We start from the raw sequence: 144,179 nt of genomic DNA, 5'->3' as shown, positions 1-144,179 counted from the left end.
GGAATCCTCTCACTATCCCTCACCCTGTGCCCATCTTCCTCAACCACTCTCTTCACACTTAGACATACAACACTCTGTGTACTACTCTAACTCTACATGCCTTTCTCTCACCGGACACCTCCGATCTCCCGCCCCGTGATCACCCCCACAGCTAACACACACAACTTTCTCCACCGCTACTACGCATTCCTTCGTCTCGTGCCCTCCTGCACACTTCTCACGTCTAGGAATCTCCCTCCTACATGCTGCTGTAACATGCCCATAAACTTGACACCTAAAACGCCATAGTATTTCCAGAAAACAAAAGCTCTCACGGGATAACTTACACTTCCTAACTTGACCTTGTCGGGCACTTAACGCCACCCCTGTTATCACTCCTTTCAACGGCGCCCTCCTCAGGAGAGAAGAGCACGTCACATTTCTTGTCCCTAATAGCGTGAGCCTGAGCACCCACTGCCTCTGGATTGAATAAAAACACAATAAATCATCACTAATGCACTCTGAATTACTCTCACCAACTCAACATTTCCCAACCCCTTCTCCACCCAACACGAACACCACATATGGATCAGCCAAAATGCAAGGATTCATTCTCTCCACAAACCTCACCCCCACTGGTCTAGAATCACCCTTTTCATCCTCGGGACGAGGCCCGAACTCAGTGGTCCTCACAGCAGGTACTACATCCATACTCTAGTCAGGTTTCATCTCTAGAGCACATATTACTCTTTTTGCACTGGATGCCAACTCTCCTCAAAACGCTGCTTCCCTCTACACTCAGCTCCTTTACGGCGGTCATCACCTGCCACCTCAATTAATTTACACTCACTCTCGTCACATTCACTTTCCTTCCAAAATGAAAGTGAATGCTCTTCCAAAAGTTCTGTGCAATCCTCCATTCCATATTCCATCAAAACATATGCCACTTTTCTGCTTTTTTCCTTATCCGCCATCTTCTCCTTCACCAGATCTTCCAGAAGGCTTCTGCAATCCCCCACTCCATATTTATTCATAATATGTTCCACTTTCTTCCTTTTTTCCTTATCCGTCATCTTCCGGGCACCATGTTGATAGTGAATGTTTTGGGCATCAGAAAGCCACTGGGTTTCCATCCCAGGTTGTTCTTTGTTTTCTCTACAGGAAGGGATAGCAATCTCTCCCGTCTTTCAATGTTGTATGCTTGTAAACAAACAACATGTGACTGGGGACTACCGGCAAGCTTAATAATGTATAATAATGTGACATGTGAAATTAAGAACGGGGATCTACTTTATCTCCTAATGTATTGTACAAGTTGACGGCTGGTATTTACTTAAAAGGTAACTACTAATATTAAAATGTATAAAAAAACTTCAAAAGTTTCAATGATACTGAAAAACCATCCAGTGGCTATTTTCAAATACTCCTGTATACTGCCCAAGCCTATTTTACATTTACATTACAGTTGTTTAGCAGATGCCCCAAACAGAAGCCATGGATTACAGGCAACATCGTCACTGAGCTAAAGGGTAGAGCTGCTGCTTTCAAGGAGCGGGACTCTAACCTCAGACGAACCATCAAAGTGTCAATACAGGACTAAGATTGAATCGTACTACACTGGCTCCGACCCTCGTCACATGTGGCAGGGCTTGCAAACCATTACAGACTACAAAGGGAAGCACAGCCGTGAGCTGCCTAGTGACACGAGCCTACCAGACAAGCTAATTATGCTCGTTTTGAGGCAAGCAACACTGAGGCATGCATGAGAGCATCAGCTGTTCCGGACAACTGTGTGATCACGCTCTCCGTAGCCGATGTGAGTAAGACCAGGTCAACATTCACAAGGCCGCTGGGCCGGACGGATTACCAGGACGTGTACTCCGAGCATGCGCTGACCAACTGGTAAGTGTCTTCACTGACATTTTCAACCCTGACTGAGTCTGTAATACCAACATGTTTCAAACAGACCACCATAGTCCCTGTGCTCAAGAACACTAAGGTAACCTGCCTAAATGACAACTGACCCATAGCACTCACATCTGTAGCCATTAAATGCTTTGAAAGGCTGGTCATGGCTCACATCAACACCATTATCCCAGAAACCCTAGACCCACTCCAATTCGCGTACCGCCCCAACAGATGACACAATCTCTTTTGCACTCCACACTGCCCTTTCCCACCTGGACAAAAGAATGTTGTTCATTGACTACAGCTCAGCGTTCAACACCATAGTGCCCTCAAAGCTCATCACTACGCTAAGGACCCTGGGACTAAACACCTCCCTCTGCAACTGAATCCTGGACTCCTGATGGGCCGCCCCTCAGGTGGTAAGGGTAGATAACAACACATCCGCCACACTGATCCTCAACACGAGGGGCCCTCAGGGGTGCGTGCTCATTCCCCTCCTGTACTCCCTGTTCACTCATGGCTGCACGGCCAGGCATTGGCGACTCCATTACCCACAATATTAGACGCAAAAATAATCATCCAGCGATCATACACTGTTTACCAGGGGGCAGGGCTACCGACGTAAAGGCTAATCTGAAGATGGTACTGGCTAGGCTAAATCTGTCGAGTGTAGAAAGTATAGAGAGATTGTTATCCATGTCACTCTCCATGCCGTCCCACAGGACGTGCTACATTGTCGTGCTGCTGCTCCAGTTTCAACTGTTCTGCTTGCGGCTATGGAACATTGACCTTTTCACAGGACGTGCTACCTTGTCGTGCTGCTACTCCAGTTTCAACTGTTCTGCTTGCGGCTATGGAACCCTGACCTTTTCACAGGTCGTGCTACCTTGTCACCGAACCTTATGTTTTTGACGCTCTCTCTGTCTCTATGCCACACCTGCTGTCTTGCTCGGCTATAAAAAGCCAACTGACAAATACAATCTATTTTTTGGCTTAGTTGTGGTCAATTTGCAGTGTATTCATTATTATAATTATGTTTCAGCCCCCCGGCAATCCACTCGTAAAATCATAATCAAACTAGTTGCCTACCCCTGGTTTAAGCTTTCAAAACCTAACCAACTTTGAGAGGTTCAGACTGACCCAACTTAGATTGCTTGTATTCATATTTTTGATTTTACCTTTTCAACTATAACGATTTAAAATCTGCACAGATTAACATTGGTTTGAATGCTCCATAAACCTAAATGGGAAATACATCATGTTTCAGTCAGGTCAATCACATCAAGATTAAGATCAGTGATTAGTTCATTGACTATGACTGCCTTGAAAGAGGTCTTTATTCCAGTGAGATTGCTAAGGCGAACACCACCGTGTTTAGTTTTGCTCAACCTAGTTCGAGGTATAGACACTGTCTCAATGGGGATAGCTGAGGTGACTACACTGAGTGTGCTAGTGGCAGTCTCCACTAACTGGCAGGCTGGCTAACATCCTGCTGCCTGGCCTGCACCCTATCTCTTGTTAGAGCAAGAGGAGTTAGAGCCTGGTCTATGTTGATAGATAAGATGAGAGCACCCCACCAGCTACGATGGAGTCCGTCACTCCTTAAGAGGCCAGGCTTGATCCTGTTTGTGGGTGAGTCCCAGAAAGAGGGTCAATTATCTACAAATTCTATATTTTGGGAGTGGGGGAAAACCAGCGATTGAGTTGTGAGACTGCTGTAGAGCTCATCACTCCCCCTCTAACTGGGAGGGCCCAGAGGCAATTACTCGATGCTGACACATCTTTCTAGCTGATTGACACGCTTGGTGACCTCTGACTGTTTCACCCTAACATCGTTGGTGCCGACGTGGATAACAATCTCCCTATACTCTCTACACTCGCGAATTTTAGCCTAGCCAGTGCCATCTTCAGATTAGCCTTTACATCGGTAGCCCTTCCCCCTGGTAAACAGTGTATGATCGCTGGATGATTATTTTTGCGTCTAATATTGTGGGTAATGGAGTCGCCAATGACAATGGTTTTCAATTTGTCAGAACCAATGGTGGGAGGCTTCAGCGGCTCAGACCCCGTAACGGGTGGGGGAGAGATCTGAGAAGGCTTGGCATCTGACTGACTCGTTGCTTAGTGAGGAGAACTGGTTGAACGATTCTGTCGACTGAATGAGCGACAGCATTTTTTCCCAGAAGCCTTGAGAAAAGGCGGAGACACTGTGCGTAGGGGATTTAGACTGCTATTTATACTTACTGGTGGCACAGACGGCTTTGTGATGGCCACTCCAATACCTTGACTTTGTTGTCCTAAAGCCATTTTGCCACAACTTTGGAAGTATGTTTCGGGTCATTGTCCATTTGGAAGAGCCATTTGTGACCAAGCTTTAACTTTCTGACTGATATCTTGAGATGTTGCTTCAATATATCCATATAATTTTCCTACCTCATGATGCCATCTATTTTGTACCTCCTGCAGCAAAGCACTCCCACAACATGATGCTGCCACCCCCGTGCTTCACGGTTGGGATGGTGTTCTTCGGCTTGCAAGCCTCCCCTTTTTTCCTCCAAACATAAAGATGGTCATTATGGACAAACAGTTCTATAGTTGTTTCATCAGCCCAGTGGAAATTTCTCCAAAATGTACGATCTTTGTCCCCATGTGCAGTTGCAAACCGTAGTCTGGCTTTTTTATGGGGGTTTTGGAGCAGTGGCTTCTTCCTTGCTGAGCGGCCTTTCAGGTTATATCGATATAGCACTCGTTTTACTGTGGATATAGATACTTTTGTACCTGTTTCCTCCAGCATTATTTACAAGGTCCGTTCCTGTTGTTCTGGGATTGATTTGCACTTTTCGCACCAAAGTACGTTCATCTCTAAGAGACGTCTCCTTCCTGAGTGGTATGACGGCTGCTTGGTCCCATGGTGTTTATACTTGCATACTATTGTTTGTACTGATGAACGTGGTACCTTCAGGCGTTTGCGCCCAAGGATGAACCAGACTTGGGAGTCTACAATTTTTTCTGAGGTCTTGGCTGATTTATTTTGATTTTCCCATGATGTCAAGCAAAGAGACACTGAGGTTGAAGGTAGGCCTAGAAATACATCCACAGGTACACCTTCAATTGACTCAAATTATGTCAATTAGCCTGTCAGAAGCTTCTAAAGCCATGACATAATTTTCTGGAATTTTCCAAGCTTTTTAAAGGCACAGTAAACTTTGTGTATGTACACTTCTGACCCACTGGAATTGTGATACAGTGAATTTTAAGTGAAATAATCTGTATGTAAACAATTGTTGGAAAAATGACTTGTGTCATGCACAAAGTAGATGTCCTATCCGACTTGCCAAAACTATAGTTTGTTAACAAGAAATTTGTGGAGTGGTTGAAAAACAAGTTTTAATGACTCCAACCTAAGTGTATGTAAACTTCCGACTTCAGCTGTACATCTGTAGTTTGTAATTATATAATTTTCATGGAATTTTAGTGGTAATAAAATATAATAAATAATTTTCCAATTATGTTTTCATCAGCTCCGTGTATTGTCAAATTGGAAAGAAATTGGGATTGCCGCTCCCCCCGCGGTACGCCTTTACAATAAAAGATAGCAGTTTTGAAACTGCAGTTAAAGTGCAGTAGCTGCAGTCGACTGTGGTATTTTGGACACAGTAATAGCAGAATAACTGTTATACTGCACTCTAACTGCAGTTACACTGCAAAATTACTGCAGTGAAGAAAACAGTGTTATTTTGGATGCAGTATTTACAGCATACTGCGGTTATACTGCACTCTTACAGCAATCTTTTTTCGTAAGGGCGGCAGCACTACATCCCTGCTACCGACCACAACCACACAACTACTGACCACTTCTGACCACAACTACTGACAACAACTACGACTCTAGTCTGCACTAGCTATGGTCCAGATCTGTTCCTGGGTGTAGCTAGATTCTAGCTAGCTCTGGTTCACACTAGCTCTGGTCTGCAATAACTAGCTGTGGTCCAGGGCATAGATAGTAGCTAGCTAGCTCTGGTCTGGACTAGCTGTGGTCTTGCTCTGGTCTGCACTAACAAGCCCGGGGCCAGGGTGTAGCTAATAGCTAGCTAGCTCTGGTCCACACTAGCATTGGTCTAGTGCTGATCTGCACTAGCTCTGACCCATGGCATAGGTTAGCTTTGTGTACCCATAGCAGGAAGTAAAAGAGGGAAGTGTACTCTTCAATCTGTGCTGTGATTTATTTAGTTAAATTGTGGGATTTGTTGAGCTTTCCCATCCTCTGCATAAATCTCGCCCCCTCCCCAGACTAAAGCATCACAATGCCAGGCAACCTTTGCGAGTGTACCCATGAGTTTATCAGTAAAATTGCCAGGTTTGAAATCACTGCCACAACACTTTCAGAATGTTAAATAGTACTGAATGCAGGTAAAACTAAGTATATGTTGTTCTCTAGAGCGCATATCCATATTGATCATATCAGTGCTTACAAATATCTGGGCAGCTGTATAGATGAAAAGCTGTCTTTTAAAAAGCATATTGATGAATTCGTTATGAAGTTGAGAATAAAAAGTGGATTATTCTATAGAAATAGGTCTTGCCTCTCGCTAAATAGTAGAAAGCAGATTATTCACTCGATGTTCCTATTGGTCCTAGACTATGGCAACATCATCTATATGAACGCAGCTGCCACTTCATTAAAAACGTTAGCTGCAGTTTATCATAACGCACTGCGCTTTATTACGGCCGACAAGTTTAGTCAGTGATGCCAATTTAGCAATTTTGTTGCTAGATTTATCAACTTTTCAGACTACCCTGGCAACCTCTTTTTCAAACAGCACCTAGCAACAAATGTAGCTACTTTTAAAAATGTACTTTTGAAAAGTGACTCAAATGTGACTCAAATGCTAAAATGCAAGTATTTTCCATCTAAATTACACAAAAACGATTTTCTCTGTCACACACTCAGTCACAACACACGTGCCCAGCTGCAAAATTGCATTATGAATGATGTCAGCAGCAGCAATTTCAGCAAATTGCAAACCATTGTTGGCTGACTGCAGCAGTAGTAGTACGGGTTCGACGAGCCAAACCCAATGAATATAGTTGGTCACGAATGTTTGATCTTGAACAGAACTTACAACATCAATCAACTTCTCTCAATCAAAATTGTACAGCCAGAAGTACAGAAAAGAGTGGGAGTCTGTACCTGAACAAATGTCAAATCATATTTTTTGCCGAGATGGCCAGTCAATTTGATGATATTGAGTGTTCTACGTAATGACGCAGTTTTACGTTATCCCGCAATGACATCACAATGTCATTTAGCAACTTTTAGCAACAAATCAACCTTGTAACTTACCCTTAAAAATGAGTTGGCAACACTGAGTTTAGTACTCCTCACTGCATTCTCTACCAGAAAGTTGGTTGGCTGTATTTGATGTCACGTAGGTTGATACGCTGCTTTGTTTTCATTTATAAAACCCTTTTACAAAAAGTCCCACTTTACCTAACATCATTACTAAACTTTAGATTTAGGAATTACCACACCTGGTCTCAGGGATGGCTAACTGGAAATTCCTTTGGTCTCTACTGAGTTAGGTAAATCCACTTTTAGTTTTCTTAAATGTGATGTTTTGGTGCCTCTGGGGCAATTCAGAAAGCTGATTGAGTACCTTCTTACTGATGAATGTGTTTGTTTTATATGACCATGTTTTTCTTTTTTCTTGCATTTTGTATTTATATTTGGTGTGTGAATCTTGCAGCCTGCCAACCAACATATACCCAATACACACAAATCTAAGTAAAGGAATGGAAGTAAGAATATATAAATATATGAACAAGCAATGTCAGAGCAGCATAGACTAAGATACAGTAGAATATTATAGAATACAGTATATAGATTTGAGATGAGTAATGCAAGATATATAAACATTGTTAAAGTGATTAGTGTTCCATTTATTAAAGTGGCCAGTGATTTCAAGTCTATTTATATAGGCAGCAGCCTCTGTGTGCTAGTGATGGCTATTTAACAGTCTGATGGCTTTGAGATAGAAGCTGTTTTTCAGTCTCTCGGTCCCAGCATTGATGCACCTGTGCTGACCTCGCCTTCTGGCTGATAGCGGGGTGAACGGACAGTGGCTCAGGTGGTTGTTGTCCTGATCTTTCTGGCCTTCTTGTGACATCGGGTGATGTAGGTGTCCTGGAGGGCAGGTAGTTTACCCCTGGTGATGTGTTGGGCAGACCGCACCACCCTCTGGAGAGCCCTGCGGTTGCGGGCGGTGAGGTGATACAGCCCGACAGGATGCTCTCAATTGTGCATCTGTAAAAGTTTGTGAGGGTTTAGGTGCCAAGCCAAATTTCTTCAGCCTCCTGAGGTTGAAGAGACACTGTTGTGCCTTCTTCACCACACTGTCTGTGTGAGTGGACTATTTAAGTTTGTCTGTGATGTGTACGCTGAGGAACTTGAACCTTTCCACCTTCGCCACTTTGGTCCCGTCGATGTGGATAGGGGGGTGCACCCTCTGCTGTTTCCTGAAGTCCATGATCATCTCCTTTGTTTTATTGACGTTGAGTGAGAGGTTATTTTCTTGGCACTACTACTGTTGTGACGTCTGCAAACTTGATGATTGAGTTGGAGGCGTGCTTGCCCATGCAGTCATGGGTGAACAGGGATTACAGGAGGGGGCTGAGTACGCACCCTTGTGGGGCCCCAGTATTGAGGATCAGTGAAGTGGAGGTGTCTGGAAGTCTAGGACCCAGTTGCACAGGGTGGGGTTCAGACCCAGGGCCTCGAGCTTACTATGGTACCATGTTGTTGAATGCTGAGCTATAGTCAATGAACAGCATTCTTACATAGGTATTCCTCTTGTCCAGATTAGATAGGGCAGTGTGATGGCGATTGCATCGTCTGTGGATCTATTGGAGCAGTAAGTAAATTGAAGTGGGTCTAGGGTGACATGTAAGGTAGGGGTGATATGATCCTTGATTAGTCTCAAGGCACTTCATATGATGACAGAAGTGAGTGTTACTGGGGCGATAGTCATTTAGTTCAGTTATCTTTGGTTTCTTGGGTACAGGAACAATGGTGGCCATCTTGAAGCATGTGGGGACAGCAGACTGGGATAGGGAGAGATTGAATATGTCCGTAAACACACCAGCCAGCTGGGTCTGCGCATGCTCTGAGGACGCGGCTAGGGATGCCGACTGGGCCTGCAGCCTTGCGAGGGTTAACACGTTTAAATGTCTTACTTACTTCGGCCACGGAGAAGGAGAGCCCACAATTCTTGGTAGCTGGCCACGTTGGTGGACCTGTACATTCCTCAAAGCCGGTGAAGAAGGTAGGTGAACCATATCATAACATTACACATCATTCACCATGTGTCCCCATGTATACAGAGACAGCATAATTCCACTGCAGTTACATGTGCTGGTGCCTCTCAGGCAGTATAAATTATTGACTGAGGACCTCTATGTAGTTGAATGTGATTGCTTTTTTAAAGTATGTTTATTTTGTTATTGTGTGCTGAATTATATTGTTTTATACACATATATGTGTATGTTACATTATTCCGTTTTTATTGTAATGTATACAGAGCTCTCTTGCAAAATAGATTCCTAATCTCAATGTGACTCCCTGTTTAGATAAAGGTTAAATAAAAATGAATATGCAAATCTTTGCGAAACCCCGAGGTTGATTGGTGTCGTTGGGTGTTCTGGGACAGTGATTGGTCACTGTAACAATGACACAAATCTGAGCTCACGTCTGCGTGACGCAAGTCACAGTTGTCTACAAATTGAGGGCTCGCGCCTCTTCATCAATGAAATAGTAAAGACAGCTGGGCTCTGCCACTATACTGGAGACAAAACACCGAAACTTGAGTTACTCCCTGCCTCGTATTAGTTGGATTGCATTTGTTATTGATTGTGAGTGTCACTTCAGCTGGGACTAGGAGCAGAAGTTTCAAAAACCGACTCAAAATGAAATACGTAATAGGAATTGGCGGGTAAGTTCAGTTTTTATTTGTCGTTTTGAAAATCTGTTTTATTATATAATGTATATTTTGATTAGTAAAACATGTTTTATAAATGATTGTTGATAAACGTAACACCGGTATAAAAATCTAAACACATGCCATGTTATTTAGCTGGCTAACGCGTTACGTTGGTTACCTATCAACGTTGAATTTCTCGTCTAACATTTTAAGTTATTTATGCAAAATAAGAAACTGTAAGGATCCAGGGATAAAAAAATAAATAAATTACTAGGGCAATTTATTAACGCCATGTGCTGTAGGTAGTTAACTGGGGACTTGGTTTTAGCAAATCGCCTGCCACGTTTGTATGTTGTCCTAGTCGGGCGGGAGATTTAAAATTCCAGCGCGGACTTTCACATTGAACACATTGGAGGGAGTCTCAATTTCTAAATTTGCAAACGTGAGCGCCATTCTCCTTACTGGCAACGTGTATTGTACATGTTTATTAAGCATGAACATTGCTTTTTGCCAGCTATGTTTTACTATAATGTAAAATGTGTACTTGGATGAATATCAGGCTAGCTAACGCTAAATGTAGGACTGGCAACGTTCCGAGTTGATTTCAAAGTTTCTGACTAAATTCAGAGATCCACTTAGCAAACTTACCCAGCTAACGTTAGTTATAAAACGTTTGAATGCAGACGTATTCAGAGTAGCTAACATTTGTTGACCTTGCTATTTTAGGTAGCCAGCTATGTGCCCTGTCCCGCCACAATGGTTAGGTTGCTAGCTACTACTACAATGCATACGATGTTGACTGCTATTTGAGTAACGTACTGCAATAATGCCTGCAAGGTATGCGGATGAGTGGTGTATAGACCGCTTAGACTTTGAATACACGGACGCCTTGCTAACTCGCATGACATGTTTATCTATTTTCAGTGTGACTAATGGTGGGAAAACCACTTTGACGAATAGGCTGATCAAGTCACTACCTAACTGTTGTGTGGTTCATCAAGATGACTTTTTCAAGGTAAACTTGGTCTGCTAAAACGTATCTATACAGTGTTGAATTTGCATGACCTTGTTAAGGGAAAATATCCCAAACACTCACACATTAACCAATAGCCATGGTGCATGCCATCTACGGGCACCTGTCCTTCCCTTTTATTAGATCTGTGTAGTATGCTGTAAATTAACCTGGTTGTCTTTTCACACACACACACACGCCTTGCTTGTTGCCACCTTTTTACTTTTTTTTCAGAACTTGTGCTGAGTAGCTCACTGCTCTTGTGCTTTGTTTCCTGTTTTATTGATGTCTCTGGTTTATATATGGATTCTCAATGCTCTTGTGCATGTTATACCTCCATGCTTCAGCTAGGTGTGCACATCTTGCAATGGGATCTGCCCTATTCAGATCAGCCTGAGCTTGCAGCAATGTTTTATTGGTGTTATTTCAGAAACCTGACCAGATAGAAGTCGGGGAGGATGGCTTTAGACAGTGGGATGGTAAGCCTGGACTTCACTGTAGGAGACTCATAACTGATCATTGTACTTGTCCCTTAGTGTAACAAAGCATCCCTAAAAATGTCATATTTGATAGTACATGCATAAATATTAATACTACCCTAGAGCACAATTCCCATTAAACAAGACTGAATACATTTCTTCATCCAGGTGTGTCCCTTTTTTGCTAAACTTCTTCCCCTCTGCCTTTCTCTGTTCTATGCAGTGATCACAGCATTGGACATGGATGCCATGGTGAACACGATTCGAGGCTGGAGTGAGAACCCAGTGAAGTTTGCACACTCCCACGGTGTCAACGTGTCCCCTTCCACAGAGGTTGCCGACCCAGATCAGCAGATCCACATTCTGATTGTAGAGGGCTTCCTTCTGTACAACTACAAGTGAGTTTGTCTGCACCACTGCTAACTGGAAATGTACTAGTTAACGGGGGGATGAGAGTAATCAGCTGGTTTGTGCGACATGTATTCAAATAGCTTGTCCCCTATTCCTATGACAACTAATGCTTGCATGCTCTCAACTGGATTTGAAGAATTATGACGACAAATATTTGGACGAGTGTCTGTTCAAGTGACTCGTCTGGGCGGTGTTGTCAGCTAGCTAGATGAAGTAAGAGGATGTCAACTGAATGGATGTGGTCTCCAGGAGTGTGCTATCTGTATTATGGTGCTCTGAGAACCTCAATTGTACATTGGTGGAGAGTTGAGAACTAAACGTTGTTCTGTCATGTTCCTCCTTCCCCCAGACCCCTGATGGACGTGTATAACAAGTGCTACTACATCTCCATTCCATACGAAGAGTGCAAAAGGAGGAGAAGGTGGGAATGGGGGGGGCATCAGATCACTAATATTCATATGTTGCTATAGTATGGTTGTTCTGGCCAGATAAATAAACATGTAATCTTTATTTTTAGTTGAAAGTTGTGCTAAATTCATAATTTTGTTTCCTTTTTTTTAGTACAAGACAATACACCGTCCCTGACCCCCCGGGTCTGTTTGAAGGCCATGTGTGGCCCATGTACTTGAAGCACAGGAATGAGATGGTTGAGAGCGGTTTAGACATCGGTATATACACATTTTGCCTCTTTTCCATTTGTCGGTGAACGTTATTGGTTTTTGTAGGAGTTTTGGTGCTAGTAGCTATGACTTCCCTTTGACAAATGTCCTGATCAAGGTTTACACTTTGCTATAGCATATCTGGATGGCTTGAAATCAGAAGAAGGGATCTACAGCCAGGTGTATGAGGACATCCAGAATACACTGTTGAATCGTTTATAGGTAAGAGGTGACACTGGTGTCTGACTTCTGTCTTGTGTTGATGATCATGATAAATTGAGTGTGGTGAGAACTTTACCTTTCTGTTTGTACAGCAGGAACTCCATCTCCAAACCTGTATAAACCTGTAAATAGCATCAAGACTGAAGATTTTTTTTAAAATTGAAGCATTTTTTCTTATTGTGTAAATTATATTGAAGGTATGTTAACTTATGTTTGACAGAATCATTTCTGTTTGTTTTCTTATCTAATCTGTTAGTCCATTGCTTGTGTTAATCAAACCACTGCCTAGTATCTGAGGGAGAGGGACAAACTGACCATCTGTCAATGAAAATATTTTTTGTATGGAGGTCAATGCGAATTGCCAAGTTTCTACATGAGGCTTATTTGATCAAATAGATTCATGTTTACGTTTGTTACAAAGGAACTGATATGTGGATTCACATGGCATTTTGATAACTGAGGTACAAATAATTCTTTATTGGAGTTGTGCCTCTGCCCTCTCATGGTCTAGAAGGGTCCCACCTGAACTGGCCGCTTGCCTTCCATATTTGAGGAAATGTATTTCCTTTGTTAGAATAGAGCGGTCACTTGACTATTATGAATATATCACATCTTTGTTAGTCTGTACTTGGCTTTGTTTTGGCAAGTAAATTGTTTAAAATGTGTTCAGATTTCTCAATGTTACTCCTGTGTCCTGTCTTTATTTACAGTTCTGAACTTAATTGTGGTACATGGGGTATGAGTAAATAAAGTTTACATACACCTTAACCAAATACATTTAAACTCAGTTTTTCACAATTCCTGACATTTAATCCAAGTAGGAGTTCCCTGTCTTATGTCAGGATCACCACTTTATTTTAAGAATGTGACATGTCAGAATAATAGTGAATTGTTTCAGCTTTTATTTTCATCACATTCCCAGTGGGTCAGAAGTTTACATACACTTATTTGTTAGAATTGCTTTTAGATTGTTTAACCTGGGTCAAATGTTTCAGGTAGCTTCCCACAATAAGTTGTGACCATTTTTGTCCATTCCTCGTGCTAAAGCTGGTGTAACTGAGTCAGGGTTGTAGGCCTCCTTGCTTGCACACACTTTCAGTTCTGCCTACAAATTTTCTATAGGAATGAGGTCAGGGCTTTGTGATGGCCACTTCAATATCTTGACTGTTGTCCTTAAGCCATTTTGCCACAACTTTGGAAGTATGCTTGGGGTCATTGTTCATTAGGAAGAGCCATTTGTGACACGGCTTTAACTTCCTGATTGTCTTGATGTTGCTTTGATATACAGTGCCTTGCGAAAGTATTCGGCCCCCTTGAACTTTGCGACCTTTTGCCACATTTCAGGCTTCAAACATAAAGATATAAAACTATTTTGTGAAGAATCAACAAGTGGGGCACAATCATGAAGTGGAATGACATTTATTGGATATTTCAAACTTTTTTAACAAATCAAAAACTGAAATATTGGGCGTGCAAAATTATTCAGCCCCTTTACTTTCAGTGCAGCAAACTCTCCAGAAGTTCAGTGAGGATCTCTGAATGATCCAATGTTGACCTAAATGACTAATGATAACAATCCACCTGTGTAATCAAGTCTCCGTATAAATGCACCTGCACTGTGATAGTCTCAGAGGTCCGTCAAAAGCGCAGAGAGCATCATGAAGAACAAGGAACACACCAGGCAGGTCCGAGATACTGTTGTGAAGAAGTTTAAAGCCGGATTTGGATACAAAAAGATTTCCCAAGCTTTAAACATCCCAAGGAACACTGTGCAAGCGATAATATTGACATGGAAGGAGTATCAGACCACTGCAAATCTACCAAGACCTGGCCGTCCCTCTAAACTTTCAGCTCATACAAGGAGAAGACTGATCAGAGATGCAGCCAAGAGGCCCATGATCACTCTGGATGAACTGCAGAGATCTACAGCTGAGGTGGGAGACTCTGTCCATAGGACGACAATCAGTCGTATATTGCACAAATCTGGCCTTTATGGAAGAGTGGCAAGAAGAAAGCCATTTCTTAAAGATATCCATAAAAAGTGTTGTTTAAAGTTTGCCACAAGCCACCTGGGAGACACACCAAACATGTGGAAGGTGCTCTGGTCAGATGAAACCAAAATTGAACTTTTTGGCAACAATGCAAAACGTTATGTTTGGCGTAAAAGCAACACAGCTGAACACACCATCCCCACTGTCAAACATGGTGGTGGCAGCATCATGGTTTGGGCCTTCTTTTCTTCAGCAGGGACAGGGAAGATGGTTAAAATTGATGGGAAGATGGATGGAGCCAAATACAGGACCATTCTGGAAGAAAACCTGATGGAGTCTGCAAAAGACCTGAGACTGGGACGGAGATTTGTCTTCCAACAAGACAATGATCCAAAACATAAAGCAAAATCTACAATGGAATGGTTCAAAAATAAACATATCCAGGTGTTAGAATGGCCAAGTCAAAGTCCAGACCTGAATCCAATCGAGAATCTGTGGAAAGAACTGAAAACTGCTGTTCACAAATGCTCTCCATCCAACCTCACTGAGCTCGAGCTGTTTTGCAAGGAGGAATGGGAAAAAATTCAGTCTCTCAATGTGCAAAACTGATAGACATACCCCAAGCGACTTACAGCTGTAATCGCAGCAAAAGGTGGCGCTACAAAGTATTAACTTAAGGGGGCTGAATAATTTTGCACGCCCAATTTGTCAGTTTTTGATTTGTTAAAAAAGTTTGAAATATCCAATAAATGTCGTTCCACTTCATGATTGTGTCCCACTTGTTGTTGATTCGTCACAAAAAAATACAGTTTTATATCTTTATGTTTGAAGCCTGAAATGTGGCAAAAGGTCGCAAAGTTCAAGGGGGCCGAATACTTTCGCAAGGCACTGTATCCACATAATTTCCCACCCTCGCGATGCTATCTATTTTGTGAAGTGCACCAGTCCCTCCTGCAGCAAAGCACCCCTATGCTTCACGCTTGGGATGGTGTTCTTCAGCTTGCAAGCCTCCCCCTTTTTCCTCCAAACATAACGGTGGTCATTATGGCCAAACAGCTCCATTTTTGTTTCATCAGACCAGAGGACATTTCTCCAAGAAGTATGATCTTTGTCCCCATGTGCAGGTGCAAACCGTAGTCTGGCTTTTTTTTGTGGCAGTTATGGAGCATTGGCTTCTCGAGGCGTGGCCTTTCGGGTTGTGTCTCGGTTTACCGTGGCTATCGATAATTTTGTACCTGTTTCCTCCATCTTCAGAAGGTCCTTTGCTGTTGTTCTGGGATTGATTTGCACTTCTCGCACCAAAGTATGTTCATCTCTAGGAGACAGAATGCGTCTCCTTCCTGAGCTGTATGACGGCTGCGTGGTCCCATGGTGTTTATACTTGCATACTATTGTTTGTACAGATGAACGTGGTACCTTCAGGCTTTTGGAAATTGCTCCCAAGGATGAACTGGACTTGTGGTCTACAATTTTTTTCTGAGAATTTGGCTGATTTTCTTTTGATTATCCCATTGCTTGTCAAGCAAAGAGGCACTGAGTTTGAAGGTAGGCCTTAATACATCCACAGGTACACCTCCAATTGACTCAAATTGTCAGCCTATCAGAAGCTTCTAAAGCCATTACATTTTCTGTAATTCCAAGCTGTTTAAAGGCACAGTCAACTTAGTGTAAACTTCTGACCCACTGGAATTGTGATACAGTGAAATTATTCTCTTAACAATTTTTGGGAAAATTACTTGTGTCGTGCACAAAGTAGATGTCCTAACTGACTTGCCAAAACTATAGTTAACAAGAAATTTGTGGAGTGGTTGAAAAACGAGTTTTAATGACTCCAACTGAAGTGTATGTAAACTTCTGACTAGATTCCTGGCAGTCTACAGTTACAAGGATCCCCTCGCTGTCCTAGGGTTGAAACGGAGTGTTGATCTGTTTTCTTTTGGTAATATACTAGTGTAATGTTTGGCATGGGTAGGCTATTGAAGCAACATCACAGATATTATTTGGTTTTAATAATTATGTCACTGCCTGACCGATGGTGCTCCTCTCTGAGTGTTGTGCCTTGTCTACAGTCTTTCTCTTATCTGTTAAGGCGCCTTTGGAACAAATGATTGTATTCATGTAAGGACTGATCTTAATTTATAGCTACTGAACTTGTCAATGATTATAACAGTCATTGCCATAACACAGTGAAGTACCAAAAATGTTTCTGAACAAAATGCTACAACTCCACCTTGTTTGAAATAAATGTACAAATCTGGTTTACAGATGACAAGGGGGGTTGTTTACACAGAATATTAGCTGGTGCAATGAACATAAAACATGGAAATAATTAAACTGATCAAAAATGTGAAGAAATTATTTGAAATATACAATCATTTATGGTAGCTTAGCACTTTACAACACAAAGTGGTAATAACACGGCAATAGTATGGTTTCTCATAGCAACTACATAGTGACTTTCCAGAGTTCTACCTGCAATGCTAGCTGTGACCTGTGCCCCATTGACCTTAAATAAATAAAACCTGTTGACAGGGGAAGGGCTGTGAGGAACCTGTAGGAGACTGATATAGTAACCAGCCGTTGACACACATCCAGTTAACGCATCCAGCTAACCTTGTAATGGTTGCCCTCTGGAAGACAGGCCCTCAAATACACATTGCTAAAAGGCTCTGAGTGCTTGTGGACATAGACAGGCGGAGTGTTTATATTTAGCAGGGATTCCTGCATTGTCAGGGGAGGACATATTGTACTTGTATAAATATGGACACCCCCACCCTCGAATCCACAGCATGACTGGCCTGTTGCCCATAGCTACCCTTCTGACTGACAGGCTGCTCCCTACCCTCAGCCTTGTCTCAGACTAAACATGTAAATCCGGGAAACTCAAATTGGTATGATATGTTACGTTTGGTATAGTTACATAAGACAAATGGTTACTTAAGGCAAAAATGAAATGGTCAGGGTGGGAAGGTGGGCGTGTAACACGAATGTCTAGCAACCCAAAGGTTGCGAGTCCAAATCTCATCACGGACAACTTCAGCATTTTAGCAACTTTTTAACTACTTTATAGCTACTTTGCAACTACTGAGCATGTTAGCTAACCCTTCTCCTAGTCCTTTTAGCGAACCTTAACCCTTTAAACTAACTCCTAAATTTAACCCTGAGCCTAGCTAACGTTAGCCACCTAGCCAGAATTCGTAACATATAATACAAATTGTAATTCTTAACATATACAAAAAGGGTATTGGACATCCACAAATTATTACAGTACATACCATGCCAAACGTAACATATCATATTAGATGGAGTGTCCCAGATTTACGTACAGAAATATATGAAATGCTCTGAGACCAGGTTGCAGCCAACCTTGCTTCTCTTCCAGCAAAAGTACACAATGCATCAGAGGGGGACAAAGCAGGGGAACGGCGAGACCTGCTCTCTCAATCACGGGCTCTTATGAAGCCACTCTACACCCTCTCAATCACGCATATAATGAGTGGAAACAGAATGACGCACAATAAACCTTGTGCCTTCCCACAGAAACCTACTGTCCCTATCCTCTGTCACCTTGCAACATATAATGGCTGGACAACTGTTGCATCTAAGTTGCATTGGCACAGAACTGAGCTGTATATTTACTCTATTAAATCCAATGTATATGTTATAATGGTATACCACAGAAGTGGTCGTGGAGACATTTTATGCACAGTATATGCAATAGCTTACATAATCTTTTGATCATACTATTCATAACATACAGGCATTCGTACTCTACTGTATACTGCCATCGGACAGGGATAATTAGATCTCTTCAGTTGCAGACTATTCTAAGACTCCTGCACTGTAACAGATCTGACGTGAAGGCTTCATGTAACATATCTGACCAGGACCGTAACAAATCTGACCTGTTAGGTATCACATCTCTGAGGAAGGAAAAGTTCACGCTGTTTGACAGCAGCCAACACTTCCATAATGATTATGTCCAATCATCATAAACCATTAAGTGAGATACAGATCAGTTTCACGGCCTTATGTAACTATATAATTAATGTATGGGTAATACTGTCAAAAAGTATTGCATGTTTGTTCTTCACTGCAGATGTTATGGTTATAAAATCAACCCTCATTTAGATGTCAACCTTGTCATCTATCATGGTGCTCTTGAAGTAAATTAAGTGTATACAGATATCATATTCATGTGTCCCATTAGGGCTCTGTGATCACATGGATGGCGCCATTGAGGCAATCTCCATTTTGAAGTAGTACATTTTTTTCTACTTCATGTACGAGTTGGCAAACAAACTGAAAGGATGCATACCTAGTGTTTGCTCATGAATACAATTAATTGGCAGATCCCTCCTGATGACCGGATGGAATCATGTGATTCTTCCTCAACCAATAGGAAGTCCCACCCAGTTGAATCCTTCAGTGACAATCAATGTCCATGCCCAAACAAGTTTTATCCATCTGGAGTCCTCTGTCTAACTCTATGACTGCTACCTTGTACAGAACAGCACAGGGGTAAATTTGACCACAGGTCCTATGGCAGGCATTTTGTAGTCTTAACCAAGTCAAGTGCACTACGTTTTTTCCACTCAGTAAATTAACAGGCTACCTTCCCTAGAGTTCCACTGCCATCATGTGGCAAGGTTTTTGTGGTGGTAATCAAGTTACTAGATTACAGAGAGTCATAGAGAAACAGAACTCAGAACTATGCACTACAGTATTTCAGAGAAGTAGTGTGAGTTAACACAAAAAAAGCCCACTGTGTGATTTTACCGTGTGGCATTTACCGTTCAAATACACCGTGTGAATGGATCTCACAGAGCCATGCGGCCGCTGCGCGCGCCACCTGCCTGTGTGCTTATTTTCATGATGCAAATAGCTCCTACGATGACACATTTTCTGCTCAAGTATTATGAATGTTTTTATATTTAATCCACGTATAAAACGTATTGCTTATGATGACGATTAGTCACTTGTGACAGAAGTTTTCGCTCCAACACTAATCTAGCGCACTTGATTCTAATAATTAGCTGGTTGATAAACTGAATCAGGTTAGTTACAACTGGGGTTGAAAGGAAAACCTACGGGAGGGTATCTCTCCAGGAACAGGGTTGGATAACCCTGCTCAATATAACTAGAACATTGAATCTGGAGGAGAGCATTCGATCGAAACCCAACATATGCTGAACAGTGAGTCAGACGTCTTGGTTCTGGGCTCAGATATTGGTCGATACATCTTCGCCATTGGCTGCCAATGCACGAGCTCAGCCAGAAACATCCCCGAGGGACACGTAGCCGGTGGCGGGATACCCAGGAGCGTGTCTGCCTCCCCAAGGAGGCACCGGCTCTACTTCCAACGGTACCGGTCTCGGGGCTCTCCAGGAGTTCTCAGGCAGTGGGATCCCGAGGGGAGGACGAAACCCTGCGCGGGATGATGTCAGCCTGCCGGTTCGACGATAAGTTTTTGCGTCGCCAGAGCGAGGAGATTAAGCATGTTCGCGGCACAAACCAGGCACGACACGAGAGACCAGAAGCAATAAGCATCAACCCAGGTACCCACATCTGGGTACATGATTAATGCCGATGATGCAAACACTAGACAACGCGCCCAGGGCACTGCCCAAGCCTCTGATTCCATTTTTGTCATCCAGACGCATTTCAGCTCCAGAATCAAATTGAGTGCGCTTTCTGACAATGGCGTGGACTCGCTCGCAGCCCCAGCAACCAAGAACGATTGAAAGTAATAATATGACAGCTGATGATCCCACCGATCCAAACAAAAAACACCAAAATGCAGTTTTCTATAACATGTACCCGTTATGCGGGAGAAGCACAGCACCTGTGCGTCATCCACCGAGAACAGGCTTTGGCATCAGATTATTTCAGAACGGTAAAGTAGATGGTGATGTGACAATGTACCTTATAGAGTATTTGCTTTGCATTATTTTTTACATCCATATAAAAGTACAGTATATTACAAACAATTTATAAAACTCTCACACTTCCTTGGAAATCATACAACTAACATGGATGGCTTGTGATTTCTCTTCTCTGGTCTCCCAGACCTTGTTCCTGGGCCCTACTATATCCAAGCTGCCTATTATATCCAACTTGTATAGATATATGCCCTGAGATGTGCTGGAGAGGAAAACGGTCTGTCATGGTAGGAGTTCATGTTTTATGATTGATTATGCATATCCGTGTAAGATCAATTGCGCTAAAACATTTACCTTGACGTCATCTATGTATTATCTCACAAATGACATCTACAGTTATTTAATTGATTAGGTAGAAATCAGACTGGTTGTTTGGACCAGACTTGTTTGGCGTTGGCCGGCTCAGAAGTAATAGTATAATAATGGAGCGCCAAACAGCCTGGCATCCGACCTAGATTTTCTCTCGCTGCTCTACCAAGTAAAATAAACTCCAAATGAAAGTCAAAAGTACACTCCTCCTCAGTGTATTCTAAAGCATAATAGGTGAACAAATACTAACTTGTTATGATGTTGTTATTAAGTTGTCATTAATGATAATTCAAATGACTTTCCATGCACTTATCAGTCATAATTGGGGCCAGGATTTTTTTCTGACCAAGAAAGTTATGGTCAGGTCACACTGTCAGGAGAAACTCCTGGTCTTAGTCATTATGTAAAGTACATTATTTTGAGGTCAACATATCGACCAGGTGTCAGAGACTACAGGACTGAGGTTTCCCCAGAAGGGTGAAGAACCAGGGGACAGCTGACTTCCTTCCAGTCAAACCCAGACACCAGTGTTAATGGAACAGCTGCCACCAGCATTACCACAGCATGGAGGCCTTCAGTAACTATGACCTGCTGGATGTCATCACAGACAGGAAGGTGGCAGAGGGACACAAGGCCAGCTTCTGTCAGGACACCAGCTGTGACCCAAGAGTCTGCAGACGCTTGGCTTGCACTGCACACACACACAATCTCTGATAGTTTAGTCGATCGATCAGCCAACCAATCAATCAGTTTGTGTTTTTCATCACATCTGGTTTTTACATGTGTTTGGTGCTATGACACCTACAATGACAACGTTGACTGCAAGTGGAAACAATATTATTTTTTTCATTTTCCTAAAATCTATTGCCAAACTAGCAACATGTCATTGTCCTATCTTGCCTCATGATGTCATACCCGGTGCAGGAGTCGGATTTCTCAAACAACATAGTCTATGAACATTTGAACATCTTGAACATGTTCTGTTATAATCTCCACCCAGCACAGCCAGAAGAGGACTGGCCACCCCTCATAGCCTGGTTCCTCTCTAGGTTTCTTCCTAGGTTCTAGCCTGTCTAGAGAGTTTTTCCTAGCCACTGTGCTTCTACCCCTGCATTGCTTGCTGTTTGGGGTTTTAGGCTGGGTTTCTGTACAGAACTTTGTGACATCAGCTGATGTAAGAAGGGCTTTATAAATACATTTGATTTGATAGTGAGGTGTGACATCAGGTTCACAGGAACCTATGTCCACGCCAGGAACTGTAAGTCATAGAGACTTTCCGTATATAATTTATGTACAAATTGTATTTCTGGTACTGTGAAATATGTGTTTGTGTCATTGATTCCACAGGAGTTGATCCTAAATTGCTTTGATGGAGGGGGATATTTTCTGCTTACCATGCACTTGCCAATGATAACCAAGACAGACGAGTCTTGTTTACCATTTAAATGAGCCATACATACAGTTGTCTGAAAGTCTGAAGTTTACATACACCATAGCAAAATACGATTAAACTCACTTTATCACAATTCCTGACATCTAGTCCTAGTAAAAATGCCCTGTCTTAGGTCAGTTAAGATCACCACTTTATTTTAAAGAATGTGAAATGTCAGAATAATAGTAGAGAGAATGATTTATTTCAGCTTACAATTTCTTTCATCACATTCCCAGTGGGTCATAAGTTAACATACACTCAATTAGTATTTGATAGCATTTCCTTTAAATTGTTTAACTTGGGTCAAACGTTTTGGGTAGCCTTCTGCAAGCTTCCCACAATAAGTTGGGTGAATTTCAGCCCATTTCTCCTGACAGAGCTGGTGTAACTGAGTCAGGTTTGTAGGCGTCCTTGCTCACGCACGCTTTTTCAGTGCTGCCTCAATTTTCTATAGGATTGAGGTCAAGGCTTTGTGATGGCCACTCCAATACATTGACTTGGTTGTCCTTAAGCCATTTTGCCACAACTTGCTTGGGGGTCAATGTCCATTTGGAAGACCCATTTGTGACCAAGCTTTAACTTCCTGACTGATTCAATATATCCACATAATTTTGTTCCCTTGTGATGCCATCTATTTTGTGAAGTGCACCAGTCCCTCCTGCAGCAAAGCAACCCCACAACATGATGCTGCCACCCCATGCTTCATAGTTAGAATGGTGTTCTTCAGCTTGCAAGCATCCCCCTTTTCCTCCAAACATAACGATGGTCATTATGGCCAAACAGTTCTATTTTTGTTTCATCAGACCAGTGGACATTTCTCCAAGAAGTACGATCTTTGTCCCCATGTGCAGTTGCAAACCGTAGTCTGGCTTTTTTATGGCGGTTTTTGAGCAGTGGCTTCTTCCTTCCCGAGCGGCCTTTCACATTATATCGATATAGCACTCGTTTTACTGTGGATATAGATACTTTTGTACCTGTTTCCTCCAGCATTATTTACAAGGTCCGTTGCTGTTGTTCTGGGATTGATTTGCACTTTTCGCACCAAAGTACATTCATCTCTAGGAGACAGAGCGGTATGACGGCTGCATGGTCCCATGGTGTTTATACTTGCATACTATTGTTTGTACAGATGAACGTGGTACCTTCAGGCGTTTGGAAATAGTTCCCAAGGATGAATCAGACTTGGAGGTCTACCATTTTTTATTTGAGGGGGATGTAGGCAGGGGGATGGAGCATTGAAAGTTAAGACCAGGTTTAGCCGTTGTTCTCTCTCTTAAGTCTGGCCTTCACAAGAGAAGGTGACTGTTGTTTTATTGGGTATCTTTCATTTATTTGGCTTGGGCTACGGCCAAACAGTAGCCTGTGTCAAGTAGAGGTCGACCGATTATGATTTTTAATAATAATAATGACAATTGCAACATTACTGAATGAACAATGAACACTTTTATTTTAACTTAATATAATACATATGGGCTTTTGGATGGGTGTTCTTAAGGTGATTCCACAGGTTGGTGGTATTTTTTGATTTAGCCGTTGCTGACCCCATGCTTACATCTTTATCACAAATAAGACACCTTGCTTTCCCTGGTGCCAATTCCATGTAATAGTCCCACACTGGTGCTCTGCTTTTCTCTGCCATCTGTAAAACACACACACATATCTCTGAAGTGACAATGATACTGAAGAGTCTGCTTAGGAGACAAATACTCTCAACTGTTTGAATAAAAATAGAGTTTAAGTTACCTGTGATGAATGTTGAAAACAAAACTGTAATTTCTATATGCAGGAAATCCTATTTTAATAATGGACATGGTAAGAATTGACTCCCAAAGTGCTAGTCATAATTCCCATGACACCTTCTAGCAAAATCTGAAAAGCGGTTCCTTCATTCATTTATTCCATAGGATATTTTTAGATTCACTTCAAATAAGGTCTGTGTTTCGTGTAGGCTTACACCACCTTGCCAATTGTATAACTGTGTAGATATCCATAGGACAAGGTAACTCTGATCAATATTGGCTAAATATAAGAGAAGATCATTATTTTTGTAGAGTGGATTTATGAAAATATTTTGACAAACGTTACCTTATCCTAGTGAGATTTACACGGGTATCAAAACGCCGAGGCGGTTTAAGCCTGCACGAAACACAGTCCTTATTTGAAGTAGATCAAGACATTCTCTATGGAAGGCATGAACGTTAAATAACGAAGGAACCCCTTTCAAATTCAGCCGCAAGTTATTACAGTAATTATAACGCGTCGACTATTTCTCTCTAAACCATATACCATACTCCCCTCAGTCAGACTTCTCTATCAAATATCAAATCATAGACTTAAGTATAATAAACACACAGAAATACGAGCCTTAGGTCAAATCCGGAAACTATCACCTCGAAAACAAAACGTTTATTCCGTTCCGTATTTTATCTAACGGGTGGCATCCATGAGTCTAAATATTCCTGTTACATTGCACAACCTTCAATGTTATGTTATGTTATAATTACGTAACATTTTGGCAAATTAGTTTGCAAAGAGCTAGGCGGCCCAAACTGTTGCATATACCCTGACTGCGTGCAATAAACGCAAGAGAAGTGACACAATTTCACCTGGTTAATATTGCCTGCTAACCTGGATTTCTTTGAGCTAAATATGCAGGTTTAAAAATATATATACTTGTGTATTGATTTTAAGAAAGGCATTGATGTTTATGGTTAAGTACACATTGGAGCAACGACAGTCGTTGATTGATTGTTTTTTATAAGATAAGTTTAATGCTAGCTAGCAACTTACCCTGGCTTACTGCATTCGTGTAACAGGCAGGCTCCTCGTGAGGCAGGTGGTTAGAGCGTTGGACGAGTTAACTGTAAGGTTGCAAGATTCGATCCCCCGAGCTGACAAGGTAAAAATCAGTCGTTCTGCCTCGTTCCTAGGCCGTCATTGACTTGCCTAGTTAAATAAAGATTAAATAAAGGTGTAAAAAAAAAAAATCTGCAAAACCGGCCCAAAATACCGATTTCCGATTGTTATGAAAACTTGAGATCGGCCCTAATTAATCGGCCATTAACAGTCGAACTCTAGTGTCAAGTTGGGTTAATAAACCGTAAATTCGTAAATTCAATCCTCTGTCTGGACAATTGTTCCTTTATGATCTAGCCAGATCATTACAGTATCAGCAGCATAGTGTCTTGTTTCTTCTCTTTCCTGTTAGCCATGTGCGGAATGTCATTCACCTTTTTACCTTGAAGCCTCTTAGCAGCGCACAATAAAGTCATATTGCATTCAGTCTTTGTTGTTCATTCAGTTAGCTTGTACTCAATTGAACAGTTTTTTTGAGATTATGTGTACCATATATCCTTATGTATTTACATTTGTCATTTATCAGACGCTCTTATCCATTGCGTCCATCCCCTTTTTGTTACAGCCTTATTTAAAATGTATGAAATATTTTTTTCCCTCTTCAGTCCACACACACACACTACCCCATAATGACAAAGCAAAAAGTGTGTGTGTGTGCAAATTGATAAAAAACAGAAATACCTTATTTACATAAGAATTGTAATTAATACTCAGGGAGAAAAAGGTGTTTATTTTGCCGTCGCAGAAGGCAGGAATCGTGGTCCCCGGCAGGCAATGGTCATACACAGGTAGGCAAATAGGCAGGTGAATCAAAACTAGGACTGAAAGCTATAACTGCTTCTCACAAACAAGCTAGGAAAAGGCTTAATCGAGTCAAAATGAACAACACCTCACAAAGGCACAAACAGAATGAGCTGAACTAAAATAGGCAAGTCAGTTAAGAACAAATTCTTATTTACAATGACGGCCTACACCGGCCAAACCCAGACGACGCTGGGACAAATGTGTGCCACCCTATGGGAGTCCCAATCAAGACCGGTTGTGATACAGCCTGGATTCGAACCAGGGTGTCTGTAGTAACACCTCAAGCACTGAGATGCAGTGCCTTAGACTGCTGCGCGACACCGGGAGCACAGGTGCATGCTGTTTCCATTGACCATCCTTGAGCTGTTACTACAACTTGATTGGAGTCCACCTGTGGTAAATTGATTGAACATGATTTGGAAAGGCACACACCTGTCTACATAAGGTCCCACAGTTGACAGTACATGTCAGAGCAAAAACCACGTCATGAGGTCGAAGAAATTGTCCGTAGAGCTCCAAGACAGGATTGTGTTGAGGCACAGATCTGGGGGAGGGTACCAAAAAATGTCTACAACATTAAAGGTTCCCAAGAACACATTGGCCTCCATCATTCTTAAATGGAAGAAGTTTGGAACCACCAAGACTCTTCCTAGAGTTAGCTGCCGGGCCAAACTGAGCAATCGGGGGAGAAGGGCCTTGGGTCAGTGAGGTGACCAAGAACCCGATGGTCACTCTGACAGAGCTCCAGAGTTCCTCTGTGGAGATGGAAGAACCTTCCAGAAGGACAACCATCTCTGCAGCACTCCACCAATCAGGCCTTTATGGTAGAGTGACCAGACAGAAGAAACTCTTCAGTTAAAGGCACATGACATCCCGCTTGATGTTTACCAACAGGCACTTAAAAGACTCTCAGACCATGAGAAACACAATTCTCTGGTCTGATGAAACCAAGATTGAAATCTTTGGCCTGAATGCTTAGCGTCACGTCTGGAGGAAACCTGGCACCATCCCCATGGTGAAGCATGGTGGTGGCAGCATCATGCTGTGGGGATGTTTTTCTCCGGCAGGGACAGGGGGACTAGTCAGATTCTGCTCAGGACCTCAGACTGGAGCGAAGGTTGGCCTTCCAACAGGACATCAACCCTCAGCACACAGTCAAGACAACGCAGGAGTGGCTTCGGGAAAAGTCTCAATGTCCTTGAGTGGCCCAGCCAGAGCACGGACTTGAACCCGATCAAACATCTCTGGAGAGACCTGAAATTAGCTGTGCAGCGAAGCTCCCCAGACAACCTGACTGAGCTTGAGAGAATCTGCAGAGAAAAATTGGAGAAACTCCCCAAATAGAGGTGTGCCAAGCTTGTAGCGTTATACCCAATAAGACCCGAGACTGTAATCGCTGCCAAAGGTGCTTCAACAAAGTACTGAGTAAAGGGTCTGAATACTTAAGTAAATGTGATATCTGTTTTTTAAATTTTAATACATTTGTTTTTGCTTTGTCATAATGGGCTATTTTGTGTAGATTGATTTGGGGAAGAAAAACAATTGAATCGATTTTAGAATAAGGATGTAATGTAGCAAAAAAAGTAAAGTGGTCTGAATACTTTCCGAATGCACTGCACAGTTAGTGCATTCGTCTTAAGATGGTTAGGTGGGACAACCACATATCACAGTCATAGATAGCGACTTTATTGCGGAAAAATGTACTATCAGCAAAGTCAGAGCTAGTAAGGGGGAAAAAAGTTGACGAGTGTTAGTTAACAAAGATTATTTGTATGGATAAAATAATGTTTGGTATGTACTATATGATTTCTTTGCATTATGTTATAGCTTCACACTGCTAAAGCAGGAATAAGAACACAAACTGCTTATGTCAAACAGTGTGTATGTATTTGATTTTGTTATTTTGTAATGGAAATAAGAAACTGTAAGTTTTTGAGGAAGTTGTAGAGCAACTTTTGTTTTGTATTTGTTTTTTGCAATAAAGTTTGCCTGAACTTTTTGGAAAAAATATCAAATTAGACTGCAGCCTTATTCCCTTTCTATTGATGTAAATCCCCTTTCACTAAAAACATATTTTGCACTAACTCTTTCAGTTCTACTTTACAGTCCGTCTGTTTAACTCAGCGTTTCCCAAACTCGGTCCTCGGGACCCCAAGGGGTGCATGTTTTGTGTTTTGCCCTAAGACATATCTGATTCAAATGATCAAAGCTTGATGATTAGTTGATTATTTGAATCAGCTTTATAGTGCTAGGGCAAAAACCAAAACGTGCAGCCTTTGGGTTCCCAAGGACCATATTTGGCAAACCCTGGTTACATTTAAAAAAAAATGTTTTTGTTTATTTTTTAAATGTAACCTTTATTTAAATAGGCAAATCAGTTAAGAACAAATTCTTATTTACAATGACGACCTACCAGGGAACTGCCTTGTTCAGGGGCAGAACAACAGATTTTTACCTTGTCCGGTTTAACTCAAGCTAAGCCAAAACCATTTGGTTAATTTATTAAATTATTTAAGAAAACAAGGCATGCCTCAGAGAAATGTATAAAATTATCTAACTTAGCACATTGTGTTTCTTTTGAAAGAGAAATTTAAGGATTGAGCATGGAAGTTGCTGTTTCTTGTGTTTTGCTAGTTTCTCTCCCAGTATGTCATTAAAACTGTCTCCCCTGGTGTCAACTCTATGTTGGATGTCTATGAATTCTTGAACTGTGTTTACATTCAGCCGAAGTGTTAACCAGAGCCTCAGTGGTGGAAAGTACACAAGTAAAAATACTTGAAAGCACAACTTAAGTAGTTTTTGGGGGGTTTTGTACTCTACATTACTATTTATATTTGTGACTACTTTTACTTCACTACATTCCTAAAGAAAATATAATGTGCTTGTTGCTCCATACATTTTCCCTAGCACCCACAAGTACTTGTTACATTTTCAATGCTTATCAGGACAGGAAAATGGTCATCCCTATATCGCCTCTTATCTGGCAGACTCGCTAAACACAAATGCTTCATTTGTAAATGATGTCTGAGAGTTGGAGTGTGCCCCTAGCTATCCGTAAATAAATAAAACTATAAAATTGCTTTGCTTAATATAAGGAATTCTAAATGATTTATACTTGTAGTTTTACTTTTGATTCTTTAGTATATTTTTGCAATTACACTTTTGATACATAAGTATATTTAAATATTTATATTTAAAACCATACACTTTTAGACTTTTATTCAAGTAGTATTTTATTGGGTGACTTTCACTTTTACTTGAGTAAGATTAAGGTATCTTCACTTTTACTCAAGTATGACAATTGGATACTTTTTCCGCCATTGCAGAGCCTCTATCTGGTGGTTCCCATTGCGAAATGGAAAACGTTAACTAGTCCAGAATACCCTTGAAATATTACTGACGGAAATTTGGGTGAAGTACTGTAACATGGTGGTGCCTGTTTCTTAATTTTATAACAGGGAAATGCTGATCACGAGTTAAGTTGAAATGACTCCAAGTTAAGTACATTGCCTGATTCTCTTGTAATCTTAAACATGCCATGGAAGTATAAGAGGCTCCTGTTTGATCAGCTGGATGGAGGTAATTCATTAAAGGCAAATGTAAAATTGGTCTATGGAATGACTCTGATGCTACGGAGTAAATTGCTCCATGAAAATACCTACTCCATGAAAAAAAAAAAAAACACCTACCCTTGACAAGAGGAAATACCTCTGGAGTATTTATGATAACCTTCTGCCGACTGGTGAGGAGGTCATGGAGTACAACCATCTCCCCAAATCATCAGTCACACCATCTTTAGTTTGATGTAGCAGCAAGACTGACACAAATAGGTAGAAGTGTGAAGAAGAACCATTCTGGATGGGAAAACAAGGAAAATAACTGTACACTGTTCTTGCCATAATATGGACTTGGTCTTTTATCAAATAGGGCTATGTTCTGTATACCACCCCCCCCCCCCCCCCCCCCCCCCTTGTCACAACACCACTGGTTGGCTCAAACACATTGAGAAGGAAATACATTTCACAAATGAACTTTTAACAGAGCACACCTGTTAATTGAAATGCATTCCAGGTGATTACCTCATGATGCTGGCCGAGAGAATGCCAAGAGTGTGCAAAGTTGTCATTAAGGCAAAGGGTGGCTATTTTGAAGAATCTCAATTATAAAATATATTTTGATTTGTTTAACACTTTTTTGGTTACTACATGATTCCATATCTGTTATTTCATAGTTTTGAAGTCTTCACTATTCTTCTACAATGTAGAAAATAGGGGAAAAAATAAAGAAAAACCCTGGAATGAGTAGATGTGTCCTACACATCGACTCGGTACTGATACTCCGGTATATAGCCAGGTTTTCATCACTCATTGTGTATTTATTATTACATGTTATTACTTTTCTATTATTTCTCTATTTTCTCCCTCTCTGCATTGTTGGGAAGGGCCCGTAAGTAAGCATTTCACTGTTAATATACACCTGTCTTTACCAAGCATGTGACGAATAACATTTGATTTTATTTCCATGTGATGACACTCACACAAAAATGATTGGTGCTTTCAAGACAACTGGGAACTCGAGGTTCGACTTTCCAAATGGGAACTTGGAGAACTCTGACTTCAGTGCGTTAATGACATCTGGGAACTTATGGAAAAAAATAGTTCAGTCTGGAAAATATCGTTTTGACCGGTCATCCAAATAGGAATTCGTTATTCTAGAGCTCCGACTTTCCGACCCAGATGTAATTTACGCACTGAAGTCGGATATGTCCGAGTTCACAGTTATTTGTGCGCAGTTTAACTGGCAACCATCAATTTATATTTACACTACACAACTAATAGGGGCGCTGTGTTGAAGCTACCATGCCTCCATCTTAGCACTCCCCACCGCTGTAATCTTTTTTTAGAAGCTATAGAAATGCATTTATTAATGTCTACATAATTTTTTACCACATATTACAGACACCTTAATGCATACTTTTACATTATATGAGCTAAACATAACATTTAAAAATATATAAAAACATTTTAGTTAAAGTATCATTTTTAGAGATGACTAATGTTACTATCCCCAGCAAAAAAAAATAAAAAATGAAATACTTGTAGTTGAAATTGAAATACTGTACAATTCCATTCATTCCCATGGAGGATCGCGTGGTGCAGCGGCGAGAGGCGTCACTACAGACCCTGGTTTGATTCCAGGTTGTATCACAACCGGCCATGATTGGCCCAGCGTCGTCATGGTTAGGTCGTCATTGTAAATATTAACTTGTTCTTAACTGACTTGCCTAGTTAAATAAAGGTTAAATAAAAAATAAAATACTGGGGAGTGCCAATATGTCCGACCGGTGTCTTCAAATCCTCTCAAAAGCCAATAGATAGCCTCTGTAATCCAGGGTTTATATACATCACTTCCTGCAAACCATTCAATATCAGTAGACCAAAATGGCCATCATCAATAACTTGCATTTTCTTGCTTTATTGTTTGTAACATTAACAGTTGCATCGGCTAGTGCCGATGACCAAACGAAAACGGTGGAATTCAACGTAAAACCCGGCGGAGAGGTGCATACGTTCTCCGAGAAAATGGTAAACGATATTAGCTAGTTAACGTTAGTTATGCTATCTTGGTAGAGAGCTGTGATGCATGAAAGCTCGCAACAACATTCAGCTAGGAAACAGTACTGCTAGTCCGCTAGTGAAGTCGTGTATGCTGCATTGTGTGCTCAGCACAATTTTGTCGTCAATGAGCTGTTTATCTTACCGTTTATTAGATAATGTGTGTGGCACATATGAATACGAATGGACTGCTTAGCCAAATAGGGTTAGCCAGCATGCTAACTTGCTGGATAATTCCCTGCAAGCTCTCTTGTTGAATATTCACATAGCTATGCTTGCTAATTAAAATAACAACCAGGCATATGATGGCACCACTCACAGTTGTCAATTAGAATTCATATCTAAAAACAACCAAGATTTTGAAAATACTTTGGTCGTCGCATGATGATGAGGAAACGACCTCTGATATGCTGACACGTCTCAACTAGAGTGCCACAAGGAGGCCATTCATTGGTCTAGAATTGAGCTATATTTCCTCCATGCTAATTTTCCAGAGTCAATAGCTGTGTTCGAATACTCCTACTAACCGTACTATTTGTGACGTAAATTGCTTATTGGTCATAGTATGGATTTATTTTTATTTACAACAAATCAGTACAAAAGGTACGTTTTTTAAATAGATTTATTTCACCTTTATTGAACTAGGCAAGTCAGTTTATTTAATCTCGCTCTTATTTATATATATATATATATATATATATTATCCAGTTTATTTTGTAACTCAAATCAGTTCCATCTTCTCCTCCCCAAGAGGCTGGCCGGGGACCTCTGAGATGATTACCTTTTTCGCCTCAGCTCTTCTGGTTTTAGCAAGATGACTACCAGATTGATTTTTTTATATATATATATATTTACCCACCCCTTTTTCTCCCCAATTTCGTGGTATCCAATTGGTAGTTAGTCTTATCTCATTGCTGCAACTCCCATACGGCGAAAGTTTGTCCTGCGAAACACAACCAACCAAGCCACATTGCTTCTTGACACAATGCCCACTTAACCCGGAAGCCAGCCACACCAATGTGTCGGAGGAAACGCCGTACACCTGGCGACCGTGTCAGTGTGCACTGAGCCAGGCCCGCCACAGGAGTCGCTTGTGCGTGATGGGACAAGGACATCCCTGCCGGCCAAACCCTCCCCTAACCTGGATGACGCTGGGCCAATTGTGCGCCGCCCCATAGGTTTCCCGGTCGCGGCCGGCTGTGACAGAGCCTGGACTCAAACCCAGAATCTCTAGTGGCACTGCAATGCAGTGCCTTAGACCACTGCCCCACTTGGGAGGCCGACTACCAGATTCTCTAAGGTCTTTGGCCACCTCAACTTGAAAGAGGTCCCAGTTCTAGCAATATTATTTTTCTCCACAAGCCGTTTCCCAAAAGTATGAGAACAGACCTTTAACCTCACTTAACTATATCATTATTTAATAAGGAGCTATTTCGCTTCCAGTAGGATGCTCTACCAAGGTTAGTGATGACAAAACCCCTGACAATGTAAATGGCCCTATGGTCTGTGAGGGGACTAGTACAAGTATTTTTAGTAACACACTATCAATACATTTCAATATAAGCCAAAATTCTATCCTGGACTGTCTGGAACCTGTTTTGTTACTCCAAGTCAATGATCTATCGGCCTGAAACCGCTCACCATATATCAGTAAGATCAAAGCTTTCCATAAAAAGTATTAAACCAAATTCTGATAGATGGCCCCCAGGTAGGCCAACCAATCAGTTGAATTATCTATGGTATTGTTAAAGTCCCCTCCTATCATTAATAACAAATTGGGACATTTAGATAACCAATTAAGTATATGTTTCTCTATAGATTCAAGCAACTCATCATTCTCATGTTTGGCGTTGTACCCGTAGAAGTTTACAGTAATGAGCGTAATGTCATTGTAACTGATCACAAGACAAATAGTGATCAATGGGGTCACAGTCCGAGTGTAGAATATCACTACCACCAAAGGTATTTTTCACTGTAATGACTCCAGCAGAGCGTTCAGAGGCATGTGAAAGTCAAATACTGTTGCCCCACTGTGACTTCTAGAAGTTGGCATCAGCAGAAATTGAGTCTTTTTTAATTTTTTAAAAGTAGTATGGATATAGTTAGTATGTCTGAAGTTCCTGGATATCGTACTACATTCGCCAAAATGCGAAGTATACAAGCAGTGGACCCTTTCTATGCTTTTCTGAGCTTTTGGACACTTTCCGTGGCTTCACAATCTTTTCAGATTTGAAGAAAATGTTTGAAAATATGCAGCCAAAGTCTGACGAAAGCGGATACAAATGAATTGCTTTAACTAATTATGATAAATGTCAAGGCAATGTAATAAAGTAATGCCTTTTCAAAGAAGTTATGTTGTCTGACAATTTGTTAGCTTCGCTAGCCTTACGAACTGCATAGCATATCATTACAGCAATTACTTGTATGTACCGGTATGTTAGCTAGCTACCGTCCTAACACTAGTTGGCTACTAATACATCGGACTTGCCAGTATATTAACTATCTAACTAACTACCATAAGCTTATTGACTTGATTGTACATGTCATTCTTAGCTTAGCTAAGTGGTCTAGTCGTTGTTAATGAAGTAGTAAGATGTCTAACAAGCAAGCTGCATAGCAACAGCATCCACTCCCGGTAGACAGGTGAAGTGCTAGTACACTCAACTGAAAGGATATCGTTTGTTTACAAATGAACTAATAGCATGTAGTGTATATACTCATTAAGTATACAGTATGTTAGTATGGGTATTCGAACACAGCTAATGTTTTATGTTCAATCACAATTATAAACTGGGTGGTTCGAGCCCTGAATGCTGATTGGCTGAAAGCCTAGGTACTGTATATACAAATAATTTGTACTGTTCTAATTACGTCGGTAACCTGTTTTTATAATAGCAATAAGGCACCTCAGAGGTTTGTGGTATATGGCCATATACCACACCTCCTCATGTCTTATTACTTCATTTTAACCTGGGTAGTTTGGCTCCTGGATGTTGATTGGTTGAATGTTGTGGTAAATGATGCCAAGTTCAAAACAACTGGGAACTAGGAAATACTAGGGGGAAAAGAAGAAAAAACTAGGAAACTTCTGACTTCAGTGCGTTAGACAACTGGGAGCTTGGGAAAAAACGAGCTCCGACTGGGAAATAGTTTTGAACCATCATCCAACTTGGAATTCCAAGTCGGAAACTGGCATCTTTCTAGAGCTCCGACTTTCTGACGACTGGCATCATGTTATGACCTAGTTTTTTTTCTCTCAATTTCCCAGTTGTCTTAAAAGCACCATGAGACAATATACCAGGAGTATGATGCAAAACAACTTGTTTATTCTAATTACGTTGGTAACCTCTTTATAATAGCAATAGTGCTCCTCAGGGGTTTGTGGTATATAGCCACTGTATCCAGGCACTCCGTGTTGCGTTGTGCCCAAGAACAGCCCTTAGCCGAGTTGTATTGGCCATATACCACACCCCCCTCGGACCTTATTGCTTAAATATACAATGGTAGCCTATGCATTTGAAAATCAAGTGCCACTATTTTATTACAAATTGCAGATCTTTGAAATAATGAGCTAATCAGCTACAGTAGCTGTAATTTGACTTTCAAACACATTTGTCTTGTCTATTAATTATGTTAATTCCTGGCTCCGTTTAACCAACAAGAAAAATGTCATTAATTTCTACAATTCCTACTACTTTTACAGAGAGAATATGAATGTTCATTCACTTATGCATCACAAGGGGGAACCAATGAGGTAAGTTGTATCCTAATCAAAGTCGAGGTTATTTCAACCTAGTCTAGCGTTGAAACAGGCTACCTGCTATAAACGGATTAATAGCTTTCTAGTGTGAAGTGTAAAACTCAATTCTAAAGTAGATCATCAGAAAGTACATTTCAACCTTTGTCATACTACTCGCATATCTAAAGAATACGTTATCAAAATCTTGATATTCTAATAACATCTATTCATGTTGTTTTAACAGCAATGGCTGATGAGTGTGGGCCTAAGCGATGATGACGGCCTGTTCTCCTGCTCAGTGTGGAGGTAAGCTGTAAATCAGTCTGAGCTTACACTCTGAACAACGGACGTTAGGATGCAGAGATCCATGTACACTGAATGACTTACTCATTCAAGTGCCGCATGGTGGTTATTCACCCGAGATGTTCCAGTTTGTCGTCTTGGCTTTGCCTAATAAATACCTAATAGCGGAATCAGACTTCTGTAGTGATTTTAATCAGTCTTCATTTTGATTTCTTCCTTTTTGTTGACAGACCCCAGGGGAAGTCCTACCTGTTTTTCACTCAGTTCAAGGCAGAGCTGAAAGGAGCCAAGATTGAATATGCCAACGCATATGTAAGTATCCAACATACAGATGGGTAATCTAATTTGCTATCCTATCTGTATCTCTACATAATAATGCATTGGAGCAGAAACATTGCGAACATGTTTTGTCGTATAAAGAAGATAACATATGTCCAATATCAGCATATCGTTGCTGTAGCATTGACTTGTCTTCCCTTCTGGTCTCCTGGTTCAAGTGCACTATTTTCTATCTGTGATAAGAGGTAAAACTGCACATCCCCATGGAAACATTTCTTCTGAGTTTCCAGTGTGTACCAACACGTTGTCTGACTTCATCCTGATTTACTGGCAAAGCTAGTATAGAGTTTTATATGGGTAGAGATTTATGGCAAGTCACATACTGTAGGTATGTGTTTATTTGGACAGTGAGGCTAAAACCTTTAATTTGTCTCTATACTCCAGCATTTTGGATCTGAGATCAAAGGTTTTATATGGGGTGACAGTACAGAATATCACCGTTTATTTGAGGGTATTTTCATACATATGTTTTACCGTTTAGAGATGAAAGTACTTTATGTATCTAGTCCCCCCATCTTAAAAGTTGTCGTTAATTTAGAACTATTTTCAGCTGGCGTCAAGCCAGCCCAATTTTCAAACGCACTTGTTTGCAATTCCGACCTGTTGGCACTCTTCTGTTTTCAAACCCTAGCGCCAGGATTGGTAATTTACCTGAGCTCGCTTGCACAGAGATGGGAGGGGTGGCCATATCTGAGGTGTGTCCTTAACATGCCAATTTCAGGCAGCGCTGGTGGGGATATTTTAAGACCAACCCTAAGCTGGTAACACACATGGTTATGGCATGGATTTTGACAGCGGAAGCGCAGCCTATCCAGCCGTGACGAACATTCCCCACATGCACATCGAACAAGATAGGTTTAAGTGCACATCGAACAAGATAGGTTTAAGTGCACATGAACCTCATGTTTTTTCCCCTATTTAATTTGATAAAAAAACATCCTCCCCTTTTTTCGGGGGTGGGGGTTGTGCCCAATGCGTACACCAAGTAGCCAACACAAAGGGTTTGACTCATGAGACTGCTTTGAAATATATCTTAATCACCGAAGCTTAATTAAAATATCAAGTATGGGAGTTTCCTTTTTACTGTATCTGTATGTAATTGTACATTTATCTTAGCCAGCTTATTATTTTGGATGTGCAAAAAAAACTCCATGTAGGCTATATTTCCATAATGCAGTGGTGGAACAAGTACCCAATTGTCATACTTGACTGAAAGTAAGAATACCTTAAAAAAAAGACTCAAATGGAAGTCACCCAATAAAATACTAGAAGTATTTTGGTTTTAAATACACTTAAGTATCAAAATGTGAAAGTATAAATATTTAAAATTATTTTTATTAAGCAAAGCAGATGGCACCATGTTTTTATTATTTTAATATATGGTTAGCCAGGGGCACGCTCCAACACATTTAATTAAACGAAGCATGTTAGTTTAGTCAGTCCGCCAGATCAGAGGCAGGAGGGATGACCAGTGTGCGAATTGGACCATTTTCCTGTCCTGTTAAGCATAAAAAACAGTAACAAGTACTTTTGAGTGTAAGGGGAAATGTATGGAGAAAAAGTACATAATTTTCTTTAGGAAGGTAGAAGTAAAAAATATAAATACCCCGAAAAAACTACTTAAGGAGTACTTTAATAAACTGTATCAATCCACAATGGACTAGAAAGATAATTTTCCGTGCCCCCAGCTGATTTGGAGTTGGTTGACAGCACGAAGACACCAATAACAGAATTTGCGACAACGGCAAGTTGCCCATAAATTTCCTTCAAGTCATTGCGCTAACGCTATTTGGCATTGGCTCACAACACTAGTAACTTCCTTCATACTGGACACAGTGACATAAAGATGGTATCCACGACTTCATCTGACTGGGGAAGTACTGTATTTACAGGGCCTCATTGCCAAAATTCCAAAGTATCCCTTTAAGCCATCAAAACCCAGCCTTTTCATTGAACTCATAATTCCTCCAGGGAAAATAGCTACATTTTATAGCCCTGTCGTTAAGGTTTACGTTGCATTTGGTTTGTTAAAAAGGAGCCCTTAGTGTAGGCCTATTAAATCAGTAATCATGGTAGCATCCACATTAATGTAGAAGTGTTCAAAAACATTCTAGTTTACGATAAAAGTGATACATTATTTACCATTTATTTTGGGCACAAAAGTATCTGAAACGCAACCAAAACAAACTGCAAATGCATCCAGCAAGTTTGTAGAGTCACAAGCCTGATGTAGTCATTGCGTGCTAGGAATATGGGACCAAGTATTACATTTGACTAAATGTAATACACTAAGCAAATTAGTCAAAATAATTGATACCTTCAAGTGGGGGGGGGGGGGGAGTGCTTTCATTTCTAAACGGTAAAACATGTATATGAAAATACCCTCAAATAAAAGGTGACGTTATGCACTGTCACGCCAACTTTTTCTCAAATCCAAAATGCTGGAGTGAAGAGTCAAATTGAAAGAAATGTCGTATTCAGTATGTTTAATAATTGCTTGCTTTTCTAAAGTCTACCAATATTGCCAGCAGGCATCCCAGCTAAAATAGACAAGCTAGCGACTAACTTGATTGATTGCCTGAAATGGCTTTTTGGTAGCTAGTTACGAGGTTGGGAATATCTGGGCAAAGCCTACTTTATACAATTCATAGGTGGCTAGTAGTATTACAGAGAAACAACACATGTAACAAAAGTTTTTTTTAATTTGATTTAAACAGAACAAATCTGAGGGGGAATGTGCCCCTGTCTCCCGTTAAGTGCTCTGTAGGGGGGGTGAATTTGAGAGAACTATATATATATATTGCAGTCAGAGAATGCATGTAGCATTCAGATCTAACAATGTGTTCTTCTCCAAAGTGAATGCTTCAGAGTTCAGGCAACAGTCTCAGATTAGTCGTATCACATGTATGTTGCACACAGAGTTCTAAGGCAGTGATTCCCAAACCCTGTTTGTGCTGCGGCCCACCCACCGTCAACTTCTGATATCTCCCTCTGATTTACTAAGTAAACTAGACCAATGATTGTAGTCACGACCCAGTTTCTCGCCACAACTCCACACAAATCAATGGCAACCCACCAGTGGTTCCCAAAACTCCATTCCAGGAAACACTGTTCTGAAACTGTTCTGAGGAATCTGACAGGAGGAGGCTTTGTACATCGCAGCACACACACCGCTCGACCACAGGGCTCTCGTTGAACAGCCTCCCTCGCAAGGACAAAGCCCCAGACAGGCGCTGTCATCAGAACAGCACTGTTCATCCTCTCCTCCTGCCGTCACTGTCCCCTGGGAAAAGACAGACAGAAAATGACTCACTAAACGTTGCGATGAAAATAACCAGTGCTACTGAGAAGCAGATTAACTCCTCAACCTCGTCTCTCCTTGCCTCTGCCATGATGACTTTTTTTTTTTCCCCATTCACCCTCCCATTCCCTTGTTTGTCATTTATTTTCTCATCAATCCCCTGCTCTCATCTCTCCCTGTCATCCTCTCCACAGTCCCAGACTGCAGCGGGAGGACAGAGGGATGTGACTTTGAGGGAAGATGAATTCACTGTGGGAGATTCTACAGGTGAGATGACTAGTCTGCTTACTGCTGATCTACTACACCATCTGTCTATCACAGCAGCTCAAACTGCTACAAAAGTGGATGGAATTGATGATGGATCTAAAGTTCTACCATCATAGCTATGATTTTCCAAACTGAAGATTTCATCTACAATTTATTACAACAATCTACTGAATGTTGTTTTTGAATGGACGTTGTACTTGTGTTTTGATGATGCGGTAACTCATTTCCTCTCCTGTCGCCCTTTCAGTGACCCACAAAGACGGGAAGTTCCGCGCTGAACTCTCCAAACTGACCATTATTGCCCGGACACGACACGATGAGCTCTAATTGGCTGGAAATCTGAATGACTATTGTCCAATCGTGAGATCCTGGCAAGCTCTCAAGGCAGGCAATGTGCTCTACTGTCCATGACAGTGGCAAATGGATGGCATTTAAACAAAAGGACAGCCTATCAGCTTGGTGGTCTACAACTTTACTGTTCAATAAATATATTTTTGGGGGAGTTTCTTTTAGGAATATGGCTTTACTGTTTGAGAATGTATGTGGGGATGTCTGATCTTGGCAGGTTTAGAAAGATGTAGTCTCAGCATAAGACTTAGAAATCCTCTAAGCCAGGGAAATGTGAGTAGTCTATTGTCTTCATCGTGCACACAATTATGGTTTTTCCAACCAGCTGCTTCTCTCTGGAAGTAAATGGTTAACCCAGACAGAGTAGAGCAGGGAACCCAGATTCTGTGTTTTTGATCTGTATGGAGCACCTGATTCAACCAACCAATCGTCAGTCAATGCGGTTGATGACGTTTTACTCCTACCAACAGTCTTAATGAAGTTAGGTTGAGCTTTAGAACAGACACTAATTTGGCCCACCAGGATTAGAGATGTACTGTCTTGCCTTGATTTATGGGACGGTTAGCTAGCAGCACGTACCATATCCATCCAGGTTTATCCCTCTGTCCAGAGGAGGACCTTTGTGTTGATAGTGGAGTCCCCCTTCCTCGCCAGCGAGAGTCCCTGGGGTCCCAACAGGAAATGCCACAAGGCGCTGACAGGCATCGAGAGACAGAAAGTTACATTTTTTAAAAATAGTCTTTTCTACTCTGTGTTCTGATTCACAATGTGTAATGTATGCTCCAATAAAAGACATGTCTGGGAATGTGAAATGTTTGTTCTCCTGTTTTGTTTTGACAGAGCTGTGCTTGATCAGAAAGTCCCTGCTGTGTGACGGTTGTCAGCTTGGATTACTTTCAGAAAAGTTGAGTGCTGATCTCATGCTCTTGTTTTCCAGTTCAGCAGGTTCCATAGCATTATATCCAGTGTAACTAGAATGTTCCACATAAGAATGGAGCTATTACGTAAAGTAATTCAAAATGCTTAACGTTTTTGGACATTACAAATGTATGCACGTGCACATCAGTCTTGGCAATACATGGTTTTCCCTCCACTACAATGGCTCCTTTATCTGCCAATGGTTCTGTTGGTTGAGTTGCATTCCATCTCAAACCAAACTATAAACACGTCATTAGTATTGTCCATCTGTTACTACTCAAACTGTTTACTTTCCCGTGTCTATTTAAGCATCAAAAAACATAGCCAGAGCCAACATTGTTTAAAATTGCATTGGCATGTATTCCTAAGATCCCTGATTAGAATGATGTTTCCAGTCCAAAAGCATCTGCGGAAGTACATGTCTTGTCCACAAGAGGGCATCAAATTGAAACATTGATCTACAACATTCAATGACGTTACAACTGGGATACGTTTAGATTGCTTCTGAACTACAGACACGATGATACGACCCAATGAGTGAGTCATGATGTCTCACGTAAATGATCTCAGACAGTTTGGCCTGCATTTCCCTGTATCTCCTGACTGACATTTACAGGGAACAGATGGCGCTTGTGGGGGGGAGGAGGGGTGTGTCAGGCTAGAGGCAGTAGAAATTGCGTCAGGCTAGAGGCAGTAGAAATTGCGTCAGGCTAGAGGCAGTAGAAATTGCGTCACCACGGGCCCTTTGAAGGGTAGGACTAATGATCAGCTGCCCCCCTGTCTCTGTCCCCGTCTCCCCCTGACACACATCCAAGCACAGGGTAACCAAGTCAGCCAAGAGACACGTGACGCCAAAGAGACCTCACTTCCTATTAGGCCCTGTCAATATCCTGCAATGTGAGCATCTGCATCGGGCCCTAGTCGTTGCAAGTGCAGTGGAGCCAGCTGTTTCCGTCTCTTACCCTCCTATTAAGATGAGATCCGAGCCAAGAAAGGGGGACACAGTGTCAGCACAAACGCAGCATGGCTTTGCTGACATATACTCACCCCGAGATGCCTCCCGTCGCCTTGGGATTTTGGTCTCTGCTCAATATGGCGAGCCTTAAATCACCCTCTACTCCTGCAACTCTGGCTGTGGCTCCATCCATCTGACGGCCTCCCTCACACCGTTGTCGAGAGCAGTCTTCTTTTCACAGTGTATGGGGGAGCCTTCCTGGGATCCTTTCCTTTACTCACCCGATCAAAGTGTCCATTGTGCGGGTAAGGAGGAGGCTTGCGGCCCCTGGTCCCTGGAACTCTCCCTGGGCCGTGAGGGGCCATCTGGCCCTGGGTCAGCCCCAGTGATTTAGCAGATGTTGGCCTCAGCCCCTCCACCCTGGTCTCAGGGTCTCTGGGTGGTCTGACAGGGAGAGGCTCCACAATGGGTGGCCCCGCTTGGTTCGCTATGGTGACAGAAAGACCAAGGGCAGATGGGTGAGGGGGACTACTTTTTTGGGGGGAAAGCCCAAGGTTGTGAAAGAGAGTAGGGTTGAGGGGGTAATGTAGACTGCTCTTTTTGGGGGAGGAAGCAGGGTTGTGTGGGTAATGCTGACTCTTGACTGAGGGAGCAGCGGTGTTGGGGTGAGGTGGGTTGGTACTGAGGGGGGGAAGAGCAGGGGTGGGAGGGCGAACAGGGCTACTCCTATGAGGACTGGGAGCAGGTTGGTGGGGGAGGCAGACCAGGCTGGAGGCAGGGTTGTGAGGCTGGAGTGAGTTAGTCCTGATGGGGGAAGACAGAGCTGCCTCCCCCTGCCTGGCCTCCTCACCCCTGAGCCTCTGGTGGCTGCTGCCCTTCGCCACTCCACTGGAGCTGCTGTCGCCGGGCAGGCTGGGGCTGGCCTCTTCACTCAGGTCAATGGACGAGGTCAGCAGCTCAATCTGCTGCACCACCTGTGAGAGGGATTAGGCTACATGGTCAGAGATAAGGCTGGAGAGACGGGGAGAAAATGAGACTGGAGAAAACGTTTGATCTGTGTGCTCGTGTTGTTGCTAGACTAATTGTTTTTTCTCACTTAACTATTCAAGTTCTCTGGCGTCTTCCTTCAGGTCCCTGACCTGGTCTGAGAAGAGATTTTCCCTGGCCAGACTGCAACAGCGTCGCTGGATGTTTCTCTACATATTTATTCAACTTTCTAACGTTTGCAATACCCTCGCTCTCCGGCTGCGCTGATGCTGGGCTTTCAGATGCAGCCAGATACTGCGAGGGGACGATTTACGTGTCACTTTTACAGGATGAGGGTCAAGGTTCAGGCGTTTGAATAAATGGATTAAAAGCATGGTTCCAGCTGCTCCCCTGTCAACATCTGGTGGTGGAAGGACTGGAGAGGAGACGGTGCCGCTGTTGAGCATCACTTTCAACCATTGCATACATTAGGTAAATGGAGCATAGCGAACGCCACTTCCCACCTTTAAAAATTCAGTGAAATCTTCACTTCTGTGCTGTTTCATAGAAAGACTGTCACACTGTGGTGGATAGACACTTTGCAAGCAGTGATTCTGAGTGCTAGTATTACAGTGTATATCAATGTAGGCGCCTCTTTTTAATGATTGTAAATGTAACAAAGTAGGGACTGGGATTATGCTCTTTCTGGGATGTGCAAAAATAGCCCACGGTACAACTACTCTTCGCAGTCCCTTCAGGACTTGAAATAGCATGATAATCTGTTTATACGAATATCAAAGGAACATCAAAAGATCCTAGCTGTGATATATGTAGGCTATATGACAATACCAGGATCTCGCTCTCCCTCAGAAACAATTTAAAATCCTTCTATCAAAGACAGACCATAGCTGTAACTTATAGGCAAACAGAAATGTCTTTACCTCCTTCATCTCCTGATGGATGTCCTTCAGGCCTCCTAGAACCTCATCCAAGTTCTCCACCACTCTCCGGATCTGATCCCGGACAACCTTCTGGTGCTTCTTTGACCCAGTCAGGCTTGACCCACTCCTGGAGGCCTGGTCACCTCTGGGGGGCCTGGTTTCGATGTCTTCTAAGGCGGGACATGGCTTACTGGGACTCTGCTGGGGTCTGAGAGTGGGACCTCCCATATCTCTCTGAGGAACCTCTGTGGAGAAGATGACATGCAGAGAGCTGGGTCCATTGTAACCCTCCACAGGTCTTGTCAAGTCTTGCTGGTGTAGTTTGGTCTCTGGTCCGCTTACTGGTCTAGTCAAGTCTCTCTGACTGTTTCGGACATTATTTTTGTTGGATCTCAAGGTGGAACTGAAACTCTGGTGTCTTGGTAAGCCCTGTGTGGCTGTAGCTGAATCCACCCAGCTGGATGTATGAAGGTCTCTCTGACAAGTCTGTCTGGAATAGCCCCAAAGCTGGTCCTCCAAACAAACAGGCACTTTACAGCCGTCTTGACCTTTGAACTGTGTTGGCTGAGCGAGGGCGGGGGCCTTCACGTACTTCCTGACTGAAGGGTGTAGTAAAGACTGGCGGGCGTTCCCAACAAAGGAGCGTTCTGTGTAGTAGTCCCTGACAGATGCCCTGTGTCTCAGGCCTGGTGCTGGAGACTGGCCATGGCTCCACCTGGAAGGGCTGCCCTCTTGGCTTCTCAAATCTGGCTGCACACGATGCTCCCACAAGCCGAAGCGCAGCCTCCTAGCCTCCAGGCACAGTTCATTCAAATGGGGACCCGTCCTTTCCTTCCCATGTATGTTGTTCATCACCTCTTGTGATGTAAAGCCTACCTTCTTGACTCTGTTGGGATAGGTAAGGTTGGCGTCAGCCCGCCTGCACTGCCCATTGAGTCCCATTTCACTGTGGTGGGCCCTGAGTCCATTGTGAAGCCAGAGGTTGAGATGAGGGTTGCTGTGTTGAAAGCCTCTGTGCTCCCCAGGCACTCTGGTGTCTGAGAACATGATAGAAGCAGTCCAGCAAGCAGTCACAGAGGAAGACTCCTTAAAGAATGAGCTTTTCCTCCAGCTTCCCGCCCTTGCCATTCACATGGAATGTTTTTCTCATTGACTTCTCTCTCTCCCTCTTTCTCCCCCCCAAAAATGTATTCCGCTTATTTCTTCTTAGACCCCCACCCACTTGCTCTCTTTTCCTGTTCAAGCCTGTGTCTGCCTCTCACTCGCTTTCCCTCCCTGCATCTCTGGCTCAGTTGCTGTGGCACGCTTCCTGTCTCTCCCCCTCTCTCCCTCTCTCTCACTCATTCCCCCCCCCCCCCCTGCACTGCGCTGGCTCTCTTTCTTCCTCCCACTCTCTCTCACTGCTGTACCTCCCTCTCCACCTCTCTCTTTCTCCCTCTGTCACTCTCTCTCTCTCTCTTTCTCCCTCTGTCACTATCTCTCTCTGTCTCTCGCTCTCTCTCGGTCTCTCTCGGTCTCTCCCTCTCTCTCTCGCCCCTTTATATCCCGCTTGCGGAGGGAGACTAGTGGAACTTCAATCAAGATTCCTGTTTTTTAATCCCTGGTAGACGCTGTGTCTCCACGTGAGCCTCCCCACTCCAGCTCTCATCTGATTACTCCGGTTCTGGCTCAGCAGTCCATAGCAACACTGCACCCACAGCATACAGCAGTTAGTTACACAAGCATAAAAAACCCTGACCAGGTACATGCTGTAACACACCTCCCCCAGCCTGTCAGCTAAAGGACCGCCACCAATGGAGCCGAGGCACCTCTTGTTGTTTCATCCTATTTTCTGCTTCTCTGACTTCTATTTGTTCCAATTATGCAGTAGCAGCTGCTATTTGCAGCTCATTTTGGCTTGCCAACTGTCTGGTTTAGTTGGCATGTGTCTGACGAGCCCAGAGATGCCTCCCAGGTGTCTGTTTACTCACTGTGCAACTCCCTCCTTGGATGCACCCTAAATGAGACAATGACAGCCCCGGAGAACCCTGACAGTGGCTGTCCCTCGGTGGAGAACAGTTTCAGCATTTGCCACAACAAACTACTCACTTGGAATCCCCTTTAATGGCAATAGGAAAATGAATGGAGAAATACTGCAAAAAGACCATGACATAGTCTAATAAATACATGTACTCAGTGATGGGGGTCATTCCAGGGTAAGAAGATTCCTTCTCAAAACATGAGCGGCTGTCCTTAGTTGTTATCCACACAGCAGTGGTCCACTAACTCTGGAAGTAATAGAGGAGGCTGTTTTAATCACTCTAAAGCTCTGCTTGAACATAGCTCCCATTCCCAGCTGCTTCCAAATGACTGTTTCCTTTGTTTCAGTGAACACCTCTGGTGCACAATCACTCCATTCCCCATTGTTCACAAGGTCACTCATGTGAACGTAAACAGATACCAAAAAACACACACACCTGGATTGTAGTGCTCTCATGTGCTGGACTTTAGTCATCGTGTAGCTACCTCTGACTAAACCTCGGATTTCAACCAATCACCCTCCCACTATGTGTGGACCATAAATAACATCCAGGCTGCTAAATGCACAATGGTAGCTCATTTTAAAGTCAATGTGGAATAATAAGTACGTGTCGCGGTTGCTCGTCTCACAGCAGTTGGCGTACAGTGGAGCTCAGTTGGAGACCTTCACTCCATCCACTGCATTATGGTAATGTGTGTTCTTATAGTGCCACCACAACTTTACAGGACTACACAGTAACAGAGCCACCACAACTTTACAGGACTACACAGTAACAGAGCCACAGTAACAGAGCCACCACAACTTTACAGGACTACACAGTAACAGAGCCACCACAACTTTACAGGACTACACAGTAACAGAGCCACCACAACTTTACAGGACTACACAGTAACAGAGCCACCACAACTTTACAGGACTACACAGTAACAGAGCCACCACAACTTTACAGGACTACACAGTAACAGAGCCACCACAACTTTACAGGACTACACAGTAACAGAGCCACAGTAACAGAGCCACCACAACTTTACAGGACTACACAGTAACAGAGCCACAGTAACAGAGCCACCACAACTTTACAGGACTACACAGTAACAGAGCCACCACAACTTTACAGAACTACACAGTAACAGAGCCACCACAACTTTACAGGACTACACAGTAACAGAGCCACAGTAACAGAGCCACCACAACTTTACAGGACTACACAGTAACAGAGCCACAGTAACAGAGCCACCACAACTTTACAGGACTACACAGTAACAGAGCCACAGTAACAGAGCCACCACAACTTTACAGGACTACACAGTAACAGAGCCACCACAACTTTACAGGACGACACAGTAACAGAGCCACAGTAGACTACCTACAGTGCATTTGGAAAGTACTCAGAGCCCTTTTCTTTTCCCACATTTATTTGTTACAGCCTTATTCTAAAATAGATTAAATAAATAAATAAAAAATCCTCATCTACACACAATACCCCTTAATGACAACGTGAAAACAGGTTTAGACATTTTTGCAAATGTATTAAAAAACATAAAAAATAGATACCTTATTCAGACCGTTTGCTATGAGACTCAATTGAGCTCAGGTGCATCCTGTTTCCATTGATCATCCTTGTTTCTACAACTTGATTGGAGTCCACCTGTGGTAAATTCAATTGATTAGACATGATTTGGAAAGATTGTCCATAGAGCTGTGAGACAGGATTGTGTCAAGGCACAGAACTGGGGAAGAGTACCAAAACATTTCTGCCTCAATGAAGTTCTCCAAGAACACAGTGGCCGCCATCATTCTTAAATGGAAGAAGTTTGGAACCACCAAGACTCTTCTTAGAGCTGGACGCCCAGACAAAATGAGCAATCAAGGAAGAGCCTAGGTCAGGGAGGTGACCAAGAACCTTATGATCACTCTGACAGAGCTCCAGAGTTCCTCTGTGCAGATGGGAGATCCTTCCAGAAGGACAACCATCTCTGCAGCAATCCACTAATCGGGCCTTTATGGTAGTGGCCAGAGGGACGCCATTCCTCAGTAAAAGGCACATGCCAACCTGCTTGGAGTTTGCCAAAAGACTGCTAAAGGACTCTCAGACCATGAGAAACACGATTATCTGGTTTGATGAAACCAAGATTGAACTCTTTGGCCTGAATGCCAAGCCTCACATCTGAAGGAAACCTGGCACCATGAAGCATGGTAGTGGCAGCATCATGCTGTGGGGATGCTTTTCAATGGCGGGCACTGGGAGACTAGTCCGGATTGGGGGAAAGATGAACGGTGCAGAGTACAGAAAGATCCTTGATGAAAATGTCTCTGAATGTCATTCAGTGGCCCAGCCAGAGCCCGGACTTGACCCCGATTGAACTTCTTTGGAGAGACATGAAAATGTCTGTGCAGCGATGCTCCCCATCCAACCTGACAGAGCTTGAGAGGATATGCAGGGAAGGGGAGCAACTCCCCAAATACAGTTGTGCCAAGCTTATAGCGTGATACCCCAAAATAATCAAGGCTGTAATCACTGCCAAAAGTGCTTCAACAAAGTACAGAGTAAAGGGTCTGAATACTTATTTAAATGTGATATTTCAGGTTTATTTTTAATAAATGAGCAAAAAAAATGACCCGTTTTTGCTTTGTCATTATGGGGTATTGGGTGTAGATTGACAATTGAATACATTTTAGAATAAGGCTGTAACTTAACAATGTGGAGAGGTCTGAATACTTTTCTGAAGGCTTCTGTCTCTGTATACAAGGCAGGGTTATGTAAGAGTGTGGTTGAGATATTCCTCTAGACAGACCCCACATGTTTTGTCAAAGTGAGGAAAAAAGGGTTCCAGTCCGTAACTTTATATAAGCACTTGGACAGCATTTCTGGACAGCAGAAATGATTCAAGTGCAACACAGTATAGCAACTTTAGTTGTTGCTGTCTTAGAGAATGACTCATTACATTCAGAAAAAAAATGCTGTATTTTTCTAAGTGACTGAATTCCCTCAGTTCTGTCATTCCGGAGTCCAGCAGGAGTTCTTACCACTGTGTAAAATAACATGTTTTGTCGGTTCCTGTTTATTTCTAACATCGTTTTTCTTTGGATATCTCCCGGCTTACGTCTTTGAAACAACCCGCCAGTCAGGTGCACTCAGAGGATGCACTAGAGCAGGAGAAAAAAAAGAAGACGGAGGGTTTGAAAGACTTGACTTCCAAGTCCCAAGTAACTGTCATAGCTCAACTTGTCAGAGGGGATAGCCTCTTTAAGCATAAAGGATGAGGCAAAGAGTTCACAAAATAAAAGCAAATATAGCCATTTTCTAACCCTGGATCTACAGTTGAAGTCGGAAGTTTACATACACTTAGGTTGGAGTCATTAAAACTTGTTTTTCAACCACTCCACAAATTTCTTGTTAACAAACTATTGTTTTGGCAAGTCGGTTAGGACATTTACTTTGTGCATGACACAAGTAATGTTTCCAACAATTGTTTAGACAAATTATTTCACTGTATCACAATTCCAGTGGGTCAGAAATTTAGAAAACACTAAGTTGACGGTGCCTTTAAACAGCTTGGAAAATTCCAGAAAATGATGTCATAGCTTTAGAAGCTTCTGATAGGCTAATTGACATAATTTGAGTCAATTGGAGGTGTACCTGTGGATGTATTTCAAGACCCATCTTCAACCTCAGTGTCTCTTTGCTTGACATCATGGGAAAATCAAAATAAATTAGCCAAGACTTCAGAACAAAATTGTAGACCTCCACAAGTCTGGTTCATCTTTGGGAGCAATTTCCAAACACATGAAGGTACCACGTTCATCTGTACAAACAATAGTACACAAGTATAAACACCATGGGACACCATCAGTCCTATCGCTCAGGAAGGAGAAGCGTTCTGTCTCCTAGAGATGAACGTACCTTGGTTCGAAAAGTGCAAATCAATCCCAGAACAACAGCAAAGGACCTTCTGAAGATGCTGGAGGAAACAGGTACAAAAGTATCTATATCCACAGTAAAACTAATCCTATATCGACATAACCTGAAAGGCCGCACAGCAAGGAAGAAGCCACTGTTCCAAAACCGCCATAAAAAAGCCAGACTACGGTTTGCACATGGGGACAAAGATCGTATTTCTTGGAGAACTGTCCACTGGGCCGATGAAACAAAAATAGAACTGTTTGGCCATAATGACCATCGTTATGTTTGGAGGAAAAAAGGGGGAGGCTTGCAAGCCGAAGAACACCATCTCAACCTTGAAGCACGGGGGTGGCAGCATCATGTTGTGGGGGTGCTTTGCTGCAGGAGGGACAGGTGCACTTCACAAAATAGATAGCATCATGAGGGAGAAAAATGATGTGGATATATTGAAACAACATCTCAAGACATCAGTCAGGAAATTTAAAGCTTGGTCTCAAATGGCTTACAAACAACAAAGTCAAGGTATTGGAGTGGCCATCAAAGCCCTGACCTCAATCCTATAGAAAATTGTGGGCAGAACTGAAAAGGCGTGTGTGAGCAAGGAGGCCTACAAACCTAACAGTTACACCAGCTCTGTCGAAATTCACTCAACTTATTGTGGGAAGCCTGTGGAAGGCTGAAACATTTGACAGTTGACCCAAGTTAAACAATTTAAAGGCAATGCTACCAAATACTAATTGAGTGTATGTAAACTTCTTACCCACTGGGAATGTGATGAAAGAAATAAAAGCTGAAATAAATCATTCTCTCTACTATTATTTTGAATTTTCGTATTCTTAAAATAAAGTGGTGATCTCACTGACCTAAGACAGGGAATTTTTACTAGGATTAAATGTCAGGAATTGTGAAAAACTGAGTTTAAAAGTATTTAGCTACGGTGTATGTAAATTTCCAACTTCAACTGTACATAGAAAAGAAACTCAAGCATGTATGAAACTCAATAACAATTCAGCATATGAACTGGAATGTAGTGCCGTGTACCTCATACATCAAGTAAAAGTGCTCTGTGGTTTTCTGAGATTTGCTTGTATGTATGTAAAAACAATACTGCAGGTGCATTACCCTTTCAGGACATTAAAATGATTGGAGCTACACAGCGGATGGCATGGGACTCATGCCATTCAACCATTCTAGAGGTCTGAAAATATCTCAAAAATAATTTTGGAGTGCTCTATCCCTTTAAAACTCATCTCTATGGATGCAGTTGATTAGGATGCCAAGCTGTGATGTGTCTGGTACAGGGTTGGTGTAGATACTCATTCCATACAGTATAGTTAACACATGGCCTAAGTGAATGTGAGTGGACTGACTAATAAGGTCTTCCCAGGCCTGCACGGTTCAGCTGCCTCCCTTCTTAAGATGAGTTCTCCTTTGTAGTTGGTTCATTGTGTACAAATTATAATCATGCCTTAATGGAAGGAAGCTTCATACCAAAATGTATTGAAGTTCACATTAATATCCACTTTGATAATCAAGTCAAGGACTGGCAGGTCCAAAGTTCAAAGCAAGTCACACTGGGGAGAAAAACAAAATAAATGATTGGACAATTACCAGTACCATTTCAAGTCTTTACAATAATTCCTTTACAAGTAGGAACCAAATACATGTCAAAAATGCCTTGAGTGGCAAATCTAGCCTGACACGGTCTTTCGTAAATGATCAAAACCAATAGCTACGAATTACTTCACACAGCTAGCATTGGAGCTAGATGATAGAAGCTCTTCCCATTCACAAGCTGATAGAAAATATATTTCCTGAATCCTGACCAAGGTAGAATTACTGTAGCCATATCACTGCTAAGGGGAAAGCTTCATTTCCGCTCCATTGGCCTCCAGCTTTACCTTTGACCTGGGTACGTCCGTTAGGAAACTAATTTAGAGGGGTAAAAGGACCCAAAACAAAAATTGTTTGTCAGATAGGAAGGCCTGTGTTTAGTTTGGGAACATGGCTAACAATGTGGGCCAGACGCACACAGATTATGTTCTGATCTAGCCTCTGAAACAGCATTACAATGGAAAATAAGTGGTGCTTTATCAAGAAAAGACAAACAATTTATTTAAAAATAGGAGTAATCATGTATATTCGTCATGTCTAGTATCGAGAAGGCACACTAAAACAAACACGTGTACAACAACATATAACAAATAATACAGAAAACATTTCACTTTCCATTGGTAGAAATACAACATTACTTCAAATAATGTATATTTTGTGGGCTAATGTAAAATGTATGAAGCAGAAATTGGTCCGTATTTAATTCTCCAACATTGGGTCCAACGCTAGTAAGTGTGTCATGAGCACAAGCTCTGAGACTTAAACCTGAGAACTGTTGTGATTGGAAAGAATGGCATCTTTGACATTTAAAAACTAAGCCATCTCAACTATTCTGGGACTTCAATTTTCTAGTCCTGCGAGCGTTCACTTAATACAACTCCCCCAGATGTAGGAGGATGAAGTCAAATGGAGACCACATCTTCAAATAAAATGGGAGGGAATAACACATTTTTTATTTTTTTTTGAAAACAATCTTCATCAAGTGCATACCGATTACCCTAATGTTCCTTTGGAAAGGTCCTTATCGCGATTGCCGAGATTGCTTATCTCTCCCTTTCCTCTCTTTGGCAGAATTGCTACAGTACAGACCAGAGAGGTTTCTGTGACAGAGAAGAGAGCGAGAGAGACAGCAGATCCTGGAGAACACAGCGCTCATTACAACTCTCTGCTGCAGCTCCTCACAGGTATACACTGTCACTGAGAATACTAAATGAGGCCACAGCGCAGTCTCCTAGACAGGCTCAGCCATACAAAAAAACACACAGATTGGCCTAGAAAAGAAAATAAACATCCATTATGTGCAGGGTAGTACTATATAACAAACTAAACAACAATCTAAATGGTTCATTAAAAAACAACTTCACTCCCAAATAGGACGTGCACCAAGCAAAGATTTGATCTCAATCCCATTAAATGGAGGCTGGGGTGTTGGAATGGATTAGCTGTAGGTAGGCTATTATTGGCCTGGAGTGGGGGAATAATTAATAGAATAATGGAAGGTACAATCCGGTATTGTTTTAGTCTCTGCTCTAATCCATAATACTATGTTACGTGACGAAACAGCCTGGGCCTCACCAACAAAGGCAACCTACTTCCCTTTCCCATATCCTCCAGTCATTAACATGACTGTATATGGAGTCAGTCTCGGCTGCGCAGAAATCAAAGTGTTTGCTGGGTAGGGGTTTCGGTTCAGCTCAGATGAAGTTAAAGAGCTGACGAGTCAGCAGCTCGGTGACAATTAGGTTGCACAGCACAATCAACTTCCTCCATGTTTATAGCCCCCATGACCCAAATTATACACTCTTTGGTGTGATTGTAATAAAAACAGGTAATTAGGGCCAAAGCAGGCAAAAGGTATTTTGATCCAAACAAAGTGTAGACTTACTTAGGATATGGAGTGTAAATGCTGAAACTGGGTTATTGGTCTGTTACGTGAATTATTGCAAAACAATTAGTGCCGTTTTAACCTCAAGTGGCACTCCTGTCTAACAACAGAGTCCCTTATGGTTTGTCCTGAAGTAGGTTAACATCTACCATTGTTCTCTTCACTCTAAAAGCATTTCAGCCCATTCAATTGACTACTCGTACATATGATCTTATAGGCTGTGGTTGGAAGACCTTCCAGGGGGCAGACAACCATTGGAGAGAAAAAGACAGTTCCAAGGCATTGGTGAAGTCCTATGACTGGAAATGATTGACAAAAGCTTGTAATATACATTCACTGAAGAGGTCCATGTTGTTCCTTTAAATAAAGAGGCGTAGAAGAAACTTTGGACTAACTAGCCTTGGAACATCCTTCAGTGTTGTACAGTAATGTCGGAGGGGCAAAATGTCAAATGTCCACTATGCATAATGTTTGTCTATAAAATAAAATAAAAAAGCCAAGGCGGCAACCATGTGGTGAATGTCACACCACCAGGTAAGGCCTCAAAGGTCAAAGGGAAGGGGTCAAAAGGTCCTGTGTGGGGGGGGGGTTAAAGGTTGCCCTCGTCCAGCATCTTATTGACACCATCGCAAATCCTCTGCAGGTGGTTGCGGTACACCTCAGAGGGGCCGTAGAGAGCTGCCAGGAAGTCACAGTCTGCGAATTGGTTGAACACGTGGTTGACCCGCAAGTGGCTCTTGGCTGTTAGGTGGCGGTTGATGGCCTGGTGCAGCAGCTCACGGCACTCATTCAGGATGGCGCTCATCACACGCCGGTCGAATGTGAACTCGATCTGGTGGAAGCTGACAGCTGTCATGGCCAGTGTGTGGACCTTCTTCCTGGAAAGGAGACGGTGGCCATTGTTGTTATGCATGATGGCTTAGGTACAGTAGATGGCAAAGGACATCCCATTTCTCAGAGGGCCACAGTTTTTTTTTTCTCAGCCTAACACAATTGTTTTCATTAGGGCTGGAATAAAAACCTGTGCAAATTACAGCCCTCAACAACCAGGGTTGGCAACCCCAATCAAAGACTATTATACTCCTATTAAAAGATGCACTCCAGGATCTTAAGCATAACAAATGTGTAACATAGTACACAACTGGATGACTTAGTACACAATTTGATGATGTAGTACACAAAACAAAAACAGGGACCCCTTTCGCCTCATGAGCACCACTGGCTGAAATTATGCAACAGTTTGAGAGTTTATCTACAGCCATAATTACTAAATACATCAATCATAAATCAACCTGAAGCCCTCGACCAGCACCAGTTCCTCCCCGCTGAATTGGTTGTTGCGGTAGAGGACACCCAGCTTCACCACCATCTTGATGAGGTTCTTGATGATCTTCTGGGCCTCCTTGCGGTTGCGTGTGTACTCCTTGGTGACTCGGTAGAGCTCGTCCAGCACCTCGCTGCTGGTGTCATCAATGAACAGGTTGGCCACGCTCTTGGTGGCCATCTTGCTCATCAGCTTCTTCTGGGCCTGAAGGGCCAGGCTCTTAGTACTGAAGGAGTCCATGATGACGTCTGGAGAGAGAGTGAGAGAGAGGAGGTCATACAGATGGACACTCACTAGGTGACCCAGGTTTATTCGGCCAAAGCAATGTCGCAAAAAAACTCATCTTTGCGACATGTGTAATGGAGAAATTTTCCAAAGATGGACATTTTTATCTGTTCGACTAAGGTGGATTTTTCTTGTCAAACATTCTTTATTGCGAAAATAATGATGGAAAGTGTCATGTATAATAATTGGCGAATAATTTTGAAGGTACGCGGGTGTCATCACGTAACTAGAAAAGCTCCACTCCCACATTTCATTCTAAATGCCTAAATCTGGTTTTCCCACTATAGCAATTATGTTTTTTTTGCAGGACAAGGATGGTCCCGACTTTCAAGAATGCCTGAATTGATTCGCCTTACTTTTATGGTTGGCTGGCAAGCTTCACCATCCAATTATTTCAGATCTACAGGAGTGCAAGTATGACCATGTCACGGACTGCGGCGATTCGTTGGCACATGATAATTATTAGAATATGGCAAATATTATTCCATTATTGCATTCTATCCATGCTGGCTTTCGCGGGCTACCTGAGACATGAAACAGATAGGTGGGATGGCATTCAGGCTGTCGACAATTTATTATTGCGCAATTTGCCTAAATTAGTAATGAAACACTTCAACCACTTACATTTTTATTCTACACTGTAGATTTTTAGAGAAAAGGTGTATTTTTTTTCTTTCGGTGTGACATCATGTCCAGCTGTTTTTTAATCGACACAAGATAGTTAAAAGGAAATTGTCACATCTATTTTCAATGCCAACTTTTTAAATGTCTACAAAAAACAAAAAAAATCACTGGACAAGTTAATGGAAACATACTGAAACCTGATGGTGGATTTTCTTCACTTTGAATTACATACTTAGAGGAAATAACAGATGTTTATCTGGGATGCATTCATGACAAGATATGGGAAACATCTTTGCCTTTTGCATTTTTGGCGCCAGCAGATGATCCAAAATAAAAAAAAATTAAAGAAGAGGAAACAAAGGAAACAGACAATGAACAACTGTTTTATGCAAATGTTCACATCTAATTATTTCCTTTTCTCATCTGGATGAAGAAGCATTGAAGAGTCTTGCTATGGGTGTGCACTACTAGCATCCATTCCGATAACTATGATGTCATGGGACATGAACAACCAGTCCCTACAAAAGCTAGGCTAATCACAGAGATACCAGTGACATGATACAATAATGACATAATCAGATAAATTATTTGACCGTATTAGTGATTTAAATACTTGGATGGCTCACTACTTCCTCCAGCTAACTCAAGACAAGACAGTGGTACTTATTGTTGGAGCCAAAGCACAGAGAGAGAATCTGGCCGCACATTTTAATTCTTTGGCAATAAAGATAAAACACAGGTTTAAAAAAACCTAGGTGTCATTTTAGATTCTGAACTCCATTTCGAATCACACATTAGGAATGTGACCAAAATAGCTTTTACCACCTGAGGAACATTGATTATGTGTGGCCGTTTCTCTCTCAGGCTGGTACACAGAGGAACACATATCCATGCTTTTATTACAAGCAGGCTTGACTACTGTAATGCTCTCCTGTCTGATCTACCCAAGAAAGATATTGGTCAACTGAAAAACATACAGAATGCTGCAGCGCAGCTACTGACCAAGACCTGATGGAGAGCACACATTACACCGGTTTTAAAAGCTCTGCACTGGCTGAATTTTAAGATTCTTCGATTCATTTTTAAATCAATCCACGATTGTGCACCCCAATACATGTCAGACATGCTTTTAAGTTATGTACCCAGTAGGTCCCTCAGGTCCTCTGGCACTGGCCTTTTAATTATCCCAAAGCCTAGGACCAAGAGGCATAAAGAGGCAGCCTTTAGTTATTATGCCCTCAGCCTCTGGAATAGCCTGCCAGAGAATCTGAGGGGGGACGAAACTTTGGACATATTTAAAAGAGATGCTACAACAACGTTTTAGCTTTGCTTTTCCTCAGGGTGCTTTTTTATTCTCAGTTTTTATTGTTATTTTTTTGTTTTTTATCCTTGTATGTTTGTTGTGTAGTAAAACATTTATTTAAAACAAATATATATATATTCTGTGAAGTGCATTGTGTTGCATCCATGTCTGAAATGTGCAATATACATACAGCTTGATTTGAAGTTCTGCAAAGCAGCCAATGATAGGGCTGTCTCTGACTACTGGCTGAATACACATTTAGAACACAACATAGTTTTGTGTGTGAGGATTGCAAAGGGAACAACTGAATGCATTCAACCGAAATGTATCTTCTGCATTTAACCAAACCCCTCTGAATCAGAGAGGTGCAGTGGGCTGCCTTAATCAACGTCATCGGCACCCGGGGAGTAGTTGCTGTTGTGGGCAGAACAGCATGTTTTTTTTTTCACCTTGTCACCTCAGGGATTCGAACCAGCAACCTTTCAGTTACCGGCCCAACGCTCTTAACTGCTAGGCTACCTGCTGCTACCTGCTATAATGTATGCATATTTGTGTAGAGACTAGCTCCGAGCTCTCTCTGTGTGTGTGTGTGTGTGTGTGTGTGTGTGTGTGTGTGTGTGTGTGTGTGTGTGTGTGTGTGTGTGTTACCTGCCAAATGACAATGACTCAGAGGAACATTGTGGCAGCTCATAAACAATGGGTCAGGAGGCCACAGGCTTTCACATCTTCTGCATTTCCTCGGCCAGATGAGCCCGGGCCCCAAACATTACAGCAGCAGCGCCGCAACAACAGGAACAACAGGTTCAGGTTCAGCCTGCCTCAGCCCCTAATGAAGTAGGATGAGGTTAACCCTGGGTTGGCGCCCCCGCTTGGGTTGTGCCGTGGCGGAGATCTTTGTGGGCTATATTCGGCCTTGTCTCAGGATGGTAAGTTCGTGGTTGAAGATATCCCTCTAGTGGTGTGGGGGCTGTGCTTTGGCAAAGTGGGTGGGGTTATATCCTGCCTGTTTGGCCCTGTCCGGGGATATCATCGGATGGGGCCACAGTGTCTCTGACCCCTCCTGTCTCAGCCTCCGGTATTTATGCTGCAGTAGTTTGTGTGTCAGGGGGCTAGGGTCAGTTTGTTATATCTGGAGTATTTCTCCTGTCTTATCCGGTGTCCTGTGTGAATTTAAGTATGCTCTCTCTAATTCTCTCTTTCTTTCTCTCTCTTAGAGGACATGAGCCCTAGGACCATGCCACAGGACTACCTGGCATGATGACTCCTGGGCGTGCTGCTGCTCCAGTTTCAACTGTTCTGTTATTATTATTTGACTATGCTGCTCATTTATGAACTTTTGAACATCTTGGCCATGTTCTGTTATAATCTCCACCCGGCACAGCCAGAAGAGGACTGGCCACCCCTCGTAGCCTGGTTCCTCTCTAGGTTTTTTCCTAGGTTTAGGCCTTTCTAGGCAGTTTTTCCTAGCCACCGTGCTTCTACACCTGCATTGCTTGCTGTTTGGGGTTTTAGGCTGGGTTTCTGTACAGCACTTTGAGATATCAGCTGATGTACGAAGGGCTATATAAATATTTGATTTGAGATACAGCTCTAAAGTCAGGGTCTCATTTGATGGTTATAAGTTATGGAAGGTAAGCGGAGCCTAGATCTGTGCCTCTCTCTAGCATGCCACACGTCAGTATTTATTAGTATCACCTCTAATATAGGTCAGTATCCTAGCAATCTTTCCCCCCTCCAAGATGAAAACAACGTCAAACATGTATTAAAATCCTAAAATGTGATCGGATACTAATCCGAGTGCTCATATTCATGAACAGCAATATTTGCAATGTCTTATTTAAGCAATAAGGCCTGAGGGGGTGTGGTATTTGGCCAATATAGCACTGGTAAGGGCTGTTATTATGCACGACGCAACGCAGAGTGCCTGGACACAACCCTTAGCCGTAGTATATTGGCCAGATACCACAAACCCTGAGGTACCTTATTGCTACTATAAACTGGTTACCAACGTAATTAGAGCAGTAAAAATAAATGTTTTGGCATACCCCTGGTATACGGTCTGATAAACCACGGCTGTCAGCGAATCAGCATTCAGGGCTCAAACCACCCAGTTTATAATACTGTATAGCAGCTGACTGACTGCAGAATGAAATGTGCCTGCTATGTGACTTCTCCATCTTTTCAAGAATAACATTGGGTCTCCTTTGAGAGTGTCAGCGGGAGGCTTTTTCTTCCAAGGGAGTACCCATGTTACAAACCCGACAAGCTCTCCCTGCAACACTTGTCAGAGAGAGGGACACTCTGCCCCACTCTGCCCCCCATCAGTGGATGTAAAAACCGCCACTTTGCCTACCACATTCAATCACAATGTGTCAATGAGAATCTAAACAGGGATGCTTTGTGGTTAGTGACTGTACATCTCAAGACACACAAAGAAAATCTAGAAGTTCACGTCTCTCTCTGCTGGAATGATGAAAAAACATTGTTTTATTAAAAAAAGACACCTTTCAGAGCCTGGAGAGTGATTTTCAGGTGGCTCATTAAATGTCTCTCCCGTCAGAGAGAGAAGAACGGTCATGTTCTGATGACTAATACCTTAATGAAGTAGGTATAAAAAATATATATACAAAAAAATAAAAAATAAAAGCCTGTATTTGTCTTCCACCGCAGTCATTCCAAACACTTAACTTCAGATGTGATGGATACTCAGGAGCATCTGAAGTTTTATTCAAAGCAAAAAGAATGACCACAAATTCTTCCCAGTGCTGGCAATCAGAAATGCAGGGAGATCCTCTCGCTCTCTTGATGTCTCGCTTTTTCATGAGATGGAAGGCTTCATGAAAGGATCCTCTTGGGACAAGTGTTTAGAATGATGAAACGATTTTCTATCAAGTATTCCTGTCTTGGAACTGTGCAGTGTGAGTTATGGCCAAATATAAGCTGTTGTGTGAACCGGGCCCAGACAGAGAAAGCTTGGCCAAGCTTGACTCCCATCTCAGCACTATTTATACAGGCAATGCTTTAATGGATTCAAAACAGAACAAGATATGACAGCGACAACATTACTGTGTGTTCAGGCAAAATATACACCACCAACAACAGCGCAATTAATACTGGTTTGTGGGAGCTGGGTAGGCACTCTGGAATGAGAGACAAAATGATGCTGGCTAATCAATTGGATTTACAGTTTATCCAGAGAGAGCTTAAACCAGTTTAAAAAACAACAACCAAGACCTTAGTCAAAGCAGAACAGGCAGGCAAACATGTAGGCTAAAAAGGCACACATAACTCATAGAAATGAAACACTACCCGGACCTCTTTGGCAGCCAGGCAGTGTGCCCAGAAACACTCACCCTTCTGCAGGTGAAAAGTGTTCTCCACAGGCTCCATGCTGGGTGTGGTGAGAGGCTCAGAGAGGGTCTGTGGCGATTGGAGGGCCAGGCATGTGGCCCAAGCTCTGAACGTCTGTCTACCTACTGGTCAACCAGTCTAAAGTAGCGGTGCGTGGAGGGAAAAAAAGAAATCCCCGGGGAAGACATATCACAACCTGTGTGATAATTGTGTCATTTGCTCTATAACCTGTTCATTCATATTCCTTGCCACTGTGATATATAGGCCTAAAGCAGAGACAATAAGACACAGTGGCAGAATAAATTCAACCACACTTTTGTTTTATCACAAAACCAGATATCAACCCCTGTCCAGTGAAGTCCACAAAGCATATTGCATGTACAGTAACAGACAGTTACATGACCCACAGCAAGGTCAAGCAAGATAATGTTTCCGAACACTAAACAACTATTGATTTAGAACCACAGAGTTACCGCAAGTCGCAAAGAAAACAGTACCTGCCTCCACTATTCCAGCACCATTTCAACATAATCTCTGCTTAGTCTACTACAGTGACAACTAAAAGATACCAAAAACGATTTAGTCCAATCAACGTAAGCTAAATATGTGGCTGTCCATGGTTCTGATTTCTGTGTGTGTGTGTGTGTGTGTGTGCGCGCACGTTCATGCAAGAAGAAAAACATGTTTACTCACCCTACTTGTAGAGAAACACCAATGTCATCCTCTCTTTCATGTTGAGAAAACAGTCTATCACTCTGTCATACAGTACACACTTTCATATTTTGTTATTCTAGGCTACCAGGCTAAGATGCTTGCTCGCTAGACTAACTTCCATTCATAGGCAACGTTAACTAGTTAACATTAGCCTTCTACATCTAGCTACTGTACATATTGAACTTCCCTCCTTTCAGGCTAGAAGCACAACAATGTATGAATTAATAGTTGGATCAGAATATCCATTATAGTTATTGGCCAGCACAGGTCCAAAAACCACAAGTCCAAATCACTATCTCCATCCATGCTTATTGAGGAAAAGGTCAATTTTAGCTGGTTTCCCTTGACACTTTTTTTGGGTGCACCAAGACCACTCACAGTTGAGCTTGTGCAGTTTAGCTCAACGCTGCTTGGCTCATTTCTATGCTCGCTGGCTTCCTTTGCCTTCAATGGTACGGGCGGCAACAACGTCATACTCATTTGGACCAGACAGCATCAGATATTTGGCCTACACGGAGACAGAGGGGGCGCTATTTTTCGCTCGCTCGGATTCTTTCTCCTGTGAGATACATTCAGCCTCTTGCGAATTGAAAGAAAATAATAAAACACAATGACAAAAAATAAATAAAATAAAAATAATTTATACTTTTTGGGGGGGAAGCCTGGCATCCATGAATACACCTCACTGCCTGTCAGTCAGGCTAGTATGATCAGATGTCAGATGAGAGAGCCCCAGTGATTGGATACACCCCGAACTCCCTGTCCTGCCCACTCAGCCTCAGGCTCCACCCCCCTTCTAAACCCAAGGACAAATTATACTAATCCCCACCCATTCTCAAGGCTGCTACCCCCAACTCAAAACTAGATTGGCTGGCAGAAAACCTGTGTAGAAGTTTCCATGAAACTACTTTTTAAAAAATCCAGGTGGAATAAAATCAGCAGGTCTGGAAATATTGTATCTACATTACTTCAAACAAGGGTTTATATTATTCTGGAGTGAATAATATGTTTTAGCCTACATACATAACATGAATTCAAAATAAGGGAAAGGGGGGGAGGGGGAAATCCCCATAGACTTTTTCAGTACTGTAACGAGTCTCAGGAACTTAGATTTACAGAAATGTATGATATCCCCCTTATCTACAATAAGAGACAATGCACAAGAGCGATTCCACGCTGGCACGGCCCAAATTTTTGTTGGGCTCTCTCTGATTGAATTTATGTGAGAATTGCCAGAACAGTGGGAGGAAGGATGCTTAACATTTGTATTACAAAATCATGAAAGTGGCCATTTTAGACCTTTTTTTAGAGCTACAGTGAGTGGGGTCTAAAAAGTGGAGCAAAAATTAATATATGAAATAATTCAAATACTAAGCCATATTCTATGCTCAAAAAAATTGGGGAATTGTATTATTTTAAACTAATACAATTGCTCAGAGAAAGAAATGTTTAACAAGTAAGATGTTTTTCTTCCTCAAAAAGATACACCCTTGTTTTCAATACCTCACCATACGAGGATAGTGGCACTGAGCCTTTTTCTAACCATTTTTTTTTTATATAAGATTGGCAAACCATAATTTTCGGACTCAAATGTCTACATGGAAGACCCTACGATCTGTGAATCGTACAGATAACATCTTGGTGTCTTTATAGTGTGCTCTAAAATATAGAGTATGGCTATATTCTGAAATATTTAAAAAGTACCCTTTGTGATTGAGCTTATTTTAGACATTTTATGGACAACGTACTCTTCAAACATCAAATTTCCAGGTTGGGCTCTCTGCTACTTTTGATGAAATTATCAATTTTTGTACATACAAATTGACATTATTGGTGATTACACAAATCAAAGCCCTCCAAATAACCAGCAAAGGGAGTTCACTATGAAGCCATTTTCCCCATTTACTGTGTTGGTGGTGCTCATAAAATGTATCAAAAATTGTAAAAGTAGCAGAGAGCACTCACTGGAAATTGTATATATGGTGCGTTCGGAAAGTATTCAGACCCCTTCACCTTTCGTTATAGCCTTATTCTAAAATGTATTAAATTGTATTTTACACTACACACAATACCCCATAATGACAAAGAAAAAACAGGTTTAGAATTTTTTGCAAATGTATTCTAAATAAAGAACTGATACATCACATTTACATAAGTATTCAGACCCTCAGTACTTTGTTGAAGCACCTTTGGCAGCGATTACAGTCTCAAGTTTTCTTGGGTATAAACTACAAGCTTGGCACACCTGTATATGGGGAGTTTCTCCCATTCTTCTCTGCAGATCCTCTTAAGCTCTGTCAGGTTGGATAGGGAGTGTCGCTGCACAGTTACTTCCAGGTCTCTCCAGAGATGTTCGATCTGGTTCAAGTCCGGGCTCTGGCTGGGCCACTCTGGCTGGGACATTCACAGACTTCTCCCGAAGCCACTCCTGCATTGTCTTGGCTGTGTGCTTAGGGTCGTTGTCCTGTTGGAAGGTGAACCGTCACCCCAGTCTGAGCGCTCTGGAGCAGGTTTTCATCAAGGATCTCTCTGTATTTTGCTCCGTTCATCTTTCCCTCAATCCTGACTAGTCTCCCAGTCCCTGCCACTGAAGAACATCCCCACAGTAGGATGCTGACACCACCATGGTATTGGCCAGGAGATAAGCGGTGCCTAGTTTCCTCCAGACGTGACGCTTGGCATTCAGGCCAAAGAGTTCAATCTTGCTTTCATCACACCAGAGAATCTTGTTTCTCATGGTCTGTGAATCTTTAGGTGCCTTTTGGCAAACTCCAAGGGGGCTGTCATGTGCCTTTTACTGAGGAGTGACTTCCATTTAGCCACTCTACCATAAAGGCCTGATTGGTGGAGTGCTGCAGAGATGGGAGAACTTTCCAGAAGAACAACCATCTCCACAGAGGAACTCTGGAGCTCTGTCAGAGTGACCATCGGGTTCTTGTTCACCTCCCTGACCAAGGCCCTTCTCCCCCAATTGCTCAGTTTGGCCGGGCGGCCAGCTCTAGGAAGAGTCTTGTTGGTTCCAAACTGCTTCCATTTAAGATTGATGCAGGCCACTGTGTTCTTGGGGACCTTCAATGCTGCAGACATTTTTTGGTACCCTTCCCCAGATCTGTGCCTCGACACAATCCTGTCTCGGAGCTCTATGGACAAATCCTTTAACTTCATGGCTTGGTTTTTGCTCTGACATACACTGTCAGCCTTTCCAAATCGTGTCCAATCAATTTAATTAATTTACCACAGGCAGACTCCAATCAAGTTTTAGAAACATCAAGGATGATCAATGGAGACAGGATGCAACTGAGCTCAATTTCAAGTCTCACAGGAAAGGGTCTTAATACTTATGTAAATAAGGTATATGTTTTTTTTATTTTTTTATTTAAAACTTTTAACACATTTGCAAAAATGCCTAAAAACCTGTTGTCGCATTGTCATTATGGGTATTGTGTGTAGATTGATGAGGGGCAAAAATGATTGAATCCACTTTAGAATGAGGCCGCAACTTAACAAAATGTGGAAAAAGTGAAGGTCTCTGAATACTTTGAATGCACTGTATTTGTAGAGTATATTGTTTAAAAAAAAGTTTTTAAATTAACTAAATCAAAAGGGGTACTTTTGACATATTAACAAATTAATCTACTAAATTGTATTTCAGAATTTAGCGACACTAAGGGGGTTTTCACATATGAAATGCAGTACCCTGGTGGGGTTTCCTAGAGCATTATTAGCAAAACGCACATTATACATGACGTTAGCTAGCTAGCTTGTTTACAACGGAGAAAAATGTTCCACGCGATTAGGGCTGCTGCGTCACAATACCTGGTATTTTGGTCCTGGATCTTGGACCCACTACTCACGCAGGTCCAGGATTAATTTCAGCCAGAGTTCACATGATTTATAGCGCTCTCAGGGTGCCAAACACTACAGGATCCAGATCATAAGGGGATATGTGAAAGCACCCTTGGTGTTTTCTGTATCATATACGGTTAATAGGTCATTGGGTCTGTACAGGTCTAAAAACTTCCTAAAATTACAATGTCATGGTTCTCAAAAATGGTTTGTGTTACAAATTTAAAAAGCATATCAAACGTCTTTCCTCCCAATGAAGTTTCTATGTGAGAATTGCTAGAACAATCTGAGATAGCCTGAAAATATTTTGGGTATGCTGGCATGGAATCGCCCAAAATGGTCTTGTAAGATGTAGTTGTGATTTGTGTAGAGTCTGAACTGATCACCTCACAATCAGCTATTCACATGAAACATTTCCACTGTCTGGTAATGAATTAGGATTACTGGCTGCTGCATATGTATCTTTCGTCAAGGTTTTCTCTGTCTGCTCTTGAGGTGTTGCATAAAAGTGGAGGTGCAGTTTTGTATGGCTGTATGTGTGCATGCGTACATGGTTGTGCAGGTATATATAGTGTTTGAGTGGGTTTATTTGGTGTGTGTGTGTGTGTAGTATGTACCTCGGTGTGTTTCAAATTTTAATGTCACATGCACAAGTACAGTGAAATAGCTTTGCGAGTGTGCGCGTGTGCCGTCGCTCTCTCATCCTCCCACACTGTGTCAGGGGTTGTGCACGGTGCCTAATAGGGAGACGGTGCGCCTTCACTCACAAACCATCCTTTTTTTATTGTCTTCTCAGATCTAAAAGAGCCTGCTGCTGTTTAATAATGAATATGGCTTCATAAAATGTATCACAGATTAATAATTGATACATCCAATTTAAAAAATAGACCAGGGTAAGAAGTTTGCCGTGATGCCACAGGTGAACCAGGAACAGGGCTGAGGGGCCAAACTCAAACAACATCAGGGACAAATGGTGGACAATAATATATGAAGAATGTGAATGAATAAGGTGGGCAACCAGGAAATGAAATGTGCAGGTGTGATGCAGCAGTGATATCCATGTCATAGATAAGTCCGTAAAGGTTGAAAGTAAATACAAGCCAAAACCTGGGTAAGACAATAGCCTCATAGATAAAGGTAGATGACTTCTAGATGAACAACTCGCCTGTCGCGCTCACACAAAGTCATGTGAACATTAAGACATTCCCACTCTTAATATGTTAGAATCTGTAGGACCAAGGGACATTATTGTATATTTGGATTTTTAAAAAATATATAGATATTTTAATAGTGTGTTCTATTGTAACATTGTAATGATGTTGATTGTTTTTTGCCCAGGGACTACAGGTGAAAATTAGCTCTCTAGCTAAATCTGGTGCAATGGCATGTTTTAATGACCTTTTTATATAACCAGGTAAGTCAGTTAAGAACAAATTCTCATTTACAATGACGGCCTACCACGGCCAAACCCGGACGACGCTGGGACAATTGTGCGCTGCTCGTTGCACCCTGACAAATCAACAGAAATAAAAAATAAAAAGAGAAACAATGTCCCAAATCTATGTAATTTTTCTCTAGTCTGTCATATATGGTTTACTTTCTAGGTAGGATAAGGGAGGATTCACTGCCCTTCCAAGGGAATGTGGACCTATTGTTTTAAGTTTCCTAGGTAACAGCTGAAGCTGCCTGGCCAACTGAACTTTGCAGTCTTGTAATCAGGTGAAACATCTCTGTGCTGCTCTTGTCAAGGAGTTCCATCGCCACAGGAATAATCATACATTTCTAGCAGTGCTTGAGTGGCAGAAATCATGACAAACAGGTTCAACATCAATTCATGTTAAGGAAATTAAGCTGAGGACATGACCAAAGTAGACCTCAGTTCTCAGTTGGCTGAGCAACCAAACTTTAGCAGTAACTGACCTACTTGGTTGTCAGCCATAGCCAGCAAGGGTAGCAACGAACATACAGTACATACACAGTGGGGTAGCAACAATAAATAATTTCTGGTTAAAGCTGCAAAAGGCAACTCATTCCAGGCCGCAATTCATGCAAACGTTCATATTCTCCTTTTACTAGTGAGATGAACATAGTTAGTGTTGTATGATAAATTGTACTACCTGCCAGAAGATACACAGAGAGGGCATTCATACACATACTTCAAAGAGAATGAATGGCTTGCGCAGGAAAGAATATTTGGAGCATGTCAATTCAGCATAGTTTACCTCAAAACTATGGGAGTTGAATTATGTTTATATAGGCTTACTATGTGATAGGGGAGTTTGAAAATTCAATAAAGAAATATGACAAACACTAAGCTACACCATTCATCACGACTGTTAAAATATATATATATTTGTAAGTTAATTTCATATTGTAAAGCTGTCTTTCAAAACTCATACTGTATATTAATATTAATCAAACAAAGGAAATAAAAATCGAATTCTAAATCTATACATTCCACAATATCGTATATTAATGATTGAAAATCTAATGATATTACACCCCTATTCAGGTTGTGTGCTAGCTGGGCACCCCTTCCTTGACCCAATTCTTCCACCTCCCCCACCCCTCCATTGTATAGTTTCAAAGGACTACATAGCAAACAATACTGCGTGTTTCTCAAAGACTTAAATCTTTATCATTCAGTAAAATACCATTAATTTACCTTTCCTTCAAATCAAACCGGATGCGGGGCGTGAGTCAAAACACCGCGGAGCACACTGCTACAATTTGACAATTTAATCTAGGATTAATCTCGAGTCTTCATCATGGCAATCCATAGCAAGTCAATGTACAGCTCCATGAATCGGACCTTCGTCTTTCCTCGAGAAAAAGGATCTTCTCAGTCGATTTAATGTAAATGTATGTTGTATTAGGTGCTATTGTGTAAATAATTTAGTGTTTTCTTCTCTCCCTGTTGTAACCCGACTCCTACTCACAAAAAGTTTCAAACTTGAAGGACTTCGAAAGTTCAAGATTGATGGTATTATGGACCAATGGAAGAGCCTAGTAAGATTGGCCAAACCAGTCACACTGTGGGAAAAGCCATTTATAGAGTCAACATTCCGTATCCCCCTCCCCATTCTGTTTCCAGTAATTATCCTCATCTTTCTCCGAAATCCAAGGTTGAGAATTTCCCAAATAAAATGGCATTAAGGGAACAATGAGCAGGAACTATGGGGAGTTGGTTAATGTTATAAACAAAAAGTCCAGTGGACTACACAATTATTTAATCATAACTCATGAAGATGAATATTTGACCTCATTAAAGGAAAATATTGCCTCAGTAGCTGAGTTGGGTAACTTTATTAATCACAAACGGATTCATGTAGAACACACACACAGAGAGAGAGAGAGAGAGAGAGATTGTTAAACCAGACATTAGGTGTTTAACAGCAGATGTTTTCTGGAAAGGACAGCACAGTTTTTCCCCTGGTCTATGAAGTGATGGGTTTAGCAGGAATTCCAGAGGTTATGTTGTTCATTGTGAATAGCATGTTTTAAACAATCAACAAGCCCTTTTTTTCTGTTATGGACCTGATAAAAATGAATATAAATATCTCATAAACATTCAAACCACATTAAATAGGGCTATTTCAAACATATATTGTAGGTTACATGCATATTCTTAATCTTATTTATAGAATATCGCCACATTCATATAGTTAGTTCATAGGCTACTCTGCAATCCAGTCATCCATAATATTATTGATTTTTATGCTTATTGTCATCCTTATCACAGCATTCCTGCATCCGCGTGGTGCATTGGGTTGTGTTAATTCGATGGCAAGCTTGTTCAGGAGCGCCATTTAGTGGAGTGTTTGGATATTGCCACTTTCTAACAATGACAAACTGCACCAAACATTGATACACTGTAGGTCATCTTTGAGCCACACTATAACCATTGAGATACACACTCTATTCAATTGTCATGTATCCTACATAGAAACACCCATAGAAAGGTGACCGAATAATGATTCAACTTGATTACATACATGTCCTCTGTGATTACTTGGCAAAAGACAAAAAAACATGTTTTAGTGTATACAGAAACCAATAGACACACATGAGCATGAGATATGTAATTTTAAGATACGTAATTTACATAAATAAACTAATGTCATCAAATTTGGTAAAAAGACAACATTTCAACTGCATTTCCCATGCGCCTCAGCAATGCCGTGCTCAAGACCCCTTGGAACTCGGAAACTTGGAAATTTCCGACTTGGAAACTCATTGTGGAAAAATGAGGTTCCCACTTGGAAAGTATCAGAATCAACCAATGTATATATGAACGGACAAATCCATAGATCACGTGACACCATTCATTCCAATGTGAAGGCTCTTGCCACAGATTTCCAACTCGGGAACTCTGCAGGCCTCTTTCTAGAGCTCCGACTTTCCGACCTGAAGATCACTGATGTCATGATTTGAACTCGTATTTTCAGAGTTCCCAGTTGTCTTCAACGCACCATAAATCGCGCATTGAAGCCAAATAAAGTTGGTCAAGTGACGTTGCAGGCTAGCTCAGTGATGCCCCTCTCATTGAGTAATACCGTTTTCAAAAACAATTGGGACATCAAAAAAATACGAGGTCAAATCATTACATCAGTGATCTTCAGGTCGGAAATTCGGAGCTCTATAAAGAGGCCAGAGTTCCCTAGTTGGAATTCCGAATTGAATGACCGTTCAATTCAATTTTCCCTTTTTTTCCTTTGATTCCAGTTGTTTTGAACGCAGTATTACTCAAGTTGAAGGCCAGCCGGGGTGGTGCAGGCTTCCAGTAGCAACTAAACTGTCCTTCAAATCAAATGTTATTTGTCAGAGATAAAAGTAACAAATAATTAAAGAGCAGCAGTAAATAACAATAGCGAGAGTACTGTATACACAGGGGGTACATGGTGTCAACGTAAATGAGGTAATATGTACATGTAGGTAGAGTTATTAAAGTGACTATGCATAGATAATAACAGAGGGGGGAGGGGGGGTGCAAATAGTCTGGGTAGCCATTTGATTAGATGTTCAGGAGTCTTATGGCTTGGGAGTAGAAGCTGTTTAAAAGCCTCTTGGACCGAGACTTGGCGCTTGCTGTGCGGTAGCAGAGAGAACAGTCTATGACTAGGGTGGTATAGAGGTCCTGAATGGCAGGAAGCTTGGCCCCTGTGATGTACTGGGCCGTACGCACTACCCTCTGTAGTGCTTTGCGGTCGGAGACCGAGCAGTTGCCATACCAGGCAGTGTTGCAACCCGTCAGCATGCTCTCGATGGTGCAGCTGTAAAACCTTTTGAGGATCTGAGGACCCATGCCAAATCTTTTCAGTCTCCTGAGGGGGAATAGGTTTTGTCGTGCCCTCTTCATGACTGTTGTGGTGTGCTTGGACCCTGTTAGTTTGTTGGTGATGTGGATGCCAAGGACTTGAAGCTCTCAACCTGCTCCACTACAGCCCCGTCAATGAGAATGGGGACGTGCTCGGTCTTCCATTTCCTGTAGGCCACAATCATCTCCTTTGTCTTGATCATCTTGAGGGAGAGGTTGTTGTCCTTGCATCACACGGTCAGGTCTCTGACATCCTCCCCATAGGCTGTCTCATTGTTGTCGGTGATCAGGCCTACAACTGTTGTGTCATCTGCAAACTTAATGATGGTGTTGGAGTCGTGCCTGGCCATGCAGTCATGAGTGAACAGGGAGTACTGAGCTGACCTGTTTAAAGGTCTTACTCACATCGACTGAGGAGAGCTTGATCATACAGTTGTCCGGAACAGCTGATGCTCTCATAAATGTTTCAGCGTTTCTTGCCTCGAAGCGAGCAAGTTATTTAGCTCGTCTGGTAGGCTCATGTCACTGGGCAGCTCTCGGCTGTGCTTCCCTTTGTAGTCTGTAATAGTTTACCCTGCCACATCAGATGAGTGCCGGAGCCGGTGTAGTATGATTGGATCTTAGTCCTGTATTGACTCTTTGCCTGTTTGATGGTTCGTCAAACCGCATAGCGGGATTTCTTATAAGCTTCCGGGTTAGATTCCTGCTCCTTGAAAGCGGCAGCTCTACCCTTTAAATCAGTGCGAATGTTGCCTGTATTCCATGGTTTCTGGTTGGGGTATGTACATAGTCACTATGGGGACGACGTCATTGATGCACTTATTGATGAAGCAAGTGACTGATGGGGTGTACTCCTCAATGCCATTGGAAGAATCCTGGAACATTTTCCAGTCTGTGCTAGCAAAACAGTCCTGTAGTTTAGCATCTGCTTCATCTGACCACTTTTTTATAGACCGAATCACTGGTGCTTCCTGCTTTAATTTTTGCTTGTAAGCAGTAATCAGGAAGATAGAGTTATGGTCAGATTTGTCAAGTGGAGGGTGAGCTTTGTACTCGTCTCTGTATGTGGAGTAAAGGTGGTCTATAGTTTTTCCCCTCTGTTTTCACATTTAACATGCTGATAGAAATGAGGTAAAACTGATTACGTTTCCCTGCAGCAGTAAAGGACATGCATCTGGTGGGTTAGAAGCAATTATTTGTACGATGATTTTCGTTATCCCCTGGAATAGGAAGCTCTATGCAAAAATAGTATGCACATTTTAACTCAGGGGTCTGAGTTTCCGAGCAGTGTTGCCAACTTAACGACTTTGTCCCTATATTTAGAGAGTATTCAGACCCCTCGAGACACATTTTCAAAAAAGCAACTTGCGCCTAATCTAGCTACTTTTTCTGGTTTTATTGGAGACTTTTGGAGACTCTGACATGAAAGCACGTATCGTTCTTATTCTTCTCAACGAGCAGTGGGTGCCGCCGTGGGCCCCACCTCAGTCCCAAAGTACTCACAGGCGGCCCAGTCCTCGCGCAGCAATCCCTCCCAGCTGCAGTCAGAGCAGGAGATGTTCACCCCTCCTCGTCCAGACTGCAAATGAATCGTGCATGCGGGAAGCCGCTGCTGGCTGATCCCGCCCTGACTTACATAAAAAAACAATTAACCTGAATTAGGGCCAGACTAGTTACCATAATTTTCTCACATTGCCATTGACAATTTTTTCTATTGTCTCTTTTTGGTCCATTCAGATTGTTAATGGAGATTGTATACAAAAAATGTAAAAAATGTTATGGTTAAAAATGTTCATGTTTTACTGTGACTTGTTGTAGGCTCCTAAGTGGACCATAAGGTTAAAAACCAAACCAAATTAAGAAAACTAAACAAAAAAATATATATAGATATAAAATAAAAAATGAACTAACTCCGCCAGAGTGTCTCTTTTGGGTCACTTTTGCCAGTCCCAAGCCTGGATAAAGGAGGAGAGTTGGAATTGTGACATTAAAAAAAACAAGAATCGACAGAATAAAGTTCATTTGTAGTTCTAAATATATTTAGGGTATTTTTTACTCACCTTTTGTCTCTCCCACGATGTTATTCCTCTCTCCTACAGCGTACATCACAATTTCATGCATATGGCAAATTATGCAAATTAGGCGATGACGTCTTTTCGCGACTTTTAGGACAGCCAATAGCTACTTTCCTTACTGAGGAGTTGGCAACACTGTTTCCGAGTTGTCTTGAACGTGTGTGATGACGCGTCGGTGCTACGTGTCTAGGAAGTAATCCAGTCAACATGGCGACGCAACAAGGAGATGTTGATGAACTCTTCGACGTGAAAAATGCTTATTACATTGGCAGTTATCAACAATGTATCAATGAAGCTCAGAAGGTTAAGGTGATAAATCTGCTGACAAACCGTTTGTGCAACATGGCTAATAGCTAGTCTTTCTGTAGTCTCGATGTAATACGTTTGAACTAGCTAGCTAATCAGCTAACGTTAGTACTAGCTGCTAACGTTAACATCTCTGTTATAAAAGCAATTCAGTGAATTAATAGATGATGTTAAATCAAAAACATCACCTACTTGCTATTTTCCTCTTTACAGCCAACAACACCTGAGAAGGAGGTTGAGAGAGACATGTTTCTGTACAGAGCCTATATTGCCCAGGTAACTTCATAATTGCACAGATGGCGATATATTTATTAGAACGTCAAATTACGTGAGTGTAACCTTAGTGTCACTGTGCAATAAATTACTATATTGTTTTTATTGTCTAATCTTGAACTATAACTTTATCATCGGAAATGCCTCCATTTTAAGTGCCATTAAGACACTGCCTGTCAGTACTGTATCAGTTGTCATCTGTATAATTTCAGAGGAAGTATGCTGTGGTGATGGATGACATCAAGGCCAGCTCCTCACCAGAACTCCAGGCTGTCAAGATGTTTGCTGAGTATCGCGCCAACGAGGGCAAAAGGTTTTATTCCATGAAACAGTCAATATAACAACCCACCTGTGTAATTAATGTGAAAGGCTTTTTGTCGGCTCCTTTGGTGGTTTAGAAATATTGCTATTTTTTTTTGCTTGTGCAGGGATGCCATTGTGGCTGAACTTGACAAGAAAATGAGCAAGAATGTAGATGTGGCCAACACAACCTTCCTGCTCATGGCTGCGTCCATTTACTACCATGAGATGAACTCGGATGCTGCCTTGAGGACCCTGCACCAGGGAGAAAGTCTGGAGTGGTAAGGACGATCACAGGATACTATTCACGTTTGTAGCCCCTGTTATTATGTGTTATGCGATACGTGAATGTCCCTCTTTTTTTTTCAGCATGGCAATGACCATTCAGGTGCTGCTGAGTTTAGACCGTGTTGATTTGGCAAGGTATGTCCACTTGACACACACCATCTGATTAAGTAACTTTTAAGTAAATTTAGTTATTAAAGGATTCAGCAAATTGAGCATATGATTCAGTGTTGTTCATATATGGTGTTATTTACTTATTTTGACACGAAGGAAAGAGCTGAAGAAGATGCAGGAGCAGGACGAGGATGCCACACTGACCCAACTGTCCACGGCCTGGGTCAACATCGCTGTTGTGAGTGTCAGCCCATAGCGAAGATCCCTACATGCTATAATACAACATTGGAGCGAGCGGGCCTCATTGCCCCTCACCTGAAAGAAATGGGCTTTTGACAGAGCACCACTCTCAATGGAAAAGTAGTCATCAATTTAGGACTGAAGTCCACTCAATTTCTGTCTTCTGATCAACAGAAGAAAAAAAGGACTTGACTTTCCCTTTTTTTTCAGGGAGGAGAGAAGCTGCAGGATGCTTACTACATCTTCCAGGAGATGTCGGATAAGTACTCCCCCACTTTGCTTCTGCTGAATGGCCAGGCTGCCTGCCATATGGCCCAGAACAAGTGGGAGGAGGCAGAGGGGGTTCTCCAGGAGGCACTAGACAAGGTCATTATTTACCTCGCATGCATTCTTATCTTAATCAACTGTAGACATATTTCAGAGATTAATTTGTAGATGTGTAGAGGGGTGTTTTAATATAGATGAACACTATTTGATAGCATAACATTATAGGGTGTTACAGTGAATACATTTTAATAGTACAATTTGAATTAGTTAAACCAATAAGTGGTGTCTGTCTTATCCAACCATATCAATACAAGTTTAGTGTCTTCAAGCAAAATACTTGCAATTTTAGCAATTGACCAGTAGGTGATAGAAATACACTAGTAATGCAGTTGTATTCATATTTCAGAAAATGTGCTGGAACATGTATGAATGAAGCGGGATAACGAGCGAGGTTATACAGTGCACCGAGACATTTCTATGAGGAAAAAGAGGGTGTTTTCCAACCTCTTATAGAGTCTGTTTTTCCCCTAACAGGACAGCAGCCACCCTGAGACTTTGATCAACCTGATTGTGCTGACCCAGCACTTAGGCAAAGCTCCTGAGGTGAGACTTTGCATCAGTTTTGCCACAAATACTGAGAAATATTTGTCGGACATTATCAAAGCTTTGGAATGACAAAAGAGGGTTTATTCAATTTGTAGATATCTTGCACATTAGTGTCCTTCTCCTTGAATAGCAATAAACTTCAAAGACAAAGTTCTAGGGATAAAGTCGCTCCCCCCCCGCCACCCCTCCCCCAAAAATATGCTTGTGCCAGATTGAGGTGACAGTGAGTAAATAATCAATAGAATCTTGACTATCTACAGAATGGTTCCTTCAATGGGGGTCAAAGTAATCACTGATTACCCATCAAGGTTATTTAGCTCGCCTGAGGTGTATATAGATAAGACCTTGTTCTAATGATTTATGATCAATGTTTTTATAGGCATGAATTTCCTTAGCATCAATCTGTTTTGTATTTGTTTGCAGGTAACCAACAGGTATCTCTCTCAACTGAAAGATGCCCATAGAGCTCACCCCTTCCTTAAAGACTACCTGACCAAGGTACGTTGATTACATTTTCCCTTACACAGTTCTACTTCATCTTGAAACAATGCATTCTTCCTTGTTACAGCTGTTGGTCAACCTTAGCTTTCTTGGAAGTAAATGAAATTATCTGATTGGTGAGCACTGCAGCATATCTAGTCTAAGCATTTAAAACTAGTTTTGACTTTAATTTCATAGACTTCACTACACATAATTATCCATTAAAAAAAGTGTATATCAACATTGAAAAGTCAAGTTGTATCATTTGTTAGACCAGTTTATTTCTGTCCACAACAGTGTCGCTAGTTAAACATTTTCTACCGTGTGTTAAATGCTTCTCCTTTTTTACCTCAGGAGAATGAATTTGACAGACTGACGATGCAGTATGCTCCCACTGCAACTGCTTGAGACAATGGAGACATCTGTTTGGACCCCAAAACATTATTAATACTGGACACACAACTGATTTCTCCATATCTTTTTGTCTATCAATATGGGAAACGCTAAACTGTATAGATTAAAATTGACATGAATGTTTAGAAATTTGAATAATAAAAATATTGAATAATAATATTACTGTACACATATTTTCTTTATACTCACACGTACAGGTATTTGTAGTACATGAAATGTCCCTTCTGATAATGTCTCTTTTGATGTTTGTAACATCTGCATTTCTCTCATTGAGAAATGCTTCCTGTCACTCTGTTTCCTTTTAGCATTCCTCTAAAATGTACAATAAATGTTTTATGACCCGGTTTACACCCAGTGTGAGTTTTTTGGGGGTATCTGTACTTTACTATTTATTTTTTTGACAACTTTTACTTCACTACATTCCTGAAGAAAATGATGTACTTTCTACTCCATGTATTTTCCCTGACACCCAAAAGTACTCGTTACATTTTGAATGCTTAGTAGGACAGGAAAATGGTCTAATCCACACACTTATCAAGTGAACATTCCTGGCCATCCCTGCGGACTCACTAAACACAATAAGGAAATGGTGCTGTATGATAAGGAATTTGAAATTATTTATACTTTCGATTCTTAAGTATATTTTAACCCAAATACTTTTAGACTTTAACTCAAGTAGGATTTTACTGGGTGACATTTACTTGAGTCATTTTCTATTAAGGTATCTTTACTTTTACCACTGGTGTTAGTGTGAAACCAGTGGTGGAGGGTACACACAGTTTATCAATATTTTTTAATTTATCATTCTATTGAAATTCATGGATTATGGCCCGACGAGACCACGCTAGAGGTAGACAATGTTTCCTCCTTTATGTGTTTGAAACTATACATTTTGTAAATGAGTGGTGCCATTAAATTCATGAAAATCCTGCAAGGTTGCAGTGCTTGGTTCTTGACAGACTCAAACCGGTGTGTCTGGCACCCTACTGCCATACCCCGTTCAAAAGCACTTAATTATTTTGTCCATTCACCCTCAGAATAGCACATACACAATCCATGTCTCAAGGTTTAAGAATCCTTATTTAACCTGTCTCCTCCCCTTCATCTACACTGATTGAAGTGGATTGGACATGGAGTAAATGGATTTCATAGTATTTGAATGTGTTTTCTGGAACAGTCGACATCTTGTTGATGTGCATCGGTCTGCTGTTACATGTTGCGCTGTCGCTTTAAATTATCTCAGTTTAAAAAAAATCCCAGTACTTGAAAGTAGTGGGCCATAATTACGTCAGCGCCTCTGCTTTTTTCTTCATTCAATTAGTTAGAATGGTTTTAGGTGCGGGTGCTGAACATTATAGTCTTGCCGGTAAAAACGTTTACTAGCAGTACTTTTAATATTGTAACCAGAGAGGTTTCAAGTGCCGTGTGGAATCATGTTCTACATTGATTCCCATTAAAACAGCACGCATTTTTCTGTCACTTATCAAGACGCAGCATCACAGACACAGCATCACAGACACCGCAGGACACGACTAGCAGCGGAACGACAGAGGAAGGCGAACATTGTGAGGATATCTGGTCTTTTATCGGCGTTATTGGTTATTTTCTTAGTATTAGAAATGTTTCAGGACCACTGGTTTGGTATCTGGTAGGAATAGGTTATTGTAGCTGATGAAATGACGAAGATATGTTATATAAGGCGAATAACGGAGATCAGACAGAATTTAACGTTGGCCTCACAAGAATCGCATGTGATACCTCGACTGTACCGCTCTCTAGTATGGTACATCTTTAGTTTAGGTAGCTATCCAGATAGCTAATAATACTTACTGGATTTGTTTTTCTTGGCACACGGACGTGATTTTACAGTTACATCTAATCTCGGATAGATTCAACTAACGTTAGTTTGGTAGCCGTTTTAAATGCTGGTCTACCCGGTATTGTGTAAATTCAATTTAGCGCGCTAGTCGGCTAACAAGCTAACGTTAGCTACAAAATAAGAATTGCCAAAATTCTGGCCAATGTTTACTAGGTCATAGAATACAGTAGCTTGTAATTCTAATAATTATAGCTAGGTAATTAACGTTGGCTATTAAATACATCCAGCCGGTTTACCCATGGTTTTTGTAGGTTTATAATCCAATCAGACATAAATGATCTTCATGTGAAATGAACCCACGTCCTAATTTAGAACAGAAAGAATTAACATTAGGCCACTTGAGACTAGGTTAAGCTGCTATATAACTAGCTAGATACAGTAGTTTGGACGCGTCGGGATCTTGCCTGGCTACCTCCTGTACAAAGAAAACACGCAGATCATACTGTCTGTGTCAGTTTTCTAAATCGCCGTTTTCCGTGCGGACACAATGGACAGTCACACGGATGATGACAGTATGAGAGTCGGGGAGGTGGAACCCATGCCTGGCTATACGGGTCTCCTAACGAGAGCGTCTACTGTGATGCTCAGTGCCTTGAGAGACTGCAGCGCGTGCGGTCTAGAGCTCTCTAAAAGGACGCTCCTGGATAACGCTTATATTACATGGACCGAAATCGGCCTTTTCTTCATGTGCGCCGTTATGTGGACGCAGATACGACGGGGACTAACAGAATGTCTGTTCAAGGTAGATACACCCCCCATACCCAGCTTTCCCCTCAATCTTGCATACTATACATTCACATACACTTTTCTCCACGAAATACATAAATTCTCTCTTTACTTCAAGAACCATGAGCCTTATTTTCGTTCCCTAATTACAGGAGCCTTCTATCAGAGTTCAGCCTTCATTGGGTGTTTATAAAGGCGTTCATGTCACATGTTTCATATACCTTGCAGTATAACTGAAATAAGATAACCAATGTATTTCAATTATGGTGAATTACATTTTACTTTTCATGCCCACCACAGGTTATTATTTAACACTGGTCTGTTTCTCTCTGGTATAAATTCATAAATTATTCTCCTTGCTGAATTCAACAATTGTTGTCTACTGTACTGGGGCTTGTCCTCCTGACAAGTTAATCTTGATGCCCATCAAATTGAATCATATGATGAATACCTTCATTCTGAGGAAGGCCTACACGCTACACTCCGATACCTTTAGTGTCTCAGTGTGTGTCAACTTGTAGTTCCCAACCAGGGGTTCTAGGAACACAGGGGGTCCTTGAGAACACTAATGAGACCATAGGCTTAATGGTAAAATGCACATGAGAGGGTACTTTAGGCATACTCCGGGCAGAGCAAAATTCACTGTTGTAGCCAAAATCAAGATCAGATACCAGGAAACTGATTCAATAAGACTACGGAAACCCTTCACCTCAGCTAATGACTCTGCAATAAAATATTAACTCCCGGGTTACAAAGACCAGAGCAGAGATGTGGCAAGCAAGCTTTGCTGAGGAGATTAAGGACACATACATGTGAACCACAGACAGCACCTTTTTTCTAAGAGTGTAGGCTATCTAGAACCTCAAAGGGTTCTTCGGCTGTCCCCATAGGATAACCCTTTGAAGACCGCTTTTTGATCCAGGTAGAACCTTTTTGGGTTCCATGTAAAACCCTTTCCACAGAGGATTCTATCTGGAACCTAAAAGGGTGCTCTTATGGGGACAGCCAAAGAACCCTTTTGGAACTCTTTTTTTCTAAGGCCTCCCTAATCATTGGTGATTGGCTTAAGGCCGTAGACTGATGAGGAAATCAATGCATGTGAGATCTACTACTACAGTAGCATTGTCTCTCAAGCTACTGTCACACTCACACAAGCGGGTTAAGACAGTGGTTTCCTGGCGCGTGCTCAAACTATCATCAAAAAAGCAATATTCAGCAATTCTAGGTTGTTTTGTCATTTATTTTCGAGTAGCCTAGTAGCTAGCGTCTCTTTTTATTTTTTCCCCCACACACATTCAGTCAGTTATCCATCAATGAATGTGTTACACACCATTAGCATATCTTTGCCTGTCAATGAATGAATACATTCATAATCCTCCCAGCTTTTGGCTCCATGACAGTAGTAGGGGACTCAAGGCTCTCCTGAGAGATGCACAGACTCTGACTCTCCCGCCTGGGGCATCATTTCAGCTAAACCAAGAGTATGGCAAAGTGACATGGGAAGGGATTTTGTATTCAGACCCTTTGACTTTTTCCACATTTTGTTATGCCTTATTCTAAAATTGATTAAATAAATGTTTTTCCTCATCAATCTACACACAATATCCCATAATGACAGAGCGAAAACAGTTTTTTAGAAAAATGATTACTTAAAAAAAAACAGATACCTTATTTACATAAATATTCAGACCCTTTGCTATGAGACTCGAAATTGAGCACAGGTGCATCCTGTTTCCAGTTTGGAAACATCAAGACTGTTCCTAGAGCTGGCCGCCCTGCAAACTGAGCAATCGGGGGAGAAGGGCCTTGGTCAGGGAGGTGACCGAGAACCCGATGGTCACTCTGACAGAGTTCCTTTATGGAGATGGGAGAACCTTCCAGAAGGACAACCATCTCTGCAGCACTCCACCAATCAGGCCTTTATGGTAGAGTGGCCAGACGGAAGCCACTCCTCAGTAAAATACATGTGACAGGCTGATTGGAGTTTACCAAAAGGCACCTAAAGGACTCTCACACCATGAGAAACAAGATTCTCTGGTTTGATGAAACCAAGATTGAACTTTTTGGTCTGGAGGAAACCTGGCATCATCCCTATAGTGAAGCATGGTGGTGGCAGCATCATGCTGTGGGGGTTTTTCAGCGGCAATGACTTGGAGACTAGTCAGGATCGAGGGAAAGATGAACGGAGCAAAGTACAGAGAGATCCTTGATGAAAACCTGCTCAGGACCTCCAACAGGACAACAGCCCTAAGCACACAGCCAAGACAATGCAGGAGTGGCTTCGGGACAGGTCTCTGAATGTCCTTGAGTGGCCCAACCAGAGCCCGGCCTTGAACCCGATCGAAACATCTCTGGAGAGACCTGAAAATAGTTGTGCATTGATGGTCCCCATCCAACCTGACAGCGCTTGAGAGGATCTGCAGAGAAGAATGGGAGAAATTCCCAAAATACAGGTGTGCCAGGCTTGAAGCGTCATACCCAAGAAGACTCGAGGCTGTACAACAAAGTACTGAGTAAAGAGTCTGAATAGTTATGTAAATGTGATACTTCAGTTGTATTTTTTTTTTATACATTTGCAAACATTTCTAAAAACCTGTTTATGCTTTGTCATTATGGGTTATTGTGTGTAGATTGATGAGGGAAAATATTATTTAATCAATTTTAGAATAAGGCTGTAACATAACAAAATGTGGAAAAAGTCAAGGGATCTGAATACTTTCCAGATGCATATCGATTATCACGTTGAAATCAATAGCTCGGTAGGGGGAGATGAGGTTGCGTGTCCTGTTAAAACTAACACCGCTCAATACCCACACAGAATATAGGAATCATTTTCACATCACTGGTTAGAGGACAGTTTGTAGAAGACATCTAGCTACATTTTGAAGTGATGCATTTTGATTCAAGTGGGTCGCCAACGTGGTAAGTGTAGCACAACACTTTTTGGTTAATCCCTTCCATCGGTATCATGCTGAAATCAATAGAACAGGGGGCAAACGTTTTGGAGTGTAGCACGTTTTAAACTAACTCTATTCAAAGTCTACACGGAAACTTGAAATAACCTACACATCGTTGGTTGAATGAGGACTTGTAAGAAGGCTTATATCTTATATTTTGATTGTTGAATGTTGATTTCGGGAGGCTGCCATCACGGGAAAGGGAACAGACCACTATTTCTGTTAGTTAACGTAACCCCAGGGATGGGCAACTTTAATGTAAAACATTGTGAGCAGAACATTTTAGTGGCCCCCCTCTTGCCAGCAGAGATTTTGTAGTTTTTGTTTCAGAGTTAATTTCGTGCAATTCTATACATTTTATCTTGGGGTGTAGGGAAAATGTTGCAGTTTAAAGCAGGTTTCCTGCAATTCTACACATTTTGCCATGGGGCGGAGAGGAAAATGAACTGTTTTACACTTAATTTCCTGCAATTCTACACATTTTGCCATGGGGCGGAGAGAAATGTTTGCTGTTTTTGATATGATATTTGAGTGAGACTGACTATCAAAGTCATTGGGGATCCCTCATCCAGCAATTTGACCATGATAAGTTTAGATAGTTTAGCGGCCAGTCAATTTAGCAATCTAAAATATGTTAGCTGTCATGGACTAATTGAGTGACTATCAGTGACTGACATAACAAAATAAAAACTGCTGATACACAACCAAATTTCGAAATTGCACCTTGTGTATTCTACTATTCTAACTCGCAACAGTAAGTTGAGACTCCGACTGAGTAAAAAGAAAATAGGGGTGGCCACCAGTTGCCCATCCCTGACTTAAATTAATCATGATGAGGCATAGGATATCAACAGTGTAAACAGTTGGCTGCTTTTTAAGTGATTGTTTGTCAAATCCATGTCTTGGTGTGTGGCCAGCGACTTTTATAGAGAGACCGCATCAAATTTGTTGTGCCATTTCATAAGTCCTGCGCATCCCAGCGTGTGACAAAATCAACAGTAACAAAACAAAGATCTATTTTAAGCAATCAGTCTTATGTCATCACGATGACTATAAACCTTTATAATAATATCACCAATCTGAGGTAAAAAAGGATGTGTAATTCCACTCAATTCTTTGAGGTGAAAATGTAAGTTTGTGTAAGGTAACAAACGGTCCAATTTCCAGGGAAATTTGTGGAATATACAATACTTTAATATGGCAAAATAATTCTGTCAATTTAAAGTGATAGTATATGTTGCCCACTCAAACAATTTCACACTCATTTAACCATTTACAGAGTAAAAAAATGCTCTCAAACACAATTTAACCAGGTACTCTAGACTAGCCTCTCCATAGTGTCTATGCAGCAGCCTGATCGTTTGACGTCCCTACTAATATGACTTGGATTGGCCTTTGGTTGCTGGACAGTAAAATAACGTTGATTTGTAAACCAATAGAACATGCAATAAATGCTGGTTGGCTAAGCTCGGCTACTTTGAAACAAGGTATGACATGCTTCATAAAATGACATAAAACGAGGTTAAATAGGTTTTAAACAATTATGTTTATGGTTAAATAGTTCCTAAATGCTGGCTGCCTCCGCTGAGATTCAAGGTGGGTGATGTGCTGTGCGCAACAGGCACCTTCCTTCACTCTCAGGTCACGTGACCATTTGATCTGCACGAACTGTGCCTCAAGTATGTCGACAGAATAAAGCATTTCGTCGTTAATGTTAATTACACTTCATTATAATTTGTCAAACATGACTATATTAAAGTTTAGGCTATATTAAAGTTTGGCAAAGTTTTGTTGGCGACTCCCTCATGTCCGCATCGAGTTGGACATGAGGCTGTATGCATATCACCTACACTTTGACTTGTAGGCTTTTTTATTTACAGTGCCTTGCAAAAGTATTCATCGCCTTTGGTGTTTTTCCTATTTTGTTGCATTAAGACCTGAAATATAAATGGATTTTTATTTGGATTTCATGTAATGGACAAAATAGTCCAAATTGGTGAAGTGAAATGAAAAAAAGAACTTGTTTCAAAAAATTCAAAAACTGAAAAGTGATGTGTATTCACCCCTTTGCCATGAAGCACCTAAATAAGATCTGGTGCAACCTGTGTCACTTGACCTGTCACATGATCTCAGTATATATACACCTGTTCTGAAAGTCCCCAGGGTCTGCAACACCACTAAGCAAGGGGCACCACCAAGCAAGCGGAACCATGAAGACCAAGGAGCTCTACAGATCAGAGTTGGGTTATAAAAAAATATCAGAAACTCTGAACATCCCACAGAGCACAATCAAATCCATTATTAAAAAATGGAAAGAATATGGTACCACAATAACCCTGAAGGAGCTGCAAAGCTCCACACCGTAGATTGGAGTATCTGTCCATAGGACCACTTTTAGCTGTACACTCCACAGAGCTGGGCTTTACGGAAGTGGACAGAAAAATGCCATTGCTTAAAGAAAAAAATAAGCAAACACGTTTGGTGTTCGCCAAAAGGCATGTGGGAGCCTCCCCAAACATATGTAAGAAGGTACTCTGGTCAGATGAGACTAAAATTGAGCTTTTTGGTCATCAAGGAAAACGCTATGTCTGGCACAAACCTAACACCTCTCATCACCTCGAGAACACCATCCTTCGAGAACAGCATCATGCTGTGGGGATGTTTTTCATCGGCAGGGACTGGGAAACTGGTCAGAATTGAAGGAATGATGGATGGCGCTAAATACAGGGAAATTCTTGAGGGAAACCTGTTTCAGTCTTCCAGAGATTTGAGACTGGGACGGAGGTTCACCTTCCAGCAGGACAATGACCCTAAGCATACTGCTTTAGCAACACTCAAGTGGTTTAAGGGGAAACATTTAAATGCCTTGGAATGGCCTAGTCAAAGCCTAGACCTCCATCCAAATTGAGAATCTGTGGTATGATTTAAAGATTGCTGTACACCAGCAGAACCCATCCAACTTGAAGGAACTGGAGCAGTTTTGCCTTGAAGAATGAGGCATATCCCAAGAGACTTGCAGTTGTAATTGCTGCAAAAGGTGGCTCTACAAAGTATTGACTTTGCGGGGGGTGAATAGTTATGCACACTCAAGTTTTCATTTTCTTTGTCTTATTTCTTGTTTGTTTCACAATAAAAAATATTTTGCATCTTCAAAGTGATGATACAAACCCCCCAAAAATCTATTTTAATTCCAGGCTGGAAGGAAACAGAATAGGAAAAATGCCAAGGGAGGTGAATACTTTCGCCAGCCACTGTATGTACATGAAAAATATATTTGAATATTATTCAAATTGTAACGGCTGTCTTGGGAAGAAGGTGAGGAGGACCAAGGTGCAGCGTGTTAAGTGTTCATGATGATTTTAATTAAAGAAAGCACTGAACACTGAATCAAAACAATAAACGATGACGTGAATTTACAAAACCGAAACAGTACCGTGTGGCCCAAACACTCCCACGGAAACAAACACCCACAAACCAAAAGTGAAACCCAGGCTACCTAGGTATGATTCTCAATCTGAGACAACTAACGACACCTGTTTCTGATTGAGAACCATATTAGGCCGAACACAAAAACCAACATAGAAAAACAAACAGACTGCCCACCCAAACTCACGCCCTGACCATACTAAAACAAAGAATAAAATAACAGAACTATGGTCAGAACGTGACACAAATGTTGGCCTTTGATACAATTCTGATCGGTGTAATTGTTTGATATTGTGATTTTAGTGTGAAATCTATATTCTTCTTGTCCGACAATTATTTTTGTAACTTGCCCCGGACAAGAGGACAAGCGTTAATGTTGAGCCCTGATGTCAAGTCAAACAGCAGTTGCCTAGCCAAAGCCATCTACTACAGCCAACTTTACCACTGCACTGTTTTGAGAAAAAGCCAAGTTGTTCCCTGCAGCTGCGTCGATGTGCTCTCCAAAAAAACAGCCAGCCATACAAACAGCCTTCGGTCTCGCTTCCAAGCGCCTGCATGGTCCTAACGTCAGCCCGCGAATCCCGCTAAACTGCATTTGCCTTTAATCGGAAATTGAATGATTTTGGTGTTGAGCGAGGTTATGACGACTGCCATACACTGCCGTGGCGCCCCTGTCTCTCGCACTGTTGGGGTTGACTGGGAGGTGCTCCAATGTCCATTCCAACAGATGTGGCTCACAGCTCATTATTAATTTGGACATCTGGCTGGGTTAGGAGTAAAGCTAAATGCTATATGTGGTCTGGGAATGGGCGGCTTTTTCCTTTTAGTCACAACTACTATGGACAGACCCTGGATGAGAAATGGCCGGGCCTTTCACAATTAATTACACTAGTACAATCTGATGGAACACTATTGGGGGTATTTCTCGAATTAAGTGTTTTGTGTGTGTTGCGTAAGACACACCCAAACAGTGATTGAGAAATGCCAAGGGATGTAAATCATGTTAACGAAAATTAGCATCCAGGGACGCATTGAGGCTAAACTATCTAGCTTTCATCTGAGGAATGGGTGTCACCGTGTACTCCAATATAGCCCAACAACTTCAGCCTCTCGTAGAATTAAGGGACGCCATAAATAAAACACAAGGCTTTTTGAAATCTCCTGGGTGCTCCTGTTCTACTACTCCCTTAAATATTTGAAGCTATCAGGGGACTATTCCCACAACCTCTGTCTCTGTGGCAGCATGGGTATATAAAGAAGCGTCTGAGATGGAGGGGGAGTAGAGAGAGACAGGACCTACAGTGAACCCACTGACTGACTGACGGACTGACTGACTGACTGCCTCTCATGCAGCAACAATAGTCTCTCTAATACAACAAACCCCCGACCGACCACACTGTAAAAACTCTGGGCACTAGTTACCTATAGACTAGGACTAGGACTTTTTTTTCCTTCCTGTGCACATGGTCAGAAGAAACTCCTGACCCTGAGAGTATGATATTGTGTCTGACATTGTGGTCATGTGGTACATGTCTTCACATAAGATGGCCTCTCTGACTTTACTGTGAAAAACACCTTTTTTAAGGACTTTCTATTTGGAGGATATAGACGCACACTGTTGAGCTCTGATTGGCAGATGGCTCAGAGCTGTCAGTCACCTTCAGGCTTTGTAGTTACTGTTGTTATTACACTGTCTTAACTCGGTCACTGCACTGCACCGAGGGCAGAGGTGTCGGCTAAGAGGACTTGGGCTCAGACAATAAACTGTAGGGCCCTAAAGGCTCTCTGTATCAGTGTTTGCCTTGTGTAAAACATTGGGATGCTGTTTATGATTAACTAACACTTACACTTGGTGGTACTGTTATTTTATTGCTATACACCTGCCTATATGACAAGGAGTTCAGTGTATGATTGTGTGCGGGTGTGTGCTTGTCTGCCTTGACTGTCTGTATATTTACTAGTGAGTGTGGGTGTGAAAGTGCACGATGCCTGACTTCCACTTCCTGCTGCTATAGAGCTGCAACTGGGGCCAGGGCTCGGCTAAGCTGGCGCAGCACACCCAGCTCTTATTAACGGGGCCAGTTTCGGCACTGATACATGGCCTGCCTGCTTCTCCACAGCCACAGCCTCTCAGGATCCGGGCAAACGTGCCAAGCCTAACTGAAACGCACTCGGCAGCAGTTTATAACCCCTCTTATGAATTCCTGTCTCCCGCTCGCAGCAAATACATGTACTTGACAGTGTTAGCCTGGTTTTAGAGCTTATCAACATTGGGCTATGTTTCAAAACCACTTGATGTAGAAGGCGCCCTCAACCACAGGTCTTGGATCAGATCCTAATGTAAACCATTTGGGGATGGGAAAATAATATAATCTGACCCTGTATCAGTGGTTAGGGGCAACTACCTACTGACTCTGTCAACATCTCTCCTGACTAACTAACTTCCTGGTTATTCTAATTTCTAAAACCGTCTGACATGAGCCATGACAAGTCACACATACAGGCTTAACGACTATTGTTATCAAACTGTAGTAGTGTAGTAAAACTATTTGTCTTGATTAAAAGTCCCAGCAGCCCTCAATTAAAGAGATGATCCTTACATCCTCTCATATAAATATTGATTAAGTGTAGCCGGTCTCTATATAACTGGCTTTAACAAAATAGCGTATGAAGAAGCAGACAGGAACTAATTTATTATGATTAACTAAACAACTCCTATAAATAACTTGTGTTTACCGGCTGTCTTTCCCCTGGCAAGCTAGAATGCACAGCCTTGACCACAACAACAAAACATGTCCCTCTGTAGAGAGACAGCACATTGTGGCTGTCAAACTTGGCAGAGCTCTGTAACCCCAACAACAAGGCTACTCTATGACAATACGATTGAGAGGGCAAAGGAAATCGGAGCTCATTGTCTCCTCAGCACAACATAGCGCTGGAGAGCCCAGAGTCTGAGAGAGTTGTGGTGGGTCCATTTATTAGTAGTAGGATAGAATAGATATCCAGCCTGTTGACAAGGAGTTTCCCAGTTTCCATGCTTTTTAAAGGTAGTACCGTAGTTTAATACTTTTCAGTGGTTTTTGAACAGGATTTAGGCCTACATGGAAGGTTCTCGTTAGGCAGTTGAAGGGCTAGTGTACATCCGCACATTTATAATTGTAGGAAAATAGCAAATTCTTCTGTAATTTCCACCTGGTGTTGTTGTCCGTCTCCTCCTCCCCCTCTCGCAACACTGTCACACGGAACCCAAACCGGCTGCGCGCGTGCACCATCGTGCATATATTTATTTTGTCCCCACGATACGCAGGTTAAAATATCAAAACAAACTGTGAACCAATTATATTAATTTGGGGACAGGTCGAAAAGCATTAAACATTTATGGCAATTTAGCTAGTTAGCTTGCACTTGCTAATTTGTCCTATTTAGCTAGCTTGCTGTTGCTAGCAAATTGGTCCTGGGATATAAACATTGAGTTGTTATTTTACCTGAAATGCACAAGGTCCTCTACTCCGCCAATTAATCCACACATAAAACGGTCATTTGAATCGTTTCTAGTCATCTCTCTTCCTTACATGCTTTTTCTTCTCTTGACTTTATATGGCAACTTTCATAAATGAGGTGCATTACCGCCACTGACCTCGTTCGTCTTTCAGTCACCCACGTGGCTATAACCAATGAGGAAATGGCACGTGGCTACCTGCTTCTATAAACCAATGAGGAGATGGGAGAGGCAGGACTTCAGAAAGGTCAGAAATAGAAAGGACTTCTATTTTAGCCCTTGGCAACACAGATGCTCGTTGGCGAGCGTGAGCAGTGTGCTTGCAATAATTGAATAACATAGATTTCTAAATGTATTTTGCAACACTCACACACGCGACGTGAGCGTGTGGTCAGCCTGTTAGACCAGCCTCTGCCAGAGCCTGTTGGTTAGCATAGCAACAGGATAGTTAGCCCCACATGAGCTACACATCTGGGAGAGCGTAGCCAAAGATAGACCACAGCTTGTTGTTTCCAATGGGAACAAATGAGTCATAGTGGGCAGAACAAGCAAGGAGGTGGGCAGAGCCCAGCATGAGCTAGTGAGATCCTATTAGCTCATTGTAGCATACATCTGCATATTTCCGTTAGGGAACGCCTACAATGTGAAGTGCGCGTTTGCAATAACTCACCTAATTCACCTTTGCACTCCTAAACAATGCAATTTTGTATAACTTTGGCAAAGGTAAAGTCTACAAAACGTAGTCCACTCTGTTCATAACAGATTCTAGTTTTGGAAACAGAAAACTGTATTGAGATCAAATGTTTCATCAATGAGAAAATGTGCAGAATGTCAGCCAAAATCCATCTTTTTCCATCTTCTCCCACTGCCGGCTACTTGGCTTCCTCTCACTACCATCATTTGCTAGTGAGTGGAAACACCAAGCGCATGCTTCACATTTATACATCCGGTGAAATATGTCTCATTGTTCTGTGGTGTAACAGTGACTGTTTTACAACCAGGTGTTACTCTGTTAGCCCAAACACAAGGGCAGCTGAGCTGACCCTGCCAGGTTTGTTTGAGCTGAACCCACTGTCGTTCGACCTCGTCCTCCCCCACCTCCTCCTCATCGCTAAGCCTCCTCCATCTTGTCAAAGATTTACCCAGTGGATGCGAGTCTATATAGTTCTTGACTCATCCATGTAGTGTCATACGGTCTAAGCGTCGTTAATTAAATGAACACTAATCAGCTAGCCTCTCCTTTAGTTCCTACTATATGACCCCCTGGCTCGGCCCGGCAGGCAGTGACGTGGTTATTACAGTGACCTCATAAACCGCAGGCTCCTGGCTTTATGCACCCTCTTAGTGTTGCCAATTTCATGCCTGTTGCATTATGGATGCTGCCCATATGCTCACACATACACATGCAGGGAGAACGGAACATCTTGTGTGAATAATAGTTCATTTTTGTCTTGCTGCAAATGGCAGGAAATGACAAACCACTCTCTCTCACTTAGTGATGCAACATTCGGTCAATTTTGCTGCCGACTAACCAACCCCCATTAACAGTTAACAAATGGTTAAATTTGTTTCAAACAGTAAAATTACATGACCAACAGAAAATACATAGAAGGAAATGTTTTTACTAAGACTTAAAAAACATGCGACAACAGCGAGCCTATCCTCCCATATTAATGAACATGCAACTACTGTAATGAAGCAATGAATGTAATACATCATTTTTAAACATTTGCCAAATTGCAGATTGTGGGAAAGCACTGTTCTTAAAGACACACCTGATGCGAGCCGTTTCATGTGACAGAGTTTAACATCTCCATTAGAAACTTGTAAATGCAATCTGGAGTACCAGTTGTAGACCTTACAGTGAAATGCTTACTTACGAACCCCGAACCAACAATGCAGTTTAAAAAATACGGATAAGAATAAGAAATAAAAGTAACAAGTAATTAAAAAGCAGCAGTAAAAAACAATAGCGAGACCATATACAGGGGGGTACCGCTACAGAGTCAATGTGCAGTAGGTAGAGTTAAAGTGACTATGCATAGATGATGCCAACAGAGAGTAGGGTGTAAAAGCGGGGAGTGGGGAATCCGGAGAATAGAATTATGGTCAGATTTGCCAAATGGAGGGCGAGCTTTCAGGGCTCTACCCTAACTTTTTTCCCAAGGAGTACATGTGCTCCTAAATGAAAAAATGTAGGAGCACAGTGAACAATGTTCAAGTAACACAGAGTTTATTAACATACATATTTATACTCTGTGTGTGAGCATGTACTAAGGGACAAACATCTGTGCAACAGCACATACCACCAAAATCACACATTGACCCATGCCTACTAGATGCAAAGGATATCAGTTGTCCAGCTGCTTTTGTATGTTGGCCGTCTGGCACGCTTAGAGGTCAGCCAGCGGTCCACGGCAGGAGTAGGATCCAACTCCTCGACAGAAGACGCCTCCAGGCTGATCCTCATCAGGTCTTCCCTGGTGGAGACCCCAAGGCAGCTTCTTGTAGAATTCTTAATCCGGTTCTGCGCAGAGAAGCCTCGCTCACACTGGGCGGCTGAAATGGGCAGCGCCTGCATAAGCTGCACCAACTCCAGTATGTTCTAGGGAAAAGATGATAACTTTACATTTCCTTTAAACTCTTACCACTAACTTATCAAAACCAACTATAGAAGGATACCATACATAGCCACTCAGGACTGTTAGTCTACCTTGTAATCGTGCCTGTAGGGGTCATTTGTTAACATGGTCTCCCACAGGCCACTGCAGGATGTGTCCTTGAAATTGTGGCTGACCAGGATTTTTAGCCCCTGCCACTCATCCTGGATTGCAGCCATGTTGCACCCCGATCTGCAGGATTGGACAGAGCAAGTGAGTTTGGAAATATGCAAGCATAACATTGTCTCAAATGGCAATGCAGTGTCAAATAAATTCTTACCTCTCTAGAGGCTCCTTGAAATGCCTCATCAGGTCTGCCACACACACCATCATCGCCAAAGGTGAGAAGGCTGGCCTAGTCTTCTGGCCATGTGTCAGGGTTTAGCACTCTGAAAGACTCCACTGGGGTCTGGACACCCTCATCCTTCAGCAAACTATCAAACCTGGTTTTGAGATCATCCACGCCCATGTTGATGGCCACCTCCACGTGCTGCTTCAGCTGGGGATTGGTGAGGTCCGTGAAGCCTTTCAGATTCCCCTTCAGTGTTATTCCCTTTAACAGAAATAACACACACACACACACACACCAACACACAATGAAATGTCTGGCCATTTGTCGGTCTCCCATAAAACATTTTTAAAGACTTCTCCACTGCATTTCCCTCCTTACTCTCAAATTGTTCTATTGGGCAACGAATACATTGATTCTCACAGAGAATCTGCCTTAATCATTGTTTTTAATCCTTGATTTCTCTTACATCCTAACAAGCTCTCATCCTAACACACCTCGAATCTCCTCTCATCACCCTGCTGCTGAGCAAGCATGGTCTGGATCTTCTCCAGCATGCCTCCTGCCTTTGCCCTAAGCTTTAGTGCTTCCAGTCTGGTCACTGTCTTCCTCAACTCTGACATGGCTTGGGGGAGGATCAGGTCATTCCTTTTCAGGGTGAGGCTAAGTGAGGATAGCTCCTCAAACATGTCTGAGGGAAAAGGGCAGAATGCACAAGAGTGCATTCTCCATTTCCCACTTTATCTGTTAAGTAGTGAATAAATAAACTGTCACCTGTCAATTACTTGATTCTGAAAGTTAATTTGAGTCTTGAACCTAATTTTTAAAACTAGTGTGGTATTACATTTCCTGTGTAAAACGGACCTTCTTTGCCCTCCATTGAACTTCCGCTGTTCTTGATGCTACGGCCAGGTGCTGCAGAACAACGGAGTACTGGCCTTCGTCAGTGGCAAGGTCCTTGTCTTGTCCATGCCGCAGTAATACTTTGAGGGCTCTGTGGATATGGGGGACCCAGCGAGTTGCCTTGACACTAGACGGTGTGCAAATATCCACACCGAGCTCTTGCCCGAAAACATAGAGCTCTCGTTTGGATTTTCCACTGAAGTGGTACGTCTTCCATATCAGATTCAGAAGATCGTACACGACAAACACCTTTGGCTCTTTCTTCTGAATGGTCAGTATTGCCAGCTCTAGCCTGTGAAAGTCATAACAGAATCTTCCAAACAATTCACCGTCTCTTGTGCCAGCAGAAAACTATAATTCTGTGGTATTTACCATTCCAGCACTTAGCGTATGCACGCACGCACGCACACACACACACACACACACACACACTTTAACATTCTCTGCTAGCAAATAAAATAAAATCATAGAGAATGTATTAGTTACAAACCTATGTGGCATACAGTGGATTGGGATTATATGCCCCCCTGCCTCTCTCTGCAGGTGGGCAATCACTCCCCCACGGTAGCCCATGTTCACAGAAGCACCATCTGCCCAGAAGGAGATACACTTATTCATCCATGACCCTCCATCCTCCTCTGGGCAAACAGCAAGAAATGCAGCCTTGGTGGCATCCAAAACACCTCGAATGACAAAAAAAAAAAAAAAAAATTATACAAAAGTATTTCTGACAAACTAAATTCTATCTCCATTACGAATAATGATGACACTTTACACAAGAATAAAGCCTATGAAGAGACTTACCAATGGCATGGGAGTGCTCAAGGGTCTGTTGTCCGACCAAGAGATTGCCCTCTACAATATTTGCAGAACATTACGTTGTTTTCTAACTCTAGCCATGGAACATTTTGAGCCAATTCGCTTTGAATCTACAGTTGAAGTCGGAAGTTTACATTCACCTTAGCCAAATACATTTAAACTCAGTTTCACAATTCCTGACATTTAATCCTAGTAAAAAATCATTGTCTTAGGTCAGTTAGGATCACTACTTTATTTTAAGAATGTGAAATGTCATAATAATAGTAGAGAGAATTATTTATTTCAGCTTTTATTTCTTTCATCACATTCCCAGTGGGTCAGAAGTTTACGTACACTCAATTAGTATTTAGTAGCATTGCCTTTAAATTGTTTAACTTGGGTCAAACGTTTCGGGTAGCCTTCCACAAGCTTCCCACAATAAGTCGGGTGAATTTTGGCCCATTCCTCCTGACAGAGCTGGTGTAAATTAGTCAAATTTGTAGGCCTCCTTGCTCGCACACGCTTTTTCAGTTCAGCCCACAAATCTTCTATGAGATTGAGGTCAAGGCTTTGTGATGGCCACTCCAATACCTTGACTTTGTTGTCCTTAAACCATTTTGCTACAACTTTGGAAGTACAGTCTCTTGCGAAAGTATTCGGCCCCCTTGAACTTTGCAACCTTTTGCCACATTTCAAGCTTCAAACATAAAGATATAAAACTGTATTTTTTTGTGAAGAATCAACAACAAGTGGGACACAATCATGAAGTGGAACGACATTTATTGGATATTTCAAACTTTTTTAACAAATCAAAAACTGAAAAATTGGGCGTGCAAAATTATTCAGCCCCTTTACTTTCAGTGCAGCAAACTCTCTCCAGAAGTTAAGTGAGGATCTCTGAATGATCCAATGTTGACCTAAATGACTAATGATGATAAATACAATCCACCTGTGTGTAATCAAGTCTCCGTATAAATGCCCCTGCACTGTGATAGTCTCAGAGGTCCGTTAAAAGCGCAGAGAGCATCATGAAGAACAAGGAACACACCAGGCAGGTCCGAGATACTGTTGTGAAGAAGTTTAAAGCCGGATTTGGATACAAAAATATTTCCCAAGCTTTAAACATCCCAAGGAGCACTGTGCAAGCGATAATATTGAAATGGAAGGAGTATCAGACCACTGCAAATCTACCAAGACCTGGCCGTCCCTCTAAACTTTCAGCTCATACAAGGAGAAGACTGATCAGAGATGCAGCCAAGAGGCCCATGATCACTCTGGATGAACTGCAGAGATCTACAGCTGAGGTGGGAGACTCTGTCCATAGGACAACAATCAGTCGTATATTGCACAAATCTGGCCTTTATGGAAGAGTGGCAAGAAGAAAGCCATTTTTTAAAGATTTCCATAAAAATTGTCGTTTAAAGTTTGCCACAAGCCACCTGGGAGACACACCAAACATGTGGAAGAAGGTGCTCTGGTCAGATGAAACCAAAATTGAACTTTTTGGCAACAATGCAAAGCGTTATGTTTGGCGTAAAAGCAACACCGCTGAACACACCATCCCCACTGTCAAACATGGTGGTGGCAGCATCATGGTTTGGGCCTGCTTTTCTTCAGCAGGGACAGGGAAGATGGTTAAAATCGATGGGAAGATGGATGGAGCCAAATACAGGACCATTCTGGAAGAAAACCTGATGGAGTCTGCAAAAGACCTGAGACTGGGACGGAGATTTGTCTTCCAACAAGACAATGATCCAAAACATAAAGCAAAATCTACAATGGAATGGTTCAAAAATAAACATATCCAGGTGTTAGAATGGCCAAGTCAAAGTCCAGACCTGAATCCAATCGAGAATCTGTGGAAAGAACTGAAGACTGCTGTTCACAAATGCTCTCCATCCAACCTCACTGAGCTCGAGCTGTTTTGCAAGGAGGAATGGGAAAAAAATTCTCTCGATGTGCAAAACTGATAGAGACATACCCCAAGCGACTTACAGCTGTAATCGCAGCAAAAGGTGGCGCTACAAAGTATTAACTTAAGGGGGCTGAATAATTTTGCACGCCCAATTTTTCAGTTTTTTATTTGTTAAAAAAGTTTGAAATATCCAATAAATGTCGTTCCACTTCATGATTGTGTCCCACTTGTTGTTGATTCTTCACAAAAAAATACAGTTTTATATCTTTATGTTTGAAGCCTGAAATGTGGCAAAAGGTCGCAAAGTTCAAGGGGGCCGAATACTTTCGCAAGGCACTGTATGTTTGGGGTCATTGTCCATTTGGAAGACCCATTTGCGACCAAGCTTTAACTACCTGACTGATGTCTTGAGATGTTGCTTCAATATATCCACATAATTTTTCTCCCTCATGATGCCATCTATTTTGTGAAGTGCACCAGTCCCTCCTGCAGCAAAGCACCCCCACAACATGATGCTGCCACCCCAGTGCTTCACGGTGGGATGGTGTTCTTAGGCTTGCAAGCCTCCTAATTTTTCCTCCAAACATAACGATGGCCATTATGGCCAAACAGTTCTATTTTTGTTTCATCAGATCAGAGGACATTTCTTCCAAAAGTACGATCTTTGTCCCCATGTGCAGTTGCAAACCGTAGTCTGGCTTTTTTATGGTGGTTTTGGAGCAGTGGCTTCTTCCTTGCTGAGCGGCCTTTCAGGTTATGTCGATACAGGACTTGTTTTACTGTGGATATAGATACTTTTGTACCTATTTCCTCCAGCATCTTCATAGGGTCCTTTGCTGTTGTTCTGGGATTAATTTGCACTTTTCGCTCAAATGTACGTTCATCTCCAGGAGACAGAACGTGTCTTCGTCCGGAGCGTTATGACGGCTGCGTGGTCCCATGGTGTTTGTACTTGCGTACTATTGTTTGTACAGATGAACGTGGTACCTTCATGCGTTTTGAAATTGCTCCCAAGGATGAACCAGACTTGTGGAGGACTACAATTTTTTTTCTGAGATCTTAGCCGATTGCTTTTGGTTTCCCATGATGTCAAGTAAAGAGGCACTGAGTTTGAAGGTAGGCCTTGAAATACATCCACAGGTACACTTCCAATTGACTCAAATTATGTCAATTAGCCTATCGGAAGCTTCTAAAGCCATGGCATAATTTTCTGGAATTTTCCAAGCTGTTTAAAGGCACAGTCAACTTAGTGATACAGTGAATAATAAGTGAAATTATCTGTCTGTAAACAATTTCTGGAAAAATGACTTGTGTCATGCACAAAGTAGATGTCCTAACCAACTTAACAAAACTATAGTTTGTTAATTAACAAGACATTTGTGGAGTGGTTGAAAAACAAGTTTTAATGACTCCAACCTAAGTGTATGTAAACTTCAGACTTCAACTGTATATATTATCCCTCCGCCGGCTACAGGGGACGTTGAAGTGACAGCGGGGGACCCGGTATTTTCACTAACGTTGTTTTTAGCAGATTCGCTAATGTTCTCAGCATCCCTAAAGTTAGCCGCATGTCAACGTTTGCCGCCTCGGATAAACCTTGTGAAGAGGCTTCATTAGTTGAAACCTTGTGAATCCCCCTCACCAGATTCCTCTTTCTCCTCGTCACCTTTTTCTCTTAAAATACAATTTAATGGGCTTCATTTTTAGCGATGTCTGCACTTTAACTTATAGCCTATACCGATACTTTTTTCCAGTGTTGTTCACCTTTCTCTCACTCTGACTGGACTGCGTCATCACATAAAACTCCACTGTGGTTGGTGCATGCCGCATGTGGAATGTGAGACTTGTAATTTTTAAACAATTAGCGGCGGGGGAAAAATAGATTACAGTGAACTGTAATCTTTACTCACACACTGTGCTCGAAAATAATTTTCGCACAGATCTATTTTTAGGCGCAAATGTGAGTGAAATACTCGTACTGTAGAGCCCTGGCTTTGTATGTGTCTCTGTGTGTGGAGTAAAGGTGGTCCAGAGTTTTCCCCCCTTCTGGTTGTACATTTAACATGCTGATAGAAATTTGGTAAAACAGATTTAAGTTTCCCTGCATTAAAGTCCCCAGCTACTAGGAGCACTGCCTCTGGGTGAGCGTGTTATTTTTTGCTTATGGCGTAATACAGCTCATTCAATGCTGTCTTTGTGCCAACCTCAGTCTGTGATTGAATGTAAACAGCTACGAAAAATACAGATGAAAACTCTCTAGATAGATAGTGTGGTCTACAGGTTATCATGAGATACTCTACCTCAGGTGAGCATAAGCTCAAGACTTCCTTGGATATCATGCACCAGCTGTTATTTACAGAAATACATAGTCCCCTGCCCCTTGTCTTACCAGACACTGCTGTTCTATCCTGCAGGTACAACACCATAGTGTCCTCAAACTCATTACAAAGCTAAGGACCCTGGGACTAAACAGCTCCCTCTGCAACTGGATCCTAGACTTCCTGCTGTGCTGGCCCCAGGTGGTAAGGGTAGATAACAACACATCCGCCACGCCGATCCTCAACATGGGGGCCCCTCAGGGGTGACACTTAGTGTCATCAGCAAACTTAATGATGGTGTTGGAGTTGTGCCTGGCCGTGCAGTCATGAGTGAACATGACTGCACGGAGGGGACTGAGCATGCACCCCTGAGGGGCCCCCATGTTGAGGATCAGCGTGGCGGATGTGTTGTTATCTACCCTTACCACCTAGGGCCAGCCCGGCAGGAAGTCTAGGATCCAGTTGCAGAGGGAGCTGTTTAGTCCCAGGGTCCTTAGCTTTGTAATGAGTTTGAGGGCACTATGGTGTTGAACACTGAGCTGTAGTCAATGAATAGCACTCTCACATTGGTGTTCCTTTTGTCCAGGTGGGAAAGGTTAGTGTGGAGTGCAATAGAGATTGCATCATCTGTGGATCTGTTGATGTGGTATGCAAATTGGAGTGGGTCTAGGGTTTCTGGGATAATGGTGTTGATGTGAGTCATGACCAGCCTTTCAAAGCATTTCATGCCTACAGACATGAGTGCTACTGGTCAGTAGTCATTTAGGCCGGTTACCTTAGTGTCCTTGGGCACAGGGACTATGGTGGTCTGCTTGAAATATGTTGGTATTACAGACTCAGACAGGGAGAGGTTGAAAGTGAAGTGAAGACACTTGCCAGTTGGTCAGCGTTGGTCAGAGTACACGTCCTGGTAATCCATCTGGCCCAGCGGCCTTGTGAATGTTGACCTGTTTAAAGGTCTTACGCACATCGGCTGCGGGAGAGCGTGATCACACAGTCATCCAGTACAGTTGATGCTCTAATGCATGTTTCAGTGTTTCTTGCCTCGAAGCAAGTATATTAGTTATTTAGCTCGTCTGGTAGGCTGGGCAGCTCTCGGCTGTGCTTCTGTAATAGTTTGCAAGTCCTGCCACATCCGACGAGCGTCGGAGCCGGTGTAGTACGATTGGATCTTAGTCCTGTATTGACACTTTGCCTGTTTGATGGTTCGTCGGATGGCATAGCGGGATTTATTATAAGCTTCCGGGTTAGAGTCCCGCTCCTTGAAAGCAGCAGCTTTACCCTTTTTTAGCTCAGTGCGGATGTTGCCTGTAATCCATGGCTTCTGGTTGGGGTATGTACATACAGTCACTGTGGGGACGACATCCTCGATGCACTTATTGATCAAGCCAATGACTGATGTGGTGTACTCCTCAATGCAATTGGAAGAATCCCGGAATATATTCCAGTCTGTGCTAGCAAAACAGTCCTGTAGATTAGCATCTGCTTCATCTGACCACTTTTTTATAGACTGAGTCAATGCTGCTTCCTGCTTTAATTCTTGCTTCTAAGCAGGAATCAGGAGGGTAGAGATATGGTCAGATTTGCCAAATTGAGGGCGAGGGAGAGCTTTGTACACTTCTCTGTGTGTGGTCAAATTTTTTTTTACCTCTGGTTGTACATTTAACATGTTGATAGAAATTTGGTAAAACTGTTTAAGTTTCCTTGCATTAAAGTCATGGCCACTAGGAACGCTACCTCTGGATTAACATTTTACAGTTTATGGCGGAATACAGCTCATTCAGTACGGATTTAGTTCCAACCTCGCTCTGTGGTGGTATATAGACAGCTACAAAAAAAACAGATAAACTCTCTGGGTAAATAGTGAGTTCTGGGTTTCAGTATGAGATGTTGGATGAAGGAATAAAGACAGACACCAATGTCAAGTTCAATAGCCTTGTTCAAGCATTGTACAAATCCCTACACGCGAAGTCCGGCTAGTCGATTACCTATCAACTAGACTCCGTAACAGTCTGCATCTTATCATAAGATACTCCACCTCAGGCGAGCAAAACTTTGAGACTTCCGTAGATATCGTGCACCAACTGTTTACATAAATGGATAGGCCCCCGCCCTGTGTTTTACAGCTGCTGTTCTGTCTTGCCGATAGAGTGTACAACCCACCAGCTCTATGTTCTTAGTGTCGTCGTTCATCCACGACTCAGTGAAGCATAAAATATTACAGTTTTTAATGTCCCGTTGGTAGGATATCAGTGCTTTCAACTCATCCCATTTATTTTCTAGCGTTTGAACGTTAGCTAGCAGAACGGAGGGCAAGGGCAGGTTAGCCACTCGTCGCCTGCTCCTCACACAGCACCCTGATCTTTTGCCTCGAAATCTATGTTTCCTCCTCCAGCGAGTCACTGGGATCGAGGCCTGGTCGGGTGTCAACAGTGTATCCCTCGCGTCCGACTCATTGAAGAGTTTGAGGTGAGCAATCCCAGTTCTGGTGTTTAGACGCTCCTATCGGTCATAGGAGAAGGTAGCAGCAACATTATGTACAAAACAAGTTACGAACCAGGCGAAAAAACAAACAAAATAGTGAAAAAAACTAACAAAATAGCATGATTGGTTGAGGGCCATAATCTCAATTCCAGACACAAATGACAGAACACCTCACTCGACCTAGCAGAGCTTCTTAGGCTGTTGTCATGTTATCCAGAGCGTAACTGTTACATTGGCAACAATTTAATTATGTTTTTTTGCCGACGTTTGCTGATACCGGCCATATTCAACGAGTGTTCATAAATTCATTAGTTATTCTGTGCTCTGGCACACTCCCGACGTAAATATGCAACTAGAATGGGTTGTTAGTATGACTAGGACTGTGCCTTTGGCTTCTAGACAATGAAAGAAAGTTCATATGAAAACCAGTAGAACAGGAGAGAAATGCTGTGAAACTTTTTGGGTGGCAAGCCTAGCAGCTATTAAGTGCTTCATGCTGTTTCTCTCTCTCCCAGTGCTGCTCCCTACAGCTTCTGTGAGTTGCCTAGTAACGAATCTACGCTCTATTTTGGTCGTGGCTCGCTCTATAAACTCACTGTACATGACTATTTTTGGCAAGCCTAAAAAATAAGTGCTGCTCATCGATAACTGCCGTCCAGTTTGTCTTCTTATAATGACTGTAAGATATTAGCCTTACTACTTGCAAAAATAATTAAAGATGTCCTGGATGCAATCATTGATGAAACACAGTCTGGCTTTATGAGGAACAAACATATTTCTAACAATGTCAGACTAGTATTAGACATACTTGACTACTCAGACCTAATATCCGAGGATAGCTTCATATTATTTATAGATTTTTATAAAGCATTTGACACAGTAGAGCATCAGTTCCTCTTCCACTCCCTTGAGAGACTTGGCTTTGGGGATTTTTTCTGTAAGGCTATTAAGACTCTAAACAAATGGTAACAGCTCTATCAAATTGAAATATGGCACCTCACCTAGATTTGAGTTAAAGAGAGGAATTAGGCATGGTTGTCCTATCTCTCCGTACCTGTTTTTATTAATCACCCAACTTCTTACAAATTCTTTAAATAATAGTCCTGTTCAAGCTATTTCCAAATCTGGTAAATAAATTAATATAAGCCAGCTGGCTGACAATACTACACTTTTTCTGAAAGATGCTAACCAAATTCCCATATCAATCAATGTGATACAATCCTTTTCCAAAGTGTCTGGTCTATCTTAACATTAATAAATGTGAACTCATGGCTGTTAAAGATTGTGTGACACCTTCATATTATGATATTCCAGTAAAAGAAGAACTTACATATTTAGGCATAACCATTACAAAGGATCAGAAGTCTAGAGGCTTACTAAATTTGAACCCTCTTATTAAAAAACCCCAGAAGAAGCTAAATCAATGGCTACATAGGGACTTATCTTTAAAGGGAGAGTCCTAATAACCAGGACTGAAGGTATCTCTAGACTAACATATGGTGCTCTATCTTTATATCTTGACAGTAAAATAAGGAGATAGACCAGATGCTTTTCAACTTTCTGTGGAGAAACCGTACCCATTACATTAGGAAAACTGTTGTAATGAACACTTATGAGAATGGTGGGCTGAATTTTCTGGACTTTTCTGGACTTAAATAATACTTTTAAGATCAATTGGATAAAACAATTCCCAAGAAGACCCACTCTTCTATGTGGAATTTTATTCCTCATCATGTCTTCTCTACTTTTGGTGGCCTTAACTTCATGTTGGTTTGCAATTATAATATTGACAAAGTTCCAGTGAAACTTTCTGCTTTTCATCGGCAGGTTTTCTTGTCATGGTCCTTAATTTATAAACACAATTTTTCTCCACACAGATATTATATATGGAATAATCGGGATATATTGTATAAAAATACTTCTTTGTTTTTAGAATATTGGTTCTGAAATAATATCCTATTGGTGAGCCAACTGGTAAATGCAGAGGGTCTTTTACTCAGTTATAAAGAATTCTTATCACTTTACAAGGTCCCTGTAACACCTAAATATTTAGCAATTGTTTTAGATGCCATTCCCTCAGGCGTTGCTTTATTATTCAGTAACGTGTCAAGACCTGACCCTCAGAGCCTACCTTCCATTGACCTTGTTGACTCATCAGTAGGAAAGATTAGTTTCTCTTTTGGTCCGTTCAACAACAGAGCGATACGAACCTTGTTTCAGCAGGATGTTGTATCTATACCTTATGTCATGCCTTATTGGAATGGATTTATTGATAATATCTGTTGGGAAAAGGTTTGGATGTTGCCACACACATACCTACCTACATGTTAACAAAATTAAGGAAGTTTCCTTTAAAATTATTCATAAATATCATCCTGCCGACCACTATATGAAGAAGTTTAAGGAAAACATCAACTGAAATTGCTCCTTTTGTAATGACCACCCAGAAACAGTGTTGCATCTTTTTTGGCATTGTATTCATGTAAGGAATCTGTGACAAGACATCAGTAGATTTATAATTGAACACATTTATGAAGATCTTACACTATTGTGGAGAGATGTACTGCTTGGATTCTTTACCTATGATAGAAATAAGTTGAAATATTTTAATGTAATTAATTATTTTTCTTTTGGCCAAATTTCATATTCACAAATGTACATTTACAATAAAAAAATCATATTTTCCTACCTTACAAAAATAAATGTAACTGTATTTTAAGACAATTAAATACTCTACTAACAAAAAAGCTGTTAGAATTATAAGTGTATGTCCCTTAAGGTCCTTGTGTAATGTGATTTTGTACCCCCTAGCCCAATTGTCCATTTTATATTATTTATATATACTTGTGTCCACACATGTACTTCCTGTATTGATTTGTTGTTAATAAAATAAAATAAAATTTAAAAGACTATTTTCGGCAAAATATGAATTCCGGACACAGTTCCTATTTTATGACTGATGAGATTTGTTAAATTCTGACACCAATTTAATCCCACAAAATGATCCAAATTAACCTATAGACTGATAAGCATGACGGTGAAATGTATTTTCTGCAACTAAAGTTAACCGTTAACATCCCTACTCTCTCTCTGTCACTCCATGGTTATCTTTTGAACTGGGCTCATGACACGAGCGCTTCCTGCCAGAGGCGGTACAGCCCTCATCTATTACTGTGACTGAGCCAGTGGGAAAGACAAGATACTTTTTTAACCTGAAAAGAACTACAGCAGCAGAGGACATCAACAGCTATCAGAAAATGCTTGTATTTTTGTATATTTGTTTTGTAGAGCAGCCCTTTAATGCTAGGTCGTATGACCACAGATCACAAGCTGGCTGTAAACAATTGCCAATATTGTTAACATAAAACATGATCATAAATAAAGCTGTTATGTTACTGTATAGATGAGCACTGTCCATCCCCTGGATAAATCTTTGACAAGATGGAGAAGAATGACTCTGGGGGTTGGGGGTTCAGGGCGGTCAGTTGACAATACAAAGTGCTATCCTCCACAAACAAGTAAAAATGTAGGCCTAGTATTTGGCCCTACTACTGGGCCCTCAATACGCAGACTCATTTCAGTGTGAGAAACTAAAGTTAGGCTACCTCTTGAATGCCCTTCAATTGAAAATGTATGGAAGGAAACATTTCCCATGAAACAAGGGCATTACAAAATGACAGTGATGAATTGAAATGATCCAAAGATGAAGTCTCACAGCGGTATTAGTGACGCTGAGTGGACCGACTTCTCTCCAGAGGAGCAAACAATTAGTAGCCAGGACAAATGTATATTCACGATTTCATTATCATAAAAATCTGTAAGTTATAGCACGTTTTGGGGCTTATTCAATAGTTTTTTACTGATAAGGTAGAATTCTAAAGAAAAATAATGTTAAAAGGTCAATTTTATATTCCTTAAACATAAATACAAAATAATTGTCATGGCAATTTGATTTATGGCCAAGTGTCAAAACACCAGTTTTAAATGTCCAAATTCATAATCAATATGCCAAAATAAGTTGTGATATTTTGAAGACCAGTACATAAAATTTACTACGTACACACACATAGTCACTCTTGTGTTCAGATTAACTTTTATTTTGCTAATTTAGTACCTTCTAAAGTGCACATGCACCAATATTTACCAAGCGGTCACTCAAGACTGGAATTGATGAGCTTGTTCTATGGAAATCAGTAGTGCACGCAAATTAATCACATCGATATTGAAATGAATGAAACTGGGACAATAACCGCAGCGACATGTACCATTTGTGCTCTTCTAACAGACAAACCTCAATGGACTTGGGTATACTACATATATCTGTCGATAGATGTCTACCTGTCGTAGCCCTTTATCAATTTACAGAGCCACCATTTCCATGTGGGGCCCATATGGGTTAATGAAGGGCTGTTCCACAGGCCCCATAAGGGAAACTTTGTGGTGCAGCAGTCTAAGGTAATGCATCTCAGTGCAAGAGGCATCATTACAGTACCTGGTTCAAATCCAGGCTGTATCACATCTGGCTGTGATTGGGAGTCCTGTAGGGTGGTGCACAATTAGCCCAGCGTTGTCTGGATTTGGCCTGAGTAGGCCTTCATTGTAAATAAGAATTTGTTCTGAACAAAATACTACAATAAATACTTTTCGGGAAATCTGTGTTGAGTAACTTTTTCTCCATCACCTCAACACGCTGGATAGTATTCATAATGAAATCAGCCCCCTTGGGTAGTGCTGCTGTCGCTGTGTTACCACTGTCAGGTCCTGACTCTTCTTCATCCATGTCTGAGTCCATCTGCAAATCAAAAGTCTCCTGTCTTTTTAAGTTTGATCCAGGCCTTTTCATAGGTAGCTGTGAAAATAAAATATGTTTAAAGTATTTAGGCTACTGATCTAGTGCAACATTTAAGTCTTTATCATCTAAATGGCCATCTTAGCTGGAACCTAGATAGGTTCACCTTTTGGGCCAGACATGGACAAACCCAAGTGGGCTACAAAATCATATATGGCTGTGTTTACTCAGGCAGCCCAATTTTGAGTCAAGTTTCTAATTTTTGTTTTATCTTTGGGTAAATGTGACACCACTGTGGAAGGTGAGACTGAAAAATGTCAGTAGGATTCTTCTGAGATGTCCTCAGCAATTGTTTTCTGTGCTAGGCTACATTTGGAAAATTTTGGGATTGGCTGTTCTCATTACCAAAATTGGTAAAGGGCCCAATTGAGAGCCATGTTATAGCCCACATGCCCAACTGTGCAAAAAATACCACACATTTGTGAATCGTTGCATTAATCAAGTGTGCAACATTATGTGCAATATGGTTTAGATGAGAAGCTCCAGTATAGTTTGAATTGCTATCCTTATTTTGTCTATATACTATGGTATTTACGGTATGCTAATAGGTGCACACACACATGATTCAGTAATGTGGCTTTGGACACACCTCTCTCTCAGGTTGAGAGCTGTGGTTGCCTACTCAGCACAACACACACACACACCACAGAGAGCGAGAGGAAGAGAGAGATACTCAGCATATCTCCCACAAGTGTATTCTGTTTGTCTGTTCTCTCGTTTATGGTTTGTTTTGTATCATGTGTATGTATGCTGTGATTATGGTGTATATTGTCTCTTGTGTGCATGGAGTGTGCGTGTATAATGTTTCTCTGGAATGTACAGGCTATGTAGGGTAAGTGTACCTATTAAGCTCACCAAAATCTAAGTTTACACATTTCTAACCTAAATGATACCTATACTCTAACCTTTCAAATTATCGTCAGCCCTGTATTTAGTACTTTGTGCACCCTCCCTTTGGGAAGATAACAGATAACAGGAGTCGTCTCCTATAATGATGAGGTGGGAGAACACAGGAAGGGATTTGAAACCATTCCTCCATACAGAACTGTAGTTTTTGTGTGTTTTTAATCAATTTAAATTCCGACAAAAAACACACTTATGTTCATTGAATATTAGGGATATCAACACACAATCCCCATGTGTTTCAATGCAAACCGGGCTTAATTGGAGCATGCGGGGCTTAATTGGAACAGCAGCGATATATGGTGAAAAGACAGAATAGCAACGTCTACTCATATAATATTTAGAAACAAATGGTTTGGGGTATAAATATGCAAAATGGACTGCGAAGTTAGTATTGATCATATTGAACAAAATGTATTCATTGTTATTTACATTCTGTATAGAGGTGGTGTGTTTTGTGCTGCTGTACTCTTTAAGCCCACCTGAGAAAAATGTTGAATTTACAAAAATGGCATCTACAGTTGAAGTCAGAAGTTTACATACACTTAGGTTGGAGTCATTAAAACTCGTTTTTCAACCACTCCACAAATTTCTTGTTAACAAACTATAGTTTTGGCAAGTTGGTTAGGACATCTACTTTGTGCATGACACAAGTACTTTTTCCAATAATTGTTTACAGACAGATAATTTCACTTATAATTCACTGTATCACAATTCCAGTATGTCAGAAGTTTACATACACTAAGTTGACTGTGCCTTTAAACAGCTTGGAAAACTCCAGAAAATGATGTCATGGCTTTAGAAGCTTCTGATAGGCTAATATACATACTTTGAGTCAATTGGAGGTGTACCTGTGGATATATTTCAAGACCTACCTTCAAACTCAATGCCTCTTTACTTGACGACATTGGAAAATCAAAAGAAATCAGAAAAAGAATTGTAGACCTCCTCAAGTCTGGTTCATCCTTGGGAGCAATTTCCAAAAGCCTGAAGGTACCATGTTCATCTGTACAAACAATAGTACGCAAGTATAAACATCATGGGACCACGCAGCCGTCATACCGCTCAGGAAGGAGATGTGTTCTGTCTCCTAGAGATGAACGTACTTTGGTCCGAAAAGTGCAAATCAATCCCAGAACAACAGCAAAGGACCTTGTGAAGATGCTGGAGGAAACGGGTTCAAAAGTATCTATACCCACAAGTAAAACAAGTCTTATATCGACATAACCTGAAAGGCCGCACAGCCAGGAAGAAGCCACTGCTCCAAAACCACCATAAAAAAAGCCACGGTTTGCAACTGCACATGGGGACAAAGATTGTACTTTTTGGAGAAATATCCTCTGGAGAATATCCCCCTCAACAATGGCAACAGTTCGGGAAAGATTTCTAATGAAATCCAGAAAGAACAAAATCCTGTCCTCAAACATTTACAGTGTATGTAGTCTTCATCATCATCATCATCATCCTCCTTCATCAATTTTGGATTTATTTATTTTTTCCTTTTTCCTTTTTCTGTGTATTTCATTCAGAATGTATTGTATTCTGTTGGGTTAAGATTTCCCTTCACTGGAATTAAGGGGCCTTGCCCAAACCATGAACAACAGCCCCAGATCATTATTCCTCCTCCACCAAACTTTACAGTGGACACTATGCATTCGGGCAGGTAGCGTTCTCCTGGCATAAGCCAAACCCAGATTCGTCCGTCGGACTGCCAGATGGTGAAGCGTGATTTATGACTGAAAAGAACGTGTTTCCACTGCTCCAGAGTCCAATGGCAGTGAGCATTATACCATTCTGGCCGACGCTTGTGTGGCCTACCACTTTGCGGCCGAGCCGTTGTTGCTCCTTGACGTTTCCACTTCACAATAACGGCATTTACAATTGACCGGGGCAGTTCTAGCAGGGCAGAAATTTGACGAACTGTCCTGTTGACGGTGCCATGTTGAATGTCACTGAGCTCTTCAGTAAGGCCATTCTACAGCCAATATTTGTCTATGGAGATTGCATGGCTGTGTGCTCGATTTTATACAGCTGTCAGCAATGGGTGTGGCTGAAATAGCCGAATCCACTTGTTTGAAGGGGTGTCCACATACTTTTCTATATATAGTGTATGTGGGGCGGCAGGGTAGCCTAGTGGTTAGAGCGTTGGACTAGTAACCGGAAGGTTGCAAGTTCAAACCCCTGAGCTGACAAGGTACAAATCTGTCGTTCTGCCCCTGAACCCACTGTTCCTAGGCCGTCATTGAAAATAAGAATTTGTTCTTAACTGACTAGTTAAATAAATGTTGCGGGGATGGAGGGATGTGGAGGTCTGAGGCATGCAGGGGATATCCTGCTGTCTGCGGCATATATGACTCACTAAACACATGCTGTGCAGACCTATCAGGGGTGAGGATATAGGTCACGTGATGCAGTGGCTCTGGCAGCTCTTCCTCTTTCGTTCTTGCTCGCTCTGTCTCTCTTTCTTTCTCTTTCCAGCCCGTCACTGTCCCTGCAAATCTGGGACATCGGTTAAAGAGGGAATGGAGAAAGATAGAAAGAGACCTAGTCCCTCCTTGCTACACTGGCACGATGGAGGACCAAGGCCTGTTCCTGGGCCTGCTGCTAACTAGTGACAAGTGATTGAGATGTAATGCAAATGGACCCCTTTCACTTGTTTATCTCTGGTTACACTGGAGCCGGAGGTGTGCTCGGCATGGGCCGGCTGGTCGCCTAGAGAGGCACAGCTCCTCTGTCATGGGGAAAGATAAGGAGCGGGGGTTTGGTTTCTCATCTGGCACGACGGCCAACGGATCGTCTTTGAGCCCAGCGGCTAGGGTTCCTCTGGCCCTGTGGAAGGTCTGGTTTATCAGGAGGAAGGGGGGAGAGAGGGGTTACTGTTAAGCTGGCTCTCTGGGAATGGGCCCCTTCTCTGTCTAAGAGGTTATCAGTTCACAGACAAGACCGACACACACAAACACACATCACTTCAGGAAGTATCTCGCTGACTTAATGTATTTTCTGTTGGTTTAACAGACATTAAATAGACATGGGGTGATTTGCACAAGAAGACACGTTTCTGCTAAACAATGTGTTTGCACCCACCATGTGATTCACGGCTGCAAAACAGCCCCATTGACTTTATCAATGTGTCCACATAATGCATAACACCAATACATACATAACATTCCATTGAGTGTGATCTGAAAGCGGAGTGTCCCCACTCACACATTTGAACAATGGCCACGTGTCCTGTGATTGTGTGTTGCAGCCGTTTGCACAACGGTGTTGTCTCCAGCCCAAAGATACTGCCAAGATGCCAGAGAGCGCGTGGAAGCTGGTCTTCTACACCATGTCCTGGTCCTACAGCACCTACCTGCTCTTCTTCACCAACTACACCTTCTTCCACGACCCGCCCTCCGCATTCTATGGTAAGACGTAGTACATGAAACCAGGTTAATAAAAAAGAAAGCTGTGCACTTGATGTATTGGTAGGTCGACCTAAAATAGTCAGTAGTCTCTTTTTCTACCAATGACTACAGTTAAAGCAACGACAACACAAGCAGAGGTCTGCTTGCTTCAAAGTGACCTTTTAACCTGCTCTTTATCTTACTAATAACTGCCGGTATTCAGCTATAATAACCTCAAAACAAAAGCATCTGTAAGTATTTAAGAAGAGACGGTCTGCACTCTTCCAAGTTACTTCTCTTCTTCCACTAATAACTCCAGTTAATTAACGATAGCAAACTCAATAACTAATGCTTAAGGAACTGTAACCAAAAGCATTGCAACCTTCAAAGCATTGTCCTATAGAACCCTCCAGATGCTTCTTTTACAATTATTCAAATAGAAGCCACATTTGTGTTTTATATTTGCATTTTGTGTCTGAACTGACCATATGGCGTGTCTCTACTCTCTAACCATTGCCCTGAACAATCCGCCTTCATTCTTTTATCTATCATTTATGGCACTCCTTCCTTCCGATTCCATCAGACTTTCAGGTGTCAGTCGGTGCTTGGGTTCGTTTCTATCTCCCTTTCCTCGATTGAGGCGATCCGTTGTTCTTTTAAAGGCCTTACACTTTTCTAATAGCTGTCACGCACATTGAGAGTAGTCATTCAACCTGCTCAGGCTAATGTGGCTCTGCTTTTAGTTCTCAGAGAGAGCGAGACTTTAGCTCTTGTAGAAAGAGCGAGAGGGGAAGGGGGAGAGAGAGAGGCTCCTATTCCTGGAGCACTCTAATATCTCTTGCTATCATGTTTTCAATGTTTAATGATGGAACTACCGATCAATAAACATTACGGCCTGTAACCTCATCTCATGGAGTCAAAAGATGCCCCAATCTTTCCGAGAAAAAGTTTCAGTTTACAATACCCTTAAGGCCTTCAGGGAGCGATGATGATGATGATGGCCCCTGGTCCTCACATGCCTGGAAAACCTGACACCCTTGCAGCTCCCACTCAGGTGGGAAGTCACCTAGTATAACTCTGGAAGTCACCTAGTATAACCAAACAGAACAGCTGCCCCCTTCAGAACCAAAAACAAACACTTCTTGTAAACTTCTACTAGTTAGACTGTATAAACAGCACCAGTCAAAAGTTTGGACTCACGTTCTCGTTCAAGGGTTTTTCTTTATCTTTACTATTTTCTACATTGTAGAATAATAATGAAGACATCAAAACTATGAAATGACACATATGGAATCATGTAGTAACCAAAAAAAGTGTTAAACAAATCAAAATACATTTTATATTTGTGATTCTTCAAAGTAGCCACCCTTTGCCTTTTTGTACAGTCCTGGCATTCTCTCAACCAGCTTCACCTGGAATGATTTTCCAACTGTCTTGAAGGAGTTCCCACATATGCTGAGCAATTGTTGGCTGCTTGTCCTTCACGCTACGGTCCAACTCATCCCAAACTACAGTGGGGCAAAAAAGTATTTAGTCAGCCACCAATTGTGCAAGTTCTCCCACTTCCTGGTGTCCTTTGACAGCTCTTTGGTCTTGGCCATAGTGGAGTTTGGAGTGTGACTGTTTGAGGTTGTGGACACGTGTCTTTTATTCTGATAACAAGTTCAAACAGGTGCCATTAATACAGGTAACGAGTGCAGGACAGAGGAGCCTCTTAAAGAAGAAGTTACAGCTCTGTGAGAGCCAGAAATCTAGCTTGTTTGTAGGTGACCAAATACTTATTTTCCACCATAATTTGCAAATAAATTCATTAAAAATTTCTTCTCATTTTTGTCTGTCATAGTTGAAGTATACCTATGATGAAAATTACAGGCCTCTCTCATCTTTTTAAGTGGGAGAACTTGCACAATTGGTAGCTGACTAAATACTTTTTTGCCCCACTGTATCTCAATTGGGTTGAGGTTGGGTGATTGTGGAGGCCAGGTCAACTGATGCAACACTCCATCACTCTCCTTCTAGGTCAAATAGCCCTTACACATCCTGGAGGTGTGTTGGGTCATTGTCCTGTTGAAAAACAAATGACAGTCTCATTAAGCGCAAACCAGAAGGGATGGTGTATCGCTGCAGAATGCTGTGGTAGCCATGCTGGTTAAGTGTGCCTTGAATTCTAAATAAATCACAGTGTCACCAGCACAGCAAAAATCTCAAATTTGGACTCATCAGACCAAAGTACAGACTTCCATCGGTCTAATGTCCATTGCTTGTGTTTCTTGGCCCAAGCAAGTCTCTTGTTCTTATTAGTGTCCTTTAGTAGTGGTTTCTTTTCAGCAATTCAACCACGAAGGCCTGATTTACAGTCTCCTCTGAATAGTTGATGTTGAGATGTGTCTGTTACTTGAACTCTGTGAAGCATTTATTTGGGCTACAATCTGAGGCTGGTAACTCTAATGAACTTATCCTCTGCAGCAGAGGTAACTCTGGGTCTTCCTTTCCTGTGGCGGTCCTCACGAGAGCCAGTTTCACCATAGCGCTTGATGTTTTTTGCGACCACACTTGAAGAAACTTTCAAAGTTCTTGACATTTTCCGGATTGACTGACCTTCATATCTTAAGGTAATGATGGACTGTCGTTTCTCTTTACTTATTTGAGCTGTTCTTGCCATAATATGGACTTGGTATTTTACCAAATAGGGCTATCATCTGTATACCACCCCTACCTTGTAAAAAAAAATGAAGCTGGTTGAGAGAATGCCAAGAGTATGCAAAGCTGTCATCAAGGCAAAGAAAGCGTAGCTAGTTTGAAGAATCTCAAATATAAGATATATTTTAATTTGTTTAACACTTTTTTGGTTACTACATGATTCCATATGTGTTATTTCATAGTTTGTCTTCACTATTAAAAAATGGTAAAAAATTACGAAAAATCCTTGAATGAGTAGGTGTGTCCAAACTTTTGATTCTATGATTGTGTGTGTGTGTGTGTGTGTGTGTGTGTGTGTGTGTCGATGGGTGGGTGGGTGCATATGTATGTGTACATGTTTGCCAGTGTGCTAATTGTGTTTGTCTGTGCCAGCATGCATGTTTGTGTGTGAGCGAGCATGTTTTTGTCTGTGCCAGTGTGCATATTTATGTCAGAGTGTGTGTGTCAACATGCACATGTTGGTGCTTATACAGTATGTGTGTGTTGGTTCCTATGTAGTTCCTCCAGGCCTCTCCTCTAACCATCAGTGTCTCTCGCTCTCTATGTCTTCTCCCCCTTCCAGACTGGAAGAGTGGCATGACGGTGCCCACGGACATCGCCATCGCCTACCTGATCCAGGGCAGTTTCTACGGACACTCCATCTATGCCACGGTCTACATGGATGACTGGAGGAAGGATTCAACCGTCATGGTGGTGCACCACGTTGTCACTCTGGCCCTCATCACCTTCTCCTACGCTTTCAGGTAGCTAACCACACCCTGCCTGGTAGCCCCAAGTTTGGGAAACGCTGCCGTCATGTCATGCTGTGTAATCTTACTGCCTGTCATATAAAATGTATTGAATACTGGCTAAATTTCCACATAGCAATAGTTGTAAATGATAGATGTAGGTCAAGGTTTATTTTTATGTTATGTCAATTTGTGGATTCGGAACAGTGATTTGTCATAGTGTAAAAAGGCTCGAGGTTATTTGATGTTGGAAACATGTTTTCCGTGTTATTTGATGACCGTTAGACTGTTCCTCTGTTTCAAACTGTATTTGTTTTAAAGTCAGTCGGTGTCATTGACTAAGTCTCACCCCCTGGCTGTCACATTGTATCGTCTAGGTATCCGTACAGCTGTGTTCCTGGCTGATATTGTTTGTGTACTGACACTGTGCTCCCCACTGCTCTCTCCTTTCAGATTCCACAACATTGGGTTACTGGTGCTGTTCCTCCACGACATCAATGACATCCAGCTGGAGTTCACCAAGCTCAACGTCTACTTCAAGACCCGGGGAGGGGACTACTACCTCATCCACGACATCTTGTCCAACATGGGCTCTGTCAGCTTCAGCATCACCTGGTGAGGAGAGAGAAGACACACTCAGACAAGCACACACGCATGCATGAAAAAATACTACAGTTTACCATAGAATACAACAGTACTTAGTATAGAATTCTATAGTAAACTGTAGTATACTGTAGAATACTATACTACGCACGGTAGTATCCCTGGATCATGTGTATTACTTGTAGTATACTGTAGTAAATTCTACAGAATTATCTGGGGGGAAAAAATACTACAGTAATTTCCTCAAAAACACTACAGTCTGCAAAAGCACAACCCTTTTTTAACTATAGTAAATAATACAGTATTTCATTTTCATATACCCTGCCCATTCCCCTCCCCCATATTGCAATTTGTGCCACAGTATATACAGTACTACAGATTTATTTTACTACAGTATTAATACTATAAAGTTCACTTTAAATTGTACTGTATACTACAGTAAATACTAGAGTAAATACAGTCTGCAAAACACTACAGTGAATACTATAGTATTTACGGTGCATTCGGGAAGTATTCAGATCCCCTTGACTTTTTCCACATTTTGTTACATTACAGCCGTATTCTAAAATGGATTAAATTAATGTTTTTCCTCATCAATCTACACACAATACCACATAATGACAATGTGAACACAGGTTTGTAGAAATGTTTGCAAATTTATACAAATGTTAAACAGAAATACCTTATTTACATAAGTATTTAGACCCTTTGCTATGAGACTCGAAATTGAGCTCAAGTGCATCCTGTTTCCATTGATCATCCTTAATATGTTTCTACAACTTGATTGGAGTCCACCTGTGGTAAATTCAAATGATTGGACATGATTTGGAAAGGCACGCACTATATAAGGTCCCACAGTTGACAGTACATGTCAGAGCAAAAAACAAGCCATGAGTTCGAAGGATTGTCCGTAGAGAGCTGTGAGACAGGATTGTGTTGAGGCACAGATCTGGGGAAGAGTACCAAAACATTTCTGCCTCGTTGAAGTTCCCCAAGAACACAGTGGCCTCCATCATTCTTAAATGGAAGAAGTTTGGAACCACCAAAACTCTTCCTAGAGCTGGCCGGCCTGGCAAACCAGAGCAATCGGAGGAGAAGGGCCTTTGTCATGGAGGTGATCAAGAACCCGATAGAGCTCCAGAGATCCTCTGTGGAGATGGGAGAACCTTCCAGAAGGACAACCATCTCTGCAGCACTCCACCAATCAGGCCTTTATGGTAGAGTGGCCAGACAGAAGCCACTCCTCAGTAAAAGGCACGACAGCCCATTTGGAGTTTGCCAAAAGGCACCTAAAGACTCTTGGACCATGATAAACAAGATTTTATTGTCTAATGAAACCAAGATTGAACTCTTTGGCCTGAATGCCAAGCGTCTTGTGAACACCTGGCACCATCCCTACAGTGAAGCATGGTGGTAGGATAATACAGTGAAGCGTGGTGGCAGGATCATACAGTGAAGCGTGGTGGTAGGATCATACAGTGAAGCGTGGTGGCAGGATCATACAGTGAAGCGTGGTGGTAGGATCATACAGTGAAGCGTGGTGGCAGGATCATACAGTGAAGCGTGGTGGTAGGATTATACAGTGAAGCGTGGTGGTAGGATCATACAGTGAAGCGTGGTGACAGGATCATACAGTGAAGCGTGGTGGTAGGATCATACAGTGAAGCGTGGTGGTAGGATCATACAGTGAAGCGTGGTGGTAGGATCATACAGTGAAGCGTGGTGGCAGGATCATACAGTGAAGCGTGGTGGCAGGATCATACAGTGAAGCGTGGTGACAGGATCATACAGTGAAGCGTGGTGGTAGGATCATACAGTGAAGCGTGGTGACAGGATCATACAGTGAAGCGTGGTAGCAGGATCATACAGTGAAGCGTGGTGGTAGGATCATACAGTGAAGCGTGGTGGTAGGATCATACAGTGAAGCGTGGTGGTAGGATCATACAGTGAAGCGTGGTGGTAGGATCATACAGTGAAGCGTGGTGGTAGGATCATACAGTGAAGCGTGGTGGTAGGATCATACAGTGAAGCGTGGTGACAGGATCATACAGTGAAGCGTGGTGGTAGGATCATACAGTGAAGCGTGGTGGTAGGATCATACAGTGAAGCGTGGTGGTAGGATCATACAGTGAAGCGTGGTGGTAGGATCATACAGTGAAGCGTGGTGGTAGGATCATACAGTGAAGCGTGGTGGTAGGATCATACTGTGAAGCGTGGTGACAGGATCTTACAGTGAAGCGTGGTGGTAGGATCATACTGTGGGGATGTTTTTCAGCGGCAGGGACTGGGAGACTAATCATGGTCTAACTGGTAGAAGTTTGTTTCTCTTTGCTTTTTTGAGCTGTTCGTGCCATAATATGCTGAATATCCATGATTACGTTAGACTGTAATAACAGCACCAGTCAAAAGTTTGGACACCTTCTCATTCAAGGGTTTTTCTTTATTTGTACTATTTTCTACGTTGTAGAATAGTAGTGAAGACATCAAAACTATGAAATCACACATATGGAATTATGTACAGTAGTATCCAAAAAAAGTGTTAAACAAATCAAAATATATTTTATATTTGTGATTTGATTTGATCGAGGGAAAGATGAAGGGAGCAAAGTACAGAGAAAATCATTGAGGAAAACCTGCTCCAGAGCGCTCAGACTGGGGAAAAGGTTCACCTTCCAACAGGACAATGATCTTAAGCACACAGCCAAGACAACGCAGGAGTGGCTTCGGGACAAGTCTCTGAATGTCCTTGAGTGGGCCAGCCAGAGCCCGGACTTGAACCCGATCTAACATCTCTGGAGAGACCTGAAAATAGCTGTGCAGCGATGCTTCCCATCCAACCTGACAGAGCTTGAGAGGATCCGCAGAGAAGAATGGGACAAACTCCCCAAATACAGGTGTGCCAAGTTTGTAGCGTCGTACCCAAGAAGACTTGAGGCTGTAATCACTGCCAAAGGTGCTTCAACAAAGGGTCTGAATACTTATGTAAATGTGGTCTGAATACTTATGTAAATGTGGTCTGAATACTTATGTAAATGTGATATTTCAGTATTATAATTTTTTTAATACATAACAAAAAAATGTTTTACCTGTTTTTGCTTTGTCATTATGGGGTATTGTGTGTAGATTGATGACATTGATGAAAAAACAATTGAATCAATTTTAGAATAAGGCTGTTACAAAATGTGGAAAAGGTCTAGGGGTCTGAATACTTTCCGAATGCACTGTATACCATAGTAAACTATAGTATTTTTTTTATGTGGGACACACACACACACACACACACACACACACACACACACACACACACACACACACACACACACACACACACACACACACACACACACACACCTCTGTCCTGAGAGGTCACAAGGGTGTTTGAAGCCCTGGACAATGCTTGTCTTTGTCCCCTAAAGCATCAGAGTAATACAGCTCCTCTGTGTCCCCCCTCTGTGCAGGTTTTGGTTCCGTCTCTACTGGTTCCCTCTGAAGGTTCTGTACGCCACCTGTGTGTCCAGCCTCCAGTCCGTCCCAAACATACCCTTCTATTTCTTTTTCAACAGCCTCCTCTTGACACTCCTCTGCATGAATATCTACTGGTTTTTGGCAAGTATTGGACCTCCGTCTGCAGCAGGTCACAGGTCACACGCTGTACTGAAGCTCATTTATCAGATGCTTGGTTAAACAAGCCTAATCTAAATGAGAGAGGGTGTTCACTCACAGATCTACAGTGAGGGAAAAAAGTATTTGATCCCCTGCTGATTTTTCATGTTTGCCCACTGACAAAGAAAGGATCAGTCTATAATTGTAATGGTAGGTTTATTTGAACAGTGAGAGACAGAATAACAACAACAAAATCCAGAAAAACGCATGTCAAAAATGTTATAAATTGATTTTTATTTTAATGAGGGAAATAAGTATTTGACCCCCTCTCAATCAGAAAGATTTCTGGCTCCCAGGTGTCTTTTATACAGGTAACGAGCTGAGATTAGGAGCACACTCTTAAAGGGAGTGCTCCTAATCTAAGTTTGTTACCTGTATAAAAGACACCTGTCCGCAGAAGCAATCAATCAATCAGATTCCAAACTCTCCACCATGACCAAGACCAAAGAGCTCTCCAAGGATGTCAGAGACAAGATTGTAGACCTACACAAGGCTGGAATGGGCTACAAGACCATCGCCAAGCAGCTTGGTGAGGAGGTGACAACAGTTGGTGCGATTATTCGCAAATGGAAGAAACACAAAAGAACTGTCAATCTCCCTCAGCCTGGGGCTCCATGCAAGATCTCACCTTGTGGAGTTGCAAAGATCATGAGAAGAGTGAGGAATCAGCCCAGAGCTACACGAGAGGATCTTGTCAATGACCTCAAGGAAGCTGGGACCATAGTCACCAAGAAAACAATTGGTAACACACTACGCCGTGAAGGACTGAAATCCTGCAGCGCCCGCAAGGTCCCCCTGCTCAAGAAAGCACATATACATGCCTGTCTGAAGTTTGCCAATGAACATCTGAATGATTCAGAGGACAACTGGGTGAAAGTGTTGTGGTCAGATGAGACCAAAATGGAGCTTTTGGCATCAACTCAACTCGCCGTGTTTGGAGGAGGAGTAATGCTGCCTATGGCCCCAAGAACACCATCCCCACCGTCAAACATGGAGGTGGAAACATTATGCTTTGGGGGTGTTTTTCTGCTAAGGGGACAGGACAACTTCACCGCATCAAAGGGACGATGGACGGGGCCATATACCGTCAAATCTTGGGTGAGAACCTCCTTCCCTCGGCCAGGGCATTGAAAATGGGTCGTGGATGGGTATTCCAGCATGACAATGACCCAAAACACACGGCCAAGGCAACAAAGGAGTGGCTCAAGAAGAAGCACATTAAGGTCCTGGAGTGGCCTAGCCAGTCTCCAGACCTTAATCCCATAGAAAATCTGTGGAGGGAGCTGAAGGTCAGAGTTGCCAAACGTCAGCCTCGAAACCTTAATGACTTGGAGAAGATCTGCAAAAAGGAGTGGAACAAAATCCCTCCTGAGATGTGTGCAAACCTGGTGGCCAACTTCAAGAAACGTCTGACCTCTGTGATTGCCACAAGGGTTTTGCCACCATGTACTAAGTCATGTTTTGCAGAGGGGTCAAATACTTATTTCCCTCATTAAAATGCAAATCAATTCATAACATTTTTGACATGCGTTTTTCTGGATTTTTTTGTTGATATTCTGTCTCTCACTGTTCAAATAAACCTACCATTGAAATTATAGACTGATCATTTCTTTGTCAGTGGGCAAACGTACAAAATCAGCAGTGGATCAAATACTTTTTTCCCTCACTGTATGTTCCCAAGAGGTGAATGGCATGACAGTTCTATGACCATTGCCTGTTCTTCTTTGTTCCTATTAGACTCTGTCAGGGGTTGATACAAGCATTAGAACAAAACTGTACTATGTGACATCAGACATCTCTCCCTTCTTTAACCCCTGACCCCCCCCCCCCCCCCCTCTGCCCACAGTTCATAGTGGCGTTTGTAGCGAAGGTCCTGACGGGGCAGATGAAGGATGTGAAAGACCTGAGGGAGTACGAGGGTGAGGAGGGAGCTCAGAGGGCTGCAGCCCTGCTCGCGGCCCAGCAGCGGCTGCAGAGTGAAGATGCAGGACATCTCAACAACTCTGCTGAAGGGTGAGGAAACACAAAGTTACACACACTACTTTACCATGTTGCATTCAACCGGTGTATATGAATCACCAGATTGTGTGTATTATAGTATACATTACCATGAATGTTTTACTGTACTGAAGTAATGTCACAATCATACACTATACAGAAACATAATCTCCAGAGGAGATGATCATTTCAAAAACATCCAGAGAGGTCAGGCAAACATTAAGAGAGAATGGCCCCTTGGCCTCAGATGACTCAGTAAATGAAATGACAATTCATTGAACCCCATGTGTGTCCATAGCCGTCCCAAACCACAATGCCTAATCCCTACTGATTTACCAAAGCAAACCACACCAAGCCAAAAATCCTCTGCTGAGCTAGCCCTCACAACAACCGCTTAATCCCACTCTTCACTACAGCCCGGTCCAACAAAAAAAACAGTTTAATCTCTTCCCCTCGCCCTGGTCCCTTCGTATATGGATTCTGCACCATATAAGGGCAAGAGGCTAGGCTAGAGGAAGGAAGTACGGGTTGTTGGACTAGCTCGACCTGTATACTTAGAAAAAGGGTTCCAAAAGGTTTTACCTGGAACCATAAATTGTTCTTCAAAGGGTTCTCCTATGCGGACAGCCGAAGAACCCTTTTCGAGCGGAGACAACCATTCATCACACTGTAAACCTCATGCCTAAAACAAACCCTTTCCAAGCAACCCCTACGCCCTTCAGCGCATGCAGATCTGAAATAGCCAGCTACAGTATGTGTGATCAAATGGCAGACTACAGTCGGGAAAAAAAACGTCTGCTTTTGTAATGAACGAGCCCCATGCAAAGATGAACATTGCTGTTCTGGTACATCCTTGGGTGTAGCGGTCCTCTTTCTTCTTCTTGGGATTCTACTTAACATTCTTATTGCCATCCACCACACCGATGTTAAATCTTATATCACACCATGCTCCAGTGAGCTCTCCCCTTGAGGAAGTGCCTCTGCTATGACGTGACACACGTGGATCTGTTCCCAGTCCTCTTGTAACCCCAGTAACCTGTGCTCTGTCAGACCGCCCAGTATGACGTCAGAGCTGCAGCGAGTAGCCTTGTCTTTTGTAACACACAGATAGACAGGATCAAAGCGCTGTACTTATTGAGGTGTGATTACGCGGTTACAGCCTGACCCACCCCTTATCTGGCGCCCTTGAACACCGGTGATATCCTTTTGGTTTTACCATGCGTATAAATAGCGGATCACCTTTCCGCTGGCTGACAGTTGGTCCTTTTTTTTTCTTCTTCTCTCCTCTCCTTTCTTCTCACAGGAAACACGTGCAGAACGGGATCACCAAGGAGAAGCATCTGTAGAGGCCTCTCTAGTTCCACCATCTGGCACGACCTAGATTGTTTCAGACTTAGCTCTAAGTGACTCTCGGGGTCTCGCGAAAAGGATGAAAAAACAATTGATCATTTTTTTTTTTTTTTTTTTTTTTTTTTCATCGTGTTCTATAGATTTTTTATTTGATTATATCGCTGTGAATGTTATTTAAGGTGACTTTGTCTTATATTAACATTACGTTTGAAGAAAAAAAAAAAGTGAGTTTCGGGAATGTTCTCTCATGTAGCCTACCAGGACGTTTAAAATTAGTGTCATCTCTAACGAACACTCACCAGACAAGGTTAAGCTAGTGATGTTTAGGTATCTAGTCTAGACCTATACAAACTAGATAACGTGCACACGTTAGAGGACTAAAGCGCTCACACAGTAACCATGTCAAAGGTCATCTCTAGTATAGAGAGACCTGTCTTTTTAAAGAGCATTCCTCTTAAAAGCGTAGTGGCTAATTTAGTTTTTACCTCCTCTTATCCCAGGAGTGAAGGCTAAAATACTAAAGGGAAGTATTACATCTTGTCACTACCACGGGTGTGAGAGAGTGCATGTAATTGGCTGGCTTTGTTTTACCAACGTGTATTGATTTTCATATCATTGCACAGGTCGATACTGAACACAGCCATTACCACAGCCTGACCTGCATTATTTGAAGAGCCACGTCAGTGTAGTATTGATGTCTTGCAAATGTGAATTACCCGTGTTCAGATTTTTAAAGGAAACGTAAACCTTTCAACTTGTTTTTTTTGTTTTTTTTTTGCCGTTGATAAATACACATAAGAAATATTGCTGTATCAAAAATGTATTGTCACATTTTCTGTTTTTATAGCATCTGTTGTTGCACTGAAATGAAGGCATACAAGCTAATAGCTGGTTAATGACAGCTGATATACACTACCAGTCAAAAGTTTGGACACACTTACACATTCCAGGTTTTTTATTTATTTTTTCTACATTGTAAAATCATAGTGAACACATCAAAACTATGAAATAACAGATGGAATCATGTAGTAACCAAATAAGTGTTAAAAATATTTGAGATTCTTTAAAGTAGCCACCCTTTGCCTTGATGACAGTTTTGCACACTATTGGCAGTCTCTCAACCAGCTTCACGAGGTAGTCACCTGAAATGCATTTCAATTAACAGGTGTGCCTTGTTAAAAGTACATTTGTGGAATTTCTTTCCTCCTTAATGCATTTGAGCCATTCAGTGACAAGGTAGGGTTGGTATACAGAAGATAGCCCTATTTGGTAAAAGACAAAGTCCATATTATGGCAAGAACAGCTCAAATAAGCAAAGAGAAACAACTGCCCAACATTACTGACATGGTCAGTCAATCTGGAAAATTTCAAGAACTTTGAAAGTTTCTTCAAATGCAGTTTTTAATAACCATTAAGCGCTATGATGAAACTGGCTCTCATGAGGACCGCCACAGGAAAGGAAGACCCAGAGTTACCTCTGCTGCAGAGGATAAGTTCATTAGAGTTACCAGCCTCAGAAATTGCAGCTCAAATGAATGTTTCACTGAGTTCAAGTAACAGACACATCTCAACATCAACTGTTCAGAGGAGACCGCATGAATCAGACTTTCATGGTCTAATTGCTGCAAAGAAACCACTACTAAAGGACACCAATAAGAAGAGACTTGACTGGGCCAAGAAACACGAGCAATGGACATTAGCCTGTGCTTTGGTCTGATGCGTCTAAATTTGAGGTTTTTGGTTCCAACCGCTGTGTCTTTGTAAGATGCAGAATATGTGAACGGATGATCTCTGCATGTGTGGTTCTCACCATGAAGAATGGAGGAGGAGGTGTGATGGCATGGGGGTGCTTTGCTGGTGACCCGGTCAGTGATTTATTTAGAATTCAAGGCACACTTAACCACCTCATTCTGCAGCGATACGCCATCCCATCTGGTTTGTGCTTAGTGGGATTATCATTTTTTTTTCAACAGGACAGTGACCCAACAGACCTCCAGGCTGTGTAAGGGCCATTTGAGCAAGGAGAGTGATGGAGTGCTGCATCAGATGACCTGGCCTCCTCAATCACTTGACCCCAATTGAGATGGTTTGGGATGAATTGGGCTGCAGACTGAAGGAAAAGCAGCCAACAAGTGCTGAGCATATGTGGGAACTCCTTCAAGACTGTTGGAAAAGCATTCCAGGTGAAGCTGGTTGAGAGAATGCCAAGTGTGCAAAGCTGTCATCAAAGCAAAGGGTGGCTACTTTGAAGAATCTCACATTTTTTGGTTACTACATGATTCTATGTGTTATTTCATAGTTTTGATGTATTCTCTATTATTCTACAATGTAGAAAATAGTAAAAATAAAGAAAAACCTTTGAATGAGTAGCTGTGTCCAAACTTTTAACTGGTATTGTAGCTGAAATCGATTGATTGGGTTGAGCATCAACCTTATGATTTCATTAAAGAAATGGATTTGACTCATCTTAATAACCAATATGTTGGCAGTTCACAGAAATTAAAGGGCCCTTGTGTAAAATAAGATAAAAATTGAATCTAAAAAAACATATATGCACATATGATATTCAGGAATGCATGACACTGGAATGGTTTTTGGAATGTGCTACGAAGTCATTTTTTAATAACACAAATGAAGAAAGAACTACATAATCGTATCCTTTATCAATGTGCAGAACTCATAAAAAAGTGAAGTCATTCAAGCAGACACCACCACACAGTCCAAAAGGTTTGGTATCCTCTTTGCATTTGAATGTGCTCCTGGTTGTGTGTGCCTGTGTGCTGCGACTCTCCAGGTTTTTCTTTGCTGTGACTTAGAGGGGGTGCTGTCCTTTATGATCAAATTCAAGCTCTTTCGTTATGATGAACAGCATGCTTGTGCTGGAACAGTCCACAGATGTGGGCAGGTAGAAGTGTTCATAGTTGTGGTCTTTCAGTCCCCATCTACCACTAGTGCCAGTGCCCAGGATAACCTAGCTTTTGATTTTACATTCAAACATTGTCATTATTATTCTACTTTTTTTTTTTTTTTAATTGCTGCTGTTTCTGAGAACACTGTTTTGTAATCCAGTCGTGTCCCTTTTCCTGTGTATGCATCTGTTAATTGTTAGGTACACATGATGAGGTGCCCTGATTTCTCCCGTGGTACTGTCCACGAAGACGTGTGCACTTTTCCTCCACCTCGGCCCAGCTCTCTCCCGGTCTGTCCTCTCCACCAGACAAAAAACACCAACAACCTGATTGGCTTTGTGAGGTGAAACTACTCACAACAAATTCACACAAAAAAAAAGTTAAGAGTAGCAGTCAGTTATTTTAAGTTTCATTTCGAGGCAGATTTCGCTGTTATTTTTGACCAGCATTGAATACAAAAGTCCATCCACGGTTCAGGATGAAAATGTGAAAACATTTTGTGGAAGAAGTATTGTTCTATGCATTTCCTTTTGATAGTTTAATGCTTTAAGAATGTGCCAAAAATATTGATCTTTATCACCGAGAAGTGTTCTGATGAGAGGCCTGGTTGAGACCTGAGTGGCTAGAGGAGAAAGAGGGAGGTTGTAGTGAATATGAAGGGCTTACACCACACAGGTGTTTCTTACAAATTGCACTTGTCATTTATTTTGTTTATTAGGGGGGGGGGGGGAATTCAGGGAGAATTATCATTTGTAAGAAATCTGGGCACTTAAAAGTTTCAATCTGACCACTTTCTAAATACAACCACTTGGGAATGACAGGCACTTACTCTTTTGTAATACATTTTTTAAATAATTACATTCAACCAGTGTTATTGTATCATGTTTTCCCTTTAGATAAAACATGTGAATCAAAAAAAAGAAACCTGCGTCTGACTTATTTCAACAAATTTATTTATTCTTTGTCATTTTCATTGCAAGAATCAAGTTTACGTGGACCAGGTAAAACAGTCGAGACAAAGGTAAATGTAGGTGTTGGACAAAAAGAGTCTTGAGAGTTCAAGTCAGTGCAGTTTAGCATAGTCTGCTTCAATAAATAAAAATGTAAATATATATATTTATATACACCAGTTTTTTACCTTGTGTTGATAGGTGAATCTCGCCAGTCCATTTGCTCTCACTGACTGTGAGAGCGTTATGGGATTCCTACATGTGATACTGCATGCCACCCACAGCAATCAAGCGTTGTCTCCTCTCCCCTCAAGGTCAATGACCGTAAGGGATATAGACGAAGACGAGGGACAACACATTGACATTACCAGACTCCGTCCAAAAGGTTCAATTTGATCTACCAACGTCTTGCCTTAAGACTTTAGTTGATGAGAGCAAGGGGGGATTTCAACGTGCTGTGTCTGCACATCGATGTGGAGCTCCCCGTGTTGCAATAGACATGTCCAGATAATCTCCCAACACGATTCTGTCTCAGTCTGTGACCTTACTGCAACACTGCATACATCTCTGATTAACATATTTGTGGGAGGGGAGGGTCTAATGTTTTCACATTTTAAAAAGGGCATTTGTAATCAAAACTAAGTAAGTCGCATACTGTAGTAACACTAGTAAACTAGTCTACAAAGGGGTGAAACCCAAAAAAAACTTACTTACTTACGTACTTACTCTAGTGATGGCAATGGGTAGTATGGGGGACAATTTATCATTCTAAATGCATGTTCTTATTCATACATACAGTGCCTTCAGAAAGTATTCACACCCCTCAACTTTTTCCACATTGTTGTGTTACAGCCTGAATAAAACATTTATTAAATTGAGATTGTGTGTCACTGGCCTACACACAATACCCCATAATGTCAAAGTGGAATTATGTTTTTAGATATTTTTTACAAATTAATTACAAAAGAAAAGCTGTCATGTCTTGAGTCAGTAAGTATCCGACCCCTTTGTTATAGCAAGGCTAAATAAGTTCAGGAGTAAAAATGTGCTTATTAACAAGTCACATAAGTTGCATGGATTCACTCTGTGTGCAATAATAGTGGTTAACATGTAAGGTCCCTCAGTCGAGCAGTGAATTTCAACCACAAAGGCCAGGGAGGCTTTCCAAGGCCTCGCAAAGGGCACCTAGGGGTAAAAATAAAAAAGCAGACATTGCCTTTGAGCATAGTGAAATTATTACACTTTGGATGGTGTGTCAATACACCCAGTCACTACAAAGATAAAAGCGTCCTTTCTAACTCAGTTACCGGAGGAAGCAAACGGCTCAGGGATTTCACCACGAGGCCAAGGGTGACTTTAAAACAGAGTTTAATGGCTGTGATAGGAGAAAACTGAGCATGGATCAACAACATTGTAGTTACACCACAATACTAATTTAAATGATAGAGTGAATAGAAGGAAGACTGTACACAATAAAAATACTCCAATACTGCAAAAAAAATGTGAGAAAGAAATTAACTAAGCGCTTTGTTTGGGGCAAATCCAACACATCACTGAGTACCACTTCATATTTTCAAGCATGGTGGTGGCTGCATCATGTTATGGGTATGCTTGTCATCCGCAAGGACTAGGGAGTTTTTTTAGGATAAAAATAAACAGAGTAAAGCTAGGCACAGACTAAATCCTAGAGGAAAACCTGGTTCAGTCTGCTTTCCAACAGACACCGGGAGTTACAAGGCCAAATATAGACTGGAGTTGCTTATCAAGACGACATTGAATGTTCCTGAGTTGCCTAGTTACAGTTTTGACTTAAAGTCGTCTTGAAAATATATGGCAAGACTTGAAAATCGCTGTCTAGTAAGGTTCAACAACCATCTTGACAGAGCTTGAAGAATTTTATAAAGAGTAATGTGCAAATATTGTACAATCCAGGTGTGTAAAACTGACAGCTGTATTCACTGTCTAAGGTGATTCTAACATCTGACTCAGGGTTGTGCAAAAATATTGCAACAAAATGTTCAAACATTTTTTTCACTTTGTCATTATGGAGAATTGTGTGTAGATGGGTGAGGAAAAAAAACAATTTAATCAATTTTGAATTCAGACTGTAACAACAAAATGTGGAATAAGTCAAGGTGTATGAATACTTTCTGAAAGCATTATTTAATTAGTTCATTGGGGTTAAAGAAAAAAATGAATCCTATAGAAAAATAAATCTAGTCAGGGTGACCAAATATATCAACCATCCATCCAAACAATATTACCAAGTCTCACTGCTACTCCTGCACACTCATGCTACTCCATAGCTGCCCAAGAAGACGACCCATTGTAGTTTGGCAAAATTCACACCATAGGGCACTGAGGAGTGAGCTGTGGGTATAGAAATGTCCAATCTCACATCAACCCCTAGTACCTACTCCTTATGGAGAGGACTGGATAGGTATAAGCAAACTGGTGAAAATGTCACCTAGCCTATCTGAGCACAAGGTAACGCTATTACCATATTTCTGACACCTATCAAATTCTCTCAGATCATAGGGGAAAATAGGGTTTAGGGACTAGGAGTTGATGTGGGATTGGGCGTACGAGGAAATGTTTGACATCTGATTTCACGGGGACAGGAAGACCAGAGTGCATTCTGACTTGACAGCCATTGAAGGAACTGACTAGATGGCTAAACTTGGCAGAGAGAAATGATTCAACACGTTTCATTTCCAAAGAGGAACAAAGGACATAGATTGGGTGGTAAAAAAAGAAAGAAAAAGATGAGCTGCTTGGTCCGCCCCCGTTTTGTTACTGGCTAGAGCTCGTTGTCGGTGTGAGTGAGGAGTCTGAATGAGGAAGAGGAGTGTCTTAATGCTGCTTGGTCTTGGGCGTTGTGATTCTGCGCACCACACTGTAGAGAACCACAAAGTGCTGAAGAGAGAGAAAAATGTGAGAAAGACATTACCCAGCTAGCACATAATGTTCTGAGAACCATATATTTAAGAGCTTGTGAGAGCGTAGTTGTCCTATGGTTATTTTGCAGACAACCTTCCCACAACCTTCTGGGAATGGTGCAGGATACCCAGCTAGCACATAACGTTAACCACAGAACCATGTTTCTTAGGTGGGAATGTCAATACTTCAGCATAATGTTTGATACAGGTTTCCTCATGGTTCTATTTAAAGTAATGCTCTGAAATTGTTCAGAGAACGTTAAAAAACAACGTTCTTCTGTGGGAATAACAGTACTTACTATTAAACAATGTTGAAAGAACATTCTAAGAATGTTAAGACCATACATTTCATTCTCAGTGTCAACAAAACTCTATCCTCTACCTTGTTAAGTGTGGTCAGGTGTGTTAGCCATGCCCACAAATTGGCCACACCTGATCTTAACCAGTGCTGTTTTACTTTGAAGTGGGTTTGTTTAAATACACAAAAAAAGAACAGCTAGCTCCATCTTGGTTGCGCAGTGCTCTAATTCCATGGACAGAGAACAGAAGATCATAGGTTCGAATCTCCCTGACGCCATGCCACAAAAATAAATGTGTTTGCATGATTAATGCAGAACTCAGAAGAAAGCATTCATCCGATTTACAGCACTGACCGGGGTAGGAGTTGCAGGGTTAGGCTAGGTCAACAGACTAATGACCATACACCAAAATAACATTAGTAGCCATCAGAATGCGGATGTTGTATCGATACATACCTGGATGGACAGATATATCACTCCGAGGTAAGCTGCGATGCAGAATGCCAGAAGCAGGTCAAAGATGGCTGGTTTCACCCTGTTAGGAAAGTGGATATATAAAATGACAAGTGTAAAAGGGAAAGAAAAAAACATACAAAAGCAAGCTGAAGAGGTTTGAAATTAAAATCAATAGGCTTTTGCTCTATTGCACTACAGCTCAGCAGCCATAACGTCTACCTGTAAGCATTCATGGTCTGTTTGAGCTGATCATAGAAGACAAACTCTGGGTCTCTGGGGGAGGGGGGGGGGGGGGGGGGGGGAGAGAAAAAAGATTGCATTTGTCACTGTAACATCATCCATTTCTAAAAACCATACAGGTAATTTGTTCAATGAACAACAGTAAATAGAAATAGTGTAAAAATCACATTCGTCCCAGACTATTTGATCCTTATAATTGATCTTGTACAATAAAAGGAGTGATTCTGTCAGTTCTGTGATTCCTCCAAGGTAAACACGGCAGAACCACTAGCTGTGGCCAGTCAAGAAGACCACTGACACCCTGTATTAGCCGTAACGCAGAGGTCAGTGACTGGTCACCTCTTGTCAGCCTTGACGTAGTGCCTGCGGACGTCCTTCAGGTACCGTCCCAGGTGGTACTCCAGGGTGCTGACCACGCTGCTGTCCTTGTCCACCAGCTGGGCAGCCCGCGGCTGGGCTGTCAGCCAGTCCACCACCGACGACAGCTGCTCCTCCTGCATCTGCTGGCCGTGCAGGCAACACACACAGACACACACGCTCATAATCAGTGGCGTATAGTACACACCTTGACACGCACTTGTCTTGTTAAGCACACACACACATCGTAACCCCGACTAACTGTCCATGCTATAACAGCTACACACTAACACTAGCCTAAAAGTACCACTGGTTGCCCACTGCTCAGGCCAAGCCTCAGGTCAAAGTCCTGGTGTGTATAGCAGCCTTTCAAAAAGGCTTGATTAAGGTCATGTCAGACAGAGCCTCACAGGGAGGGGACAGTAGGGTCAAGCCACGTTCAATCACTCACCATTTGTTCAGTGAAAATCTGTAGGTCACCTGGGGCACCCTGGACACATGAGAGAGAGAGAGCGGTCAAACCTGATGTGCAGGACAAAGAGCAAACCACACTGAACAAAAATATAAACGCAACATGTAAAGTGTTGGTCCCATGTTTCATGAGCTGAAATAAATGATCCCAGAAATGTTCCATACGCACAAAAAGCATACTTCTCTCAAATTTCGAGCACAAATTTACATCCCTGTTAGTGAGCATTTCTCCCTCGCCAAGATAATCCACCTGACAGGTGTGGCATATCAAGAAGCTGATTAAACAGCATGATCATTACACAGGTGCACATTGTGCTGGGGACAATAAAAGGCCACTTTAAAATGTTCAGTTTTGTCACACAACACACAATGCCACAGATGTCTCAAGTTGAGGGAGTGTGCAAATGGCATGCTAACTGCAGGAATGCCCACCAGAGCTGTTGCTAGAGAATTTAAGGTTCATTTCTCAACCCTAACATGCCTCTAACGTTTTAGAGAATTTGGCAGTACGTCAAACTGGCCTCACAACTGCAGACCCCTTGTAACCACACCAGCCCAGGACCTCCACATCCAGCTCAGTCACCTGCAGGATCATCTGACGGGGGGTGGGGGGGCGCTGAGGAGTATTTCTGTCTGTAATAAAGCCCTTTTGTAGGGAAAAACTCATTCTGATTGGCTGGGCCTGGGTCGCCAGTGGGTGGGCCTTTATTTAACTAGGCAAGTCAGTTAAGAACAAATTCTTATTTACAATGACGGCCTACCCCGGCCAAAACCGGACGACGCTGGGCCAATTGTGCGCTTCCCTATTGGTCTCCTAATCACGGCCGGTTGTGATACAGCCCGGAATCGAACCAGGGTCTGTAGTGATGCCTCTATCAATGAGATGCAGTGCCTTAGACTGCTGCGCCACTCGGGAGCCCTCGACTCCCATGGCTGCACCCCTGCCCAGCCATTTGAAATCCATAGATTAGGGCCTAATTACTTTTATTTCATCTGACTGAGTTCCTTATATGACCAGTGACCAAGTAAAATCTTTGAAATTGTTGCATGTTTTTGTTCAGTATAAATATCGAAAGCAACATGAAAAAATGTCCATCGACTTTCATGACGTGGCTTTCAATATAGAAAACGTGTATGGTGACGCCGACATGTTCTACATATCTTTACCTTCTCCGTGAGGTTGTAGATGACTCTGGCCAGCGACTCTGCAATCAGCTTTGTGTTCCTGCTGAGCTTTCTCAGATCCACATGAGGTCTGTAACAGTAAATCACAGTTCAAATTCACAGTTCAATTATCCAGCAATCAAGAGCAGCTCAACTCTGCAACACACCGATGGAGAATGTGAGGGGAGCACAGACAGTCCACTACACTGGGCGGGGAGGTGGGGTGGAGGGGTGGTGGCAATGAGAAGGTTGGGAGGACAGACGGTTCACTACAGCGGGACGAAGGGGCACAATCCCAAATCAACCCGGTAGCCCAGTGTTTCTCAACCTTTTATTTTATTCCAGGGGCCAGCAAGCCATGTTCCCATCTCCTTGAGGGACTGCTAACAATAAAACTAAACACAGTATTAGTAACAGCTCATACTCCGGCAAGCAACATCACTTAATCAGATTTTAAGCAACCTGGTACTAACTCCACCTTGCTGTGAGACAGATCTACAAAAAAAGTCCCACATCTACTCTCTGATCTAAGTCCCAAAGGCAGCAATGTGTGCAGGCTTTCGTTCAAGCCTAGCACTTACACACCTGATTCAATAGATCCTAATGAGCAGTTGATTCTTTGAATGAGGTGTGAAAGGTGAGCTGGGCCTAGGCAGGGGTTGGGGGTTGTGGATGGGGGGGGTTTGGATGCTCGGTCTCTTGGTCGGACTGCAGTAATAAACCCACCCAGCAGGGGGCTCTCCCGCTCCATGTTCAGAAGACACTGACCGCACGTCCATGATGCTGGAGCGCTGCACCTCGCGGTGGCTGTTGAGGTGGGACAGCGTGAAGGCCGGCAGCCGGCGGATCCCGAAGCGCTCGTGTTCCCACGCCAGTGTGTCGTCCGCCAGGTTTATCTTCTTGTGCACCATTGAGAACTTGACCTCTGGGTACTGGTTGGATGCCACCTAGGGGACAGGGTTTAGAAGGACAAAAAACTTAAGGTATGGAACTTTGAGTGTACATGTAATGTGCTACGAGTGATCAATATATATATATATATATATATATATATATAAAATCATTATAAACTGGGCGGTTCGAGCTCTGAATGCTGATTGGCTGACAGCCGTGGTATATCAGACAGTATAACACGGGTATGACAAAACACTTATTTTTACTGCTCTAATAGTGTTGGTATGCACTTTATAATAGCAATAAGGCACCTCGGGGGGGTTGTGGTAATATACCCAATATACCACGGCTACGGGCTGTATCCAGGCATTCCTTGTTGCATCGTGTGTAAGAACATCCCTTAGCTGGGGTATATATTTTTTTAATTTATTTGACCTTTATTTAACTAGGCAAGTCAGTTAAGAACAAATTCTTATTTTCAATGACGGCCTAGGAACAGTGGGTTAACTGCCTGTTCAGCTCGGGGATTTGAACTTGCAACCTTTCAGTTACTAGTCCAATGCTCTAACCACTAGGCTACCCTGCCACCCATATACCATATTGGCCATATACCACACCCCCTCCTGCCTTATTGCTTAATTATACATCTGTGAATAATAATATATATATATATATATATATATATATATATATATATATATATATATATATATATATATATATATATATATATACCTCCATATATACAAACAATTCTACAAAAACAGTTGTTATCTATGAAACGTATGTGGTTGGTGTGACGGTCCTTACAGTCTCCAGCTCTTTGAGCAGGGCATACTGGGCGGTTCCCTCTTTAGGGGGTTTGGACACGTGAAGGTGCAGACTGTCCCCGTTCCCCAGGGTGTCCAGACACAACACAAACGCCACATTGTCCTGCAACAGACTAGAGTCTGCAGAGAGGGAGGACAGGATAGAGATACAGGGAGAAAGGAAGAGAGAGACTGTTTACACTGCCATATCTAACCAAATATACATTTCCATGATTCATGCATGCCCATTGTTTTGCACGCATGACCTCCATTTAATAACACGTGTGGCTGGGTTCATGTTTCATTCCATTTCATTTCCAGTGTGTATTGTACAGATGTCCTTCTGTGTTCCACTGTAGCAGTCAAAATAGCCATCGTGTAACCGAGTCTACAGCCTCATGTGAGCTTAGTGTACCTGTATGGTCCAGGTTGTCCTCCAGCCAGCGCTTGGTGCCTTGGTAGTTGAACTTCCCTCCTCCAGAGACAAAGAAAAGCAGGTTGTATCTAAGAAGACAGCAGGTGTGTTAGAAACGACAGGAGAGGACATTCTTATCAATGTGGATATTCACACCCCTCGACTTATTCCACATTTTGTTGTGTTACAGCCTGATTTCAAAAAAGGATTAAATATGTTTTTTTCCCCCCACCCATCTACACACAACACCCCATAATGACAGTGAAATTTTAGCAAATGTATTGAAAGAAAACACAGAAATATCAAATTTACATACAGTACCAGTCAAACGTTGACACACCTACTCATTCCAGGGTTTTTCTTTATGTTTTACATTGTAGAATAATAGTGAAGACATCAACACATATGGGATCATGTAGTAACCAAAAAAGTGTTAAACAAATCAAAATATGTTATATTTCAGATTCTTCAAAGTAGCCACCCTTTGTCTTGATGACAGCTTTGCACACTCTTGGCATTCTCTCAATCAGCATCATTTTTTAATTGAAACTTTATTTAACTAGGCAAGTCATTTAAGAACAAATTCTTATTTACAATGACGGCCTACCCCGGACGACGCTGAGCCAATTGTGCCCTATGGGACTCTTAATCACGGCCGGACGTGATTCAGCCTGGATTCGAATCAGGTACTGTAGTGATGCCTCTTGCACTGAGATGCACTTGGGAGCAGCGGTCTACCTGGAATGCAATTCAATTAACAGGTGTGCCTTGTTAAAAGTTAATTTGTGGAATTTCTTTCCTTCTTAACGCATTTGAGCCAATCAGTTGTGTTGTGACAAGGTAGGCGTGGTATACAGATGATAGCCCTATTTGGTAAAAGTCCATATTATGGCAAGAACAGCTCTAATAAGCAACGAGAAATGACATTCCATCATTACTTACAGACATGAAGGTCAGTCAATATGGAAAATGTCAAGAACTTTGAAAGTTTCTTCAACTGCGGTCGCAAAAACCATCAAGCGCTATGATGAAACTGGCTCTCATGAGGACCGCCACAGGAATGGAAGACCCAGAGTCACCTCTGCTGCAGAGGATAAGTTCATTACAGACACATCTCAACATCAACTGTTCAGAGGAGACTGCGTAAATCAGGCCTTCATGGTCGAATTGCTGCAAAGAAACCACCACTAAAGGACACCAATAAGAAGAAGAGACTTGCTTGGGCCAAGAAACACGAGTAATGGACATTAGACTGTGCTTTGGTCTGATGAGTCCAAATTTGAGATTTTTGGTTCCAACCACCATGTGTCGGTGAGAAACAGGTTAGGTGAACGGATGATCTCCACATGTGTGGTTCTCACCGTGAAGCATGGATGGGGAGGTGTGATGGTGTTGGGGTGCTTTGCTGGTGACACTGATTTATCTAGAATTCAAGGCACACTTCAACAGCACGGCTACCACAGCATTCTGCAGTGATACATCATCCCATCTGGTTTGTGCTTAGTGGGACTATCATTTGCTTTTCAACAGGACAATGACCCAACACATCTCCAGGCTGTGTAAGGGCTATTTGAGAAAGAAGGAGAGTGATGGAGTGCTGCATCAGATGACCTGGCCTCTACAATCACCCAACCTCAACCCAATTGAGATGATTTGGGATGAATTGGACCGAGTGAAGGAAAAGCAGCCAACAAGTGCTCAGCATATGTAGGAACTGCTTCAAGACCGTTGGAAAAGCATTCCAGGTGAAGCTGGTTGAGAGAATGCCAAGTGTGTGCAAAGCTGTCATCAAGGCAAAGGATGGCTACTTTGAACAATCTAAAATATGAGAAAAAAGAACCTGCACACTGCTCGATAGTATCACTGCTCAGAGCTTCTGATGAAGGCCTTAAGGCCGATACTTAAAGCTCATTAAAGAGCAGTGATACTATCAAGAGCAGTGTGCAGGTTTCTTTTTTCTTCTTCATCTTATTCAACTGTTACCATGCGTCTGCAACAAAGATAGCTCAGATGTTCCTTTTGTATTAAGAATATAAAATATATTTTGATTTGTTTAACACTTTTTTGGTTACTACATGATTCCATGTGTTATTTCATAGTTTTGATTTCTTCACTATTAATCTACAATGTAGAAAATAGTCAAAATAAAGAAAAACCCTGGAATGAGTAGGAGTGTCAACTTTTCACTGGTACTGTAAGTATTCACACCAAGTCACAGTGATTACAGCTGAGAGTCTTTCTGGGTAAGTCTCTAAGAGCTTTACACACCTGGATTGTGCAACATTTGCCCATTATTCTTTTTAAAGTTCTTCAAGGTCTGTCAAACGGGTTGTTGTAGACAACCATTTTCAGGTCTTGCCATAGATTTGAAATTAGATTTAAGTCAAAACTGAAACATGACCACTCAGGAACATTCACTATCTTCCTGGTAAGCAACTTCACTGTAGATTTGGCCTTGTGTTTTACGTTATTGTCCTGCTGAAAGGTGAATTCACCAGATTTTCCTCTAGGATTTTGCCTGCGCTTAGCTTCATTCGGTTAATTTTTAATCCTGAAAAACTCCCCAGTCCTTAACGATTAAATACATACCCATAACATGATGCTGCCGCCACTATGCTTGAACATATGGAGAGTGGCACTCATTAATGTGTTGTATTCGATTTTCCCAAAAACACATTGTAGTTTGGACAAAAAGTGAATTGCTGTGCCACATTTTCTGCTGTATTACTTTAGGGCCTTGTCGCAAACAGGATGCATGTTTTGGAATATTTTTATTCTGTACAGGCTTCGTTCTTCTCCCTCTGTCAATTAGGTTAGTATTGAAGAGTAACTACAATGTTGTTGATCCATCCTCAGTTGTTATCTCCTATCACAGCCATTAAACTAACTGTTTTAATTAAAGTCACCATTGGCCTCATGGTGAAATCCCTGAGCGATTTCGTTCCTCTCCGGCAACTGAGTTAGGAAGGATGCCTGCATCTTTGTAGTGACTGGGTGTACACCATCCAAAGTGTCATTAATAACTCCAACAAGCTCAAAGAGATATTCAATGTCAGCATTTTTTTTTAAAACCCAACTACCAATAGCTTCCCTTCTTTGCGAGGCATTGGAAAACCTCCCTGGTCTTTGTGATTGATCTCTGGTTGAAATTCAATGCTCGACAGAGAGACCGTATATATAATTCTATGCAGAAATGAAGTAGTCATTCAAAAATCATCTTAAACACTATTATTACACACAGAGTGAGTCCATGCAATATATTATGTGACTTGTTAAGCAAATGTTTACTCCTGAACTTATTTAGGCTTGACATAACAAAGGAGTTGAATACTTACTGACTCAAGGCATTTCAGCTTTTCATTTGTAATTAACTTGTAGAAATGTAGAAAAACAATTCCTCTTTGACATTATGGGGTATTGTGTTTCGGCCAGTGACAATCAAATCTCAATTTCATCCATTTTAAATTCAGGCTGTAACACAACAACATTTGTAAAAAGTCAAGGGGTATGAATACCTTCTTAAGGCACTGTGCATGTTGGGAAAGCGAATGTCAAAACATACTGTATAATATCATAGGGGAAAGGCTACACTCAGTTAAAATGTGTCTCTGAATACAGAGGTCACGTAATCTGCAATTTCTCTGCAACACATAACACTGTACTTTTGCGTCCTGAACGACTGCACCTTTCTCCCATGCTCTCTCTATGTAAGAGGGGCTTCGTGCAGTCTTGTTCCTTTTTACTAGTGACATGCAAACAGACCATATGCAAAGTTACCAGTGGTTACTGGTTAGCATTTTCATTCGGTCAGCATGGAGAATACGCCAACACAAGAGCTCACCTAACACCATGGAGAACAGCCAGTGTGCCATTACGCCAACAAATTTACACTAACGTGGCCCCTCGTCTCAAACAGCACTCACACTCCAGAGTACACTCCGCCTAAGAATAGACAAATATCTTCTAAGAACCACATCCTTTCTACTCCATTACTAAAACTAATCGACTCTTAAAAGCGAAGTACTTTTGTGAACACAGGAAGAGCTGTTGTTTTCTGACCACTGTCAGAGGCATATTATTTTAGTTTTGAGTTTTACATGTGGAGTGCCATTTTCCTAAAGGGTGTGGAATTCTTAGGCACAAGGAAAGAAATGTGTGGATAGCATTGTAATAAGCCTGATTTCTCTGAGGAGCTGTGGACCTGTGTTGCTCACCCAGCGTGTGTCCTCTTGTAGGTGTAGAGTCTGGAGAAGAGCCTGGCTAACTCCAGCAGCATAGACACCCCACTGCCGTTAGAGTCTGCTCCATAGGACAGCCACTGGACAGGACAACAACACCAGTCAACACATTTAATTAGCATATTCTGGTTGAGGAGAATTCTGCAACATAAATAAATATAACTATCATACAGTAAAAAATATTATAAATATAGCATATCATAGAATATATTGAGGTGTATTAAAGGAGAGCTGGGTGTACCGGAGCGACACCAAAGGAGTCATAGTGAGCCACCAGGACAATGGTGGGCAGGTCCTCTCCCCCAGTTCCAGCCAGTCGCCCCTAGGAGAGGACACAAGTATATTGTAGATCAGTTCTATAACATCTCGAAACAATAATATGATAATGTTCTGTGTTACATGTTTCAGGTGGACTCCAGGAAGAGTAGCTGCTGCTTTAGCAACAGCTAATGTGGATCCTCATAAAATACTACATTTACTTTCATATAAAGATGACAGCAAAGTATGTAGCCAAGGGTATGAGACTTAAGACATCAATAAAGACAGGCATCGAATGCTACCACAAGGACTTAAACCCATTATGTGAAACAATGCCATAGACTGGTGGCCGTATGCATTAGGTAGAAAGGAACACGAGGCCTCAGGAAATCTACTGGAGTCCCCTAATCTCCTACTACAGGGCTAAATCCATTGTTCCCCTGGGTTTGACACCTACCTTAGTTCAACACACACACACACACACACACACAGTCTAGAATATCATATAGACCCAAGAATGACACAAGGTTAAGAAAACAAACACGTTATTTGCTTCTAAATCACTTAACACCTTAAGTGCGAGCAGTGTGTTAATGTGAGTACTGCTTCACTGGTAGCCTAATATCATTAAAATATGTCACCCATTAACAGAACCGTGGATGTCTGGATTACATAAAGCATTAAACAGATAAAGGATAGTGGTTTAACCATAATGATTCTCACCTCTAGACTGGTGATGGCCCAGTCACTCACTGCCTTGCTCTGAGCCCCACTCGTCACCATCTGAAAGCCATTTGCTGTGGCTGTGTGGATCAGCACTGTGAAGACATGGGGGAAAAGGGGTCATTAAATACCTCAAAAGAATTTCACTGGAAAGAACTTCCTCTGACAGCGTTTCGATCGACAGTTTTCACCACAATATTTGTAAATGTCCTGCACCTTCAGCTGCAGAGGAGGAGCCCTGGGAGGAGGAGGAGGTGAGGGTCTGTGTGTAGATGGAGAGCAGCTCATCATCCTCCAGAGCAAAGTAAACCGGAACAATGGTCTCTGTGGCCAGCATCTCTGGCTCCAGCTCCATGAACTGCTACAACGTAGAGGAATAAGGAATGCCGGGTTATCATTCACAAGACAACAACACTACCAGGGAAACAGTGTGAATGTGAAACAGCATAACATTTGGACACTTTGGCCTACTTCACACCAGCAAGTCTGGTTTTTCAAGTTTTGCTTTGAGTTACAACTGATAAGGAGGGAGCGTTGTGACTGACAGTTTTCCTTGAGTGTAACAGAAACAAACTTTCCAAGAACACCAAAGGAGCTCTAGCTTTAAAAGCAACTCAGGACCTTGCCTCTTGATTTGACTAGTTTGATGAACGGCCATAAAACCCACTCATAAGGCATTATAATGCATTATTACCTGTACTATGTCCTGCGGCATGGTGGACATATTCTTGGGGAGAATGATGACCACCGCCCCAGCGGACTGGCGCAGGGCTTTCTGGTATCTCTCATAGGAGAAGTCCACCAGCCGCATGATGACACAGCGGCGGCTTAGCACTTCCGCCTCCACAGTGCGAGCTTCTGTGTTCAATATGGCATTCCTGGTCCCTGGGAATCACAAGTGGGATCCGATCAGTTGGGGAGGGATGTGTGGAAACACCATTGATGCTATGCTGTAGTAGTAGGCTATTAGGCAGGGCAAACTCGTTTTTGTAATTTCTGGTATTTCATCAAAACATATCAATCACAGCACCTTTTTTTTTTAATCCTTCAGAAGTTTATACCTGATTAAGTACAACACCATTGGAAATGAATGTTGAAAGTTACATTTATATTCCTAAAACTTAAGTTGAAAATTATGCCGCCACTGTTTCCTGTTCACAAGACATTTTGATAAATAGCCTAACGTCAAAACACAGTTTTGACGAGTCCAAATCAAGTTTGTCATAGTGAAAATTCAAAACATAAAATGTACCATCTACACACACATATGCAACAATAGTAATCATATTACTTGGAATATTTTTTAAAGCAGCTTGTTCACTGCACCCGCACCAAAAACCCTGTTGTTTTGACAAGTGGTAATAAATCACTCATATTGATTAGGCGGGAAATCAGGTTGTACACGCTGTTGATACTACCACAACTCAAATACCACATGGAAACTAGAGATATTTTTGCATCACTGTTCTATAACTAAGCTTTGTTGTACAATTAAAAAAGGTCAAATACACTGCATTTCAAACAGTCAGCAAAAATCTAATGAATTCAGGGCTTGTGAAATTATACATAGGCTAAATATAAGCCTTCCACAACCATAAAACCCACTAAAAATTTAATCAAAATAGTTGAAGCTGTTTTTTCGCAATAATCACTGATCTGGCTTTCACGTCTATGAAAATGCCCTTTTTGTTACAAATTTAAGATGAACCAATCATAATGGACATTCACTTATTGTAGCAGGCTTTATAGAAAATGAACACAGGTCTGAACACAGAAATCCTGGTTTAGAATGAAACGACTGAACAGCACAGCAAGTAAGTGAAAGAAATAGGTTTTGATTATGTTTTACTGATAAATAGGGACATACGTAAAATGCCAACAAAATAGAGTTTTGGTCAGTGTGGTATGTGTGTAACCTTTATTTAACAAGGCAAGTCAGTTAAGAACAAGTTCTTATTTACAATGATGGCCCAGACAATGCTGGGCAAATTGTTCGCCGCCCTGTGGGCCTCCCAATCACGGCCGGATGTGTTACAGCTTGGATTCGAACCAGGGACTGTAGTGATGCCTCTTGCACTGAGATCCAGCGCCTTAGACCCTGCGTCCATGTGTGTGTGTTAACTATTTAACTGTACTAGAATGCTTAAAAGGCCACTAAAATTTTAAATATCGGTATTGTTTTTTTTTGTCAAGGAAAATATTGGATATCAGTATCAGACAAAAATGTCATATTGGTTTATCACTAGAAATAATTTTGTAAGAAGTTGGGTGATTAATAAAAACATATACAGTAAGACAGGATAACCTTGCCTAATTCCGCTCTTTAACTCAAATCGAGGTGCCATGTTTCAGTTTTAGAGATATATTTCCATTTGTATAGAGAGTCTTAATAGCCTTACAGAAAAAATCCCCAAAGCCAAGTCTCTCAAGGGAGTGGAAGAGGAACTGATGCTCTACTGTGTCAAATGCTTTATAAAAATATTTTAAAAATATGAAGCTATCCTCAGTTATTAGGTCTGAGTAGTCAAATCTATCGAATACTAGTCTGATATTGTTAGAAATATGTATGTTCATCATAAGGCAAGACTGTTTCATCAATGATTGCATCCAGGACTTGTTTAATTATTTTTGCAAATAGTAAGGCTAATATCTTAGTCATTATTAAGAAGACAAACTGGATGCCAGTTATCAATGAGCAGCGCTTCTTTTTTAGGCTTAGGTATCAGTGTTATTAATCCCTGACTCATTGTAGGAGGGAGAGCATTGTTTTTAATACTCTCTAAAAAGACTTCAAGTAGGAAGGGAGCTACTTGTTCAGAAAATAACTTGAAGGCTAGCATCCCAGAGTCGCCTCTTCACTTTTGAAGTTGAGACTGGTGTTTTGCAGGTACTATTTAATGAAGCTGCCAGTTGAGGACTTGTGAGGCATCTGTTTCTCAAACTAAACACTAAATGTACTTGTCCTCTTGTTCAGTTGTGCACCGGGGCCTCCCACTCTTTCTATTCTGGTTAGAGTCCATTTACGTTGTTCTGTGAAGGGAGTAGTACACATTAGTAGTACACAGCATTGTACGAGATCTTCAGTTTCTTGGCAACTTCAGTTTCTTGGCGAGAGCATGGAATAGCCTTCATTTCTCAGAACAAGAATAGACTGACGAGTTTCAGAAGAAAGGTCTTTGTTTCTGGCCATTTTGAGACTGTAATCGAACCCACAAATGCTGATGCTCCAGATACTCAACTAGTCTAAAGAAGGCCAGTTTATTGCTTCTTTAACCAGAATAACAGTTTTTAGCTGTACTAACATAATTTCAAAAGGGTTTTCTAATGATCAATTAGCCTTTTAAAATGATAAACTTGGATTAGCTAACACAACGTGCCATTGGAACACAGGAGTGATGGTTGCTGATAATTATGTTATTTCTTTCAAAAACAAAGAAATTTTTAAGTGACCCAACACTTTTGAACGGTAGTATAGATTTTTATATATATATAAAATCCAGTTTTTTCAATCTATTTATACTGTGCCTTGCGAAAGTATTCATCCCCCTTGGCATTTTCCTTAATTTGTTGCCTTACAACCTGGAATTAAAATCGATTTTTTGGGGGGGGGGGGGGGTTGTATCATTTGGGGATGGTGTTCTCGAGGTGTTGGGTTTGTGCCAGACATAGCATTTTCCTTGATGGCCAAAAAGCTCAATTTTAGTCTCATCTGACCAGAGTACCTTCTTCCATATTTGGGGAGTCTCCCACCTGCCATTTGGCGAACAACAAACCTGTTTGCTTATTTTGTCTTCAAACAATTATTTTTTTTTGGCCACTTCGATAAAGCCCAGCTCTGTGGAGCGTACGGCTTAAAGTGGTCCTATGGACAGATACTCCAATCTTCACTGTGGAGCTTTGCAGCTCCTTCAGGGTTATATTTGGTATCTTTGTTGCCTCTCTGATTAATGCCCTCCTTGCCTGGTTCGTGAGTTTTGGTGGGCATCCTTCTCTTGGCAGGTTTCCTTTTTTTAATAATGGATTTAATGGAGCTCCATGGGATGTTCAAAGTTTCAGATCTTTTTTTATAACCCAACCCTGATCTGTACTTCTCCAAACTTTGTCCCTGACCAGTTTGGAGAGCTCCTTGGTCTTCAAGGTGCCGCTTGCTTAGTGGTGTTGCAGGCCCTGAGGACTTTCAGAACAGGTGTATGTATATATACTGAGATAATGTGACACTTAGATTGCATACAGGTGGACTTTATTTAATTAATTATGTAACTTCTGAATGTAATTGGTTGCACCAGATCTTATTTAGGGGCTTCATAGCAAAGGGGGTGAAAACATATGCATGCACCACTTTCCGTTTTTATTTTTTAGAATTTTGAAGTTATTATTTTTTTTTTTTTCAGTTCACCAATTTTGACTATTTTGTGTATGTCCATCACATGAAATCGAAATAAAAATCTATTTAAATTACAGGTTGTAATGCAATAAAATAGGAAATATTACAAGGGGGTGAATACTTTTGCAAGGCACTATATTATCCAGTTTATTTTGTAACTCAATTAGTTCCATCTTCTCCTCCCCCGAGAGGTCGGCTGGGGACCTCTGAGAAAGGGAAGTTACCTTAATGATCACCTTCTCCTCCTCAGCTCTTCTGGTCTTAGCAAGATGACTACCATATTTTATGGACGTCTTTGGTCACTTCAAATTTAAAGAGCTCCCAGTTCTTGCAATAAGATTCACAAACCCTTTCCCAAAAGTGTGAGAGAAGACCTTTAACCTCAAACTTAACTATATCATTATTTAATAAGGAGCTATTTAGCTACCAGAAGGATGCTCTCCCAAATATTTTGACATCAATGCAAATGGCCCTATGGTATGTGAAGGGAGTAGTACAAATATTTGTAGTACTACAGTAATGAGCGTAACGTAGCCTAGTGGTTGGAGCGTTGGACTAGTAACCGGAAGGTTGCATGTTCAAATCCCCGAGCTGACATGGTACAAATCTGTCGTTCTGCCCCTGAACAGGCAGTTAACCCACTGTTCCTAGGCCGTCATTGAAAATAAGAATTTGTTCTTAACTGACTTGCCTAGTTAAATAAAGGTAAACGTCATTGTAACTGATCACAGGACAAATAACGTGACCAAAGGGGTCACAGTTCGAGTGTAGAATATTACTATCAAAGGTATTTGTCCTTGTAATGTGTTCAGAGCCATGGGAAAGCCAAATATCGTTGCCCCACTTCCAGAAAGTTTGAGAGGTAGTATATCTGTTACATCTGCTATCCAACGCATCAACAGATTACACATCCATTTTCAGTTAAAACCTTGCACATTAATTATACTACAATGATGGCATATCCTAAAATAATACTTTTATTTCCCATTTTACACATATTTTAATTGCATAGACAATCAGGGGAATTCCATAAAAATCAAGTGTCACAAGCATATGAAGATGGCTTGCTAGGAAGTTGATGTTCCTCCAGCTGCGCCCACATGCAGGAACCTATGGGATGCCCACAATGGGGGGGATGGCCCGAATTGCGGGCCCCAATAACACACTGACACACTGGTTAGCTAGCGCGCTAACGTTAGCTAGCTAGGACTGTGCAATAACAGAGTTTACTTAGCGAAAGAGCTATGCCTTATATCGTGGTAGTTAACTACAGGACTGCAATTCCATTCAATAATTGCACAAAATACAATTTTTAAATGCTTACCGTACGGTTGTCCCTGCAGGTCATACTGCTGCATGCGGTACACGGTGAATTCATGTGCCGCTTCGGCTGGAAGGGGTGAGACGAGAATCAGCACCGCGGGGATAAACACAATGAAAGTCAGGGGGAAAGAGGACTTAAACATGTTATCGAACACCTCACTAGCCTCCTCAAACATTTTGATATTGGTATTATGGTCTAAACAACAGTAAATTGATAATCTAGGCAGTTGCCGGTTCGAATCTAGTCGCTAGCCTAGCTGTCATTCACTAACACAGTCGCCACAAGTGGATTTTAATATGGCAAAAAGCTTGGCCACCTAACTAAACACGCACGAGCTTGCTTTTTGAATGGCATGGACATATTATTGTTACGTCTTCCATATCTGTAATGAACATTCTTTATCATAAAACATTCATGTCATAATTTGTCCATTGATTTATTTAATGAGAATATTAATCACTGGGAATTTGCGAAATCTCTGCTGATAAGGGTCCTACAGGGGCCATCAAAGACAGCTTCGTGAATTTTAGGCGAGGCTGTGCAGTTGATGAGTTTAACAGCAGGGGTCAGTGAAGACCAGAGATGGTCATATCTTGACGGTATACTGCCAATAAACCCTGGATTACATAATGCTATGTACTGGCCATTATAAACTGGGTGGTTTGAACCCTGAATACTGATTGGCTGACAGCCATGGTATATCAGACCCTATAAAAAATGTGTTTTTCTTGCTCTAATTACGTTGGTAACCAGTTTAGAGTAGCAATAAGGCACCTCAGGGGTTTGTGGTATATAGCCAATATACCACGGCTAAGGGCTGTGTCCAGAACAGCCCTTAGCCGTGGCATATTGGCCATATACCACAACCCCTCGGGTCTTATTGCTTATTTGAGAGGCTTTGGCCATATGAAACTCTGTGGCCATACTGTATAGTCTTTGCTTTGGCCAAAGATTATGGATATACTGACAAGATACATCTCTCCGCCATAACAAAGCGGAATAAATCTCTCCGTTCACAAAGTGGCACTATAGCTCCCGCCTATCCTTTCTTTGGATTGGTGGATACATATCATTGTTGTAATCCTTTTTAAAATATTAGATGAGGTTGTTAACGTCAACCGCCTGTATTCAATGGAGAGAGACGCTACTAGCTTCATGTCATGAACATGCATAGCCAACTCCGATATAAAGTGTTTTTCTCAAAGTTGCCTGGATGTCACTTAAGTAAAAAACATTTTAAAGTATTACTTAAGTAGTTTTTTGGGGTATCTACTTTTACTTTTACTTCACTACATTAGTAAAGAAAATTATGTCATTTTTATACCATACAGTACTCGTTACATTTTGAATGCTTAGCAAGACAGAAAATTGTCAAATTCGCACACTTATCAAGAGAACATCCCTGGTCATCCCTACTGCCTGTGATCTGGCAGACTCACTAAACAAATGCTTTGTTTTTAAATTATGTCTGAGTGTTGGAGTGTGACCCTGGCTATCCATAAATTTAAAAAACAAGAAAATTGTGCAGTCTGGTTTGCTTAATATAAGGAATCTTTTATTATTCATACTTTTGATACTTAAGTATGTTTTAGCAATTACATTTACTTTTGATACTTAAGTATATTTAAAACTAGTAGTATTTTACTGGGTGACTTTCGCTTTTACTTGAGTCATTTTCTATTAAGGTATCTTTTCTTTTCCTCAAGTATGAGAATTTAGGACTTTTTCCACCACTGAGTACACCCAAAACAACAAAACTTCTATTTGATCAAATAAACCTCTTTATCTTGGCCAGGTCGCAATTGTAAATGAGAACTTGTTCTCAACTTGCCTACCTGGTTTAAATAAAGGTGAAATAAATAAATAAATAGCAAATAATGGTGCGTTCAAAACAACTGGGAACTTAATAATGTCAATGATTTTCAGGTCGTCAGTGATCTTCATGTCGGAAAGTTGGAGCTCTAGAAAGAGGCCCGAGTTGGAATTACGAGGTCTGATTTTTTTTTTTTTTTAGTTCCCAGTTGTTCTGAACGCTGCATAAACCATACGTTTTTTTGTTGACCAAATTCCCCAGTTTCTCATAGAGCACCGCA

The 144,179-nt window shown here is 41.8% G+C and overlaps 7 protein-coding genes across 16 annotated transcripts; 4 read left to right on the top strand and 3 right to left on the bottom strand.

Annotated features, from left to right (window-relative positions):
• Window positions 1-9,523: 9,523 nt before the first annotated feature.
• Window positions 9,524-13,419, top strand: LOC110524193 (nicotinamide riboside kinase 2). 2 transcript variants are annotated; one of them, XM_021603610.2, is made up of 8 exons: window positions 9,524-9,875; window positions 10,788-10,878; window positions 11,306-11,354; window positions 11,578-11,752; window positions 12,115-12,186; window positions 12,327-12,433; window positions 12,561-12,646; window positions 12,742-13,419. In XM_021603610.2, the coding sequence occupies exons 1-7, from the start codon at window positions 9,850-9,852 to the stop codon at window positions 12,644-12,646; spliced, it is 606 nt and encodes a 201-aa protein (XP_021459285.1). In that variant the 5' UTR covers window positions 9,524-9,849; the 3' UTR covers window positions 12,742-13,419. The 2 variants fall into 2 exon arrangements, with proteins under 2 accessions (XP_021459285.1, XP_021459284.1); XM_021603609.2 differs by having other exon boundaries at window positions 9,525-9,875; window positions 12,739-13,419.
• A 17,941-nt stretch (window positions 13,420-31,360) lies between these two features.
• Window positions 31,361-40,704, top strand: LOC110524192 (myeloid-derived growth factor). Its single transcript, XM_021603608.2, has 6 exons — window positions 31,361-31,565; window positions 35,299-35,349; window positions 35,579-35,640; window positions 35,868-35,949; window positions 39,472-39,544; window positions 39,792-40,704. Exons 1-6 carry the CDS (start codon window positions 31,422-31,424, stop codon window positions 39,869-39,871), a joined length of 492 nt encoding a protein of 163 aa, XP_021459283.1. The 5' UTR covers window positions 31,361-31,421; the 3' UTR covers window positions 39,872-40,704.
• Window positions 40,705-41,540: 836 nt separating this feature from the next.
• Window positions 41,541-44,964, bottom strand: LOC110524191. The gene is made up of 2 exons (XM_021603607.2): window positions 43,673-44,964; window positions 41,541-42,739 (listed from the first exon to the last, which is right to left on the bottom strand). Exons 1-2 carry the CDS (start codon window positions 44,798-44,800, stop codon window positions 41,972-41,974), a joined length of 1,896 nt encoding a protein of 631 aa, XP_021459282.2. The 5' UTR covers window positions 44,801-44,964; the 3' UTR covers window positions 41,541-41,971.
• A 6,717-nt stretch (window positions 44,965-51,681) lies between these two features.
• On the bottom strand, window positions 51,682-71,474 carry LOC110524190 (tumor necrosis factor alpha-induced protein 8-like protein 1). Of its 4 annotated transcripts, none has more exons than XM_036977982.1 (3): window positions 71,363-71,474; window positions 54,388-54,667; window positions 51,682-53,973 (listed from the first exon to the last, which is right to left on the bottom strand). In XM_036977982.1, exons 2-3 carry the CDS (start codon window positions 54,657-54,659, stop codon window positions 53,685-53,687), a joined length of 561 nt encoding a protein of 186 aa, XP_036833877.1. In that variant the 5' UTR covers window positions 54,660-54,667; window positions 71,363-71,474; the 3' UTR covers window positions 51,682-53,684. The 4 variants fall into 4 exon arrangements, with proteins under 4 accessions (XP_036833877.1, XP_021459281.2, XP_036833876.1 ...); XM_021603606.2 differs by lacking the exon at window positions 71,363-71,474 and adding an exon at window positions 67,208-67,571; XM_036977981.1 differs by lacking the exon at window positions 71,363-71,474 and adding an exon at window positions 67,482-67,561.
• A 604-nt stretch (window positions 71,475-72,078) lies between these two features.
• Window positions 72,079-75,565, top strand: cope (COPI coat complex subunit epsilon). Its single transcript, XM_021603603.2, has 10 exons — window positions 72,079-72,243; window positions 72,454-72,516; window positions 72,726-72,826; window positions 72,942-73,094; window positions 73,183-73,236; window positions 73,369-73,450; window positions 73,663-73,818; window positions 74,254-74,322; window positions 74,749-74,823; window positions 75,160-75,565. The coding sequence occupies exons 1-10, from the start codon at window positions 72,142-72,144 to the stop codon at window positions 75,211-75,213; spliced, it is 909 nt and encodes a 302-aa protein (XP_021459278.1). The 5' UTR covers window positions 72,079-72,141; the 3' UTR covers window positions 75,214-75,565.
• A 922-nt stretch (window positions 75,566-76,487) lies between these two features.
• On the top strand, window positions 76,488-120,265 carry LOC110524188 (ceramide synthase 1). Of its 2 annotated transcripts, none has more exons than XM_021603601.2 (7): window positions 76,488-77,840; window positions 108,076-108,235; window positions 111,477-111,657; window positions 112,096-112,257; window positions 115,704-115,851; window positions 117,755-117,921; window positions 119,210-120,265. In XM_021603601.2, exons 1-7 carry the CDS (start codon window positions 77,586-77,588, stop codon window positions 119,250-119,252), a joined length of 1,116 nt encoding a protein of 371 aa, XP_021459276.1. In that variant the 5' UTR covers window positions 76,488-77,585; the 3' UTR covers window positions 119,253-120,265. The 2 variants fall into 2 exon arrangements, with proteins under 2 accessions (XP_021459276.1, XP_021459277.1); XM_021603602.2 differs by having other exon boundaries at window positions 76,493-76,784.
• Window positions 120,266-124,938: 4,673 nt separating this feature from the next.
• Window positions 124,939-142,397, bottom strand: LOC110524187 (nicalin-1). Of its 5 annotated transcripts, none has more exons than XM_021603598.2 (15): window positions 142,087-142,397; window positions 137,073-137,263; window positions 136,595-136,736; window positions 136,379-136,473; window positions 135,639-135,719; window positions 135,374-135,477; window positions 131,160-131,248; window positions 130,746-130,885; window positions 129,768-129,988; window positions 129,045-129,132; window positions 127,858-127,896; window positions 127,389-127,552; window positions 127,029-127,082; window positions 126,810-126,888; window positions 124,939-126,031 (listed from the first exon to the last, which is right to left on the bottom strand). In XM_021603598.2, exons 1-15 carry the CDS (start codon window positions 142,259-142,261, stop codon window positions 125,969-125,971), a joined length of 1,725 nt encoding a protein of 574 aa, XP_021459273.1. In that variant the 5' UTR covers window positions 142,262-142,397; the 3' UTR covers window positions 124,939-125,968. The 5 variants fall into 5 exon arrangements, with proteins under 5 accessions (XP_021459273.1, XP_021459271.1, XP_021459272.1 ...); XM_021603596.2 differs by having other exon boundaries at window positions 136,595-136,739; window positions 142,087-142,396; XM_021603597.2 differs by having other exon boundaries at window positions 127,389-127,549; window positions 136,595-136,739; window positions 142,087-142,396.
• Window positions 142,398-144,179: the final 1,782 nt, after the last annotated feature.

Source organism: Oncorhynchus mykiss, chromosome 5, assembly GCF_013265735.2.
Source record: "Oncorhynchus mykiss isolate Arlee chromosome 5, USDA_OmykA_1.1, whole genome shotgun sequence".
In the NCBI taxonomy this organism is placed as follows: domain Eukaryota; kingdom Metazoa; phylum Chordata; class Actinopteri; order Salmoniformes; family Salmonidae; genus Oncorhynchus; species Oncorhynchus mykiss.
Note: the sequence above shows the minus strand (reverse complement) of the source record. Positions and strands in the feature narration are given on the sequence as shown.

Coding starts and splice junctions, on each gene's coding strand:
- LOC110524188 (XM_021603601.2), top strand. CDS start 77,586: ATGGACAGTCACACGGATGATGACAGTATGAGAGTCGGGGAGGTGGAA. Junction 77,841..108,075: donor TAACAGAATGTCTGTTCAAG/GTAGATACACCC, acceptor TGTGTGTTGCAG/CCGTTTGCACAACGGTGTTG. Junction 117,922..119,209: donor CTCAACAACTCTGCTGAAGG/GTGAGGAAACAC, acceptor TTCTTCTCACAG/GAAACACGTGCAGAACGGGA.
- LOC110524193 (XM_021603610.2), top strand. CDS start 9,850: ATGAAATACGTAATAGGAATTGGCGG. Junction 9,876..10,787: donor TACGTAATAGGAATTGGCGG/GTAAGTTCAGTT, acceptor ATCTATTTTCAG/TGTGACTAATGGTGGGAAAA. Junction 12,187..12,326: donor GAGTGCAAAAGGAGGAGAAG/GTGGGAATGGGG, acceptor CCTTTTTTTTAG/TACAAGACAATACACCGTCC.
- LOC110524191 (XM_021603607.2), bottom strand. CDS start 44,800: ATGGCAAGGGCGGGAAGCTGGAGGAAAAGCTCATTCTTTAAGGAGTCT. Junction 42,740..43,672: donor TCCATCAGGAGATGAAGGAG/GTAAAGACATTT, acceptor TCCCTCTCACAG/GTGGTGCAGCAGATTGAGCT.
- LOC110524187 (XM_021603596.2), bottom strand. CDS start 142,261: ATGTTTGAGGAGGCTAGTGAGGTGTTCGATAACATGTTTAAGTCCTCT. Junction 130,886..131,159: donor GGACAACCTGGACCATACAG/GTACACTAAGCT, acceptor CCCTCTCTGCAG/ACTCTAGTCTGTTGCAGGAC. Junction 127,897..129,044: donor TCTACAACCTCACGGAGAAG/GTAAAGATATGT, acceptor TCATGTGTCCAG/GGTGCCCCAGGTGACCTACA.
- LOC110524190 (XM_021603605.2), bottom strand. CDS start 60,021: ATGGAGCCTGTGGAGAACACTTTTCACCTGCAGAAGG. Junction 54,668..59,984: donor CACTTTTCACCTGCAGAAGG/GTGAGTGTTTCT, acceptor CTCTCTCTCCAG/ACGTCATCATGGACTCCTTC. Junction 53,974..54,387: donor GTGCTGGTCGAGGGCTTCAG/GTTGATTTATGA, acceptor TCTCCTTTCCAG/GAAGAAGGTCCACACACTGG.
- cope (XM_021603603.2), top strand. CDS start 72,142: ATGGCGACGCAACAAGGAGATGTTGATGAACTCTTCGACGTGAAAAAT. Junction 72,244..72,453: donor ATGAAGCTCAGAAGGTTAAG/GTGATAAATCTG, acceptor TCCTCTTTACAG/CCAACAACACCTGAGAAGGA. Junction 74,323..74,748: donor ACTTAGGCAAAGCTCCTGAG/GTGAGACTTTGC, acceptor ATTTGTTTGCAG/GTAACCAACAGGTATCTCTC.
- LOC110524192 (XM_021603608.2), top strand. CDS start 31,422: ATGGCCATCATCAATAACTTGCATTTTCTTGCTTTATTGTTTGTAACA. Junction 35,350..35,578: donor CACAAGGGGGAACCAATGAG/GTAAGTTGTATC, acceptor TTGTTTTAACAG/CAATGGCTGATGAGTGTGGG. Junction 35,950..39,471: donor TTGAATATGCCAACGCATAT/GTAAGTATCCAA, acceptor TCCTCTCCACAG/TCCCAGACTGCAGCGGGAGG.